Source organism: Triticum urartu, chromosome 6, assembly GCF_003073215.2.
Source record: "Triticum urartu cultivar G1812 chromosome 6, Tu2.1, whole genome shotgun sequence".
In the NCBI taxonomy this organism is placed as follows: Eukaryota; Viridiplantae; Streptophyta; class Magnoliopsida; order Poales; family Poaceae; genus Triticum; species Triticum urartu.
Window position 1 is genome coordinate 503,721,036 of NC_053027.1, and position 144,179 is coordinate 503,865,214.

The window sequence follows — 144,179 nt, forward strand, 5'->3', positions numbered from 1 at the left end:
CTAGATGGCTTCTTATCTCTCTTTGAATCTCAATACAAAGTTCTCCTTGATCTTCTTGGAGATCCATTCGATGTAACTCTTTTTGCGGTGTGTTTGTCGAGATCCGATGAATTGTGGGTTTATGATCAAGTCTATCTATGAACAATATTTGATTCTTCTATGAAATCTTTTATGTATGATTGGTTATCTTTGCAAGTCTCTTCAAATTATCAGTTTAGTTTGGCCTACTAGATTGATCTTTCTTGCAATGGGAGAAGTGCTTAGCTTTGGGTTCAATCTTGCGGTGCTCGATCCCAAGTGACAGAAAGGGAAACAACATGTATTGTATTGTTGCCATCGAGGATAAAAAGATGGGGTTTATATCATATTGCTTGAGTTTATCCCTCCACATCATGTCATCTTACCTAATGCGTTACTCTGTTCTTATGAACTTAATACTCTAGATGCATGCTGGATAGCGGTCGATGTGTGGAGTAATAGTAGTAGATGCAGGCAGGAGTCGGTCTACTTGTCAAGGACGTGATGCCTATATACATGATCATGCCTAGATATTCTCATATTTATTCGCTTTTCTATCAATTACTCGACAGTAATTTGTTCACCCACCGTAATACTTATGCTATCTTGAGAGAAGCCACTAGTGAAACCTATGGCCCCCGGGTCTATTCTCCATCATATAAGTTTACAACCTATTTTATTTTGCAATCTTTACTTTCAATCTATATCATAAAAATACCAAAAATATTTATCTTATTATTATTATTATTATCTCTATCAGATCTTATTATTATTGGGCAGAGGAATGGTTCAAGTACAAATTTGTCACTGACGAATATGCTGAAAAGAATGCCATCAAGGGCCCCTGGGGAGATATTATATACAAAGGTCTTCAGCCCAAGTCGAAGCCCGAAGCCATTGCTCAAGGCTTCTACCCTTGCATGGTCCGTGGACCTCAGCCTGCTAATGCCGACCCATCCTCTCTGTAATGGTGTCGTGAAGACAATCTCTTTAAGCGCAACTTCGAGTTTGCCAAAGAGTCTGCAAAGAAGAACAAGAAGGACTTTGGTCTGGACTTCAACCCGGGTCCATCTGCTCCTCGTGCCGATGGCACCCGTGATGCTGAACCCAAAATCATCGGGCCTTTCTACAACCTCGACGGTCTCCTCACTCACATTGCTGTTCAGGGGGCAGCCGTGGAGCACTCTGCATATGACGCTGATTCTGATGAAGCGCCTGCTCCTCCCAAGCCACAGAATCAGAAGAAACCAAAGGCTTCAAAGCCCTCCACTACACCAAAAGCTTCGCGTGGGAAGCCTCTGGCCACTGCACCTCCCAAAGCCAGTGTGCAGTCTGAAGATCTCTCACGTATCTCCAAGACTGAGAACAAGAAGAAGCCCATTCAAATCTCTGGTCAAGCACTGACCCCAGCTGCCGTCCTAAGGAATGAGAATGAAGCTATTGATCTGTCAAGTGACGATGATCTTGGCGACGATGCTCTTGAGCTGCTGATAAAGAGCAAGGAAGAGGCGGAGATCTTCAATGATCTACCCCTGTTTGATGTGGATATCTTGAATAACTTCATTGATGAATGGTTTGAAAACCCCAGCATCAACCTCGAAGACCTTGATCTTCCAATTGGCATCAGTGTCTCTTTTCACAGTGCCATTGCTTCTGAGCTAGCTCTGGCTCAGAATATTGCTGAACTAAAGAACAAAATTGATTATGAGAAGGCTCAGTTCAAGAAGAATATGGCTAACCTCAGCGTGGCTGATGTTCAAAACTTCAAGCAGACGCTGCATGAGCTCAAGGAGCAGTTTCACCAGAAACACCAGGAAGCAAAAGGTTCAAGAGAGAGAATGAAGTATTTGGCGGAGAAAAGTGTTCAAGCTCACAATGAAGCTGAAAAGCGCAAGGCTATGGGGCGCCCTGGCATCAACCCCAGAATGGCTGCCAAGAAGAAGAAGAAGCCTGCTGTGGCCCAAGCTGAAGCATCAAGGCAGGAAGAACCTCGCATTGTCTTCCCCGCCAGCATGACAGGCTCAAAGCCTAAGGTCCCCACAGCTGCTTCAGAACTGAAGAAGACAAGGGCAGTTGAAGCCCAAGCCCGAAAGCGCAAGACCAAGAACACCACTGACGACGCTCCACCGACCAAGAAGAGAAAGACCAAGAAGAAGGATTGGGCTACTCCCACAGAGCCCCTTCTCGTCAAGCCAATCTCAGTTGCTCGCCCTGCGTCTGAACACCGTGAGCGCCAGTTGATAGTTCATGAGCCTGCTGCCACAGAGGCTCCTGAAGCTGAAGAAGATCCAGCTGTTGACCCCACCGTAGCTGACGACATTGGTCCCCAAGACAATGTTGAAGATGATGAAATCCTTCCTCAGACCAAGCACAACATGGTAGCTTGTTCTAACAAACATCAAACTCATCAGCATTGGTCGTCCCTGGACGCCAATTGCTCAGTATGATTCATGGGCTGATCACCCTCAAGACTCTCCAAGTACTCCCCCACCTCAAGCCACCACTCTGGTGCTTGAAGATGATGACTTTGTGGTCCAGCCGACTCCCTCTCCAAAGGCGTCGCCCACACTCCGCAGGCTTCGCAAAGGACCAAGGCCACAAGTCACTCTGTCGAGCGTTCCAGAAGGAGAAGAGCAACATAATTCAGTGGCATGACAAGTGTTCCCTGACGCCACTCCAACTGTGAATGTCTCTGAGTCCGAAGCAAAAGCTGCTGAAGACATTCCGGCTGCATCAGCCAATGAATAAGAAGAACCAAGAGAAGAAGAAGAACGTGTTGCCACACCCCCGTCCAACCCTGAAGTTGTTCTCGAGGAGAACATGTCCGACCCTCCAGCTACACGAGTGGAGGTCGAAAATTCTGAGGCGGCCACTAACACCAATACTGAAGCCAATGACGTTGTCATGGCCGAAGCTAATGTGGCGCCTGAAGCCAATGTGGTGCCAGGAGTGAATGCACCTGAAGCCAATGTTGCACCATAGATCGAAGACAATGCCTCTACTCCTGTACCACCTCCAAGACCTCACACCACTGAGCAAGCATATGATCGTGGTCAGCTTGTGACCGTCCGCTGGCCCATTCTGGTTCCTCCGCCTGCTCCTGGACCTCAATTTGACTATCATGTGGAGCATAGGCCTCAGGTCCAGAAGCCGAAGCCAAGGCTGTCAAGGTTTCCAGGTATTGCAACTTCACCAGGATCATTTAATGTGAATGGCTTCATAGCACACAACACCTTCCTTGGCAGTGCCAAGAACCCCTAGTCCAAGCCAAGAATTTCATCTAATCGATTCTGGAGCTATCAGCAGCGCAATTACTATTCTTGTGTTCTCTATGATCAAGGGCACATCTTTCCCCATATGCGTCTCGATAGTGAAGCTATTGCTGGACAGCCCTGCTTAGAAGAGGCACTTGACTGTTTCCGTGATGCTGGTCTCCTGAACTTTGTGACTGCTAAAGAGCATTGGAATGAAGAGCTTCTGCTACAATTTTATGCTACCCTCCACATTCGCGGCTACAACAGGGATCCGATGACTTGGATCCTTGAGTGGATGACAGGTGATGTACACCATGAAGCCAAAGCCCAAGACATCATTGAGCTTACTGCCTTGCCCACTCCTAGTGAACACTATGAATCAGGTTGTCAGCTGCACCAGAATGCTTTGGAAAGCATCTTCCAGAAGTCAGAGCCCAACATGAGCCAAATGTTGAGCATGATGAAGCCACTACCCCAAGATGCTGAATATCCACAGGAGTTCTTTGTTGAAGACTTAGAGTATCTGCCCTGCACTATTTATCATATCATTAGGCGAACTCTATGGCCTGTCAAAGGACACTCTCCTGCAGCGAAGCTTGAAGGAGCAATGAAGACATTGGTTTTCTATAGGGATAATTAGATTTATGCCCCTAGTTGTGTCCCACTCGTCTGTTTTACCCCTAATTCTCAAAAGTCACCAGTTCTGTCCAAATCACTTTGCTCCTCTTATGTTTTTGCCCTTTGACCGTTTGACCATCAGTTTGAAAACTTCATAACTAATTCATACTAAATCAGAAAAATGCAAATAAGATACCAAAATGTTCAGAAAAACATCACCTATATGTCAGTGTCATTTGCATCCATGAAAAAGTGTTGGAAAGTGCCCATTCGAGTTTTAGCTCTTATGCTACCACCATGAATAGTAAAATCTAAAAAAGTTCAAAAAAAATTCAAAAAATAATTTGGTGGCAAAGAATGACAAATGGTTTAAGTGTCTGCCAAGTTTCATCAGGGAATAACATTCGTGGGTGCCGCGGCAAAAAAACAATCAACACTCCAAAATAGATTATTTTTTTGCCACGACTTCCACGAATGTCGTTCCCTAATGAAACTTGGCAAGCACTTAGAGCACTTGTTGTTCTTTGCCACCATATTTTTTGAATTTTTTTGAATTTTTTTAGAGTTTACTATTCATGGTGGTATCAAAAGAGCTAAAACTCAGATGTGCACTTTCCAACACTTTTTCATGAAAAATGACACTGACATATAGGTGATGTTTTTCTGAACATTTTGGTATCTTATTTGCATTTTTTTGATTTTGTATGAATCAGTTATGAAGTTTTCAAACTGACGGTCAAACGGTCAAAGGGCAAAAGCATAAGAGGATCAAAGTGACTTGGACAGAACCGGTGACTTTGGGGAATTAGGGGTAAAACAGACGAGTGGGACACAACTAGGGGCATAAATCTAATTATCCCTTTTCTATATCTTCAATGGCATCAGCTTCAATGCTCAAGACTTCTTCATCAGGCAATTGGCTGCATCTGGCTCTGATATATTTGGTCTAAAGTTCTATGCTCCATGGATAATGCGCCTCATCAAGCTTCACTCTGCTATCAACTATCAGTCTTCTGTGCGCAATCATCTCATATTCTTGCCAGAGGTTGATCTGTCTGTCAAAGCCATATACCCAGAGCCTGCCAAGGAGCCCATTTATCTTCACAACGTCGATCGTCAAAGTTTCACCCAACCCATTGACGGAGTTCAGGCCATCACTCATGTTTATCCTTTGGCTGGCAATACACGTGCCCCTCGTGCCCAAACTGAAGCCACTGAAAGCACAATTGCCCAAAGGCCTCAGAAGCGATCTCGTGTTCTCAATGACCGAGAGCTTCTAATCGCCATGCATCAGAAACATGATAAGCATCATGACTGGCTCAAGCGTCAAATGCATAGCCTCTTGGTGGATGTCAATCACATTCGCATGCCACCAAGAATGCGTTTGTCACTCATGAAACTTGTTGCCGGTCGTTGAAGAGTCTGACTTTGGTGAGCTCTGAAGATGATCTTCAACAGGATGGCTTCACGGAGAGATTCAAGTTTGATTCCACTCCTCCCTGATGACCCACGAGTATAGGGGATCTATTGTAGTCCTTTTGATAAGTAAGAGTGTCGAACCCAATGAGGAGCAGAAGGAAATGATAAGCGGTTTTAAGCAAGGTATTCTTTGCAAGCACTGAAATTGTAGGTAATGGATAGTTTTGGGATAAGATAATTTGTAATGAGCAACAAGTAAAAAAAGTGCAGCAAGGTGGCCCAATCCTTTTTGTAGGAAAGGACAAGCCTGGACAAACTCTTATATGATGTAAAGCGCTCCCGAGGACACATGAGAATTATCGTCAAGCTAGGTTTCATCACGATCATATGATTCGCGTTCGGAACTTTGATAATTTGGTATGTGGGTGGACCGGTGCTTGGGTGCTGCCCTTACTTGGACAAACATCCCACTTATGATTACCTCTATTGCAAGCATCCGCAACTACAACAAAAGTATTAAGGTAAACCTAACCATAGCATGAAACATATGGGTCCAAATCAGCCCCTTACGAAGCAACGCATAAACTAGGGTTTAAGCTTCTGTCACTCTAGCAACCCATCATCTACTTATTACTTCCCAATGCCTTCCTCTAGGCCCAATTAATGGTGAAGTGTCATGTAGTAAACATTCACATAGCACCACTACAGGAGAGACAACATACATCTCATCAAAATATCGAACGAATACCAAATTCACATGACTACTAATAGCAAGACTTCTCCCATGTCCTCAGGAACAAACGTAACTACTCACAAATCATATTCATGTTCATAATCAGAGGGGTATTGATATGTATATAGGATCTGAACATACGATCTTCCACCAAATAAACCAACTAGCATCAACTACAAGGAGTAATCAACGCTACTAGCAACCTACAAGTACTAATCCAGGACTTAGAGACAAGAATTGGATACAAGAGATGAACTAGGGTTTGAGAGGAGATGGTGCTGGTGAAGATGTTGATGGAGATTGCCCTCTCCCGATGAGAGGACCGTTGGTGATGATGATGGCAATGATTTCCCCCTCCCGGAGGGAAGTTTTCCCCAGCAGAACAGCTCCGCCGAAGCCCTAGATTGGTTCCGCCAAGGTTCCGCCTCGTGGCGGCGGAGTCTCGTCCCGAAAGCTGGCTTATGATTTTTCCTCATCGAAAGACTCCATATAGTAGAAGATGGGCATCGGAGGGCCACCAGGGGGCCCACGAGGCAGGGGGCGCGCCCCCCACCCTCGTGGGCAGGGTGTGGCCCCCCTCCGGAACTTCTTGCCCTCAGTATTTTTTATATATTCTGAAAATGACTTCCGTGAAGTTTCAGGACTTTTGGAGCAGTGCAAAATAGATCTCTAATATTTGCTCCTTTTCCAGCCCAGAATCCAGCTGCCGGCATTCTCCCTCTTTATGTAAACCTTGTAAAATAAGAGAGAATAGGCATAAGTATTGTGACATAATGTTGTAAGTGCATCTAGTGCCACCCCTAGTTGGTTTTGGAGTATTGACGACAAACCAAGTTGAGGGACTAATGTGTTTGTGAGAATTGCAGGATAACACAGGTAGAAGTCCCTCATTGATTCGGTTTTACTACCAGAGATGACCCCTAAAAATGTATGAAGACATTGAAGTCAAAGGTGGTATATGAAGATATTCACATTGAAGACTATGGCAAGAAAAGACATCACATGAAGCCTATGGAGCTCGAATACTTAGATCTTTCGTAGTTCTTTTTCTTTTGTGTTGAGTCATAGGAACCACCGTACTGTTAAGTGGGGTCCAAGAGAACCAGTCAGAATGACTGAAGTGATGCCTAATCAAAACCTATGTCTTCGAGTGAAGACTATGAGAGCGAATCTTGTCCAGAGTCGGACAAGTCAGCTTTGCTTGCAGCCCAAGTAAAGTTGCCATGTGAGTTTGAAATCTGACCGTTGGAACACGTGTCAGTTCCTTAGTGACCCAGGGTCATTTCGGACAAATCAGGTTGGGTTGGCAAGTGGCTATAAATAGCCCACCCCCTACAACCATAAACGGTTGGCTGCTCAGATTGAGAGTACGGCTTTTGTCGTTTGAGAGCAACCCACCTCGAAGCCTTTGAGAGAGAATTCCTTGCGAGGATAAAGCCCTAATCACCCAGAGCCAAAGAGAATTGGGCATCACTTAAGTCTTCTTGTCTGTGTGATCTGAAGACTTATTACACTTGAGGACTGTGCATCCTCCAGCCGGTTAGGCGTCGCGTTCTGAGCATCCAAGAGACATTGTGGATTGCCGGTGAACGAAGTCTGTGAAGGTTTGGGAGTCTACCTTGAAGACTTACCAGAGTGATTGGGCGAGGTCTGTGTGACCTTAGCTCAAGGGGAATACGGTGAGGACTGGGTGTCCTAAGCTGCGTGTTCAGGACTGGGTGTCCGGGACTGTGTGTCCTAAGGTTTAAATACCTAGCCGCCCCAACCAGACGTACAGTTGTCACAGCAACTGGAACTGGTCCAACAAATCATTGTCTTCAACGAGTCATTGGTTTCATCTTCCCTTCCCTTTACTTACTGTTACTCCTTGTGAAGTCATTGTATGTTTGCACTATCTTTTGTCTTCACTGAGTGACTGTATGTTCTGTTTGGCTTCACAATGTCTTCCTACTTGATCCTTACTACATTGCTGCTATTAGTCATTGTGCTTTCACTCTATTGAATACTTGACTATGGCTTGCCTAGTGTAGTCTACCTTCCGCTGCAGGGAAATAGGTTTATTTCTATCGTTTGTCTTCATAACTTCCACGTTTTGAAGACTTTCATAAAAATCGCCTATTCACCCCCCTCTAGTCGATATAACGCACTTTCAATTGGTATCAAAGCTAGGTGCTCCCTTGTTCTGTGTGATTCGGTTTAACCACCTGGATTTTTAGCTATGTTGACTGCAGGGATAATTAAAGTCTCCGCTGCGTGCCCCGTCTTCGATGGAACTGAATATCCCTACTGGAAGAATAAGATGCGCATGCATCTTGAAGCCATTGACGTCGACCTATGGTATGTCGTCGAGAATGACGTTCCCAAGGCTGGAGAAGGTGTCACTGCTGCTGATGTCAAGAAATTCGTTCAACTGGACTCTACTGCCAAGAATATCATCTGTGGTCATCTGACCAAATGACAGTATGGCCGTATGAGTACTTTGAAGACATCTAAGCTGGTCTGGGACTGGCTCTCCAAGGTCAATGAAGGCGTCTCAACCCATAGAGATCAGAGAATCAGTGTCCTTCACAACCTCTTCAACCGCTTCAAGCGAAATGACAATGAGAATGTCCAGCACACATTTGACCGACTCACTGACATCACAAATGAGCTTCAAGCCCTCGGCGCTACTGAGATCACCAAACATGAAGTCGTCAAGACACTACTGAGATCACTTGATAGTTCGTTTGACATCCTAGCCCTGATGATTCAAGAACGTCCTGATTTCAAGACACTCGATCCGTCTGACATACTTGAGAGGCTCAACACACATGAGTTTCAGCTTTCTGAGAAAAGAGATATCTACGGTCCAAACTATGGGCGAACTCGTGCCTTGAAGGCAAAAGCTGTCTCCTCATCTGAAGAAGAATCTGACAGCAGTTCTGATGATCTTGAAGACATTGGAAGGGAACTTGCTATGCTTGTTAAGAAGTTCCAAAAATTCACCAAGAAGAAAGGCTTCAGAAAGTCTTCCCGATCAAGCTGAAGGAATGATGAAGCTTCTGCTCATGACTACAAGAAGAAAACATGTCACAAGTGCAAGAAACTTGGCCACTTCATCTCTGAGTGTCCACAGTGGGACAATGAGAACAAAAAGAAGAAGAAGAGCAAGGAATATGAATCTGACGACAAGAAGAAGAAGAAATACTCAAAGTCTTCTTCCAAGTCTTCCTCAAAGTCTTCATCACACAAGGAGAGCTCATCTGGCAAGGCACGTGCGTTTGTTGGCAAGGAAATGGATTCAGAGGAGGAGTCTGCTTCTGAGGAGGCGGAGGTGGAGTCTGAGGAGGAGTCCGATTCAGGCGTCGCAAGTCTGGCTACAGCATACGTTGCCAAGTCCATCTTCAACACTGAAGACAATGACTTCATCACCGACACCAATGCAAATGCCAAGGACTACTCCGCTTCTACCTACTGCTTCATGGCACGCGGTGCCAAGGTAAACACACGCACTACTCACTATCAAACATCTAGTGATGATGACTCTGATTGTGATTCAAAACCCAGCTACAAAACACTTGCTAAATTGCAACCGAACAACAGAAAGCTATGGAACATATTCAAAAACTGTTAGACAGAAGCGATGATCTGTTAGGTGCTGAAATGACTCGATCTGAATCCTTAATTGAAGACATAAAAAATCTTCACGTTAAGTATCAGGAACTTGAAAGTCGTCATGAAACTCTCTCAACAACTCATGAAAAGCTTTCCTATGATTATCTTCAAAGGAAGCAAGATCTTGAGAAATTGAGAGCGGTTCATGAAGATCTTCAAAAGGAAAACGAGTCACTTCGCACCAAACAGATCAGTTTCGCTCAGGAAGGATTTGAACCACCATGTCTTAAATGCATTGAGCGTGATAATGCTACTTCTGTTGCTGAATGTTCTACTGCGACTACTGTTGCAATATCTTCAACTGTTGATGTGATAACTAACCCTCTGCTGAGGATACCACTGCTATTACTGATGAGAATGCTAGGTTGAAGACATTGCTTGAAACAGGGATGTACAAAAGTCTTAAAGGTCATCAGACACTATGTGATGTCCTCAAAAAGCAGATTCTGAACCGAAACCCTAGGAAAGAGGGTGTTGGGTTCGTAAGGAAAATGAATGCAGATGGCTCTTACTGGAAACCTGAGCAGTACCCCAAAACCATGTGGGTTGCTGCAAAGGAACCTTCAGCAGATCCATCCAATCTATCTAGCTTCACTTGTGCTAACCCCATTATCATTGATAAACCTTTGATGCAAACTATATACTGTTTAAGAATCAGAATGGTGAAGTGTTTGCCAGGTACATTGGTACTAATTGCAGGAATGGACCACCTATGAAGAAGATCTGGGTTCCAAAAAGGTGTCTGGAGAATCTTCCTGTGAATGTCATCATGACACCTCACGTGAAGAAGACAAACCTCAGACCAAAGGCTTCATACGGTCCAAAGGCTTCATACAGACATAGGACTCACTTGAGTCACACTAACGCAAATGTTTTGCAGGGGAACCATACTCAGGCATATGAATATGAGAGCGGTTCATCCAACCGCCATGTTCATAAGACCAAGAACTATTCTGCTTATTCTTATGAGTACTATTGTCCGCCTGCAAGACTGTTTGCTAGGGCTCCAAAGCCAAAATTCTTAGATGCTGCACTTAGACTTATTGCTTCGAAGCCACCCTTGAAGATGTGGGTGGCTAAGAAAGCTTAACTCTCTTTTGCAGGGAAAGGTCTCCAGCAGAAAACCAAAATCATCTGACGCTATTGCTGGGGACCTTAAACATCTTGTAGGGCGCAAGATCAAATGCCCGAATGGTCTTACTATGTACTTCGTTCCTGAATCGCTTGCTACTCTCCCTATTAGTCCTAATATGGATATAAGCTTTCATAACCCATTGGTTCGTCAAATGTTTTTGCTTCACAATGCTCTTGGTGAAGCCTATCCCCCTAACTGCACTGTAGGGTACGACACCAGTGTCTTCAGAATGGATTATTGATAGCGGGTGTACAAATCACATGACTGACAAAAGAAGCCTTCTTATGGACTCAACCTTACGTCCATCCGACAAGAGTCACATCACATTTGCTGACACTAGTAAAAGTAAGGTATTGGGTCTAGGTAGAGTTGCAATATCAAGGGATCAACACATGGATAAAGTCATGCTTGATGAATCCCTTGGCTTCAACTTAATGTCTGTCTCAATGCTTTGCGATTTGAACATGATCATAATATTTGGAAAATATCGTTGCCTTGTACTAATAGAATCTGACAAGTCTCTAGTATTTGAAGGGTATCAAAAAGATGATTTGTACGTGGTAGATTTCTCAGCAGGACCATAGCTTGCCGTATGTCTTCTAGCAAAAGCTTCAGAATGCTGGCTCTGGCATCGGAGGCTTGGGAATGCTGGCATGAGGAACCTCCACACCCTTGCGAAGAAGAAGCATGTCATAGGCATCGAGGGCGTCAAGTTCAAGAAAGATCACTTATGCGGTGCCTGTGAAGCAGGGAAGATGACGAGGGCCAAACATCCCTCGAAGACAATCATGACCACTACTCGACCCTTCGAACTGCTTCACATGGATCTTTTCGGTCCCACTCATTACTCAACTCTTACTACTACTACTACTTGTCTCTATGGCTTTGTCATTGTTGATGATTATTCTAGATATACTTGGGTGCACATAATCCTTTACAAGGCTGAAGTGCAGGATGTCTTCAGACGCTTCGCCAATCGAGCTATGAACAATTATGGCGCCAAGATAAAGCACATCATAAGTGACAATGGCACTGAATTCAAGAACACTGGCCTTGATACATATCTTGATACCTTGGGCATCACACATGAATTCTCAACCCCGTACACGCCACAGCAGAATGGCGTCGTCGAACGCAAGAATAGAACACTCATTGAGATGGCCAGAACGATGCTAGATGAATACAAGACCCCAAGAAAATTCTGGCCCGAAGCCATTGATACTGCATGCCATACAATCAATCGTGTTTATCTTCACAAGCTTCTGAACAAGACATCTTATGAGCTCCTTACTGGCAAGAAGCCAAATGTCAGTTACTTCAGAGTATTTGGCGCAAGGTGCTGGATCAAGGACCCACATCACACCTCAAAGTTTGCACCAAAAGCACATGAGGGTTTTATGCTTGGATATGGAAAGGATTCGCACTCCTACAGAGTCTTCAATCTCTTTCATTACAAAGTGGTTGAAACAGTGGATGTGCGGTTCGATGAGACCAACGGTTCACAAAGAGAGCAACTGCCAAATGTGCTAGATGAAGTTCCATCCAGTGAATCAATCAAGCTAATGGGAACTGGAGAAATTATACCTTCTGAAGATCATCCTGAAGAAGAACTTATCATCTCAGCACCTGATCAACATGAAGACAATGCTCAGCCTGAAGACATTCCTTCTAACAATGACAATGATCAGCAAGAGCAAAGTCTTCGCCCTGTACATCCTCGCACTGCCAATGAAGTGCAGATTGAAAAAATAATTGATAGCATCAATGCACCAGGTCCACTCGCTCGTTCAAGGGCAACTCAGCTAGCAAATTTCTGTGGGCACTTCGCATTCGTCTCAATAACAGAACCCAAGAAAGTTGAAGAAGCCTTCATGGAACCTGAATGGATTCAAGCTATGCAAGAAGAGCTTCAACAGTTTGAGCTGAATAATGTATGGGAACTAGTTAAGCGTCCTGATCCACGGAAGCACAATATAATAGGCACCAAATGGATATACCGCAACAAGCAAGATGAGCATGGTCAAGTTGTCAGAAACAAAGCTCGTCTCGTTGCTCAAGGATATACTCAAGTGGAAGGCGTTGACTTCGATGAAACATTTGCTCCTATGGCTAGACTTGAAGCCATACGCATACTGCTGGCCTATGCAAATCATCATAACATACTTCTATATCAAATGGATGTGAAGAGTGCTTTTCTCAATGGCAAGATTGAAGAAGAAGTGTATGTTGCACAACCGCCTGGCTTTGAAGATCCAAAACATCCTGACATGGTATACAAGCTCAACAAGGCACTGTATGGCCTCAAACAAGCCCCTCGGGCCTGGTATGACACACTCAAATACTTCCTAAAGAGCAAAGGCTTCATACGTGGTTCCCTAGACCCCACTCTCTTCACGAAGACATATGAGGTGAACTGTTTGTGTGCCAAATATATGTGGATGACATTATCTTCGGCTGCACCAATCAGAAGTACAGTGAAGAGTTTGGATATATGATGCAAGAGCAATATCAGATGTCCATGATGGGAGAGCTGAAGTTCTTCCCCGGTCTTCAAATACGACAACAACGCAACGACATCTTCATATCCCAAGAGAAGTATCTCAAAGATTGCCTGAAGAAGTTTGGTATGCAAGACTGCAAAGGCTTCACAACACCAATGCCAGCCAAACATCATCTGGGTCCCGACGACAATGGTAAAGAGTTCGATCAAAAGGTATACCACTCCATGATTGGTTCTTTACTTTATCTATGTGCATCTAGGCCAGATATTATGCTTAGTGTTTGCGTGTGTGCTCGATTTCAAGCGGCACCAAAGGAGTCGCATCACTTAGCTGTGAAGCGAATTCTTCGATATTTGGCTCACACCCCAACTCTAGGATTATGGTATCCAAAGGGCTCAGAGTTTGATCTGGTTGGATTCTTGGATGCTGATTATGCTGGTGACAAAGTTGATCGCAAGTCTACATCAGGCACATGTCACTTTCTGGGACGATCACTTGTATGTTGGTCTTCAAAGAAGTAGAACTGTGTATCTCTCTCCACTGCTGAATCTGAATACATTGCTGCTGGATCTTGCTGCGCTCAGCTTCTGTGGATGAAGCAAACACTCAAGGACTATGGCATTCATCTGAAGCAGGTGCCACTTTACTGCGACAACGAAAGCGCCATCAAGATTGCCAACAACCCAGTTCAACACTCGAAGACAAAGCACATTGAAATTCGTCATCACTTTCTCAGAGATCATGTTGTGAAGGAAGACATTGATATCATACACGTCAACACTGAAGAGCAATTGGCAGATATCTTCACCAAGCCCTTGGATGAGAAGAGATTTTGCAAGTTACGGTGTGAGCTAAATATCCTGGAATCCTCAAATGTCCTGTGATCAGGCACACATCCTAACCCTTATGCATATTGATGACTTAGATGTGCAACACACGAAGTAAAGTATATCTTCAATCAATGAAGACATACATTCTAAGTGTGAATACATTAATATGCAATTTGACTTCGGAGCTCCACGATAATTGTGCGCCGTGTCTGGGTCTAATACTTCCTATACGGTGGGTAACGCCACCACCAAACGTTCTAATTTGAAGTGTTTCACTCATGGCGTTACCTTGCAATGTCTTCACATTTGGTTTGGCTTCGATCTCAACATATCTTCATGATTATCTTCACTATGTTGATTATAGATATATATATATATATATATATACTAGTGTTCTGTCCTCTACAGCATTCACTTATAGCTATGTCTTCTTGTTGAATCTTTTGAACTAAGTGAATGTGATCGGACCCTAACATCTCTATGCTTTCTATCTCAAATACTATCTCTCCAAATCATATGCATTCTATTGAAACTGTCGAATGTCTTCTCTGCGTCCTTGTCAGCAGAAGATACAGAGACAACCATTAAGTCCATTTTCAATGCTCATTCCTCCACATGAAACCCGGAGAAGTAGGAACGACCACCCGACAATCAAGGCGTGCGTGGGACGTGGAACAAACCCCGAAATTCCGCATAATGGCCACGTGTTCCTCAGATGCGAATCGCCAGGGGCACCTGTGTAATAGCGTAGTGCCGCCCATGTACCTATAAATACACACTTCACAGCGGTCATTATCTCTTCTTCCACTCTCGCACGAACCCTAGCACCACCACTAGCCCTCGACGACGCCGGCGACGAAGCGCTTCGCTGCCGCAACCTCTCCAACGCCATCTTCACGCGACCGCGGACATCGTCCTCTCCGCCGTCGCCGTAGGTGTCCTCCGTCGCCAAGTTAGGGCACGGAAGATCGAACTGCTCGGCCTCACCTTCCACTCCGTCTAGCAGTTCTTAGTGTGGTAAATAAAACGTCCTTTTTACAGCACCGTTGATCCTATGGATTTGTCACTTTCTACCACAAGCAGTTTCTATTCACACAAGTTAGATCTCTCTCATACTGCATCTCATAACATGCCTAGTATATTCACTTATGCTTCACAAAGTAGTTAGATTCCTCACTTGTACTGATCTCTGGATTCGTACAAATCTGGAACCAACTCCTTATCTATGAGTGAATGTCTTCACACAATGAGGTCAATGTCTTCTAAACTGATTTATCTTCAAAATCTTCTGAGAATGCATATGACCTCTTCCCCTTCCCTCGCACCTTAATGCTGTCACAGGTACATGTCCGTGGGAGAATCCTTTGGTTCTCATAGTCTGCATTCATTTGCAGAATTCTTACAGCATCACATAAATTCTCCCGAAGCCAGTTCCTGTTGGTCCAGCAAGCGAAAACCTTTGAAGCCTTTGAATGTGTTGAAGCCTTTCAAGTTAAAGTTTATGGCTTCAGAGAAATCAGTAAGGAAGGGTGGCAGAAAGCGTCATGGAGAAACATCCAGAGATCTGCCAGATGAACTGTCAGAACTGTACAAGACAGATCCTGAAGAGGATTACAATCAGCGCAAGACCCGAATCCAATGGATTCGAAGATATTGGGCAGAACAATGGTTCAAATACAGATTTGTAACCCAAGAATATGCTGAGAAAAACGCCATCAAGAGACCGTGGGGAGACATCCTATACAAGAATCTTCTACCCAGGTCCAGAGATGAAGCCATTGAACAGGGCTTCTACCCCTGCATGGTCCGTGGGCCACAGCCTGCTGATGCACACCCATCTTCACTACTATGGTGTCGTGACGACAATCTGTTCAAGCGCAACTTCCAGTTTGCCCAAAACTCAGCGAAGCAGAACAAGAAGACTTTTGGGTTAGACTTCAACCCTGGTCCCTCAGCACCAAGGGCAGATGGCACACGAGATGCAGAACCAAATGTCATCGGTCCCTTCGACAACCTTGAAGGCCTCATCACCCGCATCTTAGTTCAATGGACTGCAGTGAATGAGCCTGCAGCTGACGCTGAATCAGAAGAAGCTCCTGCAGTGCCGAAGCCAAAGAAGTTGAAGAAGCCTAAAGCTTCAAAGCCTGCCCCTTCACCAAAAATCTCACGAGCGAAGCCACTAGCAACTGCACCTCCTGAAGACAGTGTGCAGTCCGAAGACTTATCTCGAATCTCCAAGCCCCAGAAGGCCAAGATGCCTCTGCCACACACCGGCCAAGAGCTAACTGCTGCTGCCATTCTGCGCAATGACGCCATTGATCTGTCAAGTGATGAAGATCTAGCAGATGACGCTCTTGAGCAACTCATCAAGAGCAAAGAAGAAGCAGAAATCTTCAATGATCTGCCTCTCTTTGATGTGACCATCATCCACAACTTCATTGACGAGTGGTTTGACACGCCAAACATCAGCTTTGAAGATCTGCAGCTACCCATTGGCCTCAGTGTCGCCTTCCAAGGCGCCATTGCTTCAGAGCTCGCTATTGCCCAGCGCATTGTTGAACTGAAGCAAAAGATTAATTATGAAAAGGCTCAGTTCAAGAAGCATATGGCCAAGCTCAACGTGCAGGAAGTGAAGAACTTCAAGAGTATGATGCACAAGCTCAAGGAAGCCTTTGTAAAGAAACATGCAGAAGCTCAGGGTTCGCGTGAGCGCATGAAGACTCTGGCTGACAGATGTGTGCAAGCCTACAATGAGGCTGAGAAGCGCAAGGCACTTGGGCGTCCTGGCATCGACCCCAGGATGGCCGCAAAGAAGAAGAAGCCTGCTACGGCTGAACCTGACGCACCAAGGCAGGAAGCAGTTCCGATTGTCTTCCCAACTAGACTGACTGGCTCGAAGCCAAAAAGTCGGTCAACCGCTTCAGAGCTCAAGAAGACAAGGACTGCTGAGGCTGAAGCCAGGAAGAGGAAACACTCTGAAGCCTCTCCAACTGCCCCCTCCAAGAAGAAGAGGAAGACCAAGAAAGATTGGGCTGCTCCCACAGAGCCTTTGATAGTTGAACCTATTTCGATGGTCTATCCTGAAGCTGAACGACAACTAACAATCCATGAGCCTGCTTCCACAGAGGCTCATGAAGCTGAAGACTTTCCAGCAGCTGACCCCATCGCTGCTGAAGACATTGGTCAACATGACCATGTAGAAGATGGTGCAGTCCTTCCTCAGCTTGAGAACATCGAACTCATCAGCATTGGTCGTCCACTGACGCCAATTGCACAGGATGCTTCATGGGCGGATCGCCCACAAGAGGAAGAAGACTATGAGGCCCAGCCCACTCAAACTCCACAAGCGTCGCCCGCGTTGGGCAGGCTTCGCAAAGGTCCAAGGCCTCAAGTCTCTGCTGAAGACAATCCGGCTGCATCAGCCGCGGAAGAAGTAGTCCCACAAGTTCCCACTCCCCTGTCCCACCAAGAAGCAGTTCTCAAGGAGAACGTGCTTGTGATCGACCCTCCAGCTCGTCAAGTGGAGGATGAAAATCTTGAGGCTACCACAACCACCAATGAAGCTAATGTGGAGCCCTCCCCAGCAAAAGCATCAGAAGACAGCGAAGCCACTGATCCCGCCACTTCTGTTCCCGAGTCTGCTGCCGGTCCCAGTTCGACTATCATGTTGAGCACAGGCCTCAGGTACAGAAGCCAATTCCAAGATTGCCAAGGTTCCTAGGTCCTGCATCAGCACCTGGCTCCTTCAATATCAATGGCTTCAGAGCAGACAACACATTCTTCGATAGCTCCAGGAACCCCTACTCAAGGGAAAGGATATCATCTGACCGGTTCTGGAGCTATCCTCAGTGAAGCTATTACCCATGCATTCTTTACAACCAAGGTCGCATCTTCCCACACAAGCGCCTTGATATTAAAGCTATAGCTGGTCTGCCCTGTCTAGAAGAAGCTTTGGTTTGCTTCAAGGAAGTTGGACTGCTGCCGTTCGTTACTGACCAAGAGCACTGGAATGAAGAGCTGCTGCTCCAATTCTATGCCACACTTCACATCCGCGGGTATAGCAGAGATCCGAAGACTTGGGTCCTAGAGTGGATGACTGGAAACATGCATCACGAAGCCAAAGCCTTTGACATCATTGAGCTCACTGGCCTACCCACTCTTGGGGATCTCTACGAGCATGGCTGTCAGCTGCATAGTGAAGCTATTGAGAGCATCTTTAAGAGGCCGGAACCTAATATGAGTCAGATGCTCAGCATGATGAAGCCATTGCCCCAAGATGCTGCTTATCCCACGGAGTTCTTCGTTGAAGACCTTGAGTATCTGCCAAAAACCATCTATCACATCATCAAGCGAACTCTCTGGCTCATCAAAGGGCACTCTCCAAATGCCAAGCTTGAGGGTGCAATGAAGACTTCGGTCTTCTATATTCTTCATGGAAAATGCTTCAATGCACATGACTTATTCATTCGCCAACTTGCTGCATCAGGCTCTGATCTGTTTGGCTTGAAGTTTTACGCTCCATGGGTAATGCGGCTAATCAAACTTCACTCCGATATCTCATATCAGCCATCTGCTCGCAATCATTGGATTTTTCTGCCTGATGTGGATTTCTCTATTGAAGCCATCTATCCTGAGCCTGCCAAAGCACCTCTAAGTCTTCAGAATGCAGAGCATCAGAGTTTCTCTCAGAACATTGAAGGAGTTGAAGCAGTCACTTGGGTGTATCCTCTGGCTGGCACTACACGTGCACCACACCCTGCTTCCACTGAAGCCACTGATAGCGCAACTGCTCCAAGACCCAAGAAGCGCACTCGTGTTCTCAACGACCGAGAGCTTCTTGTGGCTCTTCATCCGAAACAGGATAGGCATCATGACTGGCTGAAGCGTCAGATGAAAAGCCTCTTGGTGGATGTTAATCGCATTCGCAATCTTGCCACCAAGAATGCTTTCGTTGCCCATGAAACCTATCGCCGCACATGGAAAGGACTAACGATGATGTGTTCTGAAGATGATCTTCAAGAGGATGGCTTCACTGAGCGATTCAAGTTTGACTCCACACCTCCTCGAAGGGTTGTGCTGCTAGGAACTCCATCCCTTGAAGACTCTGAGTTCTCTTCCTATGCTGCAACAGTGACTGCCAGAGTTATCGAGGATGAAGACGATGCTACTTCACCGCCACCTCCTTCAGCACGCTTCAACTCTGCTCCAAACTCTTCAGCACCGCCAAACACCATCAACGACCCTGCTACTTCACCTACTCCTCATGGGAACGAGTAGATGCTCTATGTCTTCGAACCTTTTTGGTCCTTACTGACAAAAGGGGGAGAAGCATATGAGGTTGATAGTCTTCAAGCGGGTCCATATGGGCGGGTGCTTTATATTTTGCTTCGTGCTTACAACTCTCGTTTTTTTCCACATTTGGTTCTTTGAGTTGTAACACTTAAACTCGATGGTCGTCTGCTAATCTGCCACTTTGTTTTACGAAGATAAATTCCGCATGTGCGACGATAAATTCCGCACTTAGATCATTCTGCAAACGTCCATTTTCCATTATGCATGTCATTATCTTCATATACTTTCACATGCATAGTGGATTGTCATCATAAGTTGAAGTGGATCTCCACAAGTACAACCTGCCATGTGCATTTGCATTCCAAAAGCAAATTACTTATATGCACATCTTCAGGGGGAGCCCTCGCAACTTATGAAGACAATTCCTTATCCTTTACAATTTCATAGATTATATTCCCCGTTGAAAACTTCAACTAGTTTGTCATCAATCACCAAAAAGGGGGAGATTGTAAGTGCATCTAGTGCCACCCCTAGTTGGTTTTGGAGTATTGACGACAAACCAAGTTGAGGGACTAATGTGTTTGTGAGAATTGCAGGATAACACAGGTAGAAGTCCCTCATTGATTCGGTTTTACTACCAGAGATGACCCCTAAAAATGTATGAAGACATTGAAGTCAAAGTTGGTATATGAAGATATTCACATTGAAGACTATGGCAAGAGAAGACATCACATGAAGCCTATGGAGCTCGAAGACTTAGATCTTTCGTAGTTCTTTTTCTTTTGTGTTGAGTCATAGGAACCACCATACTGTTAAGTGGGGTCCAAGAGAACCAGTCAGAATGACTGAAGTGATGCCTAATCAAAACCTATGTCTTCGAGTGAAGACTATGAGAGCGAATCTTGTCCAGAGTCGCACAAGTTAGCTTTGCTTGCAGCCCAAGTAAAGTTGCCATGGGAGTTTGAAATCTGACCGTTGGAGCACGTGTCAGTTCCTTAGTGACCCAGGGTCATTTCGGACAAATCAGGTTGGGTTGCCAAGTGGCTATAAATAGCCCACCCCCTACAACCATAAATGGTTGGCTGCTTAGATTGAGAGTACGGCTTTTGTCGTTTGAGAGCAACCCACCTCGAAGCCTTTGAGAGAGAATTCCTTGCGAGGATAAAGCCCTAACCACCCAGAGCCAAAGAGAATTGGGCATCACTTAAGTCTTCTTGTCTGTGTGATCTGAAGACTTATTACACTTGAGGACTGTGCATCCTCCAGCCGGTTAGGCGTCGCGTTCTGAGCATCCAAGAGACATTGTGGATTGCTGGTGAACGAAGTCTGTGAAGGTTTGGGAGTCTACCTTGAAGACTTACCAGAGTGATTGGGCGAGGTCTGTGTGACCTTAGCTCAAGGGGAATACGGTGAGGACTGGGTGTCCTGAGCTGCGTGTTCAGGACTGGGTGTCCGGGACTGTGTGTCCTAAGGTTTAAATACCTAGCCGCCCCAACCAGATGTACAATTGTCACAGCAACTGGAACTGGTCCGACAAATCATTGTCTTCGACGAGTCACTGGTTTCATCTTCCCTTCCCTTTACTTACTGTTACTCCTTGTGAAGTCATTGTATGTTTGCACTATCTTTTGTCATCACTGAGTGACTGTATGTTCTGTCTGGCTTCACAATATCTTCCTACCTGATCCTTACTACATTGCTGCTATTAGTCATTGTGCTTTCACTCTATTGAATACTGGACTATGGCTTGCCTAGTGTAGTCTACCTTCCGCTGCAGGGAAATAGGTTTATTTCTATCGTTTGTCTTCATAACTTCCATGTTTTGAAGACTTTCATAAAAATCACCTATTCACCCCCCTCTAGTCGATATAACGCACTTTCAAATTTGTAATAACAGCCCATAATGCAATAAATATAAAAGCATGATGCAAAATGGACGTATCACTCCCCGGAATGCTCACTTGCGTCGGACTCCCTCACTCGAAGACTCTGGCTATTCCTCCTCAGCTGCAACTGTTAATGCCAGAGTCATTGATGACCAAGATGATGCTACTTCACCACCTCCAACTTCGGCGCGTATTGACACCGCACCAAGTTCGTCTACACCACCAAACCTCAACGACGACCCTGCTGCTTCGCCCACTCCTCATGGGAACAAGTAGAAAGCTCTATGTATTCAAACCTTTTTGGTCATTACTGACAAAAGGGGGAGAAGCATATGAGTTGATAGTCTTCAAGCGGGTCCATATGGGTGGTTGCTATACTTTTGCTACATTTGCCAAGTGCTTACAACTCTCGCTTTTGATACATTTGGTTCTTTGAGTTGTAACACTTAAACTTGATGGTTGTCTGCTACCTTTTCTGTCAACTATATGATGTGATGATAAATTCCGCATGTCCGACGATAAATTCCGCACAAAGTCATTTTGCAGACGTCCATTTTTCATTATGCATGTCATTATCTTCGTTATATCTCTACATGCATGATGAATTGTCTTCATAAGTTGAAGAGGATCTCCACAAGTACAACCTGCCATGTGCATTTGCATTCGAAAGCAAAATACTTATATGCACATCTTCAGGGGGAGCCTGTTTGCTACTTACGAAGACAATACCTCAATCCTTTACAATTTCACATACTTTTATCCCCGTTGAAAACTTCAACCAGTTTGTCATCAATCACCAAAAAGGGGGAGATTGTAAGTGCATCTAGTGCCACCCCTAGTTGGTTTTGGAGTATTGACGACAAACCTGGTTGAGGGACTAATGTGTTTGTGAGAATTGCAGGATAACACAGGTAGTAGTCCCTCATTGATTCGGTTTACCTACCAGAGATGACCCCTAAAAATGTGTGAAGACATTGAAGACAATGGTGGTATGTGAAGATATTCATGTTGAAGACTATGACATGAGAAGACATCGCATGAAGACTTTGGAGCGCGAAGACATAGTTGTTTCGTAGTTTCATTTTCTTCTCCGTTGAGTCAGAGGAACCACCGTACTGTTAAGTGGGGTCCAAGTGAACAAAGTCAGAGTGACTAAAGTGATGCTCAACCAAATCCCAAGTCTTCGAGCGAAGACAATGAGAGCAAATCTTATCCAGAGCTGGATAAGTCAGCTTTACTTGTAGCCCAAGTCAAGCTGCCGCGTGTGTTTGAAATCTGACCGTTGGAACACATGTCAGTTCCTTAGTGACCCAGGGTCATTTCAGACAAAACAGGTCGGGTTGCCTAGTGGCTATAAATAGCCAACCCCCTACACCATAAATTGGTGGCTGCTCAGAGTTAGTGCATGGCTTTTGTCGTTTGAGAGCAACCCACCTCCGAAGCCTTTAGGAGAGAAATCCTTGCGAGGACAAAGCCCTAAACAACTAGAGCCAAAGAGTGTTAGGCATCACTGAAGTCTTTCTGTCTGTGTGATCTGAAGACTTGTTACACTTGAGGACTGTGAATTCTCCAGCCGGTTAGGCGTCGCGTACCGAGCAACCAAGAGTCATTGTGGATCGCCGGTGAACGAAGTCTGTGAAGGTTTGGAAGTCTACCTTGAAGACTTACCTGAGTGATTGGGCGAGGACTGTGTGTCCTTAGCTTAAGGGGAATAAGGTGAAGACACGGTCTTCTGAGTCGAATCTCAGCCTCCCTAACCAGACGTACAATTGTCACAACAACTGGAACTGGTCCAACAAATCCTTTGTCTTCACCAAGCAACTGGTTCTATCTCTTCCTTCTCTTTACTTAGAGTTTGTCTTCGTGAAGTCATTACCTGATTGCATTATCTGTTTGACTTCACTGTGTGACTAGTTGTTCTGATTGACTTCATACTATCTTCCATCCTGATCCATACTGCCTAGCTGCTAATAGTCTTCGTGCTTTCACTTCATTGAATACTTGTCTATGGCTTGCCTAGTGTAGTCTAACTTCCGCTGCATGTTAATAGGTTCATTTCTATCGTTTGTCTTCGAAACATCCATGTTTTAAAGACTTCCATAAAAATCGCTTATTCACCCCCCTCTAGTCGATCACTAGCACTTTCGATTGGTATCAGAGCAAGGTACTCCCTTGTTCTGTGTGATTTGGTTTAACCACCTGGAGTTTTATCTATGTCGACTGCAGGGATAATCAAAGTCTCCGCTGCATGCCCTGTCTTCGATGGCACTGATTACCCCTACTAGAAGAATAAGATGCACATGCATCGTGAAGCCATTGATGTCGATCTATGGTACGTCATCAAGAATGGCGTTCCCAAGAGTGGTGAAGGTGTCACCCCTGCTGATGTCAAGAAGTTCGTTCAACTGGATTCTACTGCCAAGAACATCATCTGTGGTCATCTGACCAAAGGACGGTATGGACATGTGAGTGTTCTGGAAACATCGAAGCTAGTCTGGGACTGGCTCTCCAAGGTCAACGAAGGCGTCTCAACCCAGAGAGATCAAAGGATCAGTGTCCTTCATAACCTCTTCAACCACTTCAAGAGAAACGACAATGAGAATGTTCAACTCACGTTTGATCGCCTCACTGACATCACAAATGAGCTTCATGCTCTCGGCGCTACTGAGATCACCAAGCATGAAATTGTCAAGACACTCTTGAGATCACTTGACAGCTCATTTGACACCCTAGCCCTGATGATTCAAGAACGCCCTGATTTCAAGACACTCGATCCGTCTGACATACTTGAGAGGCTCAACACACATGAATTTCAGCTTTCTGAGAAAAGAGATATCTACGGTCCCAACTACGGCCGAACTCGCGCTTTGAAGGCAAAAGTTGTTTCCTCATCTGAAGAAGAATCTGACTGCAGTTCTGGTGATCCTGAAGACATTGGAAAGGAGCTTGCTATGCTTGTGAAGAAAGTTCCAGAAATTCACCAAGAAGAAAGGCTTCAGAAAGTCTTCACGGTCCAGCTCAAGAAATGATGAAGCTTCTACCCATGACTACAAGAAGAGAGCATGCCACAAGTGCAATAAACCTGGTCACTACATCTCTGAGTGTCCGAAGTGGGACAATGAAAACAACAAGAAGAAGAAGAGCAAGGAATATGATTCCGATGACAAGAAGAAGAAGAAGAAGAAATCCTCAAAGTCTTCTTCCAAGTCTTCATCAAAGTCTTCATCACACAAGAAGAGCTCATCTGGCAAGGCTCGTGCTTTTGTTGGCAAGGAGATGGATTCAGAGGATGTCGGATGTGGGGTTCTGGCAAACCCTTAAGGTTGGAACACTGGGGTGCGCGCGAAGTATTTTCCTCCCACCGATCTACGCACTAGCTCGCTAAGATCTAGCGGACGAACTCGACGAACTCGCAACACAGAAAGACACAAGATTTATACTGGTTCGGGCCACCGTTGTGGTGTAATACCCTACTCTAGTGTGGTGGTGGTGGATTGCCTCTCGGGCTGATGATGAACAATACAATGGGAAGAACAGCCTCCTGAGGTTGAGGTGTTCTTGTGCTTGGCTAACTTGTGTGGATGAGAGTGATCTAAGATGTCCCCCCCCGCCTATGGTGGTGGCTAGTCTTACTTATAGAGGCCCTGGTCCTCTTCCCAAATATTGAGCGGGAAGGGAGCCAACAACAGCGGGCTAATTTGAAGGGGGACAACTAGTACAAGCTGACAAAAGTGGTCTTCGACTACCAAAGGCTCTGGTTGTGACGCCGTCTTGGGCTCCACGATGACCTCCATCTTGTCATCCTTCTGGTCCTGGTCTTGTTGCACCGATATGGCAACCTTTGCCTGATGCCTCGGTACTCCTCGCCTGCGCAGGTCTCCTTAGCACCAAAGAGGAAACAAGGATGCTGCGCGCGCTGGCGCCCGCCTAGCGCCAGCCTGGTGTCGATCGTCATGGCTCATGACACGAGAACTGTGACGCCCTAAGACCGGAGCTTCAGATGCCTTCCATGGGTTCCGAGTTTCGTCGTGTATTTTGTTTGGTTCATTGCATTCATCTTTGCATCATGAGCTTTTGCATCATGTCATCATGTCTTTAATGTTTGCGTCTCAAATAAAATAAATAAATCATATGGATTTTCAGTCCATTTAAACCGAGGGAGTTCACCTGGTGATTTCTCTATATAACATATCATCCTAATAATTATGGAGCTATTATTAAATATTCCATTCTTTTGGAATTAACCGTTGACACACTTGCAAATAAATCCCAATGTCTTGGTTATCTCAATTCTTGGTCTCCGACTTGTCCTCATTTTCTTTTATCGTTTTATCGAGGCTCTTCCTGGATGTTCAACATTTTTGGAAACTTCGGATCCCTACTCCTTTCAACGAGTTGAATTAAATTCAAATACATTTGAATTTATTCTTTCAATCTTGGTCTTTCCTAATTTTCTCGGTCCTAACATATTTTTGTGAGTCCGGGAAAACTATCCGCGCGTCCAACTTCGTACCCTATCCTCTCTTTCTTTTCTTCCTTATCTCTATTTTTTTCTCTTTTGAGTGGGAGAGAGGGTGCCCAACAGGCCATTTAGGCCCAGCTGCACCTCAGGCCAGCCGCAGCCCACTTGGGCCTCCCTAGGCCCACTCCAGCGCTGGCCTCCAAGGCCCAGTCTCTCCCCGATCTACCCTAGCGCACCGCACTCATCTCCCTCTCCCTCGTTTCGTTCCCTCCCCACTGCCAAAAGCCATCGCGCTCGATCCCCTTCTTCTTCCTTGCAGCGCCAGGGGGAGGAGCGAGGCCCCGCGCCCGCAGCCGTCGTCCTCCCTGTTCCACAGCGCCGCTACCTCTTCCCTCTCCCCCTCGTCCTCCCTACCTTCCCTCCTTTCTCCAACCCGGTCACCTCGAGCTCCCGATCAGCAGGCCTGCGACGCCTCCTCACCGTCCTCTGCGACCCTGCCGACGACCAGCGTCCGCCGTGGTTGTTCCCTCCGCTGCGCCGGGCCTCCCGAGCTGCCACTGGAGGCCAACTCCGACGCCCTGCCTAGTGTCGCCCTCTTCTTCCGTCTATGCTGCGAAGTTGCTACCCCACCTCTGAGCACGAGTGCTGCTGCTCTGCTCCATTCTGCCGCTCCTGCCCGAGTCAAGGCCGCGGATGCGCCTCCTTGCCTCCTTCGTTCCTCTCTGTCAGCTCCTCTACCGGGCTTCTCCCACGCGCGCCTGGAGCCCTACATCACTCCTGGAGGCACGCGGCCTCCCCGAGCTGCCTTGCCTCACTGTCTGCTCGCCATGCCCTGCTTCGCCTCGGCCTCAACCGAGACCGACGAGTAGTGCTGCTGCCTGCCAGATCCGCCCGCACATACGTCCCTTCATTGACCGTGAACACCTCCATGCTTCGGTCACATACCTCCAAGATCACCACCGCTCGTGCACGCCTCTGGATTCGTCCAAGCCCGACGACACTTTTGCACAACTACGCTGCGGAGACCATGACCGGCAAGTTCACACGGGAGCCCGAACGACTACTTCCACGATGATGCGCGTACAAGTACCCTCGACGTGTTTTTTGCCAAGTACCACGACGACAAGTACCCCTTCGGAATGCCAAGGTGGATCTCTACCATTGACGATGTTCCAATAAGACCATCGAGCGAACGACTACCTCCATGAAGATACGAGAACAACTACCGTTGACATGTGTTTTGCCAAGTACCTCTACCGTCGCCGTGGATCCGACAAGTACCCCTACAACAAGTGTACCTCTACCGTCATCTTCGGAATCGCTAAGAACGCCAAGTACCCCTTCATGTCGGCAAGACCCGCAAGTCGGACCCCGAATGATCGACGTCTCGTGGACCATGTACAACTACCGTCGCCCCGAAGACGTTGGAATCATCAAGTACCTCTCTGAAACGAACGTGAACCACTACCATCGCAAGAACGGGACCGGAAAGTCCGAAGACCCCAAGTACCACGACACCGGTGACATGAACGTCTACGGAAACTCGTGCAACGATAAAGATGTACCACTACCGTCGCCGATATCGTGAGAACCTCTACCGTCGACCCTAGTGCGTGCGAGAACGACTACTTCCACTACCGTCGCGAGAACGCCTACTTCCGCTACGAACTTGAACTGTCCCGCTTGCACGCTTCGAAGGTATAACCTCAAGACGACGTCCCTGAACGAATGCTTGCGATGTTTGAGATGCTCGTGTTTGCACCGTGTCCTTTGTCGCTCGTTTCCTTGTTGCCAACTCATGGGACACCCGGAATCCGGGAGCGCCCCACCATCTTTTGCACGCATCCGCACACTTCTCCTTTGCATCGGTATCTCAATCGAGTTACCAGAACCGGAACGTTGCCGTGGCACCATTTAGTTATCGTTGCCGTGGCACCCCTTTTTCTTTCCACCACGGTGACAAATGCTTCATATTGCTCTTGTCAACTTTAATAAAAATTGCATAAACTTGTCCATGTCATCCGCATCATGATAACAACAATTGAAATGTTTAAATTGTTGTTGCAATAAATTACTAAGGCATATGAGGAGTTTCCGGACTTGTTGTTTGTTGTTCCGGCCTCATTTAAACTTGCCTAGTTAGGTAGTTTAATTATGCCTCACCTCTTGCCATGCTTAACAACATTTAATATTGTTGAGTACATAAACGCGAGAGAACTAAATAATTGATGTGGTGTTCCGTCAATATGCAACTCGTTGCATATAGAGCTCCACTTAACTTGTAGTTTTGTTTGTACCCTTTGCCATGCCATGCATATTTAAACCGGACATGCATCATACTTGTTTGCGCATCATGCCATGTTATGTGATGGTTGTTTACTATGTTGTTTGCTTCTTTCCGGGTTGCTTCTCGCGTTAGCTTCGGTTTCGTTCCGGAGTTGTGAGGGTCGGTTCGACTACGTCCGTTTGTCTTCTTCATGGACTCGTTCTTCTTCCTTGCGGGATCTCAGGCAAGATGACCATACCCTCGAAATCACTTCTATCTTTGCTTGCTAGTTGCTCGCTCTTTTGCTATGCCTATGCTACGATACCTACCACTTGCTTATCATGCCTCCCATATTGTTAAGCCAAGCCTCTAACCCACCTTGTCCTAGCAAACCATTGTTTCGCTATGTTACCGCTTTGCTCAGCCCCTCTTATAGCGTTGTTAGTTGCAGGTGAAGATTGGAGCTTGTTCCATGTTTGGAACATGGATATTTTGTTGGGATATCACAATATCTCTTATTTAATTAATTCATCTATATACTTGGTAAAGGGTGGAAGGCTCGGCCTTATGCCTGGTGTTTTGTTCCACTCTTGCCGCCCTAGTTTCCGTCATATCGGTGTTATGTTCCCGGATTTTGCGTTCCTTACGCGGTTGGGTTATAATGGGAACCCCTTGACAGTTCGCCTTGAATAAAACTCCTCCAGCAAGGCCCAACATTGGTTTTACCATTCGCCACCTAGCCTTTTTCTTTCCCTTGAGTCGGCCGGCTCAAGGGTCATCTTTATTTTAAACCCCCGGGCCAGTGCTTCTCTAAGTGTTGGTCCAACCCAGAGCACCGTGCGGGGCCGTCCCTTGGCAACTTGGGTTACGTTGGCTCCCGTACGCTTAGCTTATCCGGTGTGCCCTGAGAACGAGATATGTGCAGCTCCTATCGGGATTTGTCGGCACAGCGGGTGGTCTTGCTGGACTTGTTTTACCATTATCGAGGATGTCTTGTAACTGGGATTCCGAGTCTGATCGGGTCTTCCCGCTAGAAGGAATATCCTTCGTTGACCGTGAGAGCTTGTGATGGGCTAAGTTGGGACACCCCTGCAGGGATTTGAACTTTCGAAAGCCGTGCCCACGGTTATGGGCAGATGGGAATTTGTTAGTGTCCGGTTGTAGAAAACCTGAACTTGATCTTAATTAAAACACATCAACCGCGTGTGTTACCGTGATGGTCTCTTCTCGGCGGGTTCCGGGAAGTGAACATAGTGTTGGAGTTATGCTTAACGTAGGTTGTTCTAGGATCACTGCTTGATCATAGTTTCTCGACCGTGCTTTGCCTTCTCTTCTCGCTCTCTTTTGCGAATATGTTAGCCACCAGATATGCTAGTCGCTTGCCGCAGCTCCACCTCATACCTTTTCCCTACCTATAAGCTTAAATAGTCTTGATCGCGAGGGTGCGAGATTGCTGAGTCCCTGTGACTCATAGATACTTCCAAAACTAGCTTGCAGGTGCCGTTGAACCGTGCAGATGACGCAACCAAGCTCAGGAGGAGCTCGATGAAGATCTTGTCCTTTGTGTTGCTCCGTTTTCAGTTGTTCAGTAGTGGAGCCCAGTCGGGACGATCGGGGGTCTGTGTAGCATTTGGGGTAGTCTTCTTTCATTTTGGTTCCATAGCCGGACCATGATTGTATCTGGATGATGTAATGCTTTATTCATCTAATTGTGTGAAGTGGCGATTGTAAGCCAACTATGTATCTATTTTCCCTTATTGTATTACATGGGTTGTTTGCGAAGATTACCTCACTTGCGACATTGCTTTCAATGCGGTTATGCCTCTAAGTCGTGCTTCGACACGTGGGAGATATAGCCGCATCGAGGGCGTTACAAGAGCCTTGTGAGGTTCGCCTCGCCTTGATATCTCCGCTCCTCGTGAGCCTGCCTGACTAGGCCGCTCCAGAGGAGGTCCCGTGTCATCCGCCTCGCGAGGCTTGGCCCCTCGCGAGGGTCTTGGATGCCATGTTGATGAAGATGGGCTGTACGGCCTGCTGGCTTAGCCATGCAGCAGGCTGCAGGCAGGCAAGTCTGGGGACCCCCGTTCCCAGGACGCCGACAGTAGCCCCGGGGCCCAAGGTGCGCTCGGGCTTGGCCTCACGGCGAAGCCAAGGGCCAAGTACGGAGCACAGCTGGCCCCAAAAGCCTGCGACCGCGGTTGACGCGTGGCAGTTGATTGGACGTGGGCGTCTCCGCTTCCCCACGTTGCCTCGACAACTGCACGACATGACGAGTCCCTGTGACATGCAAGGAAAACCATCATTACCTGCTATCGTGGGAGGTGTCGATTGGCCTTCTCTTGCTATAAATGGGGAGGGGGGCAGAGCCCCCGTTGCCCATCTCTTCCTGCCTTGCCCCCGTCTTCTTCCTCGCTCCATTGCTCCTTGTGCCACCAATGGCGCCATGAGGGAAGTTCTCCGCCGCTGAGAAGGGGAAGGCCCCTCGCGAGGGGCCCGGCTCGACGGCGCCCAAGCGCGGACGTGGCCGTCCGCGCAAGCACGCCGCGTCCCCTGTCGCGGCCCACTGTTGGAGCGGTGCCACGGCACGCGGAGGGGGTCGTCCCAGCCATGGTGATCCAGCTGACGAGGGGAGGCGTGCTTTGGTGGCGCGCCCCCCACCCATGCTTCCACACAGTGGAAGTGTCGCTGGAGTTTGTAGTCTGGTCGGAGAATCCGGCCGGCAACTGGCTCCAACTTCCGCGCTTTTTCGCCAACGAGTTGCCGGCATCTTGTCTAGGCGGACTCTGGCTGCAAGCGGATGGTTACTGCAGCAAGGCCTCTTGGGTTGCAGTTGCGACTTTTGCCACGGGCAACATAGCCCTGGCCCGCGGTTGGCAGACGTTCGCCCGCGCGCGCGGCTTGGGCCGTCGGTGCGCCCTCCACTTCAAGTATGACGGCGAATCAACCCTCTACGCGAGGGTGTTCGGGGAAGATGGTCGTCGCGCCGGGTGCTGACCCGAGGCGAACGATGGTGAGGAGGTGCTCGGTCTAAGGGACGGTCGCGACGAGGTTGAGGGCGAGCCTGCCCTTGGGGGCGGCTGTGGCTTGTCCAGCTACAGCTGCTCTTCCTCCGGTGACAACTCCAGCAGTAGTGGCCACGACCAGCCACCGCGCCCACCTTGGAGGCGGCAGTGGGTCATCTCGTCGTCGCGTCTCCGCGAAGTGCGAAGAAGGATCCGGCTAGGCTTGGGGTGCCGCCAGGGGTCTGCCTCCGCAGATTGCTGCAACACTGCTTTTGTTTTACTCTTTTTCCTGCATCAAGAATGTAACCAGTTTGGGCCCAGGGGGGGCGTGTATCGAACTATGATTCCTCGGTTGTGGCACCATGCGTGTTGTGTCGTTATTTCGTGCAAAGATAACTTAATCTGGTGTATCCGAGACGCCCCCCTCCTCACGAGGCGCCCATTTCCTCGCGTCTTTCTTGCCTTGGTGGCCTGCATTTGCTCGGGAGCCGCAAAGGCTCGTTAGGAAGTGCGTTAAAAGATTTGCCATTCGCCCTGGACCTGACCTGGCGCCTTGTATCACGGTACCCGAGGGGCACAGACTAGGAGAGGCACGCTAGCTTTGGGCTCGAACGAGGGTGGCTCACGAGAAGGCAGAGAAGGGAGAAAATGCTTGCGAGGGCACCTGCCCAGCCCCCTCGCGAGGCGTGCGAGAGAGAGAACGCGAGCTAACCCGAGCCGGAAAAATGCAGCGAGAGGCGAGGGGGTCAAATCAGCAAGGAATGCCAAAAGAAAATTTCGATTAAGGAAAAGGGAGCCAAATACGGAAAGCAAATGAAAAGCCGCGTCCAGCACCTAATCTAGTCTCCAAGTCTTCTCACCAACGCGGAGCTAAGTGCTGCCACTAGGCGTGGGCGGGAGCCCCAGGGCCTGAAGCCGGCACTCCTGAGACTCCGGGGCATGTACAACCCCAACTCATTATTACGTGAGAGTGTCACGGGTGGCGATTCTTCATAGACACCGGGCCTTGCTTCACAGGCTCTGGGCCTTGCTTCATGGGTAAAACTTCCGGAGGTGCTGGATGTTCCAGGTGTTCTGGACTGGTACTCCGTCTTGTGTCTCCAGGCGCACGGCGCCAGACCTGGAGATGTGGACGACCTTGAACGGGCCCTCCCACATTGGTGAAAGCTTATGCAACCCTTCCCTGGAGAGGACCCGCCTCAGGACTAGGTCACCCGTCTCGAGTGTCCTGGAGCGGATGTTGCGGCAGTGGTATCGCAACACGAGGTCCATCCCCCGTGTGGCGTCCTGCTGTGTTTCGTCGAACGCCAGGACCCGTGCGGAGCGATGCTTGACCTCATGAGGGAGGACCACTTTAGCTCTGTAGACGAGGAAGAATGGAGTCTCTCCTGTTGGCTTGGTGGCGGTGGTCCGGATGGACCACAGTACGGACTGGAGCTCATCATGCCAGCCCCTGCCGCAGGCCTCCAGCTTCTTCTTGAAGCTCCTGGTCTTGAGTCCCCTCAGGACCTCCGCGTTAGCACGTTCGGCCTGACCATTGCTCCTGGGGTGGGCCACCGAAGCGTAGCAGATCTGTGTTCCAAGGTTAGCACAGTAGGTTTTGAAGAGGTTGCTAGTAAACTGCGAACCGTTGTCTGTGATGATGTGGTTGGGGACCCCAAAGCGGCTCACGAGGCCCTTGATGAACTTGACAGCGGAGCCAGCTAGGATGGTGCGGACGGCTTCCACTTCTGCCACTTGGTGAACTTGTCGATGATGACGTAGAGGTAACGGTAGCCCCCTGGCGCCGAGGGAACGGGCCTAGGATATCCAGCCCCCAGACCGCGAACGGCCATGTGAGCGGGATAGTTTGAAGGCCTTGAGCAGGTTGATGGATTTGCTTGGCATGAAATTGGCAAAGCTTCGCAAGACTTCACCAACTCGGCTGCGTCGTTGAGTGCTGTAGGCTAGTAGAATCCACTGCGGAACACCTTGCCTACGAGGGTCCATGACGACGAGTGGTGTCCGCAGTCCCCACCGTGTATGTCAATCAACAACTCCCTTCCTTTGGTCGCTGGATATGCAGCACAGTGTGACATCGTTCGGTCGTTTCCTATATAACTCGTCGTCTTGGATACAACTTGTCGTGGCTTGCCGGGCCACGCGCTCCGCCTCCTCTTCCTTCTCCGGCAATGTCCCGTGCGTTAAGTACTCCTTGAATTCCTTGGTCCAGCATTCCTCCTGGGGCTCGAGCGCCAAGAGCAGCCGAGCTCTGGAGGTTGGTCCACAGGTCGGGGCTCCCGTGGCCGGAGGCTGGGGGAGCTCCTCCCGAGGTTGAGTCGTGCTTGAAAGGGGTGGCCTAGCTAATGGCTTGAAGAGCCGCTCCTCAAAGACGCCTAGCTCCTGTGGTTGCCGCTTGGATGCTCTCCTGGCGATGTCGTCGGCTTCTTTGTTGGTGCCCTGGGGCACATGCTGCAGCTCCAGGCCCGAGAACTATTTCTCCATCTTGCGCACCTCCGCGAGGTAGGCCTCCATATGCTCGTCCTTCGGCTCATACACCTTGTCGGAGAAGTTGATGAGGAGTTGTGAGTCGCCTCTGACAGTGAGGCGCTTCACCCCTAGGGCCACTGCAGCCTTCAGGCCAGCTATGAGGCCTTCGTATTCTGTGATATTGTTGGAGACCTTCTCGCTGTGCTGAAAGCAGAGTTGCACGGCATAGTAGAGCTTGTCCTGGGTGGGCGATATGAGCACTGCTCTAGCCCCCGCGCCCTGGTGTGCGAAGGCGCCATCAAAATACATGACCCACCCGTCCGGAGCCCTACTTCTTGGGGAGGTGGACCAGTCTTCTCCTTCCTCAACTATTGGGGCGTCCGTCCATTCCGCCACAAAGTTAGCGAGGGCGGCCCCCTTGATGACCCTGATAGTGCTGAACTCCAGCTGCAACGCTTGCAGCTTGATATTCCACACCGCGACCCTTCCGGCTAAGTTAGGGCTCCTAACTATCCTTTCTAGTGGGTAGGCTGAGACGACCTTGATGGGGTGGCCCTGGAAGTAGTGTCGCAGCTTGCGTGAGGCCACCAGGAGTGCGAGCAGGAGCTTCTGGGGCATGGGGTAGCGCGCTCTCGCGTCCCGTAGCACGGTGCTGACAAAGTACACCCGGTGTTCAACGAGGGATGGCACGCCGTCGAGGCTCGGGTCCTACGGAAATCAGGGCATATCCTGAGGTGGAAGGGTCCATGAGACCCGACTGTCCTCAGGAGCTTCTGTGAAGCCGTCCTGCTGAGCTTGGCCTTCCGCCGCTGATGCCTTTGCTACGCCTTCCTGTCCCCGCGCTACTTCAGCTTTGGCCTGGCGAGGCGCGCCCTTGGCCTGACGCTCCTCCCGAACCGCCACCAATGCCGCACTGGCGGAGTACGGGGTGGCAGCGAGGTAGAGGACCAAAGGCTCGAGGGGCCGTGGTGCCACCATCACTAGGGGCTAGTAAGGTATTTCTTGAGGTCTTGGAAGGCCCGGTCGGCCTCTGGGTTCCACTCGAACGGGCCCTTCCTCTTCATGAGCTTGAAGAATTGTAAGGCACGCTCTCCCAGTTTGGAGATGAAACACCCTAACGCAGTCACCCGCCCTGCTAGCTTCTGCATCTCTTTGAGGGTCTGCGGCGAGCTCATGTCCTCGATAGCCTTGACCTTCTCCGGGTTCACCTCGATCCCCCTGTGGGACACGAGGAATCCCAGCAGCTTGCCGGAGGGGACACCGAACACACACTTCTCCGGGTTGAGCCTCAAGTTCACTTGACGCAGGCTCTCTAAGGTCTCCTACAAGTCTTGAATCAATGTCCTTGCCTCGCGAGACTTGAGCACTATGTCATCGACGTAAGCCTCTGCGTTCCTCCTGAGCCGCCGCCCCAGAGCGATGTGCATCAACCGCTGAAAGGTCGCGCCCGCGTTGCGCAGCCCGAAGGGCATGCAGGTGTAGCAGTACACCTCACATGGTGTCAGGAAGGCCGTCTTCTCCACATCTTCCACCCCCATCTTGATTTGATAATACCCCGAGAACGCGTCCAGGAAGCACAGCAGGTCACACTCGGCGGTGGAGTCAACAATCTGGTCGATGCGCGGGAGTGGGAATGGGTCTTGAGGGCAGGCTTTGTTAAGATTGGTGAAGTCGACGCACATCTGTTCCTTCCGCCTTTTTTCGGCACCACGACAGGGTTCGCCAGCCATTCAGGGTATCGGACCTCGGATGGCACCTGCCGCTTCCAGCTTGCGTGTCTCTTGGACGATGAAGGCATGCTTCTCTATGGACTGCCGCCTCGCTCGCTGCTTCACGGGGCAGATGTTGGGGCATACCCTTAGATGATGCTGGATCACCTCCCTCGGGACCCCTCCCAGCTGATTGGGCTCCCATGCGAATATCTCCTTGTTCGCGCGCAAGAACCTCACCAGGGCTTCTTCTTGTTCCGGGTCAAGGCCGGCTCCTATGGTAAAGGTGGCTCCTGAAGACCCGTCCTCGCTGACCGATACTTGCTTGGTTTCCGCCTTGTCCTCGGTGAACAACTGCTTCTTGGTGGGCGTGGCCTCCCTGGCCGCAAGGGCACCGGCATCGGCGGGTTGTGCTGCCGCCGCGGTCTTGAAGGTGAGCCTGAGCGCCATCACGGCCTCCTTAGTGTCCCCCTTGATGGTAAGGACGCCCTTGCTCCCTGGCATCTTCATGAGGTTATAAGCCGGGTGAGTCGCCACCATGAACTGAGCGAGAGCCGGGTACCCAAGGATGGCGTTGTACGGGAGACCAATGCAAGCGATGTCGAAGTCCACTAGTTCGGTGCGGTAGTTGTCACGTGTACCGAAGGTGACAAGGAGGCGGATCTGTCCCAGGGAGTGGGCAGCTCCACCACCCACTCCCGAGAAGGGCTTACGAGGCCGAGCCGCTCGAGTGGCACGTTGAGAAGGCCGAAGGCTTCCACGGAGAGCAAGTTGAGGCCAACACCACCGTCGATGAGGGTCTTGGTGACGGCCACGTTGCAGATGGTGGGCGTGCAAAGCATCAGGAGAATTTCGGAGCCAGTGATGGAGTCAGGGTGGTCTTCTGGGCCAAAGGTAAGGTCGGCCTCTGGCGCAGCCCAGCCCGGTGGAGCCCCGGGCGCCTGGAGGTGGCCCCTATCTGACGGAGGAACGGCTTGGTGTGGCATTCTGACGGCGGTGCTTGAGAGCCGCCCAGCAGGGCCGTGACTGCATGGCGTGTCGGCACCGCGTAGTGAGCAGTGAAGAGGTCGCGGAGCTCCTCCCAAGATGCCACCGTGGATCCGGGGAGGTTGAGCAGCCAGGCGCGTGGCTCACCGGCGAGGGCCATGGGAAGCCAGTTGGCCACTGCACCCGCCGCAGGGCGGGGGCCAGGGCTCGGAGCCCCTGGCTCCGTTGTCAACGCAGACCGTGGGAGTCGGCGGCAGGGCGCCTGCCATGTGGGCGAAGCATGGTGGTGACGGAGCGCAGATCGACAGAGGGGAAGCTATGGCGCACCCCTACCTGGCGCGCCAAATGTCGGATGTGGGGTTCCGGCAAACCCTAAAGGTTCGAACACTGGGGTGCACACAAAGTATTTTCCTCCCACCGATCTACGCACTAGCTCGCTAAGATCTAGCGGACGAACTCGCAACACAGAAAGACACAAGATTTATACTGGTTCGGGCCACCGTTGTGGTGTAATACCCTACTCCAGTGTGGTGGTGGTGGATTGCCTCTCGGGCTGATGATGAACAATACAATGGGAAGAACAACCTCCTCAGGTTGAGGTGTTCTTGTGCTTGGCTAACTTGTGTAGATGAGAGTGATCTAAGATGTCCCCCCGCCTATGGTGGTGGCTAGTCTTACTTATAGAGGCCCTGGTCCTCTTCCCAAATATTGAGCGGGAAGGGAGCCAACAAGGGCGGGCTAATTTGAAGGGGGGCAGCTAGTACAAGCCATGCTGACAAAAGTGGTCTCCGCCTGCTGATGTCTACTACACAACCTTCTTCTTGTAGACGTTGTTGGGCCTCCAAGTGCAGAGGTTTGTAGGACAGTAGCAAATTTCCCTCAAGTGGATGACCTAAGGTTTATCAATCCGTAGGAGGCGTAGGATGAAGATGGTCTCTCTCAAGCAACCCTGCAACCAAATAACAAAGAGTCTCTTGTGTCCCCAACACACCCAATACAATGGTAAATTGTATAGGTGCACTAGTTCGGCGAAGAGATGGTGATACAAGTGGTATATGGATAGTAGATAAAGGTATTTGTAATCTGAAAATATAAAAACAGCAAGGTAACAAATGATAAAAGTGAGCGTAAACGGTATTGCAATGCTAGGAAACAAGGCCTAGGGTTCATACTTTCGCTAGTGTAAGTTCCCTCAACAATACCAACATAATTGGATCACATAACTATCCCTCAACATGCAACAAAGAGTCACTCCAAAGTCACTAATAGTGGAGAATGAACGAAGATATTATGGTAGGGTACGAAACCACCTCAAAGTTATTCTTTCCAATCAATCCGTTGGGCTATTCCTATAAGTGTCACAAACAGCCCTAGAGTTCGTACTAGAATAACACCTTAAGACACAAATCAACCAAAACCCTAATGTCACCTAGATACTCCAATGTCACCTCAAGTATCCGTGGGTATGATTACACGATATGCATCACACAATCTCAGATTCATCTATTCAACCAACACAAAGGACCTCAAAGAGTGCCCCAAAGTTCCTACCGGATAATTACAACGAAAACGTGTGCCAACCCCTATGCATAGGTTCATGGGCGGAACCCGCAAGTTGGTGACCAAAACATACATCAAGTGAATCACGTGATATCCCATTGTCACCACAGATATCCACGGCAAGACATACATCAAGTGTTCTCAAATCTTTGAAGACTCAATCCGATAAGATTACTTCAAAGGGGAAACTCAATTCATTACAAAAGAGTAGAGGGGGGAAGAAACATCATAGGATCCAAATATAATAGCAAAGCTCGCGATACATCAAGATCGTGCCAAATCAAGAACACGAGAGAGAGAGAGAAAGATCAAACACATAGCTACTGGTACATACCCTCAGCCCCGAGGGAGAACTACTCCCTCCTCGTCATGGAGAGCACCGGGATGATGAAGATGGCCACCGGAGAAGGATTGCCCCCTCCGGCGGGGTCCCGGAATGGGTCTAGATTGGTTTTTGGTGGCTACGGAGGCTTCTGGCAGCGGAACTCCCGATCTAATCTCCGTTCTGGAAGTTTTAGGGTATATGGAGTTATATAGGCAGAAGAAGCACGTCAGGGGAGCCACGGGGGCCCCATGAGGCAGGGGGCGCCCCCCCACCCTTGTGGACAGCTCTTGTATCTTCTGACATGGGGTCCAAGTCCATAAGGTGTGTTTCCTTCCAAAAATAACTTCTCTAGTTGATTTCGTTCTGTTTCGACTCCGTCTGATATTCCTTTTCTTCAAAACATTGAAATAGGCATAAAACAGGAAATTTGGGCTAGGCCTCCGGTTAATAGGTTAGTCCCAAAAATGATATAAAAGTGTATAATAAAGCCCAATATTGGCTAAAACAGTAGATAATATAGCATGGAGCAATCAAAAATTATAGATACGTTGGAGACGTATCAAGCATCCCCAAGCTTAATTCCTGCTCGTCCTCGAGTAGGTAAATGATAAAAAGAGAATTTTTGATGCGGAGTGCTACTTGGCATAATTTCAATGTAATTATTATTAATTGTGGCATGAATATTTATATCCATAAGATTCAAGACAAAAGTTTAATATTGACATAAAAACAATAATACTTCAAGCATACTAACTAAGCAATTATGTTTTCTCAAAATAACATGGCCAAAGAAAGCTATCCCTACAAAATCATATAGTCGTTTCATACTTTTGATGTTCTCAAACTTTTTCAATCTTCACGCAATACATGAGCGTGAGCCATGGATATAGCACTATAGGTGGAATAGAATGGTGGTTGTGGAGAAGACAAAAAGGGAGAAGATAGTCTCACATCGACTAGGCGTATCAACGGGCTATGGAGATGCCCATCAATAGATATCAATGTGAGTGAGTAGGGATTGCCATGCAACAGATGCACTAGAGCTATAAATGTATGAAAGCTCAACAAAAGAAACTAGTGGGTGTGCATCCAACTCGCTTGCTCACGAAGACCTAGGGCATTTTGATAAAGCCCATCATTGGAATATACAAGCTAAATTCTATAATGAAAGATTCCCACTAGTATATGAAAGTGACAACATAGGAGACTCTCTATCATGAAGATCATGGTGCTACTTTGAAGCACAAGTGTCGAAAAAGGATAGTAGCATTGTCCCTTTTATTTCTTTATTTTTTATTTGGCCTTTCTTTTTTTGGGGGGGGGGGGACAATGCTCTATTGAATGATGATCATCACACTTCTATTTATTTACAACTCGATGATACAACTCGATACTAGAACAAAGATGACTCTATATGAATGCCTCCGGCGGTGTACCGGGATATGCAATGAATCAAGAGTGACAAGTATGAAATAATTATGAACGGTGGCTTTGCCAAAAATACAATGTCAACTACATGATCATGCTAAGCAATATGACAATGATGGAGTGTGTCATAATAACCGGAACGGTGGAAAGTTGCATGGCAATATATCTCAAAATGGCTATGGAAATGCCATAATAGGTAGGTATGGTGGCTGTTTTGAGGAAGGTATATGGCGGGTTTATGGTACCGGCGAAAGTTGCGCGGTACTAGAGAGGCTAGCAATTGTGGAAGGGTGAGAGTGCGTATAATACATGGACTCAACATTAGTCATAAAGAACTCACATACTTATTGAAAAAATCCATTAGTTATCGAAACAAAGTACTACGCGCATGCTCCTAGGGGGATAGATTGGTAGGAAAAGACCATCGCTCGTCCCCGATCGCCACTCATAAGGAAGGCAATCAATAAATAAATGATGCTCCGACTTCATCACATAACGGTTCACCATACATGCATGCTACGGGAATCACAAACTTCAACAAAAGTATTTCTCAAATTCATAACCACTCAACTAGCATGACTCTAATATCACCATCTCCATATCTCAAAACAATTATCAAGTATCAAACTTCTCATAGTATTCAACACACTCATAAGAGAATTTTATTATTCTTGAATACCTAGCATATTAGGATTTTAAGCAAATTACCATGCTATTTAAGACTCTCAAAATATTCTAAGTGAAGCATGAGAGTTCATATATTTCTTCAAAATAAAACTACCACCATGCTCTAAAAGGTATAAGTGAAGCACTAGAGCAAATGACAAACTACTCCGAAAGATATAAGTGAAGATCAATGAGTAGTCGAATAATTATGCAACTATGTGAAGACTCTCTAACATTTAATAATTTCAGATCTTGGTATTTTATTCAAACAGCAAGCAAAGCAGAATAAAATGACATCTAAGAATATAAAACATCATGTGACGAAGCAAAAACTTAGGATCAACCGATACTAACCGATAGTTGTTGAAGAAGAAAGGTGGGATGCCAACCGGGGCATCCCCAAACTTAGACGCTTGAGACTTCTTGAAGTATTATCTTGGGGTGCCTTGGGCATCCCCAAGCTTGAGCTTTTTGTGTCTCCTTAATTCCTCTCATATCACGGTCTCCCTAAATCTCAAAAGCTTCATCCACACAAAACTCAACAAGGACTCGTGAGATAAGTTAGTATAAACCATTGCAAAAACCTTATCATACTCTACTGTAGCAAATCACTAAAATTATTATTCAATGTTGCATACTAAATGCCTCTGCATATTTAATAGTCCTATCCTCAAATAGAATCATTAAAGAAACAAACATATGCAAACAATGCAAACATAACAGCAATATGCCTAAACAGGATAGTCTGTAAAGAATGCTGCAACATCAATACTTCCCTAGCTCCAAAAATTATGAAATAAAATTCCCACTGTAGTAAATTTATCAGAGCTTAATATTCAAAAGGTTTCAACATTTTATCACATTATGACTTTTCTAGGGAATTATTGCAACAGCGATAAACTTTCTGTTTTCAAACAGCAACATGTATACTTGTAACATAGGCATAGTGGAGGCAATCAATGCCACTTTTATTGAAATAAAAGATGAAAAACATTGTTCTAAATAACAGCAATCAAATCCTAACAAAATAAATTGACGCTCCAAGCAAAACACATATCATGTGGCGAATAAAAATATAGCTCCAAGTAAAGTTACCGATGAACGAAGACGAAAGAGGGGATGCCTTCCGGGGCATCCCCAAGCTTAGGCTCTTGGTTGTCCTTGAATATTACCTTGGGTTGCCTCGGGAATCCCCAAGCTTAGGCTCTTGCCACTCCTTATTCCATAGTCCATCGAATCCTTACCCAAAACTTGAAACTTCACAACACAAAACTTAACAGAAAACTCGTAAGCTCCGTTAGTATAAGAAAATAAATCACCACTTCAAGGTACTGTAATGAACTCATTCTTTATTTATATTGGTGTTAAACCTAATGTATTCCAACTTCTCCATGGTGTATAAACTATTTTACTAGCCATAGGTTCATCAAAATAAGTAAACAACACATGAAAAACAGAATCTGTCAAAAACAGAACAGTCTGTAATAATCTGGATCAAACGTATACTTCTGGAACACATAAAATTCTCAAATAAATTGCTGGACCTGAGGAATTTATCTATTAATCATATTCAAAAAGAATTAACTAAATATCACTCTCCAATTAAAAATGGCAGCAATTCTCGTGAGCGCTAAAGTTTCTGTTTTTTACAGCATGATCGCAAAGACTTTCCCCAAGTCTTCCCAAAGGTTCTACTTGGCACAAACACTAATTAAAAGCATAAAACCACATCTAAGAAGAGGCTAGATGAAATATTTATTACTAAACAGGAACGAAAATCAAGGAACAAAAAAAATAAAAATAAAATTGGGTTGCCTCCGAACAAGCGCTATCGTTTAATGCCCCTAGCTAGGCATGATGATTTCAATGATGCTCACATAAAAGATAAGAATTGAAACATAAAGAGAGCATCATGAAAAATATGACTAGCACATTTAAGTCTAACCCACTTCCTATGCATAGGGATTTTGTGAGCAAACAACTTATGGGAACAATAATCAACTAGCATAGGAAGGTAAAACAAGCATAACTTTGAAACTTTAAGCACATAGAGAGGAAACTTGATATTATTGCAATTCCTAAAAGCATATGTTCCTCCCTCATAATAATTTTCAGTAGCATCATGAATGAATTCAACAATATAACCAGCACCTAAAGCATTCCTTTCATGATCTACAAGCATAGAAAATTTACTACTCTCCACACAAGAAAATTTCTTCTCGTGAATAATAGTGGGAGCAAACTCAACGAAATAACTATCATGGGATTGAAAATTAAGATCAAGATGACAAGTTTCATGGTTATCATTATTATTTAAAGCATAAGTGTCATCACAATAATCATCATAGATAGAAGGCATGCTTTCATCATAATAAATTTGCTCATCAAAACTTGGGGGACAAAAAATATCATCTTCATCAAACATAGCTTCCCCAAGCTTGTGGCTTTGCATATCATTAGCATCATGGATATTCAAGGAATTCATACTAACAACATTGCAATCATGCTCATCATTCAAATATTTAGTGCCAAACATTTTATAGATTTCTTCTTCTAGCACTTGAGCACAAGTATCCTTTCCATCATACTTACGAAAGATATTAAAAAGGTGAAGCGTATGAGACAAACTCAATTCCATTTTTTTGTAGTTTTATTTTATAAACTAAATTAGTGATGAAACAAGAAACTAAAAAACTCGATTGCAAGATCTAAATATATACCTTCAAGCGCTAACCTCCCTGGCAACGGCGCCAGAAAAGAGCTTGATGTCTACTCCACAACCTTCTTCTTGTAGACGTTGTTGGGCCTCCAAGTGCAGAGGTTTGTAGGACAGTAGCAAATTTCCCTCAAGTGGATGACCTAAGGTTTATCAATCCGTAGGAGGCGTAGGATGAAGATGGTCTCTCTCAAGCAACCCTGCAACCAAATAACAAAGAGTCTCTTGTGTCCCCAACACACCCAATACAATGGTAAATTGTATAGGTGCACTAGTTCGGCGAAGAGATGGTGATACAAGTGGTATATGGATAGTAGATAAAGGTATTTGTAATCTGAAAATATAAAAACAGCAAGGTAACAAATGATAAAAGTGAGCGTAAACGGTATTGCAATGCTAGGAAACAAGGCCTAGGGTTCATACTTTCGCTAGTGTAAGTTCCCTCAACAATACCAACATAATTGGATCACATAACTATCCCTCAACATGCAACAAAGAGTCACTCCAAAGTCACTAATAGCGGAGAACGAACGAAGAGATTATGGTAGGGTACGAAACCACCTCAAAGTTATTCTTTCCAATTAATCCATTGGGCTATTCCTATAAGTGTCACAAACAGCCCTAAAGTTCGTACTAGAATAACACCTTAAGACACAAATCAACCAAAACCCTAATGTCACCTAGATACTCCAATGTCACCTCAAGTATCCGTGGGTATGATTATACGATATGCATCACACAATCTCAGATTTATCTATTCAACCAACACAAAGGACCTCAAAGAGTGCCCCAAAGTTGCTACCGGAGAATCACGACGAAAACGTGTGCCAACCCCTATGCATAGGTTCATGGGCGGAACCCGCAAGTTGGTCACCAAAACATACATCAAGTGAATCACGTGATATCCCATTGTCACCACAGATATCCACGACAAGACATACATCAAGTGTTCTCAAATCTTTAAAGACTCAATCCGATAAGATTACTTCAAAGGGGAAGCTCAATTCATTACAAGAGAGTAGAGGGGGGAAGAAACATCATAGGATCCAAATATAATAGCAAAGCTCGCGATACATCAAGATCGTGCCAAATCAAGAACACGAGAGAGAGAGAGAGATCAAACACATAGCTACTGGTACGTACCCTCAGCCCCGAGGGAGAACTACTCCCTCCTCGTCATGGAGAGCACCAGGATGATGAAGATGGCCACCGGAGAAGGATTGCCCCCTCCGGCAGGGTGCCGGAACGGGTCTAGATTGGTTTTTGGTGGCTACAGAGGCTTCTGGTGGCGGAACTCCCGATCTAATCTCCGTTATGGAAGGTTTAGGGTATATGGAGTTATATAGGCAGAAGAAGCACGTCAGGGGAGCCACGGGGGCCCCACGAGGCAGGGGGCGCGCCCTAGGGGGGTGGGCGCGCCCCCACCCTTGTGGGCAGCTCCCGTATCTTCTGACGTGGGGTCCAAGTCCATCAGGTGTGTTTCCTTCCAAAATAACTTCTCCAGTTGATTTCGTTCCGTTTCGAGTCCGTCTGATATTCCTTTTCTTCAAAACATTGAAATAGGCATAAAACAGGAAATCTGGGCTGGGCCTCCGGTTCATAGGTTAGTCCCAAAAATGATATAAAAGTGTATAACAAAGCCCAATATTGCCTAAAACAGTAGATAATATCGCATGGAGCAATCAAAAATTATAGATACGTTGAAGACGTATCACCTGCCAAAGGCTCTGGTGGTGACGCCGTCTTGGGCTCCACGATGACCTCCATCTTGCCGTCCTTATGGTCCTGGTCTTGTTGCACCGATACGGCAACATTTGCCTGATGCCTCGGTACTCCTCGCCTGCACATGTCTCCTTAGCACCAAAGAGGAAACAAGGATGCTATGCGCGCTGGCGCCCGCTGGCGCCAGCCTGGTGTCGATCGTCATGGCTCACGGTTCACCTCGCCTTGATATCTCCGCTCCTCGTGAGCCTGCCTGACTAGGCCGCTCCAGAGGAGGTCTCGTGTTGTCCGCCTCACGAGACTTGGCCCCTCGCGAGGGTCTTGGATGCCTTGTTGATGAAGATGGGCCGTACGACCTGCTGGCTTAGCCACGCAGTGGGCCGCAGGCAGGCAAGTCTGGGGACCCCCGTTCCCAGGAAGCCGACAGAGGAGGAGTCTGCTTCTGAGGAGGTGGAGGTGGAGTCTGAGGAGGAGTCCGACTCTGGCGTTGCAAGTCTGGCTACAGCCTACGTTGCCAAGTCCATCTTCAACACTGAAGACAATGGCTCCGTCACCTACGCTAATGCTAATGACAAGGACGACTTTGCTCCCACCTACTGCTTCATGGCACATGGTGCCAAGGTAAACTCACGCGATGCTTACTTTCAAACATAAAGTGAAGGTGACTCTGATTGTGAATCCAAACCCAGCTACAAAACACTTGCTAAAATTTCAACTGAACAACAGAAAGCTATGGAACATATTCAAAAACTGTTAGACAAAAGCGATGACCTGTTGGACGCGGAAATGATCCGATCTCAGTCCTTAATTGAAGACATAAAAAAATCTTCATATTAAGTATGAGGAACTCAAAAGTCGTCATGAAACACTCTCAACAACTCATGAAAAGCTTTCCTATGATTATCTTCAACGGATGTAGGAACTTGAGAAATTGAGAGTAGTTCATGATGATCTTCAAAAGGAAAACGAGTCACTTCATGCTCAACAGAACAGTCCCGCTCAGGAAGGATTTGAACCACCATGTCTAAAATTCCTTGTGCGTGATAACGCTACTTCTGTTGCTGAGTGTTCTACTACTGCTACTGTTGCAATATCTTCAACTGTTGGTGTGGTAACTAACCCCTCTGCTGAGGATACCACTGCTATTGCTGATGAAAATGCTAGGTTGAAGACATTGCTTGAAACAGGGATGTACAAAAGTCTCAAAGGGCAGATTCTGAACCGAAACCCTAGGAAAGAGGGTGTTGGGTTCGAAAGGAAAATGAATGTTGATGGATCTTACTGGAAGCCTGAGTAGTACCCCAAAACTACATGGGTTGCTGCAAAGGAACCTTCAGTGGATCCATCCACCCTATCTGGCTTCACTTGTGCTAACCCTATTATCATTGATGAATCCTTTTATGCAAACTATAAACTGTTTAAGAATCAGAATGGTGAAGTGTTTGCCAGGTATATTGGTACCAACTACAGGAACGGGCCAGCTATGAAGAAAATCTGGGTGCCCAAAAGGTGTCTGGAGAATCTTCCAGTGAATGTCGTCATGACACCACAAGGGAAGAAGACAAACCCCAGACCAAAGGCTTCATATGGTCCAAAGGCTTCATATAGACACAGGACTCACCTGAGTCACCCAAACACTGATGTTTTGCAGGGAAACTATACTCAGGACTATGAATATGAGCGTGTTTCAAACCGCCATGTTCATAAAACCAAGAACTACTCTGCTTATTCTTATGAGTATTATTCACCTCCTGCAAGACTATTTTCTAGGGCTCCAAAGCCAAAGTTCTCAGATGCTGCACTTAGACTCATTGCTTCGAAGCCACCCCTGAAAATGTGGGTGGTTAAGAAGACTTAACTCTCTTTTGCAGGGAAAGGTCTCCAGCCGGTAATCAAAGGCATCCGATGCTATTGCTGGGGACCTAAAACATCTTGTGGGGCGCAAGATTGAATGCCCAAATGATCTTATTATGTATTTCGTTCCTGAGTTGTTTGCTACTCATCCTATCAGTCCTAACCTCGATCTAAGCTTTCATAATCCACTTGCTCGTCAAATGTTTATGCTTCACAATACTCTTCGTGAAGCCTATCCCCCTAACTGCACTATAGGGTATGACACCAGCTACTTCAGAATGGATTATTGATAGTGGATGCAGTAACCACATGACTGGTGAACGAAGTCTTCTCATGGACTCAACCTTACGTCCATCTGACAAGAGTCACATCACATTTGCTGACACTGGTAAAAGCAAGGTATTGGGTCTAGGTAGAGTTGCAATCTCAAAGGATCAGCACATGGATAAAGTGATGATTGTTGAATCCCTTGGTTTCAACTTAATGTCTGTCTCAATGCTTTGTGACTTGAACATGATTGTGATATTTGGAAAATATCATTGCCTTGTTCTCATGGAATTTGACAAGTCTCTAGTCTTTGAAGGGTATCAGAAAGATGATTTGTACATGGTAGATTTCTCAGAAGGACCACAGCTTATCGTATGTATTCTTGCAAAAGCTTCAGAGTGCTAGCTCTGGCATCGGAGGCTAGGGCATGCTGGCATGAGGAACTTTCATACTCTCCCAAAGAAGAAGCATGTCATAGGCATCGAAGGCGTCAAGTTCAAGAAGGATCACTTATGTGGTGCCTGCGAAGCTGGAAAGATGATGAGGTCCAAGCATCCCTCGAAGACAATCATGACAACAACTCAACCCTTCGAACTTCTACACATGGATCTATTCGGCACTACTCACTACTCTACTCTCACTACTACTGCTTGTCTCTATGGCTTCGTCATTCTTGATGATTATTCAAGATATACATGGGTGCACATAATCCCCTACAAGACTGAAGTGCAGGATGTCTTCAGACGCTTCGCCAACCGTGCCATGAACAACTATGGCGTGAAGATCAAGCACATCAGAAGTGACAATGGCACAGAATTCAAGAACACCGGCCTCGACACTTATCTTGATACCTTGGGTATCACTCATGAGTTCTCAGCGCCATACATGCCGCAACAGAATGGCATCATGGAACGCAAGAACAGAACACTCATTGAGATGGCTAGGACGATGCTTGATGAATACAAGACTCCAAGAAAGTTTTGGCCTGAAGCTATTGATACTGCATGCCATGTGATCTACCGTGTTTATCTTCACAAGCTTCTGAAGCCAAATGTCAGTTACTTCAGAGTAGTTGGTGCTAGGTGCTGGATCAAGGATCCACATCACATTTCAAAATTTGCACCGAAAGCACATGAAGGTTTTATGCTTGGTTACGGAAGGGATTCACACTCCTACAGAGTCTTCAACCTCTTTCACTATAAAGTGGTTCAAACTATGGATGTGCGGTTCGATGAAACTATCGGCTCGCAAAGAGAGCACCTGCCAAATGTGCTCGATGAAATTCCACCTAGTGAATCCATCAATCTTGTGGGAACTGGAGAAATCATACCATCTGAAGCTCGGGCTGAAGAGGAACTTATCATTTCTGCACCTAGTCAACCTGAAGACAATGCTCATCCCGAAGACAATCCTCCTAATGATGACATGTAACATCCCAAAATTTCAATTTGGAAATGTTATACATTAGATCATCATTGCATATCATATTTTATTGCATTTTGGTTTGATCCTAGAAACTCTACGCAACTCAATGACCCACGGAGAGAGTTGGGGATTTCCTTATTTTCATATTCGAGTTTTCTCGAATTTTGAAAAGAGGATCGTTTGATTTTAATTAGTTTATCTTCGAATATTTCTTTTATAAAAATAAAAAGAGAGAGGATAAAATGACTTCCTCAAAATAAAGAAATATTGGAGATTTAATATTAAAGTCAAATAAGATTTTTTTATTCAGAGTTTTATCGCTATTTTATTTGAATTAGGAAAAAATATGCATTTTAGGCCCAAATAAATGTTCACCTTGTCCGGCATATTTTTAGAGGACGGGGAAAATTTAATTCGGGATTTTTGGAGTCCGTTTAGTAATTCTTTTCTTTCTTTTTCTGCACGTGGGAATTATTTTTTTAAAAAAGTCAACCGACTCCGGGCCGTACCCGAGTGGGACTCCGCTCGGGGGGGCTTTATAAGCCGTGCCAGCCCCGCCGCCGAAGCCCACCAGCCGCCGAAGCGCACCCGCGCTCGCGCCCAAACCCTAGCTGCGCCGAGCCGCCCCGCCGCCGAAGCCCACCCGCGCGCACGCCCAAACCCTAGCCGCACCGAGCCGCCGCACCGCCAGCTCCGCCGCCGCGCCGCCCACGCCACCGAGCCGCCCCGCCGCCCCGTCGTCGTGCCGCCGAGCCGCGACGCCACCCGTCGCCGCCGACCCGCCGCACTGCAGCCGCCCCGCCGCCGCCATTGTCTCGCCGGACCTTGCCGGACTCGAGGTAGCCGCCTCGGTTTTTGCGAGAAAACCGATCGGTTTTTTTCTTGAAAACCCTAGATTCCGTTTTTTATTTTTCAGATCGGTTTTTTTCGGTTTAGTTATTTAGCGGACGTTCGTCCGGACATTCGTTTTAACGAATGGTTTTCACCGTTTAGCCGCAGACAGCGAACGTTCGTTCGTTAGGCTGTTCGTCGGCTTTTCTTTTTCTCGGATTTTCCGCGATTATTTTCGATCGTGATTTCTGATCCGCTTTTCGTTTTAGTATAACTTTTCGCTCGTTTATCGGAATCAGGTGATTCAAGCACCTAGAGTTTCCTCTCGAAGCCCTCTTTCTATTTAACCAACTTAAACAAGATTTTGCTACTGTAAAATTTGACTTTAGTCCAGATTAGTAAACGAAGCTTGTTTCTTTTGCCGTTTGAGTTTGGTTGCTTCGTTTGATTTGATTCTTTTTGCAAACCGGAGTTCTTAAGTTGAACTTTCTGGTTAGATCTATTATTTGAGTTTTACCCATGCCCTTGCTTGATTTCTTAGTGTATGCTTGTTTGTTTGCGATAGACTACCCGGAGTGTGACGCGTGCAACTACGAGTCTCTAGGTTTCGCGGATCATCAGCAAGGCAAGTAACACTTTGATCATGCTTTTCATTACCAGTTTTTATGCATTAGTTTCAACCCTCAAACATTGCATGATTAGGATTGATAACATGTGGGTATTGGGAAGTAGATGATGAGGTAGAACCTATCACCTGATTTATTATCAAACCTTTGGGAGTTACTTCTATGTTGCTTATACTGCTATGCTATGCTTGTAGACGTGGATTGGGTGAGTGAATCCATGGCAGATGTGAGATTGTTATTTAACGGTTCAACTTAAGGTGGCAACTTAAATACACATCTGGGTGGATTGAGGCACCTGGGGAATTCCAGTGATTGCTTGTATTTTTGGAAATCACGGGGTACCGTGTGATTCTCCTATGGACTGCCACCCAGGCTCAAAGGGATCATGAGATTATTCATACTAGAAACTTCCGTGTGTAGCCACAAGCCATTATGGGCTCTGGCATAGTTGATTAAGTCGTGTGAACTTTTACAGTGGTAGACTAGCAGATGTAGGGATGTAGGTGGTACTGTCTACTCATCGTAAGGTGCTAACGCTTCTGAAAGACTGTGTCTCGGTCATTCGTTTCTCAAACATCATGTAGTGCGAGAAATCCAATGGAGGAGATCGAGTCTTGTGGGGAAAAGTGCGCAAACCTCTGCAGAGTGTACAAACTAATCATGGTGAGCCGTGTCCCCGGTTACGGACATCTTGAGTATCTGGTTCTTGGATTATCATGTTGATCTCATCACTCCTAATTAATTTTGTTGGGTTATTAATTACCTTTTAATTGGGATTGAGATGGGGTTTACCATTCTCAATGTTTTCAACCAACTTTGTAGTAAATAAAATTTATTCCTTTGTTGTAGGAAAAAATTGGCTTTTCGCAAAACATATTAACCATACAGCCTCCACCAGCCATATATGCATGTAGTGATAGCATTATTCTGTTCATTACTCTCTTGTGTTACATTTCCAGCATATTCCATGTGCTGACCCGTTTTCGGGCTGCAACGTATCATGTTGCAGAATTTTCAGGCGACGATTAAGGAACCTTAGGTCGTGGTCTTTCACTTAGTGATGCCATTGGAGTTGATGGACTCACTTTATCTTCCAAGTCTTCCGTTGTTATCATATTAGATGACCTTAAGCCATATTTATTGTAATAAGTTCTCTTTTGAGACATTCGATGTAATAAGTGTGTGATTGCTACTCTGTTATAAATCCTTCAAGTACTGTGCGTGTCAGCATTACCAATCCAGGGATGACACTTATGCACAGAGACTCGACCGTTTGAGGTCTAGTCGCTACAAGATGGTATTAGAGCACAAGCTGACTGTAGGACACGACCACTAAGCCAAAGCCTTAGATCACTACTCTCTTCTCATTTTCGACTCCTCTCCATTGTCTACACTTTAGGTTGGCGGACGCAAGGAACAAGTTTGCACAACCGGATGAAGACACCCCTTTTGGACGCCACTTGAAGGAAGTCACTAGGTACCTGAACATCGGAATACCAAGCTTCACCGGGACTTACAACGCCACTTTACCAGTAGAGGAGCGCTAGATGATTCATGTTCAAGTTCCAGGAAGGACATTCATGCCAGTCACTGAGCCCATAGAGTTTTCCTTTGATGCACCAACCTGGAGTCTAGGCAAGAGTATGGCAGCCCACATCACCATGGGACGCATTGGAGAAGTTTACCACAAGGATCTCAAGGATGCTATCTACCAGATTTGTGGGCGCCGAGATGAGCAATGGGAGATGACCAATACCAGGAAGGATAGATCCATTGCAGCTTCCATCCAGGAGTTAAACCAGCATATTCGCCGCCAGGAGAATCAGATGTGCGCAGGCATGATAGACCTAAAGAAGGCAATGACAAGGATTGCGGGGCTAGAGGAAGAACTCAAGACAACTCACGAAGATTATGAGGAAGAAATCTTCGTACTAGTGGAGAAGAATGATGACCTGACAAGGAAGCTAGGAGTTTTCATGGGAGATCCCGCGCTAGTTGGAGAAGACGATGAACCCAAGGATATTCGTTCCAAAGACTACATCATCATCGACGACACCGACTCGGACCCTGAACATAGCGATGATGACTATGTTGATGAAGTTGGAGCAGATATCATGGAGTCTTCGACCGATCAATATTTTTAGTCGACCACCATATCAGTAGTAGTATTCCACCATGTAAATAGTATGGTCCAAGCACTTTGTAAACGATAGTTGTAGACCGATTGTATGCCCTTGTTTGATTTTGATTGAGTGATATGATTTTGTTTGTCTCATGTGCATATGGGTAGTGTTTCCCCCCTAGACCTCATTCTACTATGTTTTCTCATCTTTTCTAAAACCTCAGATGCCTCCGAGACGTGACCCCGGATTTATCTTTCCACCAGAGCTCACGCAGTTGATCCAGCAACAGAATACCCTGATGCAGTTGTTAGTTCAGAACCAAGGCCACAACAACAACAACCCACCACCACCACCCCCAGTTGACAATTTAGCCCGTTTTCTGAGGTTGCAGCCACCGGTGTTTTCCAGTAGCACCGAGATGATAGTTGCAGATGATTGGCTCCGCAAGATTGGAAGGGAGTTAACCACTGCGGGATGCACAGATGCTGAGAAGGTGTGTTTTGCCGCACACCAATTGGATGGACCAGCAGCCTCATGGTGGGAGAATTACACTGTCACCTATCATATAGCCACTGTTACATGGGACCAGTTCCAGAAAGCTTTTCGCACTACCCATGTATTAGCAGGAGTTATGGCCATGAAGAAGCATGAGTTTCGCAACTTACGCCAATGAGGGCGCACTGTAGGCCAGTATGTGGATGACTTTAGTAAGCTAGCACGTTATGTCGCTGATGACGTCGCTACAGATGCAGCTAAGAATGAGAAGTTCCTGGAAGGACTGAATAATGAGCTGAGCATGCAGTTGATGGTGGCAAATTTCAATAACTACCAGGAGTTGGTGGATGGAGATCTTATGCTAGAAGGGAAGCAGCAGCAGATTGACAGCCGCAAGAGGAAGTATGGACATGGGAAGTATAATTCTAGAGCTCAGCAGAGATGTCGTTTCACCCTGAACTCGGGAGGACTTGTGCATAATCATGGAGGCCACACTCATAATGAAGGGAGTTCGCACAACCATAGTGGCCCCAAGAATGCGAATGGCAATGGAGGAAGTAGCGGACAGAACCGTTCCAACCCAGCAACACCCCCCAAGAAAGATTTCAGCCACGTTACTTGCTACAAGTGTCAGAAGACCAGACATTACGCCAATGAATGTCCTGAAGTTAAAAATGGAAATGGCAATGCAAGCTCTAGGAAGAAGCCCAACCCTTTCACCAGGGGACAAGTGAACCACGTCAACGTGGAGGAGGTTGAAGCCCAACCAGATGCAGTAATAGGTAAGTCTTTGGTTAAGTCATTTACTACAGTCGTTCTTTTTGATACTGGTGAATCGCATTCATACATATCAAGGGGATTCGTGGATAAGTTTAAACTGCCAACCCAAGACCTTAGGTCACCCATGTTAGTAACCTCGCCAGGAACAGAGTATATGGCTAGCCTATGGTGTGATCGGTTACCATTATGGATCGGTAACTACTTGTTCCCCGCAGACCTAATAGTATTGGAGTCACAAGGATTGGATGTGATATTAGGCATGGATTGGTTATCGAAGTATGGAGGGAACATTGACTGCGCCAGTAAATCGATTTTGCTCACCACCCCAGAAAGAAGAAGGATCAAGTATGTATCCCGGCATGTGCCGAATAGGACTCAAGTAAATTCCTTATCAGGAGTTGTACAGGAGGAAGTACCAGTAGTGAAGGATTTCCCGGATGTATTTCCAAAAGAGTTGCCAGGCATGCCACTGGATAGAGACATTGAGTTTTTGATTGAGCTTTTGCCAGGCACAGGGCCAATATCTAAGAGACCGTACAGGATGCCCGCACAGGATTTATAGAAAATAAAGAAGCAGATTAAGGAGTTACTGGATAAAGGATATATTCGCCCAAGTTCGTCACCTTGGGGATCCCCAGTACTTCTAGTGGAGAAGAACGATGGATCGTTAAGGATGGTTGTTGATTATCGAGGATTGAATGAAGTAACGATCAAGAACAAGTACCCACTGCCGATAATCAATGATTTGTTTGATCAGCTGCAAGGAGCTAAGGTGTTTTCCAAGATCGATCTGCGATCAGGATACCACCAGTTGAAGATTCGAGAGCAGGATATACCTAAGACAACTTTTACCACAAGGTACGGGCTATATGAGTATACCGTTATGTCATTTTGCCTGACTAACGCACCTGCCTATTTCATGAACATGATGAACAAGGTGTTTATGGAGTTTTTGGATAAGTTCGTTCTGGTGTTCATTGATGATATTCTGGTCTACTCGAAGAATGAAGAGGAGCATAAGGAGCATTTTCGTTTAGTACTTGGGAAGCTCAGAGAACATCAGTTATACGCCAAATTCAACAAGTGTGAGTTTTGGTTGAAGGAAGTTGGATTCCTTGGACATGTTATATCCAGAGAAGGAATAGCGGTAGACCCCACCAAGGTTGTCATTGTGACAAATTGGGAGTCACCCACGACAGCTGGAGAGATCCGGAGTTTCCTTGGACTCGCAGGATACTACCGGAGGTTCATAGAGAATTTCTCGAAGATTGCAAAGCCCATGACGGAGTTGTTGAAGAAGGACACCAAATTTAAATGGACTGAGGAATGTGAGGCCAGTTTTCAGGAGTTGAAGATACACCTGCTTACATCACCAGTGTTGATTCTGCCAGATCAACGCAAGGATTATGAAGTGTATTGCGATGCTTCGAGGACTTGGAGCCGTACTTATGTAGGATGGAAGAGTTGTTTCATATGCCTCACGACAGCTTAAACCCCATGAGTTAAATTATGCTACGCATGATTTGGAGTTAGCAGCCGTAGTACATGCGTTGAAGACATGGAGACATTTTCTCATCGAAAACCATTGCGAGGTATACACAGATCACAAGAGTTTGAAGTATATCTTCATGCAGAAGGAGTTGAATCTCAGGCAGAGGAGATGGTTGGAGCTCATTAAGGATTATTATATGAAGTTGCACTATCATCCCGGAAAGGCTAACGTAGTAGCCGATGCGTTGAGCCGCAAGAGTCATGTCAATACACTCATGACCAGAGAGTTACCCAAGGAGTTCGCAAAAGACCTTCACGAGCTATGTTTGGAGATAGTTTCGAGAGGTTATGTAGCAGCTTTGGAGATTCAGTCTACCTTGATGGATAAGATCAAAGAAGCGCAGAAGACGGACAAGGAGATTGCCGATATAAAGGAAATAATGAGCAAAGGAAAGGCTAAAGGATTTCGGGAGGATGAGCACGATACCTTATGGTTTGAGGACCGCGTATATGTGCCAAATGATCAGGTGATCAGGAAGTTGATTCTGCAAGAGGCCCATGATTCGCCATATTCGATTCACCCAGGAAATACCAAGATGTATCTGGATTTGAAGGATAGTTTCTGGTGGACCGGAATGAAGAAGGATATTGCAGAGTATGTAGCAGTTTGTGATGTATGTCAGAGGGTGAAGCCAGAGCATCAGAAGCCAGCAGGATTGCTACAACCGTTGCCGATACCCGAATAGAAGTGGGATAAACTAGGCATGGACTTTATCATGGGATTACCCAGGACTCGTTCAGGCTATGACTCGATATGGGTTGTAGTCGATCGTTTGACGAAAGTAGCTCATTTCATCCCAGTGAAGACCACTTACACCAGTGCTATCTGGCAAAGATATACATGACCAGGATCGTATGTTTGCATGGAGTTCCGAGGACCATTGTATCAGATAGGGGAACCCAGTTTACTTCAAAGTTTTGGAATCAGTTGCATGAAACTTTGGGAACCAGACTAGAGTTCAGTACAACTTTTCACCCGCAGACAGATGGACATACCGAGAGAGTCAATCAGATTCTCGAGGACATGTTGAGAGCTTGTGCACTAGACTATGGATCTAGTTGGGACGATAATTTGCCTTATGCAGAATTCTTTTACAACAACAGCTACCAAGCCAGTTTGAAGATGGCCCCTTTCGAAGCATTGTACGAAAGGAGGTGCAGAACACCGTTGTTGTGGGATGAAGTTGGAGACCGATAGTTGTTTGGACCAGATTTGATTAAAGAATCTGAAGAGAAGGTTAAGCTGATTCGTGATAGACTCAAGGTAGCCCAGTCCAGGCAGAAGAGCTATGCAGATTCTAAACGCAAGGAGATAGCTTACGAAGTTGGAGACAGAGGGTATCTTCGTGTATCACCACTCCGAGGAGTTAAGCACTTTGGAGTTAAGGGAAAGTTAGCACCACGTTTTGTGGGACCATACAAAGTTTTGGAACGTATGGTAGAAGTTGCTTACAAGTTGGAATTGCCCGAAGGATTGTCAGGAGTTCATGATGTGTTCCACATTTCTCAGTTGAAGAAGTGCCACCCCGAGATGGCTGATATTCCTCTGAGAGATACAGTGCCACTGGAAGCGATACAGTTGGATGGCGACTTGACCTACGAGGAGAAGCCAGTCAATATTCTTGAGTTTGCCAGCCGAGTTACACGCAACAAAGTTATCAAGTTATGTAAAGTTCAGTGAAGCTACCATACCGAGGATGAAGCCACCTGGGAACGAGAGGAAGACCTACCGAAAGATCACCCTCACCTATTTTCTAGCCAATCCGAATCTCGAGGGCGAGATTCATCTTAACGGGGGTAGGTTTGTAACATCCCAAATTTTCAATTTGGATGTTATACATTAGATCATCATTGCATATCATATTTTATTGCATTTCGGTTTGATCCTAGAAATTCTACGCAACTCAATGACCCACGGAGAGAGTTGGGGATTTCGTTATTTTTATATTCGAGTTTTCTCGAATTTTGAAAAGAGGATCGTTTGATTTTAATTATTTTATCTTTGAATATTTCTTTTATAAAAATAAAAAGAGAGGATAAAATGACTTCCTCAAAATAAAGAAATATTGGAGATTTAATATTAAAGTCAAATAAGATTTTTTATTCGGAGTTTTATCGCTATTTTATTTGAATTAGGAAAAAATATGCATTTCTCAAAATTGCATTTTAGGCCCAAATAAATGTTCACCTTGTCCGGCATATTTTTAGAGGATGGGGAAAATTTATTTCGGGATTATTGGAGTCCGTTTAGTACTTCTTTTTTTCTTTTTCTGCACGTCGGATTTTTTTAAAAAGTCAACCGACTCCGGGCCGTACCCGAGCGGGACTCCACTCGGGGGGGCTTTATAAGCCGCGCCAGCCCCGCCAACGAAGCCCACCAGCCGCCGAAGCCCGCCCGCGCCCGCGCCCAAACCCTAGCCGCGCCGAGCCGCCGCCGCGCCGCCCGCCCCGCCGCCCTTGTCGCCGCCGCCCCGCCGTCGCGCTGCCGAGCCTCGCCGCCACCTGCTGCCACCGACCTGCCGCACCGGAGCCGCCCCGCCGCCGCCTTTGTCTCACCGGACCTCGCCGGACTCGATGTAGCCACCTCGGTTTTCGCGAGAAAACCGATCGATTTTTTTCGAAAACCCTTTATTCCGTTTTTTTAGATCGGTTTTTTCGGTTTAGTTATTTAGCAGACGTTTGTTTTAATGAACGGTTTTGACCATTTAGCCACAGATAGCGAACGTTCGTTCGTTAGCCTGTTCGTCAGTTTTTCTTTTTCTCGGATTTTCCGCGATTATTTTTGATCGTGATTTCTGATCCGATTTTTGTTTTAGTATAACTTTTCGCTCGTTTATTGGAGTCAGGCGATTCAAGCACCTAGAGTTTCGTCTCAAAGCCCTCTTTCTGTTTAACCAACTTAAACAAGATTTCGCTACTGTAAAATTTGACTTTAGTCTAGATTAGTAAACAAAGCTTGTTTCTTTCACCGTTTGAGTTTGGTTGCTTCGTTTGATTTGATTCTTTTTGCAAACCGTAGTTCTTAAGTTGAACTTTCTGGTTAGATCTCTTATTTGAGTTTTACTCATGCCCTTGATTGATTGCTTATTGTATGCTTGTTTGTTTGCGATAGAGTACCCGGAGTGTGACGCGTGCTACTAGGAGTCTCTAGGTTTCGTGGATCATCAGCAAGGCAAGTAACACTTTGATCATGCTTTTCATTACCCAGTTTTTATGCATTAGTTTCAACCCTCAAACATTGCATGAGTAGGATTTATAACATGTGGGTATTGGGAAGTAGATGATGAGGTAGAACCTATCACCTGTTTTATTATCAAACCTTTGGGAGTTACTTCTACGTTGCTTATACTGCTATGCTATGCTCGTAGACGTGGATTGGGTGAGTGAATCCATGACAGATGTGAGATTGTTATTTAATAGTTCAACTTAAGGTGGCAACTTAAATACACATCTGGGTGGATTGAGGCACCTGGGGAATTCCAGTGATTGCCTGTATTTTTGGAAATCCCGGGGTACCTTGTGATTCTCCTATGGACTGCCACCCAGGCTCAAAGGGATCATGAGATTATTCATACTAGAAACTTCCGTGTGCAGCCACAAGCCATTATGGGCTCTGGCATAGTTGATTAAGTCGTGTGAACTCTTACAGTGGTAGACTAGCAGATGTAGGGGATGTAGGTGGTACTGTCTACCCATCGTAAGGTGCTAACGCTTCTGAAAGACTGTGTCTCGGTCATCCGTTTCTCAAACATCATGTAGTGCGAGAAATCCAATGGAGGAGATCGAGTCTTGTGGGGAAAAGTGCGCAAACCTCAGCAAAGTGTACAAACTAATCATGGTTAGCCGTGACCCCGGTTACGGACATCTTGAGTATCTGGTTCTTGGAATATCATGTTGATCTCATCACTCTAAATTAATTTTGTTGGGTTATTAATTACCTTTTAGTTGGGATTGAGATGGGGTTTACCATTCTCAATGTTTTCAACCAACTTTGTAGTAAATAAAATTTATTCCTTTGTTATAGGGAAAATTGGCTTTTCGCAAAACATATTAACCATATAGCCTCCACCAGCCATATATGCACGTAGTGATAGCATTATTCTGTTCATTACTCTCTTGTGTTACATTGCCAGCATATTCCATGTGCTGACCCGTTTTCGGGCTGCAACGTATCATGTTGCAGACTTTTCACACGACGAGTAAGGAACCTTAGGTCGTGGTCTTTCACTCAGTGATGCCGTTGGATTTGATGGACTCACTTTATCTTCCAAGTCTTCTGTTGTTATCATATTAGATGGCCTTAAGCCATATTTATTGTAATAAGTTCTCTTTTGAGACATTTGATGTAATAAGTGTGGGATTGCTACTCTGTTATAAATCCTTCAAGTACTGTGCGTGTCAGCATTACCGATCCAGCGATGACACTTATGCACAGAGACTCGACCGTTTGAGGTCTTCTCGCTACATGACAATGATTAACAAGAGCAAAGTCTTCGTCTAGTTCATCCTAGTGTTGCAAATGAAGTACAGATTGAGAAGATAATTGATAGCATCAATGCACCTGGTCCACTCACTCGTTCAAGAGCAACACAGCTAGCAGATTTCTGTGGGCACTTTGCATTTGTCTCAATATCTGAACCCAAGAAAGTTCTGAAGCCTTCATGGAACCTGAATGGATTCAAGCTATGCAAGAAGAGCTTCAACAGTTCGAGATGAACAATGTGTGGGAACTGGTCAAGCGTCCTGATCCTCGTAAACACAATATCATAGGCACTAAATGGATATGTCGCAACAAGCAAGATGAGCATGGTCAAGTTGTTAGAAACAAGGTTCGTCTTGTTGCTCAAGGATACACTTAAGTTGAAGGGATTGACTTTCATGAAACATTTGCTCCTGTGGCTAGGCTTGAAGCCATTCACATACTGCTAGCCCACGCAAATCATCATAACATCCTTCTATCTCAAATTGATGTGAAGAGTGCCTTTCTCAATGGCAAGATTGAAGAAGAAGTGTATGTTGCACAACCGCCTGGCTTTGAAGATCCAAAACACCCTGATATGGTATAGAAGCTCAATAAGGCACTGTATGGCCTCAAACAAGCCCCTCGTGCTTGGTATGACACACTCAAAGACTTCCTGAAGAGCAAAGGCTTCAAACATGGTTCCCTGGATCCCACACTCTTCACGAAGACATATGATGGTGAACTGTTTGTGTGCCAAATATATGTGGATGACATTATCTTCGGCTGCACTAATAAAAAATACAGTGATGAGTTTGGACACATGAAGAGCAATATCAGATGTCCATGATGGGTGTGCTGAAGTTCTTCCTTGGTCTTCAAATACGCCAGCAAAGCAACGACATCTTAATATCTCAAGAGAAATACCTCAAAGACTGCCTGAAGAAGTTTGGAATGCACGACTGCAAAGGTTACACGACGCCAATGCCAACCAAAAGTCATCTAGGTCCTGACGCCAATGGTAAAGAGTTTGATCAAAAGGTATACTGCTCCATGATTGGTTATTTACTTTATTTATGTGCATCTAGGCCAGATATCATGCTTAGTGTTTGCATGTGTGCCCGATTCCAAACTTCACCAAAAACATTATTCTTTGTTGTTCCATTTTATGCATTTTATCTATCTATCAATTTCTATCAAACTATGCAATTTAATCTTGTAACTAGCAGGGCAAGAAGGTTGACAACCTTCTGGACATGTTGGGGATAAGTTTGTATTGCATTTGCGTGCAGGTACCCGTGACTTTGTTTGCTGAAAGAAATCTTTCTATTTTGATAACTTGGTCTATCCCCAACATTCACCAAACCTCATTTGCTTTCTGGCATTGAAACAGTATTTGCTTCGTGACTTCTGGTCCAGAAGAACAAGTTGGACACTGGGTCAAAACTTTTAGGTGTCTATTAGCTACTGTAACACGGCAAGGGAGAGTGCCATGCAACATGTGCTGAATATATTTTTAACCTTAGCCCGGCAGGATAACTTCCAAACCTTACACCAAATAGAGTTATCTATGACTTGTCTCATTCCATTAGTACATCGAAGTTTCATCCCATGTTGGCGATCTCATTCCAAAAAATAAGCCGATCGAACATAAAGCATTCCATTTTTACCTAGCAAAAGAATTCAACATGTCATGCCGAAGAAGAGGTACTGTGAGGATGTGTTGTGGGTCAATTGGCCACAAAGTTTGCCTAACCAGACCTTCATGCCAATTATTTGTAACAAGATCAATGAAATAAAGAAACCTTAATTAGATGGCAGACCCCCCTATGAGTGAGAACTTTTCTGTTAGTGCAATTTCAGATTGAAGCATCGTCCAAAAGATAAATATTCTGACCATTCCCAACACGCCAGATATAACCTTGTTTAAGAGTTAACCCCACCATTATACTTTGCCAAGTGAAAGATGAACTCTTCTTAAATTTGCATTCAGTGAATCACCACCAAAAAAATATATTTAGTTCTCAAAGTAGTAACGCATAAGGAGTCAGGGTTCTCAAGGAGACGCCATCCTTGTTTTGCCAACAACGTCATGTTGAAAAATTGAATGTCACGACACCCCCCAATCCCTTGAATTTTTGGTTCGCACATTTTTTCAACAAGTCAACCAATGCATCCACTTCTCATTGTCATTGCCACTCCATCAAAAATGTGACATCACGTCAATGATTCATGTGCGATTTCTTTTAGGAATTTTAAAGACCAGCATAGCATATTGAAGGAAATATGCCCTAGAGGCAATAATAAAGTTGTTACTTATATTTCCTTATATCATGATAAATGTTTATTATTCATGCTAGAATTGTATTAACCAAAAACTTGATACATGTGTGAATACATAGACAAAACAAAGTGTCCCTAGTATGCCTCTACTTGACTAGCTCGTTAATCAAATATGATTAAGTTTCCTAACCATAGACATGTGTTGTCATTTGATGAACAGGATCACATCATTAAGAGAATGATGTGATGGACAAGACCCATCCGTTAGCTTAGCATAATGATCGTTAAGTTTTATTGCTATTGCTTTCTTCATGACTTATACATATTCCTTTGACTATGATATTATGCAACTCCCGAATACCGAAGGAACACCTTGTGTGCTATCAAACATCACAACATAACTGGGTGATTATAAAGATGCTCTACATGTGTCTCTGAAGGTGTTTTTTTGGGTTGGCATAGATCGAGATTAGGATTTGTCACTCCGACTATCAGAGAGGTATCTCTGGGCCCTCTCGGTAGTGCACATCATGATAAGCCTTGCAAGCAATGTGACTAATGAGTTAGTTGCGGGATGATGTATTACAGAACGAGTAAAGAGACTTGCCGGTAATGAGATTGAACTAGGTATGAAGATACTGACGATCGAATCTCGGGCAAGTAACATACCGATGACAAGGGGAATGACGTATGTTGTCAATACGGTTTGACCGATAAAGATCTTCGTAGAATATGTAGGAATCAATATGAGCATCTAGGTTCGGCTGCTGGTTATTGATCAGAGATGTGTCTCGGTCATGTCTACATTGTCGAATTCAGGGTTCCGCAGACCCTTGAGAGGTTCAAACTCTGGGGTGCGTGCGAAGAACTCTCTCTTCCCTATCTGCCTGCTCAACGATTCCACGGCCTAGCTCGATGAACCCTAGGGACAAGAGACACATCAGTTTATCCTGGTTCGGGCCACCTTGCTGTGTAATACCCTACTCTAGCTTTGTGGTGGATTGCCTCGAGGGGCTGAGGATGAACTAGTACAATGGATAAATAGCCCCAGGAGGTGAGGTGTTCTTGAGCTCGATGAGCTGGTGAGGTGGTTAGGGTGGAATGGATCCGTCCCCCTCTATGGTGGTGGATAAGTCGTATTTATAGTGGCCTTGGTCCTCCTCCCAAATGTAGGCGGGAAGGGATCCCACAATGGCCAAATTTGAAGGGAGACAACTAGTACAAGCTATCATGAGAAAAGTAGTCTTTGCGTGCAAAAGGCTGTTGGGGAACGTAGTAATTCAAAATTTTGCCTACGATCACGCAAGATCTATCTAGCAGAAGCATAGCAACGAGTGGGGAGAGTGTGTCTACGTATCCTCGTAGACTGAAAGCGGAAGCGTTTATCAACGGGTTGATGTAGTCGTACATCTTCACGATCCGACCGATCCTAGCACCGAACATACAACACCTTCGTGTTCAGCACACGTTTAGCTCGATGACATCCCTCGTACTCTTGATCCAGTTGAGGCCGAGGGAGAGTTTCGTCAGCACGACGACATGGTGACGATGATGATGAATTTACGGGTGCAGGGCTTCGCCTAAGCACTACGACGATATGACCGAGGTGTGTATCTGTGGAGGGGGCACCGCGCACGGCTAAAAGATCGACTTGTGTGTTCTAGGGTGCCCCCCAGCCCCCGTATATAAAGGAGGGAGGGGGAGGCCGGCCGGCCAGGCTAGGGCGCGCTGGGAGAAGGGGAATCCTACTAGGACTCCAAGTCCTAGTAGGTTTCCACCTAAAGGAGAAGAGGGAAGGAAGGGAGAGGGGGGCCGCGCCCCCAACCCCTTGTCCAATTCAGACTGGGCTTGGGGGGCGACCTCCTGGCTGCCACCTCTCCTTCCCACTAAGGCCCATCAACTCCCCGGGGGGTTCCGGTAACCTCCCGGTACTACGGAAAATACCCGAACTTCTCTGGAACCATTCCGATGTCCGAATATAGCCTTCCAATATATAAATCTTTATGTATGGACCATTTTGAGACTCCTCGTCATGTCCGTGATCTCATCCGGGACTTCGAACAAACTTCGGTACATCAAATCACATAACTCATAATACAAATCGTCACCGAAAGTTAAGCGTGCGGACCCTACGAGTTCGATAACTATGTAGACATGATCGAGACACATCTCCGGTTAATAACCAATAGCGGAACCTGGATGCTCATATTGGCTCTTACATATTCTAAGAAGATCTTTATCATTCAAACCGCATAACAACATACGTTATTCCACTACTACAGGATGCTGCTAACGCGACACTACGATCAGAGACCCTTCGAGGAACTGTGTCCAATGCAATGATCGCAAATGGTGGTGTAGGAAAACCGTCAAAAATGTATAAAACATTTACGATGACGGATGCATCAAACGCGGTTCAGGTTTTAGTTGTGTGTGCGATGAAGGGCATATGGTTCAGTTCAATTAACTGTTTGCCATAAGGAGGAACAAAAGAAATGGGCAGCCAGATGAAGGTGTGTGCGATGTACAGCATACGGTTCACTCGGATTAACTGTTTGTGATTAGGCAACACAAAAGATACAGACAACCCGATCAAGGTGTGTGCGATGTACAGCATACGGTTCACTCGGATGAACTATTTGTGATTAGGCAAGAGAACAGAAACGGTTCAATATAACAAGATGTGTGTGATACGCGGCAAACAGGTCTGTAATCACAAATGTGTGCGAAGACCGATAATAACGTAGACGATTGCTTCTAATAAGACGTATGTGATATGCTTTGTATACACAACATCTATTGGCCATTGTGGGACGGGCGGTCATCCGGATACGCCATAAGGATGCGAAGATGCATTCCTATCAGCAAGGACTAGCTGCTCCACGAGTAGCTCATGTAAGAAAACTATCAAGTTAAGTGTGCTTAGGCTGGAGCAGCCATCGGATGGGTGTCTGGATGGGAAGTTGTGTCGATGTTAAATTAGGTGATGGGAAATTTAACCTCGAGGTCCTTGTTTTTTTTAACACATGTTAAATAAGCTATATCACATTACTTTTTGACAATGTGCGATACGTTGCATACAGTTGATCCATCCGACCTATTTGTGATGGAATAGGCCATGTGTGTTGTGAGCAAATGCTTGCTAGTATTCAACCGTTTGGGATTGATGAATTCATCACCGACGGGATCTCTAGTGTCTTCCGTGTTCATCTGATCATCATCTGCTTCTTGTGCTAGCTCGATGCAAAGTTTCCATTAATTGATGGTGTTTTATGAACACACCACCGTTTCCCGCCATTTCCTCACTTGTTTCCTGCCACCCTGCTATATTGCGCATAGGGGGCGCGCGACGCACGGAGGCGTGATACGTCTCCAACGTATCTATAATATTTTATTGTTCCATGCTATTATATTATCTATTTTGGATGTTAATGGGCTTTATTTTACACTTTTATTTTATTTTTGGGACTAACCTACTAACCCAAGGCCCAGTGCAAATTGTTGTTTTTTTGCCTATTTCAGTGTTTCACAGAAAAGAAATATCAAACGGAATCCAAATGGAATGAAACCTTCGGGAGCGTGATTTTTGGAACAAACGTGATCCAGAGGACTTGGAGTAGACGTCAAGCAACCAAGGAGGTGGCCATAAGGCAGGGAGGCGCGCCTGCCCCCTGGGCACGCCCTCCCCCCTCGTGGGCCCCTCGTGGCTCCACCGACCTACTTCTTCCTACTATATATGTTCATATACCCCCAAACATCCAGGAGCACCACAAAACCCTATTTCCACCGCCGCAACCTTCTGTACCCAAGAGATCCCATCTTGGGGCCTTTTCCGGAGCTCCGCTGGAGGGGGCATCGATCACGGAGGGCCTCTACATCAACTCCATGGCTCCTCCGATGTTGTGTGAGTAGTTTACTTCAGACCTTTGGGTCCATAACTATTAGCTAGATGGCTTCTTCTCTCTCTTTGAATCTCAATACAAAGTTCTCCTCGATCTTCTTGGAGATCCATTTGATGTAACTCTTTTTGCGGTGTATTTGTCGAGATCCGATGAATTGTGGGTTTATGATCAAGTCTATCTATGAACAATATTTGATTCTTCTATGGAATCTTTTATGTATGATTGGTTATCTTTGCAAGTCTCTTCAAATTATCAGTTTGGTTTGGCCTACTAGATTGATCTTTCTTGCAATGGGAGAAGTGCTTAGCTTTGGGTTCAATCTTGCGGTTCTCGATCCCAAGTGATAGAAAGGGAAACGACATGTATTTTATTGTTGCCATCGAGGATAAAAAGATGGGGTTTATATCATATTGATTGAGTTTATCCCTCTACATCATGTCATCTTACCTAATGCGTTACTCTGTTCTTATGAACTTAATGCTCTAGATGCATGCTGGATAGCGGTCGATGTGTGGAGTAATAGTAGTAGATGCAGGCAGGAGTCGGTCTACTTGTCACGGACGTGATGCCTATATACATGATAATGCCTAGATATTCTCATATTTATTCGCTTTTCTATCAATTGCTCGACAGTAATTTGTTCACCCACCGTAATACTTATGCTATCTTGAGAGAAGCCACTAGTGAAACCTATGGCCCCGGGTCTATTCTCCATCATATAAGTTTACAACCTATTTTTTTGCAATCTTTAGTTTCAATCTATATCATAAAAACACCAAAAATATTTATCTTATTATTATTACCTCTATTAGATCTTATTATTATTGGGCAGAGGAATGGTTCAAGTACAAATTTGTCACTAACGAATATGCTGAAAAGAATGCCATCAAGGGCCCCTGGGGAAATATTATATACAAAGGTCTTCAGCCCAAGTCGAAGCCCGAAGCCATTGCTCAAGGCTTCTACCCTTGCATGGTCCGTGGACCTCAGCCTGCTAATGCCGACCCATCCTCTCTGTTATGGTGTCGTGAAGACAATCTCTTTAAGCGCAACTTCGAGTTTGCCAAAGAGTCTGCAAAGAAGAACAAGAAGGACTTTGGTCTGGACTTCAACCCGGGTCCATCTGCTCCTCGTGCCGATGGCACCCGTGATGCTGAACCCAATATCATCGGGCCTTTCTACAACCTCGACGGTCTCCTCACTCACATTGTTGTTCAGGGGGCAGCCATGGAGCACTCTACAGATGACACTGATTCTGATGAAGCACCTGCTCCTCCCAAGCCACAGAAGCAGAAGAAACCAAAGGCTTCAAAGCCCTCCACTACACCAAAAGCTTCACGTGCGAAGCCTCTAGCCACTGCACCTCCTGAAGCCAGTGTGCAGTCTGAAGATCTCTCACGTATCTCCAAGACTGAGAAGAAGAAGAAGAAGAAGAAGCCCATTCAAATCTCTGGTCAAGCACTGAACCCAGCTGCCGTTCTAAGGAATGAGAATGAAGCCATTGATCTGTCAAGTGACGACGATCTTGGCGATGATGCTCTTGAGCTACTAATAAAGAGCAAGGAAGAGGCAGAGATCTTCAATGATCTACCCCTGTTTGATGTGGATATCTTGAATAAATTCATTGATGAATGGTTTGAAAACCCCAGCATCAACCTCGAAGACCTTGAGCTTCCAATTGGCATCAGTGTCTCTTTTCATAGTGCCATTGCTTCTGAGCTCGCTCTGGCTCAGAAGATTGTTGAACTAAAGAACAAAATTGATTATGAGAAGGCTCGGTTCAAGAAGAATATGGCTAACCTCAGCGTGGCTGATGTTCAAAGCTTCAAGCAGACGCTCCATGAGCTCAAGGAGCAGTTTCACCAGAAACGCCAGGAAGCAAAAGGTTCAAGAGAGAATGAAGTATTTTGCGGAGAAAAGTGTTCAAGCTCACAATGAAGCTGAAAAGTGCAAGGCTATGGGGCGCCCTGGCATCGACCCCAGAATGGCTGCCAAGAAGAAGAAGAAGCCTGTTGTGGCCCAAGCCGAAGCATCAAGGCAAGAAGAACCTCGCATTGTCTTCCCCGCGAGCATGACAGGCTCAAAGCCTAAGGTCCCCACATCTGCTTCAGAACTGAAGAAGACAAGGGCAGCTGAAGCCGAAGCCTGAAAGCGCAAGACCAAGAACACCACTAACAACGCTCCACCGACCAAGAAGAGAAAGACCAAGAAGAAGGATCGGAATGCTCCCACAGAGCCCCTTCTCGTCGAGCCAATCTCAGTTGCTCGCCCTGCGTCTGAACACCGTGAGCGCCAGTTGATAGTTCATGAGCCTGTTACCACAGAGGCTCCTGAAGCTGAGGAAGATCCAGCTGTTGACCCGACCACAGCTGAAGACATTGGTCCCCAAGACAATGTTGAAGATGAGGAAGTCCTTCCTCAGATCGAGCACAACATGGTATCATCGCCTGTTCTGACGAACATCGAACTCATCAACATTGGTCGTTCCTTGACACCAATTGCTCAGTATGATTCATGGGCTGATCACCCTCAAGACTCTCCAAGTACCCCCCCCCACCTCAAGCCACCACTCGGGTGCTTGAAGATGATGACTTTGTGGTCCAGCCGACTCCCTCTCCAAAGGCGTCGCCCACACTCTGCAGGCTTCGCAAAGGACCAAGGCCACAAGTCACTCTGTCAAGCGTTCCAGAAGGAGAAGAGCAACATAATTCAGTGGCATGACAAGTGTTCCCTGACGCCACTCCAACTGTGAATGTCTCTGAGTCCAAAGCAAAAGCTGCTGAAGACATTCCGGCTACATCAGCCAATGAACAAGAAGAACCAAGAGAAGAAGAAGAACGTGTTGCTACACCCCCGTCCAACCCTGAAGTTGTTCTCGAGGAGAACATGTCCGACCCTCCAGCTACTCGAGTGGAGGTCGAAAATTCTGAGGCGGCCACTAACACCAATACTGAAGCCAATGACGTTGTCATGGCCGAAGCTAATGTGGCGCCTGAAGCCAATGTGGTGCCAGGAGTGAATGCACCTGAAACCAATGTTGCACCATAGATCGAAGACAATGCCTCTGCTCCTGTACCACCTCCAAGACCTCACACCATTGAGCAAGCATATGATCGTGGTCAGCTTGTGACCGTCCGCTGACCCATTCTGGTTCCTCCGCCTGCTCCCGGACCTCAATTTGACTATCATGTGGAGCACTGGCCTCAGGTACAGAAGCCGAAACCAAGGCTGTCAAGGTTTCCAGGTACTGCAACTTCACCAGGATCATTTAATGTGAATGCTTCATAGCACACAACACATTCTTTGATAGTGCCAAGAACCCCTACTCCAAGCCAAGAATTTCATCTAATCGATTATGGAGCTATCAGCAGCACAGTTACTATACCTGTGTTCTCTATGATCAAGGGCGCATCTTTCCCCATATGCGTCTCGATAGCGAAGCTATCGCTGGACTGCCCTGCTTAGAAGAGGCACTTGACTGTTTCTGTGATGTTGGTCTCCTGAACTTTGTGACTCAATGTAAACTAACCGTAATGAATGCAAATGACAGTAGTGCTCTCCAACTGGTGCTTTTTAATAAGAGGATGATGACTCAGCATGAAAGTAAATAGATAGGCCCTTCGTAGAGGGAAGCAGGGATTCGTAGAGGTGCCAGAGTTCGGTTTTGAAACATAGGCGAATAATATTTTGAGCGGTATACTTTCATTGTCAACATAACAACCAAGAGATGGCGATATCTTCCATGCTACACACATTGTAGGCGGTTCCCAAACAGAATGGTAAAGTTTATACTCCCCCTTCCACCAACAAGCATCAATCCATGGCTTGCTCGAAACAATGAGTGCCTCCAACTAACAAGGGTCCCAGGGGGAGTTTTGTTTGCAATTATTTTGATTTAGTTTGCATAAAGCATGGGACTGGGCATCCCGGTGACCAGCCATTTATCTCGTGAGTGAGGAGCGGAGTCCACTCCTCTTGAGAACTAGATCGAAAACGCGCCTTGGCGCGAGGGTGCCGGTCACAACACTATGGCCAAGTAGTGAATGCTCAATTTAGTAGGAAATCAAGTTTAGCGTACGTATTCAAATAGGATATAACAAAATATGAGGAAGAAGAAACATTCACATGTAATTGGAGCAAATCACTGTTAAGTTCAACATTGTCATGAAACTATAAGGCAACATACGGTTTTGGGTGTTGCAAAAATTATCATTTAGCTCACACAAATTTAGAAGCATCAAGGTTTCAAGGCTTTGCTGGATTAGAAATATTACATGCTTTCTTTTATCTGATATTTTTCATTCAAAACAATCATCCATGATCCAAAACCTGTAAATAACATCCAGGTTCTTCGCCCATGCACATGATTGCATATCAAAATATTTTCTGTCAAGCGATGATCAGTGATTTTTTTACATAATAGGAATTAATAAACAATGAACTAAACCTGCTTGAATGCTAAGATGTCTCTAACGCCAACAGGTTAGAAAAGGATAATGTAATCATTTTTAAACACATCATGATGGCTCCATGTCCAGAAAAATCTTTGTGGCAGCAACAATACAGTAGAGGCAACAGAAAATAAAATAAAAAGGTTGTTCCTCCATTGATGTTCGTCATGGTGCCGAGGAACATTTCCATCCTGAGAAAAAACATCACAAATGAACATTGGTTAGCAATGGAACATAAATGTATTGAATACAGGATGAGGCTTAGGATGATCAGTTGACTGGAATAAATTCATTGTGTCATTGAGTCATTCATATATGGAGGAAACATTGGTTGTTTATTTTGACAAATGTATCGAAAGTAAATAGAGAATGGCTCAAGAAGTCTGAGCCGTTGCCTAAAGTGTTGTGTTAAGAAAATTACTAACCGATACTGCATATGTTGAAAGCAAGAGCCAAAAGACGGTGGTCAAAAATTGAATTAGATCGGGATCGCGCCTTGGCGCGAGGGTGCCGGTCAAAACATTTGTATGCACACAATAAGCCAATTAACAATATATGAACATAGAAAGCATTTTTCGCGATAGGTTTAGCACCAAATATCTTAGGCATAGAAGATACGACAGCACATAATAACTTGCAGAGGATCCACAACTCAGAATAGATAACTAAAGTCTTAGGCATAACTTAGTTTGTTGGAGCTACTTTTATGCATGCAAAATGTTGTTACTCCTAACAAATTTCAATAAATTTGAATTTAAACATTTAAAAAAATTAACTAAGCATATGATGGTGTTGATATAATAAAGGCAAATGCTAAACCTACGGGTAAATTACAAAAAGCCCACAGATCTTCTCCCACTACATCGTGATCACGCCTTGGCGCGAGGGTCCCGGTCCCAATGACGTGGCCAAGCGGGTAAAGATCAGATGCTATGATGCGTTAGTAGAAAGGATAAAAGTGCACAACTCTTCCCGCCTCCCTTGCTCTTCCATAATTTCAAATCGACCTCTTTTTTGTCCCTCCCAAGCCACGGCACACACAGATGCTGATCTGTATGTCGAGGTGCATAAAATGGATCAGAACACACACACACACACACACACATAGAGAGAGAGAAACTGAAAACATAGAACATTCACTTAGTTAGATGGATCAAAGGTTAGAAAAATTTGAATTTGAAAGCAGAAAATTATCCAAGTACTGCATTGAAAGGCAGGGAAACTGACACTTCAAATCATTGACAGAGTTTTGTTAGTCATATTTTAAATAAGGTCACATTAGTTCGGTTAAATACACCTCTGTTGTTACAGCTCTGTAAGTTTGGGCCTGAATACACCTCTGTTGACCACTATGTGAAACTTTAGTCACAAAATTAAATTTAAAACGTTCTAAAGTGAAGAAAAGAGGAATTGTTGCTTTTAGATCATGGGAAGAAACATATCCTGGTTTACTGTTCAATAAATAATATAGACGGAAAATTTAGAACCAATTTCTGTATTCAAACTATGGATATCTTAAAAGCATCTTGGTGTGTGTGTATGTCACAAAATTTGAAGATGTTTCAAGGACAGGCAAATTTGACTATGTTCTGATAGTCCAGATTCCAAAGTACCGTTCGTGCAGCCGTTTAGTGAAGATATACCTTGATCATTTGCCGGGAACCTCCGGACACAAGGAATACTTCAGTATTATTGGCTTTTCATGTCTTAATGAAATCAGCGTTGAGAAATCCTGCAGATACAAATAGATAAATATGTCAATGAACCAGGAAAATGAACAATGCATATCCAACACAAAAAATACATCTATTGCAGTGCTGAATAAATGATTAACAAATGCCACCTTGGAATTATTCTATAGCCACAGATTTTAGGAAATCTCTAATTAACACATGAGGCAAATAAGTAAAAAGGGTTATGTTGTGGTTGGAGGGCACGTAACGGCCTAAAGGTTAAGACTATAGTGGTATAGGCAGTTAGTATTTTAATGTCTCACTTGGTGTTATTAAAATGATCTTAGACTATGTGGTGGTACTATTCTGAAATCGTGTTTTTACTGTGGCACCAAATCAATTTTTTATATACTCAGCTACTATTTTTCGTATTAGCTTAAAAAGAGAAGCTGAGTAAAACCAGTCAAGCATTCCTAAGAGCATTATTCTATGTTCAGTAGCACATATCTAACCATTTTTCCAATACAAGAACAACAGAGCTAGGGAATCTTAGAAGATTCAATATAGGAATGCAAAAGTGGCAGCTAAATAGTGATTAACTTATGAAATTAACTTGAGGCTGAGACTTGTAAAAGGTCACCTGGGTGCCCTTTTCTCCAAACGGTCCTCAACTTGGGACATGGATGGCTTGCTTAAAGAGATCCAGGCAGCAAGAGCCTCTTCAAATGGAACGGTCCCTATCATCGCCCTGAGAATAATAAGGCCAAGATTAGTTTTTTGGAAGATATTATATGCTAAACAACTAACATAGTCCAGAAACTATGACAATTACTTTGTCGTCCACTCGGCAACTGCCTGCCAGCCCCACATAAATCAGCAAGCTCATCACTACCCTCATACAAGCATACAGTGCTATCCACATCGAAGCACACCGCATTGGCACTGTGCCATGTCTCAAGAATCTCTGGCATAAGCAGGGAGACCATTGCATAACCTAACCTCTATGCTTCTTGGAGACGTGCACGGTTAACCAATAAAGGAATTCTCGGTGATTAGGAGTACTAACATTTGGAGGGCTGGCGGGTTGCCAAACCAGAAGAGGAAGGAGCCTTGGAGACCTCCATTGCTTCTGCCACGACAGATAAAGAGGTGCTGAGGAGTGGAGGCACCAGATCGAAACATGGAGGTAATGAAGTGTAAATGGCGGCCAGATGTTCTCCACAGCATGGCACCTGGCATAAAAGAAATAATTTTAGAACCTTTAAAACCATATTTGGAACTAAGGATACCTAATATTTTGTAAGATCTTGAGAGCAAGTTTACTATCGTATTGACTGAAACTATATGCTTGTCCATAAAGCTGATAACCAAATAATCCCATAATAGCTATATTTTGGCAAATAAACAAAATGCAACTCATCTAGATACAACTTTAGACCAGTTGTCCTGGATACATATTCAGAAACATAACATAGAAAACAACGAGAACAGATAGGAAGCATGGCGTATAGTTCAACAAATATGAATTGTACAAAGCAACTCACTAATATGAGAAGTGCTCCGTCCTTTGAAAACAAAACATTTGAAATCTTTGGGCTATATTTTGTAGGACAAGAAAAAACAACTTTTTCATTATTATTGGAACAGGGCAGATACCCTGCTGCTCCAGTTTACTTAATTAATTAAAACTGCGCAATGCAAGGCGATATCAGGCACTACATCTAGTGGCATTATATGGAGGGCAGACTGATCCAACAAATCAAAGGCCTTCCATGACCTGCCTATTTCCGAACCTAACTATTAGAAAATTAAGCTACTTGAATATGTAAAGAATCAATCATACAATTCAGAACAGAACAGTATAAAGCTGCAAGGTAGACATTTGTAGCTACTACCATAACTCAAATTTAACTGAGCAAAAAACTTGGTATATGTATTAGTATCTAAAACAGAATGTAAAGTGCATATTAACAATTAGCAGATTTTGGAAATGGATGGAACCTACAGTGATTGCCACTGGGCAAGTTATGGCGATACAACTGATATGTAGAATTAGGCAGTAATATTAGTAGTAAAATAAGAATATGGTTATATCTCACATGGGACATGCTACCTCAGTCACTTTTTATTATTTTGTATTTCTCATGATAGAGAGCCTGCCATTCTCATGTTATTGAAACCAGTACAGTAACTATAACCACATGCATATATTTGAGCATTGGAAAAATATAAGAGCACATGCCTTTCTTCTCATACCAAATGCATCTACATTAAAAATATGAATTACTAATGGACATAACGTTTGCAGTCCATCGGCTTGACCAAACACTAAAAAGGGGCGAGCATAAATACACCTTGCTAATCCTATGGAGTTTCACAAAAAATCAAGAAATGAAAATAGACAAAACAAATCTTGACAGCACCTCAAGATTATCTCGGGTACAATTAGAAAGTAGCGGAAATGAATTACTCAATCTGACATTTTCTCATACCAGGAAAATAGATGGTACTGACAATATGCGTAACTCTTTTTTTTGAAACAAATCTAGTAAGAAATCCATCGTGAACCTGCCAGTGTCTCAAATGGATTTACTAGAGCAGAAATGTCGGTCCTCACTTGCATTCTTGGGGATCCATGCCCTCATGCTTTTGTTCCCCGTGAGCATAGTAATAGTAGGGGCAAACCTGCAGAAAACAAAAATTGGTCAAGAAAAGCCATACAATTCAGAACATGTAGGAGGGAATAGTTTTGACAGTTTTGTTTCTAATATCAACAGAAATTAATGTATAGTAATATAGCAACAAAAACACCAACACTCAACCAACAGAGGAGCAGCAATCACACGCCCTTTGAGGATCCAGTCAAATCATAAAAGCCATAAATCTACGCTCCACCAATAACAAGCCATAACACTTTTGGCTTTTACCAAAGACAAGAAAAACAACAGAAGGCCCTCACTTCCCATCCTGCACACCAGCACATGGCCATACCGGCATAGCCGTAAAAGAAGATTGAAAAGTATGTGGAGAAGAGGGGTCAACCTGCAGATGAACCAAAGATCTATGAACGAAGATGCAATCGGCTCGGATCGAGAGAGGCACCGACAGGAGTGGACGAAGCTGCAGGGAAAACAACAGAAAATCAGACATGAGCGGCAACCAGTGGCAAAACAGGGCATGCACAAACACATACCTGCAAGAAAAGTGCAGATCATCTTCCCCTCGACCCATTCATGATCAGCTGCAGCAAGTTCTCATGAACTGTAAAGATTCACAAGCAGTAACACATGTACATGGGAAGCAACTTAAAGAATAAATTTGGCTTTAGCCACGATTATCAATAGTAGCCGAGATATATATATTTAATTCACCAAGTTTTCAACTAACATGTGAACACATCATGTGTATGTGTGACCCTTAAAAAACTGCAGTTTCAAATAGCAAAAGAGATTTGAAGCTATTATTGTGGAAATGTACAAACCAAAGAGGCGCTAAATAGAAATACAGAACGACAACATAGCACACTGTGCTTGAGACCAGAACTGCATTTGAATGGGCTCAGATTCGCCTTTGCTCGATCATGACCCTTCCCCTAGTGTCTCCATCACCAGATCAATATGTTCTTACAAGGGTGAAACTGCCTTGGTTATCACTCATCAGAAATGACCATCCAAGGACAGAGCCACTAAAATAAGCACATGATCAAAACGGCTCAAAGAAACGAGGGGGGTCCAACTTAATACCCACAAGTGCCCCAATTGCTCGAGAGCATGCTTATATCAGCCATAATCGATCATCATAGCCCTGCACAAGCTAAGAGCAACTCTAGCGGACTCGCCAAAATGGAAAGTCCATCCAGCACAAAACAGTTTAACAACCACAAACTGATTAATCACAAAGCTATGCATCATCAGGAAAAAGATCCGACGACCGAGAGTGCCTGAGCTCTGAGAGAGCTCAAGCATGGATCCACAACTACAGAGCATCAGCCAGACAAGCACTACATCAACATAGCCACGACCATGTTCCATATAGTAGCCGAAGCAGAGGAATAGGAGGATGATGGAGCTCACCAAGGGAGGTTGTAGCCGAAGCAGTATTCAGTGGGCATCGGGGTTGTGCCTGAACGCCATCCAATCGGCGAGGAACCGCCTCCTATGCCACACATCCACGCCGCTGCATCGGAGTTGCGCCTTGCACCATCCCGCCGACGAGCATGAACTCCACGGGCGCCGAAGCGGCCAAGGAGGCGAGGATGTGATGTATAGCACATCCAAGAGCACCACCAGGGGCGGAGATGACCGGGGCAAAGAGAATGATACTTTTGGCCTTTGCTAGAAATAAGATGAGAAACAAAAAGCCCTCATTAGCCAGCCTGCACACCAACAAGCAAAACAAGAAGAACATGGTGAGGCCAAAAAACACATCACTATACAACACCTAGCTTTTGAAAAGCATATCCCACCGCTAGAATAAGATTTTTATATGCCTACTTATGCAGTTAGAACGGTGTTTTCACTACCTATATGTCTAATTAGATAATAAAAATTGACTGTAAGTTGATCATCGCCAATCCCTAAAAATATTAGGAAATGCACAAAAATAAAAATACTCATATAGCGCGTAGTGAAAGTATTTCCAGCCGCGAACGAAAACCTTGCAAATCCCTAATTCTATAAATTCATTTTGCCAGCAACAATAGTTTCCTAATTTGATTTGTAGGGGTTATTTAATTTACATAATGTATATTTTTTTATTTGATATCGTTTAAACCAAACCACATAAAGTCCATACATTAGGATCACATGATATGGACATAAATGATTAAAAATATGAACTATACTTTGTTTTCTTCTGAAGCTCTATATTAGCATTAGTGCTAGCAAACAACAAGCAAACAAAGAACGACCTTAAATTTATTGAAACAACATTTTACTCATGAACCAGACTAAATGGTACTCTCTCCATTCCAAAATAGATGACCCAACTTTGTACTAACTTTAGTACAAAGTTAATACAAAGTTGAGTCATCTATTTTGAAACGGAGGGAGTACGTCATATGATATATAGCTCCAATGAATGGATTTATAGTACTAAATGGTAGGAACAGGAGACTGCAGAGATATACAGTTTTCCAGAGCTCGCCAGTTTTGGAGTGGAATGAGTGACACGAACTGATAATAAGGATCAGAAGTTCTGAACCCATAAGTTGGCATAGCAGACTTCTCCGAGCACGGAATTCGGCAAGTTTTCAGGTAAAGGGAAATCCACTTGTGATATCTATTTCTGTAAGAATAAAACCTGAATCATTCTAAAATGAATGGTATACAGAGGGTAACCAAACAAAACATGCACCAGATAGGACAAAGAAAGACCTGAAAATAGTACATGTACATATGAATTAAATTACACTTGGCATCCTACGTGTGAAAACAATGAAAAGAGCTGAAAGCGGGAATGCAGCAAATGCAAAAGCATATAAGAATGAAGGGCTAATTAGTGATGTAAAATCCTAGTTTTTTGGCAAAAAAGATCAATTATTTCTAGTCCCCTAATTCTGGAACTACACATTTGCAGTTCTTTCAATTTGTCTGCAATAGCCTAGCCAAGTACTGCATACAAGGCCAGATGACTAAAATATCAAAAGCCTGCTGCACATTTCATTTGTCAAGGACAGTGCACAAGCAATAAAACAAGAAACTATCAGGCACAAGTGGGCTACCTAATGAGTACACTACTACACATTGTCAGGTAGAACTGCCATCAGTGTTGCTGTTGCACTAAACAACAATACAGAATCACCCACCATTGCAGTATGTGTTTAACAAATATAGCAAGCTGGAAGAGTGTCGGACCTCATACAATATCCAGTTTTAAAAAGACAGGGAAGATTAAGTGAAAATGATAGAAAAGGAATAGACCAGTACAATTTGATATTGATAGTGTGGATCCAAATCTGCAGGGTTGCACCTCTACCCCTCGGGATCCAGTTCTCGAGCGGATGAACACACACGCACACATAGAGTAAATGGGAGGAGGCTCGTCCCCGCTCCTCTCCTCTGCTGCTACAAAAGAAGAGAGAGATTAGAGAGAGATAGAGAGGAGGAGGAGGAGGAGGAGGAAGGAGGGGCAAGGGATGAATTGACCAGATGCAGAGAGGAGGCGCAGCCCCATGGCCACCGGTGAAGAACACCCGTAACCCTAACCACGGGCAAGGTCGCGGGTGAGCGATGGTGGCCGTGAGCGGCGAATCTGGCGGGAGGAGAGGACGCAGCGGAGCGAGGCGAGCTCGGCGCTATGATGCGCGGTGGCGGAGATGTCGGGGCTCGCTGCTGCTTGGTGCCTTGGCCTGCTGCTGCTGCTCCCCGCCGCCGCCGCCATCATGCTCCTCGTCCTCCCTCCTCTGCTTCTCGTTGTCGTGGTTGGGGGGATCTGCTGCGGCGGCTCTGGCCGCCAACGGCGCTGTTCGAGGCGGTGGGTGGCGGCGGCGGCGATGTGGATGGGAGGAGAGGAGGCGCGCGAGAGGGGAGGGGAGAGGAGGCGCGCGGGAGGGGAGAGGAGGCGGCGGCGAGGCGGGAGGAGCTGGGCGCGGGGGAGGCGCGGGGCGGAGGCGCGAGCGAGGGAGGAGGGAGGCGGCTGCGGGAGCGAGCGAGGGAGGAGGCGGCTAGGTATCTGTCACAGGAGCGGCCGGCCCTTTTATACCCCCACCACGCGAAATGACTGAAATTCCCTGGTGGGGGCATGGTATTTACATTCTGTTGCCATTACTATTCATTCCAGCAGTGTTTCTTCCAGATCCGATGGCCCAGATACTCCCACCTCTCGATCCAACGGCCCAAAACCCATCAAGCGTTTTGATCCGACGGCCGAGAGTCGCTGAACTCTGTGAAGCCTTGTAGGAACATCCTTCTCTTATCTCTTGATAACCCGCCTAACATGGAATATACAGATAGCCCTAGTTGATACATGAGCTATTCAAGCATACAAAACAGGATATTTATTTGAAGGTTTGGAGTTTGGCACATACAAATTTACTTGGAACGACAGGTAGATACCGTATATAGGTAGGTATAGTGGACTCATGTGGAATAACTTTGGGGTTTAAGGGATTGGATGCACAAGCAGTATTCCTGCTTAGTACAGGTGAAGGCTAGCAAAAGACTGGGAAGCGACCAGCTAGAGAGCGACAACAGTCATGAACATGCATTAAAATTAATCAACACCGAATGCAAGCATGAGTAGGATATAATCCACCATGAACATAAATATCGTGAAGGCTATGTTGATTTTGTTTCAACTACATGAGTGAACATGCGCCAAGTCAAGTCACTTAAATCATTCAGAGGAGGATACCACCCTATCATACCACATCATAACCATCTCAATAGCATGTTGGCACGCAAGGTAGACCATTATAACTCATAGCTAATCAAGCATGGCACAAGAACTATGATCTCTAGTTGTCATTGAAAACATGTTTATTCATAATAGGCTGAATCAGGAACGATGAACTAATCATATTTACAAAAACAAAAGAGGTCGAGTTCATACTAGCTTTTCTCATCTCAGTCGGTACATCATATATCGTTATAATTGCCTTTCACTTGCACGACCGAACGACGTGAATAATAATAATAGTGCGCGTGCATTGGACTAAGCTGGAATCTACAAGCATTCAATAAACAGGAGAAGACAAGGCAATATGGGCTCTTTTGTCAGATCAACAATTATGCATATAAGAGCCACTTCAACAATTTTAATTATGGTCTTCTCCTATCGACCCCCAAAGGAAAGAAAAGAAATAAAACTATTTACACGGGAAAGCTCGCAACAAGCAAAAGAAGAACAGGAAATCTTTTTGGGTTTTCTTTTTAATTACTACTACTAGCACGGAAAGTAAACTAATTAAAAGCTACAACTAATTTTTTTGGTTTTTCTTAAGGTTTATCAAACACACAAGAAGAAAGCATAAAAAGGAAAGTAAACTAGCATGGATGATACAATGAAAAAGTATGAGCACTGACATCTAGGAATGAGTGTGTGAACATAAATGTAATGTCGATGGGAAATACGTACTCCCCCAAGCTTAGGCTTTTGGCCTAAGTTGGTCTATGACCACGGCTGGCCTGGCGGACATCCATAATAATAGTTGGGGTCGTACTGAGAAGAAGAAGAAGACTCCGATTGCCACTGGCTAGCAATCATCTCCGGATCCCACTTGTAATTAGACTGTCGTGAAGGATCAACTTGTGGTTCCGGCTCTGGCCTGCATAGGGTTCCGGTAGGCGTGAATAGCCTTTAACGGAACAAGGTACTGGCCTGCAGATAAATCCAACAAAGAAGGAGCAGGCAGGGTAATAGTCTCAGGATGATGTTTATCAAAGAACAATTTGTATTTAAGCTCTCCTTCCCTATTCTTAACAATAAAATCATCTGCCACCATACTTTTATAATCTAAATAAACACGAGGCAACACCTTTTCTTCCTTCTCATAATGCCTAATAGGTATGTTAAAATGTGCAGCTAGGCGTGAAGCATAGATGCCCCCAAAGATGGGGCCCTTGGTACGGTTCAGACTTAACTGTTTAGCAATAGTGCCGCCCATACTAACAGAGTTATCACCATATAAACCGTGGAGCAAAATAATAATATCAGGGACACTAAGGTTTCCACAGTTTCCGTGACCAATTAAACAACGACTAGCAAATAATGCAAAATAGCGGAAAACAGGAAAATGTATGCTAGTGATTCGTGCATCGGAAACCTTCCTTGTTTCCCTTACAGTGATAGTATCAATAAACCCATCCACATCCTCGCGATGTGGTTCCTCTGTCTTGCCCTCAAAAGGGACTAAACAAACCCGACAAAAATCATAAAGTGACATCTCCTTGTGCTCATCATATAAATGGAACTCCACCATAGGTGGTGAGCTCCTAGAATGAAAATGAAAGTTTTGCACAAAGATATTTGTGAGTAAGAGATACTAATCGCGTTGGTCGTGGAGGAAAGCGGTGAGGCCTGCATTCTTAGCTAATTCATGCAAATCTTCATAAATCTCGGCTGCTCTCAAGAAATTATCGGAAGGCCATTCACACGCCCGAACCTTCGCGGTGCGAGGCAGATTATACTTAGGCTTCGGTGCCTTTTCCTTTGAGCTTCGGCTCGATGAGCCCCTCAAAAGTCTCTTCATCATTTTCTGAAAAATTCTGAAATTTTTAGTAACTTCAAAATAAAAGTAAACCAAACTCAATAATATTGATAGCAACTACTCCTACAAGTGCCTAGGGCCTATATCATGCATCAAAACTACTTTTGACCATATAAATTTGACATGCAAGCTCAAGAACAGGGTCACCTAAGCAGCAAAAAATTTCAATGAATAAAGCACTAGAACAAAAACTAATTGGACCAATGGAGGAGTCACATACCAAGGAACAATCTCCCCAAGCAGTTTTGTGAGAGGTGCTTTGAGCAAGGAGATCGAAAAATGGCAGCTAAATGAGCTAGAACTCGTGCTTGAGCTGGATATTCGTGTTTGTGGGAGGAAGAAGGAGTGTGTGGATGAAAGGATAAGTGGAGGAGGGCCACCGTGGGCCGACGAGGCAGGGGGCGCGCCCCTGACCCTCGTGGCCAGGTGCCAGCTCCTCCTGTTGTGTTCTCAGTGCCAAATATTCTCAAATATTCCAGAAAAAATCATATTTAAATTTCAGGGCATTTGGAGAACTTTTATTTTCGAGGTATTTTTATATTGCATGAATAATTCAGATAACAGACAGAAAATAATATTTTTATTTTATTTAATATAAATAACAGAAAGTAAAAGTGGGATACAGAAGGTTGTGCCTCTAGTTTCATCCATCTCATGATCATCAAAAGGAATCCACTAACAAGGTTGATCAAGTCTTGTTAACGAACTCATTCTAAATAACATGGAACCGGAGAAATTTCGAATAACACTATGTTACCTCAACGGGGATATGCACATCCCCAATAATAAGAATATCATATTTCTTCTTGACAGTAGGAAGAGGAAATTCAAAACCTCCAAATATAATCGATGGAATTTTTCCAATAGAATTGGTACTGTGGACTTGAGGTTGTTTCCTCGGAAAGTGTATCGTATGCTCATTACCATTAACATGAAAAGTGACATTGCCTTTAGTGCAATCAATAACAGCCCCTGCAGTATTCAAAAAGGGTCTTCCAAGAATAATAGACATACTATCGTCCTCGAGAATATCAAGAATAACAAAGTCCGTTAAAATAGTAACGTTTGCAACTACAATGGGCACATCCTCACAAATACCGACAGGTATAGCGGTTGATTTATCAGCCATTTGCAAAGATATTTCAGTAGGTGTCAACTTATTCAAATCAAGTCTACGATATAAAGAGAGAGGCATAACACTAACACCGGCTCCAAGATAACATAAAGCAGTTTTAACATAGTTTCTTTTAATGGAGCATGGTATAGTGGGTACTCCTGGATCTCCAAGTTTCTTTGGTATTCCACCCTTAAAAGTATAATTAGCAAGCATGGTGGAAATTTCAGCTTCCCGTATCTTTCTCTTATTTGTAACAATATCTTTCATATACTTAGCATAAGGATTCATTTTAAGCATATCAGTTAATCGCATACGCAAAAAGATAGGTCTAATCATTTCAGCAAAGCGCTCAAAATCCTCATCATCCTTTTTCTTGGATGGTTTGGTAGGAAAAGGCATGGGTTTCTGAACCCATGGTTCTCTTTCTTTACCATGTTTCCTAGTAACAAAGTCTTTCTTATCATAACGTTGATTCTTTGATTGTGGGTTATCAAGATCAACAACAGGTTCAATTTCTATATCATTATCATTACTAGGTTGAGCATCATCATGAACATTATCATTAACATTATCACTAGTTTCAGGTTCATTACCAGATTGTGTTTCTGCATCAGAGATAGAAATATCATTTGGATTTTCAGGTGTTTCAGTGATAGGTTTACTAGAAGCATGCAAAGTCCTATAATTTTTCTTTTTCTTCCTTTTAGAAGGACTAGGTGCATCTATATTATTTCTCTGAGAATCTTGCTCAATTCTCCTTGGATGGCCTTCAGGATACAAAGGTTCCTGAGTCATTCTACCACCTCTAGTCATAACTCTAACAACATTATCATTATCCGTACTATTCAATTCACTGAGGAAATCATTTTGAGCTTTAAGTACTTGTTCTACTTGAGTGGTAACCATAGAAGCATGTTTACTAATAAGTTTAAGTTCACCTTTGACATTAGCCATATAATCACCCAAGTGTTCAAGCATATTTGAATTGTATTTCAATTGTCTACCAAAATAAGCATTAAAATCTTCTTGCTTGGCCATAAATTTATCAAACTCATCTAAGCATGGGCTAGCAAATTTAGTAAACGAGATTTCAGCTTTATCATATCTATAGAGAGAATTTACCTTTACTACCTGTGTCGGGTTATCAAGACCATGAGTTTCTTCAATAGGTAATGGATTAAGATCATATGTTTCTTCAATAGGCGGTAAATTAAGACCATGTATTTCTTCAATAGGAGGTAAATTCTTAACATCTTCAGCTTTAATACCTTTTTCTTTCATAGATTTCTTTGCCTCTTGCATATCTTCAGGACTGAGAAATAGAATACCCCTCTTCTTCGGAGTTGGTTTAGGAATAGGCTCAGGAATTGGCTCCGGAGGTGTCCAATTATTTTCATTTATCAACATATTATTCAATAGAATTTCAGCTTCATCCAGTGTTCTTTCCCTGAAAACAGAACCAGCACAACTATCCAGGTAATCTCTGGAGTCATCGGTTAGTCCATTATAAAAGATATCAAGTATTTCATTTTTCTTAAGAGGATGATCAGGCAAAGCATTAAGTATAAGGCAGCTTGTTTCTTATGAGCAGGGAAATATTTAGCAGAGAAGTAATAAATCATATCCTTGGGACTACGCACACAACCATGATCAAGAGAACTAAACCATATCTTAGCATCACCCTTTAATGATAACAGAAATATTTTAAGGATATAAAAGTAGCGAGTTCTCTCATCTTTAGTAAACAGGGTAGCTATATCATTTAATTTAGTAAGATGTGCCACAACAATTTCAGATTCATAACCATGAAAAGGATCAGATTCAACTAAAGTAATTATATCAGGATCAACAGAGAATTCATAATCCTTATCGGTAACACAGATAGGTGAAGTAGCAAAAGCAGGGCAGGTTTCATCCTAGCATTTAGAGATTGCTTATTCCATTTAGCTAATAGCCTCTTAAGTTCGTATCTATCTTTGCAAGCTAAAATAGCTAAAGAGGCTTCTTGATCAAAAACATAAACCTCAGGAATAACAAGTGATTCTTCATCATCACTTTCATCAGTATTATCAGATTCAATATTTTCAATCTCTCTAGCCCTAGCAAGTTGTTCATCAAGGAATTCACCAAGTGGCACAGTAGTATCAAGCATAGAAGTAGTTTCGTCATAAGTATCATGTATAGCAGAAGTAGCATCATCAATAACATGCGACATATCAGGACGAATAGCAGAAGCAGTTTTAGGTGTCGCAAGCTTACTCAAAACAGAAGGTGAATCAAGTGCAGAGCTAGATGGTAGTTCCTTACCTCCTCTCGTAGTTGAGGGATAAATCTTGGTTCTTGGATTTTTCAAGTTCTTCATAATGATAAGCAGATATAAATCCCAAGTGACTCAAAGAATAGAGCTATGCTCCCCGGCAACGGCGCCAGAAAATAGTCTTGATAACCCACAAGTATAGGGGATCGCAACAATTTTCAAGGGTAAAGTATTCAACCCAAATTTATTGATTCGACACAAGGGGAGCCAAAGAATACTCTCAAGGATTAGCAGCTGAGTTGCCAATTCAACCACACCTGGAAACTTAGTATCTGCAGCAAAGTATTTAGTAGCAAAGTAATATGATAGTAGTGGTAACAGTAGCAAAAGGTGACAGTAGTAAAAGTAATGTTTTTGGTATTTTGTAGTGATGATAGCAATAGCAACGGGAAAGTAAATAAGCGAAGAACAATATATGGAAAGCTCGTAGGCAATGGATCAGTGATGGAGAATTATGCCGGATGCGGTTCATCATGTAACAGTCATAACCTAGGGTGACACAGAACTAGCTCCAGTTCATTGATATAATGTAGGCATGTATTCCGAATATAGTCATACGTGCTTATGGAAAAGAACTTGCATGACATCTTTTGTCCTATCCTCCCGTGGCAGCGGGGTCCTTACGGAAACTAAGGGATATTAAGTCCTCCTTTTAATAGAGTACCGGAACAAAGCATTAACACATAGTGAATACATGAACTCCTCAAACTACGGTCATCACCGGTAAGTATCCCGATTATTGTCACTTCAGGGTTAACGGATCATAACACATAATAGGTGACTATAGACTTGCAAGATAGGATCAAGAACACTCATATATTGATGAAAACATAATAGGTTCAGATCTGAAATCATGGCACTCGGGCCCTAGTGATAAGAATTAAGCATAGCAAAGTCATAGCAACATCAATCTCAGAACATAGTGGATACTAGGGATCAAACCCTAACAAAACTAACTCGATTACATGATAGATCCCATCCAACCCATCACCCTCCAGCAAGCCTACGATGGAATTACTCACGCACGGCGGTGAGCATCATGAAATTGGTGATGGAGGATGGTTGATGATGACGATGGCGACGGATTCCCCTCTCCGGAGCCCCGAACGGACTCCAAATCAGCCCTCCCAAGAGGTTTTAGGGCTTGGCGGCGGCTCCATATCGTAAAATGCAATGAATTCTTCTCTCTGATTTTTTTCTCCCCGAAACACAATACTCCCTCCATTTTTGTATACAAGGCCACTACCAAAATTACAATTTGCAACTATATAAGGCCACTAACATTAATCGAGGCAAATTTGATTGCATTTATGCGGAAGTGAGAAGAATGGCTTGCATTCCCAACATTAATCAACCAACAAGGAATAAGAGGGTTGACTTGTTGTTGGTGGGAGAGAAAAACCACATTAATTAACACGACAAACAAGGTGACAAACTAGCTTGCAACATTGACTTAAACAGTGCATTGATTTTTACCTTGGTACCTATAATATGGGTTTGTGGCCTTGTATACAAAATGGAGGGAGTATATAGAGTTGGAGTTGGAGTCGGAGAGGCACCAGGGGGCCCACGAGGTAGGGGGTGTGCCCTAGGGGGGCAGGCGGGCCCCCCACCCTCGTGGAGAGGTGGTGGGCCCCCTGGCCTTCATCTTTTGCAGGTATTTTTTATATTTTCCAAAAAGTTGCTCCGTGAAGTTTCAGGTCATTCCGAGAACGTTTGTTTCTGCACATAAATAACACCATGGTAATTCTACTGAAAACAGCGCCAGTCCGGGTTAGTTCCATTCAAATCATGCAAGTTAGAGTCCAAAACAAGGGAAAAAGTGTTTGGAAAAGTAGATACGACGGAGACGTATCAGAACAATAGTAATACCTCCCTTCTTAGGGACACAATGGACAGGGCTTACCCACTGACTATCAGCAACGGGATAAATTATACCTGCTTCAAGGAGCTTTAATATTTCCTTTCTTACCACTTCTTTCATCTTAGGATTTAGCCGTTGTTGGTGATCAATAAATGGTTTGGCGTCTTTCTCCAAATTTATTTTGTGTTGACATAGAGTGGGACTAATGCCCTTAAGATCATCAAGAGTATATCCAATAGCAGCACGGTGCTTCTTCAGAGTTTTCAATAATCTCTCTTCTTCATGATCTGAAAGGTTAGCACTAATAATAATAGGATATATCTTATTTTCATCAAGATAAGCATATTTAAGAGTATCAGGAAAGAGTTTAATCTCAAACACGAGATCACCCTTGGGTGGAGGAGGATCCCCTAGGATTTCAACAGGCAAGTTGTGTTTCAGAATAGGTCCCTGTTTAAAGAATCCTTCATCTATTTCCCTTCTTTCATTCATAAACATATCATTTTCATGGTCTAGCAAATATTGTTCTAAAGGATCAGTAGGAGGCACGGCAATAGAAGCAATACCTACAATCTCATCTTTACTAGGCAATTCCTCATCACGGGGTTGTCTACTAACTTTAGCAAAATTAAACTCATGAGACATATCCCCTAAACCAACAGAAACAATATCCTTATTGCAGTCTATCTTAGCATTAACAGTATTCAAGAAGGGTCTACCAAATATAATGGGGCGAAAGTCATCTTGTGGGGAACCAAGAACAAGAAAATCAGTAGGATATTTAACTTCCCCGCACAAGACTTCAACATCTCTAACAATCCCAACTAGTGAAATAGTATCTCTATTGGCAAGCTTAATTGTAACATCAATCTCTTCTATCTCAGCAGGTGCAATATCATGCATAATTTCTTAGTATATGGAATGAGGTATTGCACTTGCACTAGCACTAGCACCTATATCACATAAGCCATGATAGCAATGATCTCCTATTTTAACAGAAATAACAGGCATGCCTACAACAGGTCTATGTTTATTTTTAGCTTCAGGTCTAGCAATTCTAGCAGCTTCATTGCAGAAGTAAATAACATGCCCATCAATATTATCGACCAAGAGATCTTTAACCATAGAAATACTAGGTTCAACTTTAATTTTCTCATGGGGTTTAGGTGTCTTAATATTACTTTTGTTAACCAGAGTTGAAGCTTTAGCATGATCCTTTATTCTAACAAGGAAAGGTGGTTTCTCAATATAAGCAGCAGGAACAACAGGATCATCATAAGTGATAGTCTTTTCTTCAACTTTAATAGGTGAAACTACTTTTACTTCAATGGGGGGATTATATTTAAACCACTTCTCCTTAGGGAGATCAACATGAGTAGCAAAGGATTCACAGAAAGAAGCTACTATCTCAGAGTCAAGTCCATATTTAGTGCTAAATTCACGGAAAGCATCGGTGTCCATAAAAGATTTAACACAATCAAACTTAGGTGTTATACCTGACTCCTTACCTTCGTCGAGGTCCCAATCTTCAGAGTTGCATTTAATTCTTTCCAATAAATCCCATTTGAATTCAATAGTCTTCATCATAAAAGATCTAGTACAAGAAGTATCGAGCATGGAGAGATTACTGAGAGAAAGCCGAGCATAAAATTTTTGAATAATCATTTCTCTTGAGAGCTCATGATTGGGGCATGAATATAACATTGACTTAAGCCCGCCCCAAGCTTGAACGATGCTTTCTCCTTCGCGAGGCTAGAAATTATATATATATAATTACGATCACGATGAACAAGATGCATAGGATAAAACTTCTGATGAAATTCCAATTTCAAGCGCTTGTAGTCCCATGATCCCATATCATCACATAGCCTATACCATGTCAATGCCTATCCCTTCAAAGATAAAGGGAAGACCTTCTTCTTGATAACATCATCGGGCATACCTACAAGCTTAAATAATCCACAAACTTCATCCACATAGATTAAGTGTAAATCGGGATGCAATGTTCCATCTCCTGCAAAAGGATTAGCTAGCAATTTCTCTATCATACCCGAAGGAATTTCAAAGTAAACATTTTTAGTAGGTTCAGTAGGTTGAGGAGCAACTCTTCGCTCTATTGGTCGGGGTGAAGATACCCCGAACAAGCCCCTCAAAGGATTATGTTCCATAGTAACAACTGACAGTAAATTTCAGCACAATATATAAATTTTACCTTACCAAATTCTAGCTACCAAAGGCGCTTCACTCCCCGGCAATGGCGCCGGAAATGAGTCTTGATGACCCACAAGTGTAGGGGATCTATCGTAGCCTTTTTGATAAGTAAGAGTGTCGAACCCAACGAGGAGCAGAAGGAAATGATAAGCAGTTTTCAGTAAGGTATTCTCTGCAAGCACTGAAATTATCGGTAACAGATAGTTTTGTGATAAGGTAATTTGTAACGAGTAGCAAGTAATAAAGGTAAATAAGGTGCAGCAAGATGGCCCAATCCTTTTTGTAGCAAAGGACAAGCCTGGACAAACTCTTATATGAAGTAAAGCGCTCCCGAGGACACATGGGAATTATCGTCAAGCTAGTTTTCATCACGTTCATATGTCGCGTTCGGTACTTTGATAATTTCATATGTCGTTGCACCGGTGCTTGGGTACTGTCCTTACTTGGACAAGCATACCACTTATGATTAACCCCCATTGCAAGCATCCGCAACTACAACAGAAGTATTAAGGTAAACCTAACCATAGCATGAAACATATGGATCCAAATCAGCCCCTTACGAAGCAACGCATAAACTAGGGTTTAAACTTCTGTAACTCTAGCAACACATCATCTACTTATTGCTTCCCAATGCCTCCCTCTAGTCCCAAACAATGGTGAAGTGCCATGTAGTCGACGTTCACATGACACCACTAGAGGGATGACAACATACATCTCATCAAAATATCGAACGAATACCAAATTCACGTGACTACTTATAGCAAGACTTCTCCCATGTCCTCAGGAACAAACGTAACTACTCACAAAGCATATTCATGTTCATAATAGGAGGGGTATTAATATGCATAATGGATCTGAATATATGATATTCCACCAAGTAAACCAACTATAGCATCAACTACAAGGAGTAATCAACACTACTAGCAACCCACAGGTACCAATCTGAGGTTTGGATACAAAGATTGGATACAAGAGATGAACTAGGGTTTGAGATGAGATGGTGCTGGTGAAGATGTTGATGGAGATTGACCCCGTCCCGATGAGAGGATCGTTGGTGATGACGATGGTCATGATTTCCCCCTCCCGGAGGGAAGTTTCCCCGACAGAACAGCTCTGCCGGAGCCCTAGATTGGTTCCGCCAAGGTTCCACCTTGTGGCGGCGGAGTTTCATCCCGTGAGCTAGCTTATTATTTTTTTCTCGGACGAAAGACCTCATATAGCGGAAGATGGGCATCAGAGGGCCACCAGGGGGCCCACGAGGCAGGGGGCGCGCCCCCCACCCTCATGGACGGTGGGTGGCCCCCCTCTGGTACTTCTTTCACCCAATATTTTTTATATATTCTGAAACGTGCTCCCGTGAAGTTTCAGGACTTTTGGAGATGTGCACAATAGGTTTCTAATATTTGCTCCTTTTCCAGCCCAGAATCCAGCTGCCGGCATTCCCCCTCTTCATTTAAACCTTGTAAAATAAGAGAGAATAGGCATAAGTAGTGTGACATAATGTGTAATAACAACCCATAATGCAATAAATATCGATATAAAAGCATGATGCAAAATGGACGTATCAGGCTTCTCTCAAGATAGCAAATTTTATGATGGGTGAACAAATTACTATCGAGCAATTGGTAGAAAAGCGCATAGTTATGAGAATATCTAGGCATGACCATGTATATAGGCATCACGTCCGCGACAAGTAGACCGAAACGATTCTGCATCTATTACTATTACTCCAGACATCGACCGCTATCCAACATGCATCTAGAGTATTAAGTTCATAAGAACGGAGTAACGCATTAGGAAAGATGACATGATGTAGAGGGATAAACTCAAGCAATATGATATAAAGCCCATGTTTTTATCCTTGGTGGCAACAATACAATACGTGCCTTGCTGCCCTTGCTGTCACTGAGAAAGGACACCGCAAGATTGAACCCAAAGCTAAGCACTTCTCCCATTGCAAGAAAGATCAATCTAGTAGGCCAAACCAAACTGATGATTCGAAGAGACTTGCAAAGATATTAAATCATGCATAAAAGAATTCAGAGAAGAATCAAATATTGTTCATAGATAATCTTGATCATAAACCCCCAATTCATCGGATCTCGACAAACACACCGCAAAAAGAATTACATCGAATAGGTCTCCAAGAGAATCGAGGAGAACTTTGTATTGAGATCCAAAGAGAGAGGAGAAGCCATCTAGCTAATAACTATGGACCCGAAGGTCTGCGGTAAACTACTCACACATCGTCGGAGAGGCTATGGTGTTTATGTAGAAGCCCTTCGTGATCGATTCCCCCTCCGACGGAGCACCGGAAAAGGCCCCAAGATGGGATCTCATGGTACAGAAGGTTGCAGCGGTGGAAATAGGGTTTTGTGGTGTTGTTGGATGTTTTCAGGGTATATGGGTATATATAGGAGGAAGAAGTAGGTCGATGGAGCTGCGAGGGGTCCACGAGGGTGGGGGCGTGCCTGGCCCCCCTGGGCGCGCCCTCCTGCCTCATGGCCTCCTCGCTTCTTTCTTGACGTCCACTCCAAGTCTCCTGGATCACATTTGTTCCAAAAATAACTCTCCCGAAGGTTTCACTCCATTTGGATTCCGTTTGATATTCCTTTTCTATGAAACAATGAAATAGGCAAAAAAAAACAATTTGCACTGGGCCTTTGGTAGTAGGTTAGTCCCAAAAATAATATAAAAATGCATAACAAAGCCCATTAAACATCCAAAATAGATAATATAATAGCATGGAACAATCAAAAATTATAGATACGTTGGAGACGTATCAAGCATCCCCAAGCTTAATTCTTGCTCGTCCTTGAGTAGGTAAATGATAAAAACAGAATTTTTGATGTGGAATGTTACCTAGCATAATTCTCAATGTAATTTTCTTTATTGTGGCATGAATGTTCAGATCCGAAAGATTCAAGACAAAAGTTTAATATTGACATAAAAGTGCATAACAAAGTCCATTAAACATCCAAAACAGATAATATAATAGCATGGAACAATCAAAAATTATAGAAACATTGGAGACGTATCACATAACCCCAAAACAATAGTGGTAAATCGGTAAGAGACATCATAGATCGCACCATATCCAATAAAATACAATTACGATGTTCGGACACACCATTATGTTGTGGTGTTCCAAGTGACGTGAGTTGCAAAACTATTGCACATTGTTTCAGATGAAGAACAAACTCGTAACTCAAACATTCGCCTCCGCGATCAGATCGTAGAAACTTTATTTTCTTGTTACGATGATTTTCCACTTCACTCTGAAATTCTTTGAACTTTTCAAATGTTTCAGACTTATGTTTCATTAAGTAGATATACCATATCTGCTCAAATCATCTGTGAAGGTCAGAATATAATGATACCCGTCGCGAGCCTCAACACTCATCGGACCGCATACATCAGTATGTATTATTTCCAATAAGTCAGTGGCTTGCTCCATTGTTCCGGAGAACGGAGTTTTAGTCATCTTGCCCATGAGGCATGGTTCGCAAGTATCAAATGATTCATAATCAAGTGATTCCAAAGGCCCATCAGCATGGAGTTTCTTCATGTGTTTACACCAATATGACCTAAACGGCAATGCCATAAATAAGTTGCACTACCATTATTAACTTTGCATCTTTTGGCTTCAATATTATGAATATGTGTATCACTACGATCGAGATTCAGTAAACCATTCACCTTGGGTGTATCACCACAGAAGGTTTTATTCATATAAACAGAATAACAATTATTCTTTGACTAAAATGAATAACCGCATTGCAATAAACATGATCCAATCATATTATGCTCAACGCAAACAACAAATAACGTTTATTTTAGGTTCAACTCTAATCCAGAAGGTAAAGGGAGTGTGCAATGGTGATCTTATCAACTTTGGAATCACTTGCAACACACATCGTCACCTCGCCCTCAACTAGTCTCTGTTCATTTTGTAACTCATGATTTAAGTTACTAATCATAGCAACTAAAATAGTACCAAATACCCAGGGGCTACTATGAATACTAGTAAAGTATACATCAATAACATGTATATCGTATATACTTTTGTTCACTTTGTCATCCTTCTTATCCGCCAACACTACAAAAAAGACACATTCGTGACATTTTGGGCCGAATGAATTTTTTTCCTGTCATACTTATGACACTTATATGACGATAATTGTGACAAAACCCGGTATCATCATAGATGTGGTGGGCTCCTACTTCTATGACAAAAAATCATGACAAAAAATGGGCTTTTCATCCTGGGCAGGCCGGAGACGCAGCTACATGACATTCTTTGGGCCGTCCATGACGGAGAAAACCGTGGTAGAAGCGAGGGTGAGGAAAATATCGGGGGAGTTCCCGGTTACGGTGGGTGGTCGGGGGCCGAGCGATGCGCGTTTCTCTCGTACGTACACGCGTGTGTGCGAGGCGTTGGGCACTAACTGAACCCGAGCGATTGCACTGCAGGCTACGCGTTACTGAACCCGAGCGATCGATCCCTTACTGTTAACTGAACCCGAGTGATTCCTTCTCTACTGCTGCTAACTGAAGCTGGTCGATGCTGCCTCCTTCCCTTGATGAACAGTAAGCGTTGTTGAGGGGGTTTGGATGAACAATTCCCGGTGGGGGGGTTGGATGAACAGGACCCTGTGGTAGTAGAGGTTGTTGCCGCTGGATGAACAGTACCCCGATCGATTGAGCCGGTGGATGAACAGGACCCCGTGGAGGGTTGGATGAACAGGACCCCGTGAGGGCTGGATGAACAGTAGTCAGTGGAGGGCTGGTTGAACAGTAGCCGGTGGAGGGCTGGATGAACAGTAGCCCGTGGAGGGGTGGTTGAACAGGACCCCGTGGAGAGGGTTGGTTGAACAGTAGCCGGTGGAGGAGCGCGCCGTGGAAGCTGGATGAACAGGAGCTCATGCATGAACAGTCGCAGGTGGAGGCTGGAGGAGGTCGATGGTGGATGAACAGTAGCCTGTGGAGGCTGTAGGAGGTCGACGGTGGAGATGAACAGTATCCCGTGGAGTCCTGTTTTGCGGTACGCCACACCCCTCCTGATGAACAGGACCCCCGTTTCGAACATAGCGCTCCAACACAAGTTCGTTTCCTCCGTTTTATGGTACGCCACACCCCTCCCGATCAACATGACCCCGTTTTGACCGTAGGAGGTCCCTTTCCTCCATTTTACGGTACGCCAGACCCCTCCCGATGAACAGGATCTCGTTTCGACCATGGTCGGTCGAACACAAGGCCGTTTCCTCCATTCTGTGGTACGCCAGGCCTCGTTTTCATCGGTTGTTTCATCCAAGCCGGTTGGCTCCCGATGAACAGCACGCGTTCCGTTTACTCCCAATGAACACGACACATTCCGTTGCCTCCCCATGAATACGACGACGACGCAGTTTCTCCGTTCCGACCGAGCCACAGCCATGTACACGAGCCCTGGCCGTACGTATGCGCGAGTAGGCGTTCGAGACCCCGCCCGTATGTATGTACGTGGCCGTATTTACTTTCTTGCACTCTGGCCGCTGTATGTATGGGTACATGCTACGTTCGCTCCTCTACTACAACACGTGCCCTTCCTTACACGGCACGGTTCATCGTTGCAGCCTGCAGACAGACAGATTGTATGTATGCACACGTTTGCGAGCAGAATGACAACACTACGTATGCTTTGACCAGGTGGGTCCCAACTGTCAGGCACTTCCTTGCGTGCGAAGATGTACCTGGTGGGTCCCAGTAGTCAGGGGGGAACTTTTTTTTGTGAAATACGATGGTCCGTCCAGTGGGTCCCTGCTGTCAGGTGGAGGAATCATTATTTTCCGCGTAATAAGGAGGCACTTCCTTGCTGCGGCCGTGGACCCAGCTGTCAGCCTCTCCATGTACAATACTCTTTAGATCGAAGTCGTTCATTGACCACATTGACCACGCCGCGCCGAGAGCAACAGGGCGGTGGACTACGGCAAGGCCTACGAAGGGGATGACGCGGAGTCGGGGAAGACGCGGCAATGGATGCCCACGCGAAGGGGAGTACATGGGTTGACTGCTTTGACTGCGGTATGAGGCTGCCATCGCCGGAGAATAACAGAAGGTGTGGGTGAGTATAGAGGGATGGCATGGCGAGCGGTGGCAGCACAGGCGGACATGGGAGGCAGGAGCCGGTGGCACGGCCGATGCTTGTTTGGGCGGCTGGAGCAAGAAGACTAGAACAAGAAGACCAGACGGAATTAAGCTTGTGGATGCTTGATACGTCTCCAACGTATCTATAATTTTTTATTTTTCCATGCTATTATATTATCCGTTTTGGATGTTTTATATGTATTAATATGCTATTTTATATAATTTTTGGGACTAACCTATTAACCTAGAGCCTAGTGTCAGTTCCTGTTTTTTCTTTTTTTAGAGTTTCGCAGAAAAAGAATACCAAACGGAGTCCAAATGGAATAAAACTTTCGTGATAATTTTTCTTGGACCAGAAGACACCCAGAAGACTTGGAGTGCAAGTCAGAAGAGCCACGAGCCAGCCACAAGGGTGGAGGGCGCGCCCCAACCTTGTGGGCCCCTCGATGACCTCCTAACCTAGGTCTTCCTCCATGTATTCTCATATACCCCAAAAACTTCCAGGGGAGCCACGAAACTACTTTTCCACCGCCGCAACCTTCTGTACCTGTGAGATCCCATCTTCGGGCCTTTTTCGGCATCTTGCCGGAGGGGAGTTCGATCACGGAGGGCTTTGTTGGGGAACGTAGTAATTTCAAAAAAATTCCTACGCACACTCAAGATCATGTGATGCATAGCAACGAGAGGGGAGAGTGTTTTCTACGTACCAACGCAGACCGACTGCGGAAGCGATCACACAACGTAGAGGAAGTAGTCATACGTCTTCACGATCCAACCGATCAAGCACCGAAACTACGGCACCTCTGAGTTCGAGCACACGTTCAGCTCGATGACGATCCCCGGACTCCGATCCAGCAAAGTGTCGGGGAAGAGTTCCGTCAGCACGACGGCGTGATGACGATCTTGATGAACTACAGCAGCAGGGCTTCGCCTAAACTCCGCTACAGTATTATCGAGGAATATGGTGGCAGGGGGCACCGCACACGGCTAAGGAATAGATCACGTGGATCAACTTGTGTGTCTAGAGGTGCCCCCTGCCTCCGTATATAAAGGAGCCAAGGGGGAGGGCTGGCCGGCCAAGGAGGGGAGGCGCAGGAGAGTCCTACTCCCTCTGGGAGTAGGATTCCTCCCCCAAATCCTAGTCCAACTAGGATTCCTCGGAGGGGAAGGGAGAGAGGGGGGCCGGCCACCTTCTCCTAGTCCTAATAGGACTAGGGGAGGGGGAATTTGCGCAGCCACCTTGGGCTGCCCCTTTCTCCTTTCCACTAAGGCCCATGAAGGCCCATATGGCTCCCGGGGGGTTCCGGTAACCCTCCCGGTACTCCGGTAAAATCCCGATTTCACCCGGAACACTTCCGATGTCCAAACATAGGCTTCCAATATATCAATCTTTATGTCTCGACCATTTCGAGACTCCTCGTCATGTCCGTGATCACATCCGGGACTCCGAACAACCTTCGGTACATCAAAATGCATAAACTCATAATATAACTGTCATCGTAACCTTAAGCGTGCGGACCCTACGGGTTCGAGAACAATGTAGACATGACCGAGACATGTCTCCGGTCAATAACCAATAGCGGGACCTGAATGCCCATATTGGCTCCTACATATTCTACGAAGATCTTTATCGGTCAGACCGCATAACAACATACGTTGTTCCCTTTGTCATCGGTATGTTACTTGCCCGAGATTCGATCGTCGGTATCCAATACCTAGTTCAATCTCGTTACCAGCAAGGTTCTTTACTCGTTCCGTAATACATCATCTCACAACTAACATATTAGTTGTAATGCTTGCAAGGCTTATGTGATGTGTATTACTGAGAGGGCCCAGAGATACCTCTCCGACAATCGGAGTGACAAATCCTAATCTCGAAATACGCCAACCCAACATCTACCTTTGGAGACACCTGTAATGCCCCTTTATAATCACCCAGTTACGTTGTGACATTTGGTAGCACCCAAAGTGTTCCTCCAGCAAACGGGAGTTGCATAATCTCATAGTCATAGGAACATGTATAAGTCATGAAGAAAGCAATAGCAACATACTAAACGATCGGGTGCTAAGCTAATGGAATGGGTCATGTCAATCAGATCATTCAATTAATGATGTGACCTTGTTAATCAAATAACAACTCATTGTTCATGGTTAGGAAACATAACCATCTTTGATTAACGAGCTAGTCAAGTAGAGGCATACTAGTGACACTTTGTTTGTCTATGTATTCACACATGTATTATGTTTCCGGTTAATACAATTCTAGCATGAATAATAAACATTTATCATGATTATAAGGAAATAAATAATAACTTTACTATTGCCTCTAAGGCATATTTCCTTCAGGCTTCTATATCAACACCATTGCCTCTCCGATGAAGCGTGAGTAGTTTACCACAGACCTACTGGTCCATAGCTAGTAGCTAGATGGCTTCTTCTCTCTCTTTGATTCTCAATACAAAGTTCTCCTGGATGTTCTTGGAGATCTATTTGATGTAATACTCTTTTGCGGTGTGTTTGCCGACATCCGGTGAATTGTGGATTTATGATCCGCTTATCTATGAATATTATACGAATCTTCTCTGAATTCTTATATGCATGATTTGATATCTTTGCAAGTGTCTTCGAACTATCGATTTGGTTTGGCCAACTAGATTGGTTTTTCTTTCAACGGGAAAAGTGCTTAGTTTTGGGTTTAATCTTGCGGTGCTCGATCCTAGTGACAGAAGGGGAACCAACATGCATTGTATTGTTACCATCGAGGATAAATAGATGGGGTTTTCATCATATTGCTTGAGTTGATTCCTCTACATGATGTCATCTTGTTTAAGGCGTTTCTCTGTTCTGATGAACTTAATACTCTAGATGCATGCTGGATAGCGGTCGATGTGTGGAGTAATAGTAGTAGATGCAGAATCGTTTTGGTCTACTTGACATGGACGTGATGCCTATGTTCATGATCATTGCCTTAGATATCGTCATCACTTTGCACTTTTCTATCAATTGTTCGGCAGTAAATTTTTCACCCACCGTAATAATTTCTATCTTGAGAGAAGCCTCTAGTGAAACCTATGGCCCCCGGGTCTATTTTCCATCATATAAGTTTCCGATCTATAATTCTAGTTTCATATTTACTTTCTTTGCAATCTTTTACTTTCCACTCCATAAACAAAAATATCAAAAACATTACTTTATCGTTTATCCATCTCTATCAGATCTCACATTGCAAATAACCGTGAAGAGATTGACAACCCCTTTATCGCGTTGGGTGCAAGGTTGGTGTTTGTTTGTGCAGGTATTCGGTGGCTTGCGCGTTGTCTCCTACTGGATTGATACCTTGGTTTTTAAAACTGAGGGAAATAATTACTCTACTTTGCTGCATCACCATTTCCTCTTCATGAGAAAAACCAACACAAACTCAAAAGGTAGCAGCGTCATCTTGCGTGCTCGTGGCATCCCCGGTGGTGAAGTTGTGGTTGTCTGACTTTACGTTGGTTGGGACTGCCTATCTAGCTTGTGGGCTTAGTTGTGTCTTTTTGCTTGTCTGAGCCAAGCACCTTGTGTCTCTTCTTTTTCTATTTTGGGCGCCGTCTTTACACCTTGCGTTCGTGTATGTGTTGTATCTTATTTGTATTCGTTCTTTCTTCTTTTATCATTGAAAAGATACACATGCTTTCTATATTTGTGAGAGACATACATATCAATAAAATGACCACCAGACTTACTCAAGTCTACAATCGGTGTGACGATGTTTGTCTAACCCCAACTACTCGTAATTTCATCTACACAACCAAACAACAAATTCGGTGTTCTTTCTAGCCCGTTTACGATAACTAGTCTGGTTTGGTACTCACGTGGTAGTAGAGATTGCTCGAAATTAGATAGAGTTATTTTCTTTTTATTTTTAGAAGGTGTCTTGTCCTTTAAGTCTTTACTCAATATATACTCGTCCTCGAGGATTAATAATACATTCATCATATTTCGTCAATTTCTCTCTTCCTTTTAACTTAGTATCAACCTTACCTCGATCTTAAACCCTAGCCGCCGCTGCTTCCGCCTTGTGCGCCGCCTCGGAGGGGTCGGTCTACATGACCGCTGACAGGGGCCGCGCCGCCCGTACCTAAGGTTCGTCCGCCGGTCGTGTTGACCGGCTGCCCTAAAAAGTCTTTTTTTAGCCCTTGCTTCAGATTTTTCTCTCTCCTGCCGGTCACTTTAATCGGCATTTTTCTTATTGGTTTTTTTTATCTAACTTTGATCAGTTTGCGTCGCCCGCCGCCGCCGTCGAACCTCGTCGTGTGCCTCTACTCCAACACCGACGTGACCGACCGGCCTCTTCTCCGACCCTACGGCCCGTCAGGGCCAGCCACCGTTCGTGTGTCGGCCTGTTATCGCCCTGTGCCGGCCGTCGCCGCCCTGCTCCGACCGGACTCTTGCATCATCCCGACCCGATGGCCTCGCGCGATGCGATGGCCCATCACAACTGACGTTCGCGCACCGGCCCACCCGTCGATCCACGCCATCCGTCGCCATCCGCCTCCGCCGCGTCTGCATGGCGGCCCCACGTCGTGCCACGCCGGCCTTGACACCGGCTGCGTCAGGCTCGTCGACTGCATCAAGCTTGGGAGCCGCTGCTCCATTGGTCGCTTGGGCCTCACTGCCTGGGCGTCGGCACTACTTTGGCAGCCCGGGTGCCGGTGCTGATGTGCTCGTCTGCACGTCGTCCCACGCTGTCCGTCGGCGGCGGCTTCATCTCGGACTCTGCCGCCACCCCGTCTTCACCGAGCGGCGTCCCCGATCTCGCGCGCGATCGGCTTGATCACCCACTCGCCACCGCGATCCGCCCCATGTACGCCGCACGACCGACCTGGCCCATCGGTTGTGCGCGCCTCCGCGGGTCCCATGAAGACCGTCGCGAGTACAACGTGCCTCTCCATCGATCGAGCATCGGGCTGCCGCCGCGTCGCCCCGTCGGGCCGCAGCACCGCCGCCCCCGTGGTTCCCCGCGTGGTTGCATCGACTCGCGTGTCACTGCTGTGTCCCCCCTTTGGGCCGTAGTGCTGCGATACGCGGTCCTGGCCGCCACCCCAAGGCCGTCCCCGTGGTTGCACCGACCCGCGATCCGCCGCCCCTTCGGGTTGTCGCGCCGTGACCCGCGTTCCTCGCTGCCGCCTCGATGTCTTCCCGTCGTCGCCCCGACCTGCCCGCCGCCACTGGATCGCCCCTTCGGACCGTAGCGCCACGGCCCGCGGTCCCCTTCGCCATCATCGCGTGTCGACCTCCCGTGGTATGCGTCGTGCCGTCTCCTTCGGCGCGGGAACGCCACCATCCATGTCAGTCTTCGTCACGTTGTCGGGTTCCTCGCCTACTTCAAGCACCGTCACCGCGCTCCTAACCTGTAACACCCCGGATGTAACTTTCCCTTTTTGTACACCAACTCTTGCCGTTTCCGGTGTTAAGTTATATTTATTTCTCGGGTTCGGGTCTTTGTCTCCATGTGTTGTTTTCGTTGTCATGCATCTCATATCATGTCATCATGTGCATTGCATTTGCATACGTGTTCATCTCATGCATTCGAGCATTTTCCCCGTTGTCCGTTTTGCATTCCGGCGCTTCGTTCTCCTCCGGTGGTCATTTCTACCTTTCTTTCGTGTGTGGGGATTAAACATTTCCGGGTTGGACCGAGACTTGTCATGCGGCCTTGGTTTACTACCGGTAGACCGCCTGTCAAGTTTCGTACCATTTGGACTTCGTTTGATACTCCAACGGTTAACCGAGGGACCGAAAAGGCCTCGTGTGTGTTGCAGCCCAACACCCCTCCAATTTGGCCCAAAACCCACCAAACTCTGCTCCATGTCCTAGAGCGTTCGATCACGATCGTGTAGCCGAAAACCGCACCTCATTTGGACTCTCCTAGCTCCACTTATGCCTATATATAGCCCCCCCCCCCCCCCGTTTTTCGGATCTCTTCTCCCCCTCTCGAAACCCTAAAATATCCCGCCGCCGACGGACACGTACGCCCCCGCCGACGGACACGTCCGCCGCCGCAGCCCGTCCAACCGCAAGCCGCCACGTGGCACGCCTGCCCGCCGCCGCCACCGAAGCCCGCTCGGCCCGGGGAGAGCCCCCGAGGCCCGAGCCGCCGCCGCCCAACGCCCGCGCGCCCGCCGCCCTTCGTCTTCGCGCGGCCCCGCCTCCATCCTCGCCGACGGCCACCGCCCCGCCGTGCCGCTCCGCGCCGGCCACCGCCCGGCGTCCTCCGGAGCTCGCCGCCGTGCGCCCCGCCGCGGGAGCCGGACCCCGCCGCCGTCTACGCCAACCCCGGCTCCGGCCTCCACCTCTCCTTCCCCGGCGAAGCCCCCTACTCCGGCCACCACGACCACCTCGCCGGCGACCTTGGAATCCGCGCCATGAACAGTGCTGCTACAGTGTTCTGAGATCCGGTTGACTTTCTCCTCCCGAAACCCTAATTTTTCGAGCATACTTTGACCAGTGATATCTCCACATCCGTAGCTCCGATTTGGGCATATGGTATATCAAAATGTTCGTCTCGACGAGTACATCATTTCATTCCATTGCATCATTTTCATTTGTGCTCATCTTGATGCCCAAAATGCTGTTAGAAGGAGGCTTCGTGAGTTAATTGTCAGATCTGCTAGTTCATCTTAGACTTTTGTCATTTTTGCCATGATTATTGTGTGCATGCTGTGCCTGTGAGTCCTTCATATGTTTTGTTAAGCATTTTGTCTTCTTTCCAGAGGTGCAACCCATGCATTTTTAGGATGTGTGTGGTGATTTGTGCAAGCTTGCAAAGTGAGGCACTCGGTAAATCTGTTTTCAGAGACTTGGTTGTTTTCACCAAGTCTGGGATTATTTAGTTCATGATGCCATATGTTCAGCTTGATTCCTAGTGATCCGTGCCTCTTTTGAGGATGATCAGTAAAGGAGTTTTGTTAAACATGTTATGATCTATCCATCCATGTCTTTGTTTGCAATTATGGAGCACCCTAGCTTGAGTCAATCGAGCTCTACTTTTGCTTTGTGGTGAATCTGGGCAGATCGTCAACTCGTTTGCGATTTTGCCGGCGTTGTTATAGTTGATCCGTGCATGCTATGCCATTGTTCTTGCCATTTCTAGATAGCATTTTGTGCCTTCTTAATGGATGTATGCTTGCCTTGCCATGACTTGCACCGTAGTGAGTGCATCGAGCTCGTTTACATGCCTTCGTGAGTTATATTTCAGCATGTCTCAGTTTTCACTATGTGTTTTAGCTATGTTCGTGTGCCCGTTAGTATATTTTGTGATCCCTTTTGGCCCCAGGTCACTTTGGGACTTTTGTTAAGATTGTTGAGTAGCTCCATGCCATGTCTTTCTTTGTCATGTTCAGGTCTTGTAGCATGTTGTTTTGTTGCTCCGAAGAGGGCTATATGATCTGAAATTCCAGACAAGTGTTAATTTCACTAAGTCTGGAATTTGTTTTGCATTTGCGTTTTTGCGATGCTTGTTTGAACCTCATAATGGATGAATTGGCCGTGGCTCAGTGCTAGTCTTTTGTTAAGCATCTTGTGTGCATCCCTACCATGTATTTTGTTGTCATGTTTGGTGGCTGTAGCATGTTCATCTCATTGCATTTGGATGCCTACTTGCTGTAAATCGCAGACCGGTGTCATTCTTAAAACGCTTGCCATTTCCAAACCGTAACTCCGATTCCGGCGTTCTTTATATCGTTTTCAAGCGATTTCATCTCATCTTTCCAGTGGCACCCTTGGAATTCCAAGTTGAGGCCAGGTTCATGCATTTCCTATCATATCTTGCATTTTGCATCCCGCATCGCATCCCGCATAGCATATCATCATTTCATCATATTGCTTGGTCTTGCACGTGGTTGATTGTATCCTTGTTGCTTGTTTGTCTTGTTTGGATAGAGCCGGGAGACGAGTTCGCTACCGAGGAGCCCGTTGAGTTTGCTTGTGAGGATCCGGTCAACTCTGACAACTGTGCAGGCAAGATGATCATACCCTCAAAATCACTACTACCTTTCCTATGCTAGTTTGCTCGCTCTTGCTATGCCGATGCTACGATGCCTACCTTTTGCTTGTCAGCCTTCCAAATTGCCATGTCAATCTCTAACCCACCATGTCCTAGCAAACCGTTGATTGGCTATGTTACCGCTTTGCTCAGCCCCTCTTATAGCATTGCTAGTTGCAGGTGAAGTTTGGAGGCCGTTCCTTGTTGGAACATCTTTTATTTACTTGTTGGGATATCATTATATTGCTGTTATCTTAATGCATCTATATACTTGGTAAAGGGTGGAAGGCTCGGCCTCTCTCCTAGTGTTTTGTTCCACTCTTGCCGCCCTAGTTTCCGTCATATCGGTGTTATGTTCCTGGATTTTGCGTTCCTTACGCGGTTGGGTTATAATGGGAACCCCTTGATATTTCGCCTTGATTAAAGCTTGTCCAGCAATGCCCAACCTTGGTTTTACCATTTGCCACCTAGCCTTTTCTTTCCCTTGGGTTCTGCAGACTCAAGGGTCATCTTATTTTAGCCCCCCACGGGCCAGTGCTCCCTCTGAGTGTTGGTCTGAACTGAGCTGCCTGCGGGGCCACCTCGGGAAAACTTGAGGGTTGGTTTTACTCGTAGCTAGTCTCATCTGAGTGTGCCCTGAGAAAGAGATATGTGCAGCTCCTATCGGGATTTATCGGCACATTCGGGCGGTGTTGCTGGTCTTGTTTTAACCTGTCGAAGTGTCTTGAGTTACCGAGATACCGAGTCTGATCGGAACATCTTGGGAGGAGGTCTATTCCTTCGTTGACCGTGAGAGCTTGTCATGGGCTAAGTTGGGACTCCCCTGCAGGGATTGAACTTTCGAAAGCCGTGCCCGCGGTTATGGGCAGATGGGAATTTATTAATGTCCGGTTGTAGATAACTTGAACCTTAACTAAATTAAAATGAATCAACCGAGTGTGTTACCGTGATGGCCTCTTCTCGGCGGAGTCCGGGAAGTGGACACGGTGTTGGAGTAATGCTTGCGCAGGTTGTTCCTTTAGATTCTCACTCGTGCTTTGCCTCCTCTTCTCGCTCTCTTTTGCGTATAAGTTAGCCACCATAAATGCTAGTCGCTTGCTGCAGCTCCACATACATTTGCCTTATCCTTCCTATAAGCTTAAATAGTCTTGATCGCGAGGGTGCGAGATTGCTGAGTCCCTGTGGCTCACAGATACTATAACTCCAGATGCAGGTCCAGGTGATTCCACTCCAGGTGACGAGTATGAGCTCAAGTGGGAGTTCGACGAGGACTCTCAGCGTTACTACGTGTCTTTTCCTGATGATCAGTAGTGGTGCCTAGTTGGGGTTCGATTCAGGGCCTTGTCGCATGTTGGGTTATTTTCCATTTTGGCGCCGTAGTCGGGCCATGAGTGTTTGTATGATGCATGTTATTTATGTACTTTGATGTGACGTGGCGAGTGTAAGCCAACTATGTATCTCCCCCTTTTATTATATATTGCATGGGATGTTGTGATGATTGCCTGACTTGCGACATTGCTTTCAATGCGGTTATGTCTCTAAGTCGTGCCTCGACACGTGGGAGCTATAGCCGCATCGAGGGCGTTACAACCTAGCTGCAGTAGTCGCCGTCAGGTCGCCGTCGCCGCTCTTCTTTGGCCGCCGCCGCCGCCCGTCCAGCTCCTTCGTCTTCATCCAGCACCGGCTCGTCGCCAACGTTGCCGTCATCTACCCCGACCACTTCAACTACTCCGACAGCCGCGGGCGACGTTGGCCCGCGCCGATTGGCGCCGCAACCGTCGTCGAGTCCTTCTCTACTGGCCTCTCCGACTTCTCCAACATCGTGTACAACTCGTGCAGGTTCCAGTCTACGCATGCTCGGTGCTGGCAACAAAGATGCGTGCCTTTGTCCACAACGTGTCCCTGGGCCTGGCAAGCCTCTTGCGGCGCTTCATCAACTTCATATTCGTCCCTCTACGCATGCCCGGTACTGGCAACACCGATGCGTTCCTTCGTCCATGATGTGTCCCCGGGCTTGGCAAACCTGGCATGACGCGTCGTCAACACCGTCTTCTTCCCGGTGCACCACTATTTCAACACCACTGCGCCCACGACTAACTCGGCGCCTCCTTGCGCCCGCGGCTTCACGGCGACTCCCTCGACACCGGCTACCCCGACTCGACATCGACCACGGCGTTGTTCACACGGCTACCTCGACCACGGCTACACCATCCTATGCTGTCAGCTACCTCGACATCGACATAAAGGGTTATCATCCGCTTGAGCAATTCGTCGGCTTCCTCTGCAGTCAGCGTGTCCGCGACGCGACACCGTCCACGACGCTCCCGCTACGACTGCGGGGGGATGCCAACCCGTCGGCTGCTATTCTCTCCAGTCTTACCGTCTGCGACGCTCCTGTTGTTCGCAACGCTACCGCTACGACTGCGGGGATGTTAGAGATATATTCGGTAGTAGCGATTGCCCGAGATTAGATAGAGTTATTTCCATCTTATCTCTAGGAGGTGTCATGCCCTCGAAGTTTTGTACTCAATATATACTCGTCTTCAAGGCTCAATAATACGTCCATCATATTCCGCCAATCCGTCTCTCTCTCTTCTAACAACGTCCAAACAGACCCTTGTTTCGACCCTTAACACTATTGACCGAATGAATACAAGAGCGAATTATGCAGAATTGCAGCGACGCTTGTTACACTATTTTAATCAAAATCATGGATGCTTGTGTATCCGAGAATACAATAGGACGAAATGTTCTGCCTTTGTTTGCAAAACCAGTTTAAAAAAAAAATCGCCTCCACAACTACTTGGCTCTCCCACTTAAATTCATGATGGCGAGGTACACCGCCGTCTTTAAGTACTCAAGTAGCAGACGTACACTTTACTTGCTAATTGGTTGATTAGCTCATGTTTCACGATAATCCTGAAAGGGAATGCGGCGGGACCGCGTTCGGTGAAGGGCATTATGCGCTAATGTGGGATTTGATGTGGACTGGTGGAGCATATCCCGCGACAGGCAGGGCCCTCTAGGTTGCTGTCACATTACGTGCCTTGTTGGGGTCCCTGTGCTCCCTTCATGCCCTTTTCCTTGTTTTTCTTCCTGAATAATAAGTGTCACACGTGTGACATCAAGTAACACCGTTTTGACATTTTTTTAAACACAATACAGACGTAAGCGTTTATAAATATGCATATACACGCACCCTATGAATGCACATTCTACCCCTATGAGCACCTTCAAAAGACTAATCCGGCATATCATCTTGAATTTACGAAGTCACCATAGGCACCTCGTCGTCGACGAGAACGTCTCTTTCCACTGACTGCGCATCGCCGGAAATTCTGAAATAAATCCAGAAATAAATTCAAGCACCAGAACTTGAACCCTGATGGGCTAGGGATACCACAGTCCCTCTAATCATCCAACCACATATTGGTTCGTCCGCTCTGACATTTTTATAACTAAAATTCCTATCGGAAAAAAAACCCAAAAAACTGAAACGTCCCATCCAAACAGAAAGTTGACATGCTTCACAACTAAAGTTGTCATTCTCGGATAACTAAAGTTGGCATAAAAAAACATCAGAGCGGAATTGCTTCGTGTCACACGTGTGACACTTATCAGGGTCTTTTTCTTTGCCCTCTGCTGTGCTAATTCGCTGCCTAATCAGTTCCGTTAGCGCAGGGTTTCTGCTAGTGATCCATCATTAAGAGCTCAGGGTCCAACAACTGCTGCATCTCAAGAGACTTTTCAGTGTTAAGTCCCTTTTAACACCACATGAACTATGCAACTTTTTTTTTTGATGCAACATTCCTAACCGTCGAACCGTCGTCACCTTCTTTTGGACTCTTAAAAGCGAAAAAAATGGCAAGTCTGTTTTTTGTTTCTCTAAAGGAGGGTTAACCCCTGACCTCCAAAAATAGCCTGGCAAGTTTGTTGTTACAGGAGCTGAAGCTAGTCCCCTTTTATCTTCTCCCAATTTTGTTTGAAGCATAAGTTGAAGCCTTTGTAGCTACTCCCTTCGTTCTGATTTACTCGTCGTGATTTCAGTTGTAATTTAAACTAAAACCACGACGAGTAAAATCGGAACAGAAGAAGTAGTGGCGGCAGTTTGTTGCGGAAGATCGCCACTAGCGCAGTGTGAACTGAATACCCTAATGCGCCAGTGTTACATAAGCTTAGTGTTCCCTTCATTCCTTTTGACAAATGAGGCTCCCCAAAAGGAACCAATTAGTTGCACGAAGAATGAGAGAACGCGAAAACTTCTTTTCACCAGACAACATTGACCGGTAAATCAACCCGATCCATTGCATCGGATCAAATGCTAATGCCAGAATATAAAGAACAGAGAAAATTTGCCTCGCTTTAGCTAACTTTTGGAGAGCTCCGGGGCCCAATGAGGTGACAAGAAGCTCTCGAGCCACTGTTTCGGAAGATGTTTGCTTTGCGCTTTGCCTGTGCATGAAAAAGTCCGAGGGTGACCACGGGGCACGAGCCAGCTCGCGGCATGCATGCATATGCTATGCTCTGAGCCACCATGTTCACAAGTGTGACCGCTTCACAAGTGTTAGTGTACGATTTCCCGGTGGCCTTTTAATTACCTGGGATGCATCTGATCAAAACCGCACCGGCAATGAGGATCAAAGTGCATGTGCATGCACGCTCGATGGAGAAGCCGTTAGCAACAGTAAATGATGAGGATGCATGCATGCACGCATGCATGATTAGCAAGTTAACATAGACACGAACGGTTGTCCGAAAGCCAGCGGATCGATATGGCGAGCGAAACTTTGGTGCGCGGCACGGAGCGACAGCAGCAGCGAGGACACTTCGTCGGACGCGCTGGACAACCCGGCCGGTCCAGAGATTCCAGACACGAGCGGGACGTCCATCCGTCGGCGCAAAGGGGACGCGAACAGCCATGGATGGACGATGGATCCACCGGAGAAGAGCGATCGAGAGGCTGCGTGCCGTCAGGGAGCTCATGATGGTGCGCCTGGATGGAGGGGCAGGCAAAGATGGGCAGCCCGTGAGGGCACCCATCATGGCCGCCAAGATCAGAATCGATCGCGGAGGAAGAGGATAAGCCAAAGCATGCACGCATCGTGACTCGCCGCCGCTCACTGTGCACTTCGGTGTTTCGATACGTTTACAAACAACAAAAACAGACAAGGTGTCTATCATGGTTCATGGGTCGCCGACATGGAGAGCTGCATCGAGGCCCGCCTGTCGAGCTCGGCGCGTGGAGGAAGCACTGCTCGCTCGTCTCGCCGGCGATGGCCCCGCCGCGCCGGCGCCCGCCAGCACGGCTACGGGCGCGGGACGCCGCGTTTTTAGCTGGCACGAGGCCTTCGCTCTCCCGGCGTCGGCCAGCACGGCGGCGCGCGCGCACGTGTCTTGCCTTTCCGCCCCGGGCCTCGATCCAGTTCTGCTCCTGCATCGGCTCCCTTTCGGCAAAAGGCGCCGGTGCCCGATACCGCCGGCACGTGGGGACGCCCGTCGTCCTCGCCCGAGCCAAAGGAAAGCGCCCCGCCATGCCCACGCTCGCAGCAGTAGAACAAACTACGGGGGGGTGCGGCTTTTGCACCTGCAGTTCTTCCTCTGACCCGTATCGACCCGTCCATCGGCGTCACTGGGACTCGGCCGTGGTTTGATCGGGTCGGGCATCTGATGATGGCGCTGCGAGACCATGGGCGTTGAACGATCGCATGCATGCCATCCTCTGACACGCACTGACACGGACGCGCGCGCAGAGACATGTCACACCGCCGCGCCATGCCGCCGGGCGCCCGTTTCCCCGCGTCAGCTTCCTCTCACCCGGCCCGGCAGGGTGAACTGTGCCCGAGCAGTGCGCCGAGCGGGCGCCTCCGTGTGGCAGCTTCCGATCATCCGTCCACGGGACCATCGACGTCGAGCGTCCTCGCCGTGCACCGTATCGGTCATCCGGACACGCCCGATCGCGCTGACACGGACACATGATCCGGTCTTGGCGCGGCGCGCAGCGCTCGATCCCCTGTTATGTCTGTCGCTAATCTGGATGTCTCGCGCGCATGGGCGCCGTGGCCGCACAGCGGGGCGAGCAGCGCGCATGGGTGGTTCCTCCGCGGACGACAAGGCCCTCGCGCTCCGCGACAGCGGCTACCGTTCGTTGGAGGCTTCGCAGCCGTGGCCACTCGCCTGCCCTGTCATGGCACCCACTCCAACACGGCAGCATGCACAGTAATTAACAGCACATCGCGCGGCCAACATCAGGACTATTCGGAGGCCGAAGGTGACGCCCGTGTGGCGCCAAGGCGGCTGGCCTCGCCGGCGCCGCTGTCAGCAGCGACAGCGCGGCGCCGGAGGTCAAGCCGAGGCAGCGACGGCGCCCTGTTTGGAGCTTGGACGAGAACGGGTGGACCAGCTCGAGCCAGAGCCCACGAGCAGGGGAGGATCAGCGACACGTGGGCCTGGACCCAGGGCTTCCCCAGCTGCCGGCCTGGGCCCCCACGGACTTTCGGCCTCGTATGCTCGCCCGGCCGAGTTACCGTGCAGACGCAGAAACCGGGAGCAACTAGTTAACGAGCGCTTTTTCGAGAGCCTCGCGACGATCAGCGTCACTTGGCGCACTCTCAGTCATTTGCCACGTATCGCGCTCTGAACACTTTTTTCGGATTTTATTTTTTTATTTTTCCACACGTGTTTTTGACTTTTTAAACGGTTTTTTTCTGGGTTTTTTCAACGTTTTGGTTTTCCCCCGGTCTTTCTTAGCTTTTCGATCAAAAAAAAAGTTCTGTGCGAAAAAATGTGTTTTTTTCCTTTCGCGAAAGTCACGGTTTTTCTTCCGCGAGAGGCACGGTTGTGCTTTAGCGAGAGTCACGGTTGTGCTTTAGCGAGAGTCACGGCCGTGCCTTTCGAAAACGGAAAAAAAACGCGTTTTTTGTTTTTTTTTTCTTTCGTGAGAGTCATGGTTTTGCTTCCGCGAGAGGCACGGTTGTGCTTTCGCGAGAGTCACGGCCGTGCCTTTCGGAAAGGGAAAAACAAAACGCGTTTTCTGTTCTTTTTCTTTCGGGAGAGTCATGGTTTTGCTTCTGTGAGAGGCACGATTGTGCTTTCGCGAAAGTCACGGCTGTGCCTCTCGGAAAGGAAAAAAAATACGCTTTTTCTGTTTTTTTTTCTTTCGCAAGAGTCACGGCCGTGCCTCTCGGAAACGGAAAAAATGTGTTTTCTGTTTTTTCCTTCCACGAGAGTCACGTTTTGCTTCCACGAGAGACACGGTTGTGATTTCGCGAGAGGCACGGACGTGCCTCTTTCGGAAAGGGGAAAAAACCATGGTCCTGGTCTGGTTTTTTTTGTCCGGTTTATTCGTGAAAAAAAAGTTCGTCAAAACCTATCAACATGGGATCTAATTTTGAAGATCTCGATGCGAGGAATCCAACGATGAAAACGGTTCGAGATTTGGACACACAGTTTAAGAGATAAAACGTTTTAAATAAACGGATCTACGAAAAAAGGAAAAACTCCCAGGTTGCGACAAGTGGCACGCTGCATGTGCGCCACTTGTCCCGTCCTGGAAAAGTGGAGTGCTATTTGTAACGAGTACTTTTTAATTAATGATTTCGGCACAAACCACTGAAAAAACCGAGTAAATTTGTCCCGACAGGCTTTGGGTTGGGCCATTTCCAGCTCGTCTTTCTCGACGCACTGGACCCCCATTTTTCTGTCACGTCCACTCGCATGTCAGGGAGAGGAACACCGAAAGCAAGCACTGAAAGAGGATGGGCAAGGCACACGCAGACGACATACACTCTCAGGCTCTCTGGAATCTCTGGCCTCGGTACGCTGCACATAAAACAACGTCGGTATCATGCCGGCACTGCTCCTTCCCAGGTTCACCGTCGTCTACGCTACCGCAGTGCATGCATGCATTAGCAACCGGCCCATGCATGCATGGGCGCACGCTTCTTCCCCTGCATCGACGCCCCGTACGTGGCCCCCTGCCGGCCATATGCATGGCCCGCCCGTGCCCGTGCAAGCTGCCCCCAGCCCCAAGCCTTTACTACTCGAGCAGTCGAGCCGCCGGTGAACACCGAGAGGCCGAGGAGGAAATCCTTCAGCCACAGCGGCGCTTCTGCTCCTCTCATGGTGAAATCGGCACCGTTAATGAAGTGCATCGCGGCGACATGTAAAATCGTTTTTATAATGAATGTGTCTAGGTCTCAGTCGATTGAAACTTCATTAGTCAAGTGATATATGGGAAGAAAAAAGAAAATTTTGTATGAATACCAATGCAAAACTAAAGGAATATAACATCGAGTGAGACATAACAGAGTCTAGGGCGTGTTTGGATTGGAGCCAAGAACAGCCCAGCCAAAAAGTTGGTAGTTGACCAAGCGTGGGCGCTTGTTTGGATGAGTGCCAATAAATTGGCTCGCCCTGACCACGCTAGCTTTCTCAGTTCAACTTTTCGCCAACTTCTGGGCGAGTCGCGGGCAGAGGATCCTGCGCCAATGTTTTGGCACGCCCATGGGTTGGCAGGCCTAACTTGGGCAGCATCCAAACACATCCTAAGTGGACTGAGACTTGGCAAAATTGTTTTATATTATGAGCGGAGGGAGTAGGTGTTAGCGAAATTTGCGGGGCCATGTGATGCTACCCCTCCGTCTCCGTCTCCGTCGTAATTGTGCCCCGACAGCATCTTTTACGTGGTACAAGGGCCGGACGGGGACGGATTTCCCCTGCTGAGCTTTCGGGAAGAGGGCGGGCTCGACCGATCGATCCATCGAACACCACGTCGCCGTCCGGCATATGCGTCCCTGCAGCCCGATGAACGCCCGGAAAGCGATCGTCGAGCGCTCTCGGCCCGGCGGACGTGCCGTCGCGCTTGGTGCCGCGTCGCCAGCGCCACCTCACTCGGACACCGCCGCACGCATGGCGTTAATGGCATGCCATTGCCACGCTCAGACACTCCATCGCCTCTGCCGAGCTCTGGACGTGGGACGTGCGTGCGTGAACGGCCACATCAAGTGGACTGCAACGGGGCCAGGTCAGCAGGTGTGCAGTTCATTTCTTCTCCAGGGCTGCACTTGGAGCGGTGCCCATGGCAGCGTCGATGGCCCCCGGCCGGGCTGAGGCGAGGTCGCCCGCCAGCTTGAACGAGGGCTCCGCCTCCGTGTTGGGTTGCCGTCGACGACATTGACATGATCGCGGAGAGGGACAGTGATTAGCATCTGCACCGCAACAATCATGCATGCCCTGACAGCCAAACAGCATGGACGTCTGACGATCCGTCGGTTTCGAGCGACACCCCAGCATTCAACCTCCCGACTACGATCACGCATTCCGCACGCGGCCGGAACGAACAGCGCATCACCTGCCGAGCAGTTCACCCTCGAGGCTTGACCGACCGACCGGCGGTTAAAAACTGAAACGAGTGCGTTCGTGTCGTGTGTGCATAGAAACTGAAACAAGTGTGTAGATAATGGTCAGTGAAGTGAGCATGGCGTCATGGAGCACAGGAGAAGAAGCATCCGGGGCGCGCGACAAGCGTTTTGCAAGTTGCGACTAATCCAAAGAATCAGAGATAGTTTATGCTGTGCGTGTGCAGTCGAGGAGAAGAGGACAATGTCCGCCCCATGCGGGAACAGTCGGAGCCTGTAGCCGGACAAGAACGGAGTCTAAGCTAGTGCCATGGTGGGTGTTCTCCACACCGGAGGCATCGCACATCCACCAATTCCTTCCCAGCCTTCTATTCCATCTACTCCCTCCGTTCCGAATTACTTGTCTAGATACATCCGTATCTAGACAAATCCAAGACAACTAATTCGGAACGGAGGGAGTATCTATCTATCCATCCACATTGATCCCTCAACTGGCTGGATATATATGTGCAGACAACGATAGAACCTGGAACAGTCAGGACATTCGTTTTCCGAGGAGCTAAAATATTCAGGCTGCGGGCAGGCACAATGATGCTCGAGCATTCAGCAATAAGCAAGCAGCGAAATGAATCGGACGACGTAAATTATGCTTCCTGTCGCTCGCGAGTGCGCATCAGCGAGTGGACTCGACACTAAACCGCGCATGTCTAGGAAAAGGAACGAGCTGATAACCTGGTATTTAAGCATTTTTGGCAACTCGTTTTGTCGGGGAGGCTTTATTAGGCTGATGGATCGTCATGGAGAAGCATCATGTGCACCTAGAATGCAATGCACTACAAGATGTCTTGATCGTCAGGTCGATGGTAATGCCGGTTGATAATTTATAAGCGATGAAAAAGATCGTGTCGCGGGCAAAGGCTCGCGCTTTCGGATGCAAAGTGCTGAGGAAAATGCGGAGATTGCAGGACGCGTCATCCTCCGGAGGATCGGCCGAGGGCGACGCGAGTGGGTTTTTTCACATCGATCGTCACTTCAGTACGTAGTGCTAACTGCCTAGGCAATTATTTTGCTGGCTTGTTGTGGAGGCTCTGTAGATTTGAAAGAAAGAAAGGAAGGGTGGAGGAAAAGGAAACCGCAACAAGGAAGTGGTCCGTCCACTTCGAGTCCCAAATGTGTTTTGGTTTGGAGGCTAGCAAATCGAGTGCTACATTTTCCGATCGCGGGACCGATCTGCGAGGAAGGTCCAAACGAATGCAACCTTGCGCCTAAGGTCCTGCAAACGCTATGCTTCGATCGCAAGGTGGCCATCTATCTATCTATCTATCTATCTATTTCGACAAAATGGATTGCTTATCTTTTTATACATCTTTTTCCACGCAAAGATCGCAAACCCGCAACGCCGGCAAGTGCCATGTGCAATATGGGTTTTGGTGGGTTCATTGTGAAGCTTTGCAGGCTTGACTGAAGCTATGCTGCAAGCAGGCAATGGGGATGCCTCTAACAATCTTGACAAGCAAGGGAATGTTTTATCTCAAAAGGCCAAAATATCGGACACGCTGAAAGATATGCACTGGAATGTTTCCGCAGACAGTTTGGCACCTTGCTTGCTGGCTTGGCTACGTTGTCGTCCGTTGCCCATAACCCAGGACCTCTCTAGACATCTAGCGCGTAGAGTTCCAGATCCTCCGAAAGCCACGCCTCACCTAACGGAGGAGGAGATAGGGCGCATCACATGAGAAGAAATCATTCGATGATAGCACTTCATGGGTTTCATCATAGAGAAAAACCAATCAGGAGTTCCAAGACATCACATGCCTGTTCGTCGTCCATGCTGAAACAGGCCGTTTATCACATGGAAATCGACACGAGCGGATGATGGAAACATGCCTCAGCTGCAAATGCTTTCCATGGAAGATTCCAGCTTAGATGGAAGCGCCAACCGGTGGGATCATCATCGAACAGTGATACCTGTTATAACGGTGGGCTCCGGATTCTCGAAGCTGTGCAGACAGTAAATTGATATGTTCTCCTGATGCGTGTGTCGCCGTCGTATTCGTGAAGAACAGCGGAAGTCCTGTGTGTGATTCGTCTCATCTTTCACACCGTGGAGTTAGCCTTGTATGATTCGGGGCGATGGGGTGTATCGGTCTAACAACATTGGTCAGAAGTGGCAATCGGGGCATTAAATCACATCACAATCATTTGCTCGTTGCTTGCGCTGATACATCAGGCGTTGAATGTGCCTGATCTTTTTTCTCCCTGATAATTCTCGTCTGTAACTAGCTTTGACCTTTGAGCAATGATTGACGAAAGCCTCAACGCGTAACAAAACTGGAAAGATTGTACCGCTCTTCAAAGCGGTCACACACAGGTGCACCCCGCAACATGATCTTTACAAGGCCTCGGCATGAGTTTGACAGTTTTCAGAGAAGAACATTAAATGGTTCAACCGAAGCCTAAGTGTAGTTGTTTTCAAAGAAGAACCGTCCGTCAATCTCGGCCCTCGGGTGTACTTTATGCATCGCTCTACGTTTCGATCGGCTAGTCTGCATCCTAGCAAGATTAAAAATGCGAGAGACTCCATCCCTAGCTAACTTGGCCTTTTCCAAGTGCAGAGCGCAGGCGAATTCATTCTGAGCGAACAGTGTGTCTGAACACGGAGGTTTCAAATTTCAATTGAAAAGGGGAAGTTACTGTACTCTAGATTACATAACCAATAATCTGCACCTGTAGGCATCACGGTCTCGTATAATCTGTAAAAACTGCAATTGCACCTTTCCGATTTCCTCCCATGCGACAAGCTCTTTAGAGTATCGCCCGGCCGATCCACTTGTGGCCCATAAGAGCATCTCCACTCGTGCCTCCAACAGGCCTTTTTTTATTGCTGACACTAAAAAAAGGACCCAGACGCGCCCTAGAAACCCAATTTTCGCCGGTTATAACCGAATTTGGTGTCGACGGACCCATGCCGAACCCGGAATCGCCGGAGAAAATATTTTTTGGCGCGAAAGACCGGTGGGCCCGCTGAGTCTTGGCGCCATCGTCGTCCTCATCGCCGAGAGAGAAAGAGAGTCTTCTGTGACCAGGGGCGGCCGGGGCTTCATGCTCACCGGCGGAGCCTGTTCCTGTTCGGCTTTCCTTCGCGTCTGCATTGGCGCCGCGCGTGGGGAACTCCTAATTGGCGCTTTAAGCGCCGCTGAGCATAACCGGCGCTTGCACGCGAGTAACACTACACTTACGCTTGCATGCGGTGCCCTAGCAGGCCGGCCCACTAATATGCTGGAAATGGAACGCGAAAGAAAAAACTGCGAGAAGGAGGAATGAACTCTGCGCCACACTGCCGAGTGACGGCCCCGTTTTGTTTTTTGGTTCTTTTTCTTCCTTCTTAAAATAATTAAGGATTTAAAAAAAGCTTTGAATTTCTCAATAATTGTGAATTCTAAACGTCAATGTTCAAGAAAACATTAAATAATCCTACATTCAAGAAAAAATAGTTCATGACTTTGAAAAATTGTTTGAGAATCACTAGCAAAAGAGCCCGTGCGTTGCAACGGGAGAGAAAACATAACACACGCTCTTAACTCAACAACCATTACTCAAGACCACAATAGGTCCATCTTTTTTATTTTTGCGAGGCATCATATTTGTGTTGCCGCTTATCCTCCTTCTCACCCTCGCCGGCGATGGCCTCGGTGTTCACACAAAACAACAAAAAAAATGTGTTGAATATGGTTAATCCTAAGGCGTCTCTCTTTCCCTTTCCTCTCTCTCTCTCTCACTCGCTTGCTCGCTCGCTTTCTCTCACTCTCGCGATGAGATATCTATTATTTTCCCTTGCGACATTTTTCAGAGGTATGCATGTGTAGTTATCGATATTTTCTTTTTCCTATATGGTTATAGTGGGGTGTTTATTTGCAATCTGGATCGCCGCCGGTATGAAAAAAAATGGATCTTGCGCTATAAATTATAAGTTTGCTTCCATAACAATATTTTCAAAATATTTAACAGGTAAAATTAACATCATATTTAGATTCCACACATTTTTGTAATAAAATTTCATATATAATATGTTAAAATCGAAGTTACGGTTTAAAAGATACAGATAATTTAGAAAATCATTTGGTTTGACTCAAATATATTCCAAATAATATTTAAAAATACTCAACAGGTAAATATAATCTCATATTCATATTCTACATATTTTTCTAATCAAATTTCATATATAACATGTTCAAATCGGAGTTACGGTTTAAAAGATATGGATGATTTTAAAAAGCATTTGTTTGACTTAAATATGATCCGCGGATGAATTACCTAAAATATCAAGGGGGTTTTCGAAAAATGTAAAATAACAGTTCGGATGTGACTTAAATCCGGATGGCGGGTTGATTTGAAGAAAAGACAGGAACTTTTGTGTAAAATATGAAAATAATGATTCGTTTTAACTTAAAACAAAACAGCGGGTTGAATTCTCTGAAATAGAGGGATTTTTCTGAAAAATGCCATGATGGACGAAAGAAACCCAATTTGCTTTATTATTAGGTAAAGATAAATTGTCCGGACGTAGAAAAAATGTTCATGATTTTCAAAACTATTCACATATTCAAATAATGTTCCCAATTATTAATAATGTTCGCATATACACAAAATTATCATGAATTTTAAAAAAAATACACAATTGTTCAATTCCAAAATAATAATCATGTTTTCTTTACAATTGTTCTCAAAAAAGTAAAAGTGTTTGCGGAATTCAAAAATTGGACACAAAAGTACAAACAACTTCATCGGTTCAAAAACGGTTTGCCGATTCAGAAAATGTTCATGCATTTCAAAGAAATGGTCACGAATTCAAAAATTTGTTAATGCATTTAAAAAATCTTTTCACAAAACGAAAAAATTGATCATGAAATTCAGAACTCATTCCAAAATTTCAAAATCTGTTTCGATTCAAAATATGTTCATGAGTTTCACGAAACGTTTAAAATTCCAAAAAAATGTTCCCAAATTTTGTAAAAAAATATCACAAATTCGAAAAATGGTCATGATTTTTAATAATGTTAATGAAGTTGTAAAAAATCATAATTTCAAAAGAATGATGACGAATTCAGAAAAAACATGATTCAAAATTGTTCACAAATTTAAAAGTTGTTCCTAAAAATGCAAAAAGAAAGAAAAAATAAACGAAATGAAAAGTTAAAGCGAAAGATAAAAAGAAAAAACCAAAAAAGGTAACCTTCCCGAAACCATTGGTTAATAAAACGCAAAATGCGTAGGCCCATTAACTGGAATATTGTAGTGGCTGTTCGGAGAGCAACTAGTTAACGAGCGCTCCTTCGGGAGCCTCGCAACGATCAGCACCACTTGGCGCGCTCTCAGCCACTCGCCACGTGTCGTGTTCTGGGCGTTCCCTCCGGATTTTTTTTTTCCGCATGAGTTTTTGGCTTTTTAAACGGTTTTTTCCCGGATTTTTTTCGACGTTTTGGTTTTCCACGGGTCTTCCTTACCTTCTCAATCAAAAAAATTTTGAAAAGAATATTTTGCGCGAGAAAACGCGTTTTTCCCTTTCATGAAAGTCACGGTTTTTGCTTCCGCGAGAGGCAGGGTTTTGTTATCGCGAGAGTCACGGCCGTGCCTTTTAAAAACAAAAAAAACGCGTTTTCTGTTTTTTATCTTTCGCGAGAGTTACGGTTTTGCTTCCGCGAAAGACACGGGTGTGCTTTTTGCGAGAGTCACGGCCTTGCCTCTCGGAAACGAATAAAACGTGTTTTTTGTTTTTTCGCGAGAGTCACGGTTTTGCTTCCGCGAGAAGTATGGTTGTGCTTTCGCGAGAGTCACGGTCGTGCCTCTCGAAAAGGGAAAAAACATGTTTGCTGTTTTTTTTCCTTTCGCGAGAGTCACAGTTTTGCTTTTGCAAGAGTCACGGTGTGCTTTCACGAGAGTCACGACCGTGCCTCCTCGGGAACGGAAAAATGTGTTTTTTTTCTTCCACGAGAGTCACCGTTTTGCTTCAGCGAGAGGCACGGTTATGATTTCGTGAGAGGCACGGGCGTGCCTCTTTCGGAAAGGGAAAAAACCCGTGCTCCCAGTTTGGTTTTTTCGTTCGGTTTTTTCGTGAAAAAAAGTTCGTCAAAACCTATCAACATGGGATCTAGTTTTGAAAATCTCGACGCGAGTAATTCAACAGTGAAAACGGTTTGAGATTTGAACGCACGGTTTGAGAGGCACTGATACCACTATTGGGAACGCAGTAATTTCAAAAAAAAATCTTACGCACACGCAAGATCCATCTAAGTGATGCATAGCAATGAGAGGGAAAGAGTGTTGTCCATGTACCCTCATAGACCGTAAGCGGAAGCGTTATGACAACGCGGTTGATGTAGTCGTACGTCGTCACGATCCGACCAATCCTAGCACCGAAGGTGCGGCACCTCCGCGATCTGCACACGTTCAGATCGGTGACGTCCTACGAACTCTAGATCCGGCTGAGTGTCGAGGGAGAGTTTCGTCAGCACGACGGCGTGATGACGGTGATGATGAAGCTAGCGGCGCAGGGCTTCGCCTAAGCACTGCAACGATATGACCGAGGTGGAAATCTGTGGAGGGGGGCACCACACACGGCTAAACAATCAACTTGTGTGTTCTAGGGTGCCCTCTGCCCCCGTATATAAAGGAGCAAGGGGAGTGGGCCAGCGGCCTCATAGGGTGCGCCCCAAGGGGGGAATCCTACTCCTACTAGGAGTAGGTTCCCCCTTTTCTAGTCGAACTAGGAGGGGAAGGAAAGAGGAGGAGGGGAGAAGGAAAGAGGGGGCCGCCCCCCAAGCCCTAAACCAATTCGGTTTGGGCCTAGGGGGGGCGCTCCCCACAGCTCCCTTGCTGCCCTCTATTTCCACCAAGGCCCATGAGGCCCATTGATCCCTCGGGGGGTTCCGGTAACTCCCCGGTACTCTAGTATTTATCCGGTGACCCCCGGAACCACGGTGTCCGAATATAAACTTCCAATATATCAATCTATGTCTTGACCATTTTGAGACTCCCCGTCATGTCCGTGATCACATCCGGGACTCCGAACTACCTTCGGTTCATCAAAACACATAAACTCATAATATCGATCGTCATCGAACGTTAAGCTGCGGACCCTACGGGTTCGAGAACTATGTAGACATGACCGAGATCACTTCTCTGGTCAATAACCAATAGCAGAACATGGATGCCCATATTGGCTCCTACATATTCTACGAAGATCTTTTATCGGTCGAACCGCATAACAATATACGTTGTTCCCTTTGTCATCGGTATGTTACTTTCCCGAGATTCGATCGTCGGTATCTCAATACCTAGTTCAATCTCGTTACCGACAAGTCTCTTTACTCGTTCCGTAATGCAACATCCCGCAACTAACTCATTAGTCACATTGCTTGCAAGGCTTATAGTGATGTGCATTACCGAGAGGGCCCAGAGATACCTCTCCGACAATCGGAGTGACAAATTCTAATCTCGATCTATGCCAACTCAACAAAACACCATTGGAGACACCTGTGGAGCATCTTTATAATCACCCAGTTACGTTGTGACGTTTGATAGCACACTAAGTGTTCCTCCGTTATTCGGGAGTTGCATAATCTCATAGTCATAGGAACATGTCTAAGTTATGGAGAAAGCAATAGCAATAAACTAAACGAACATAGTGCTGAGCTAATGGATGGGTCAAGTCAATCACATCATTCTCTAATGATGTGATCCCGTTCATCGAATGACAACTCATGTCTATGGCTAGGAAACTTAACCATCTTTGATTAACGAGCTAGTCAAGTAGAGTCATGCTAGTGACACTCTGTTTGTCTATGTATTCACACATGTACTAAGTTTCCGGTTAATACAATTCTAGCATGAATAATAAACATTTATCATGATATAAGGAAATATAAATAACAACTTTATTATTGCCTCTAGGGCATATTTCCTTCAGTCTCTCACTTGCACTAGATTCAATAATCTAGTTCACATTGCCATGTGACTTCACACCAATAGTTCACATCTTTATGTGATTAGTTCACATCTTCATGTGACTAATACCCCAAGGGTTTACTAGAGTCAATAATCTAGTTCACATCGCTATGTGTTTAACACCCACAGTGATCATGTTTTGCTTGTGAGAGAAGTTTAGTCTACGGGTCTGCAACATTCAGATCCGTATGTATTTTGCAAATTTCTATGTCTACAATACTCTGCACGGAGCAACTCTAGCTAACTGCTTCCACTTTCAATATGTATCTAGATCGAGACTTAGAGTCATCTAGATCGGTGTCAAAAGCTTGCATCGACGTAACTCTTTACGACGAACTCTTTTATCACCTCCATAACCGAGAAATTATTTCCTTAGCCCTCTAAGGATAATTTTGACCGTTGTCCAGTGATTTACGCCTAGATCACTATTGTACTCCCTTGACAAAATCATGCTAAGGTATACAATAGGTTTGGTACATAGCATAGCATACTTAATAGAACCTATGACTGGGGCATAGGGAATGACTTTTTATTCTCTTTGTATTTTCTACTTTGGTCAGGTTTTGAGTCTTTACTCAACTTCACACCTTGCAACACAGGCAAGAACTCTTTCTTTGACTGATCCATTTTAAACTCCTTCAAAATTTTGTCAAGGTATGTACTCATTGAAATAACTTATCAAGCGACTTGATCTATATCTATAGATCTTGATGCTCAATATGTAAGCAGCTTTACCGAGGTCTTTCTTTGAAAAACTCCTTTCAAACACTCCTTCATGCTTTCCAGAAAATTCTGCATCATTTCCGATCAACAATATGTCATTCACATATACTTATCAAAGAGGTTGTAGTGCTCCTACTCACTTTCTTGTAAATACAGGCTTCACCGCAAGTCTGTATAAAACTATATGCTTTGATCAACTTATCAAAGTGTATATTCTAACTCCGAGATGCTTGCACCAGTCCATAGATGGATCGCTAAAACTTGCACACTTTGTTAGCACCTTTAGGATTGACAAAACCTTCTTGTTGCATCATATACAACTTTTCTTTAAGAAATCCATTAAGGAATGCTGTTTTGACATCCATTTGCCAGATTTCATAAAATGTGGCAATTGCTAACATGATTCAGACAGACTTAAGCATCGCTACGAGTTAGAAAATCTCATCGTAGTCAACATCTTGAACTTGTCAAAAACCTTCTGCGACAATTCGAGCTTTGTAGGTAGTAATACTACTATCAGCGTCCGTCTTCCTCTTGGAAATCCATTATTCTTAATGGGTCACCGATCATCGGGCAAGTCAATCAAAGTCCATACTTTATTCTAATACATGGATCCCATCTCAGATTTCATGGCTTCAAGCCATTTTGCGGAATCTGGGCTCATCATCACTTCCTCATAGTTTGTAGGTTCGTCATGGTCTAGTAACATGACTTCTAGAAAGGATTACCATACCACTATGGTGTGGACCATACTCTGGTTGACCTACGAGGTTCGGTAGTAACTTGATCTGAAGTTTCATGATCATCATCATTAGCTTCCTCATTAATTGGCGTATGAATCACTAGAACTGATTTCTGTGATGAACTACTTTCCAATTCGGGAGAAGGTACAATTACCTCATAAACTTCTACATTCCTCCCAGTCACTTCTTTCGAGAGAAACTCTTTCTCTAGAAAGGATCCATTCTTAGCAACGAATATCTTGCCTTCGGATCTGTGATAGAAGGTGTTCCCAATAGTTTCCTTTGGGTATCCTATGAAGACGCATTTCTCCGATTTGGGTTCGAGCTTATCAGGTTGAAGCTTTTTCACATCAGCATCGTAGCCCCAAACTTTAAGAAACGACATCTTAGGTTTCTTGCTAAACCAAAGTTCATATGGTGTCGTCTCAATGGATTTAGATGGTGCCCTATTTAATGTGAATGCAGCTGTCTCTAATGCATAACCCCAAAACGATAGTGATAAATCGGTAAGAGACATCATAGATCACACCATATCTAATAAAGTATGGATATGATGTTCGGACACACCATTATGCTGTGGTGTTTCAGGTGGCATGAGTTGCGAAACTATTCCGCATTGTTTCAAATGAAGACCAAACACGTAACTCAAATATTCTCCTCCACGATCAGATCATAGAAATTTTATTTTATTTTTACGATGATTTTCCACTTTACTCATAAATTCTTTGAACTTTTCAAATGTTTCAGACTTATGTTTCATCAAGTAGATATACCCATATCTGCTCAAATCATCTGTGAAGGTCAAAAAATAACGATACCCACCGCGAGCCTCAACACTCATAGGATTGCATACATCAGTATGTATTATTTCCAATAAGTCAGTTGCTTGCTCCATTGTTACGGAGAATGGAGTTTTAGTCATCTTGCCCACGAGGAATGGTTCGCAAGCATCAAATTATTCATAATCAAGTGATTCCAAAAGTCCATCAGCATGGAGTTCCTTCATGCGCTTTACACCCATATGACCTAAACGGCAGTACCACATATAAGTTGCACTATCATTATTAACTTTGCATCTTTTGGCTTCAATATTATGAATATGTGTATCACTACGATCGAGATTCAATAAACCATTCACCTTGGGTGTATGACCTCAGAAGGTTTCGTTCATGTAAACATAATAACAATTATTCTTTGACTTAAATGAATAACCGTATTGCAATAAACATGATCCAATCATATTATGCTCAACGCAAACACCAAATAACATTTATTTTAGGTTCAACACTAATCCCGAAGGTAAAGGGAGTGTGCGATGGTGATCTTATCAACCTTGGAATCACTTCCAACTCACATCATCACCTCGTCCTTAACTAGTCTATGTTTATTTTGCAACTCCTGTTTCAAGTTACTACTCTTAGCAACTGAACTAGTATCAAATACCGAGGGGTTGCTATAAACACTAGTAAAGTACACATCAATAACATGTATATCAAATATACTTTTGTTCACTTTGCCTTCCTTCTTATTCGCCAAGTATCCAGGGCAGTTCCACTTTCAGTGACCATTTCCTTTGCAGTAGAAGCACTCAGTTCCAGGCTTGGGTCTAGCTTTGGGCTTCTTCATGGGAGCAGCAACTTGCTTGCTATTCTTCTTTGAAGTTCCTATTTCTTTCCCTTTGCCCTTTTCTTGAAACTAGCGGTCTTGTTAACCATCAACACTTGATGCTATTTCTTGATTTCTACCTTCGCCGATTTCAGCATCGCGAAGAGCTCAGGGATTACTTTCGTCATCCCATGCATATTATAGCTCATCACTAAGTTCTAGTAACTTGGTGATAGGTGACGGTGTCCTGGACTAGGGGGTACTCACCACATCGTCTCCCGATCATTTGTATTGGGCCGAGGACCCCATGGCCATTTACTCATGGGCCAGTTCGGACGGCCGAAGACATATACGAGGAAGATTCCACAAGACTTGGTGATCAAGACAAGGACTCCTCTCCACTGACGTATTCGACTAGGACTCTTGTTATCCTAGGCCTCTGGTATGTTATATAAGCCGAGGCCAGGCTAGTCAATAGATGATTATTATATTATTCATCATACCCTTAGGTTTTAGACCACAACATATGATCTCAAGGTAGATAAACTCTGTACTTGATACTCCATGAATATAAACAAAAGCAGGACGTAGGGTTTTACCTCCATCAAGAGGGCCCGAACCTGGGTAAACATCGTGTCCCCTGTCTCCTGTTACCCATCGATCCGTGATACACAACTTGGGACCCCCTACCCAAGATCTGCCGGTTTTGACACCGACAATGGTGCTTTCACTGAGAGTTCCGCTGTGTGTTCGATAAAGGATCAATGGCTCGCCCGCAGATCAACTGCGATGCCGACATCTTCATCGCTGGCTCGACTAGTCACCTTGGCTTGACCGAGGACCGCACTCCATCTCCGATCGTCATGTTCGGACGGGGGCCTTCATCAACATAAACTCTGATCTCTATCAAGATCATGGAGGAATCATCCATGGAGCTCGGGGGCTCAACGTCAACATTGCCCTCAGGCGACCGTGTTGTTTTTCGAACAACGAACTTGTATCCACGGCCACTACCTCCTCGAGCATCGCTTTGACGATTCCTTTGGTGGAATTGTGCGGAATTGATTCTACAACAACCATGCAAAATTTCGTCGAGTTTCGATGGAGTAATCTCCGGCAATCTACGATATACCGGAGCCCTGTCAAATTTGGACGGGAATCTGGACGAGTATAGGGTGTGGTCTCCAGAAGCTAGCTCTGACGTCCTTTGGAAGATCCAACCGTTGATCGGCTGCGTAATTCCTATTTCTAAGACCCCTCAAAATTTCAGCTCGATCCGACCGTCCAAACTTTGGGAACCTTCCAATTAGTGTATCACTTTTCGGACCTATTTTCTGCGTGAATACGGATCTGACTAGAATTCATGTTTCTTTATGAACGTGATATTGGACAACCTTTTTAAAGGAATTTTCTTCTATGGTATTATGTGTTGTTTTTAACATGTGCCCATGAAAGTTTAAGCCTTCTTTGAGGCACTCTTCACCATCGCGTTGGTGTCACACCAGTCCGGTAACATTGCTCCACGTCTGCCGACCTGCGCTAGACAGATCGTCGCTTCATCGAGCCGAGCCTAACCTTATCGGATCATCAGCTCGGCAAGCCGAACAAGAGTTCAGCATCGCGAAGGATAAATTATCACCAACACCATCGCCCCACGGATTGCACGGGTCAGGCGCACCGACATCGCCGCTCGGTCACTTCATCAATCCGGCATTGACCACGTCACAAGTTATGACCAGCGTCGGCATGGCTGCACCATTGCTTTTTCAAGCCGATGTTCATCACACCGAACTGCTTCAACACCTCGGCTGACATGGCATCTGCAACATCTCCTTACTGACCCGCTTCGTCATCAAGGCTAGACCGGGGACTTTGCTATTTCTTCATCAACATACTCTGGTGACTTCAGCGTCACCAGCCGACCAGCTTCGTCACGTTAGCTGGACCGGGGGCTTTGCCTCGGTGAGCCCACCTTTGCCAGCATCGCCATGCCATCGCTTTATCGCCCATCAGACAATGGGTGTGCGGATCGACTCCCAATTTTGGGAATAACCTTTCTTCACATTGCTACAACAGATAAACCAGGTGCTATTAATCCTAATATTTTTTCTTGCGTGGGTTTATTTTTCCCAAGGAATTATTACTCTGGTTTGTTTCATCATCTGTACACAGGTCTATCAAATGGTGGCCGCATTAACAACGGTCGCGTGGTGGTTCAGTCAGTTTCTGTATACAGTTCGGCGAATGCCGCATCTGGAACTCAGACCGGCCTGCAAATTCAGGCTTGGCCACGCCTTCACCGCGTCACGTCGACGCCCTGCATCGACATGACTTCGGTGCCAGGCCACATCTCTTTCAATAAATTATTTTTACTAAAAGCAATTATCCTTTTTGAACCGCATTATTTTATGTGTGTAGGTGATCGACTTTGACTGCGTCATGCGGTCACTTTAGCAAGCCGACGTCGTTGTCCCAATCGGCTCGCGTGATCACCTTGTTGGTCGAATTGCCATACCAACATGTTCGATTTCCTCAGGGACTTCGGCATCGCTGAGAGAGCTCTACCTCATCGAGTGTTCGAAACACGGGCCATATTTATTTTATTACTCACTTTGCGTAAATTATTAATTATGCAACATTTTTTTTATTCCTATTATCTCCGGCTTGCACTATTTTCTATGCACATGTAAAGGATCTGGGTCGGGCAGTGCTGTCACCTCGGCGTACCGACGTACCACGTCACCTCGGCTGGACCGAGGGCTTCGTCATTACTTCATTAAGCCACGCCGAGGACTTCGACGTCACACTGCCGGCCTGCATTGGCCGTGCTATGTCGCCACTTTGGAGTGCCGAGCTCTTCGCTCCGCCACCTCGGGACCGACTTGGGGGCTGGGACCTTGTCCCGCCATAAGCTCGGGCCGTGAATCGACACCGAGCACATTAACCAGCTAAGTCGCTTCCATACTTAAAAACCTTTAGTTTTAAATTTCGTTCGGTTCGACCAAGCATTATGCTTTTTTGACAAAAAGTCATTTGCGAAAAACTTTCTTTGTCAAAACCTTGTTTGTTGCAAGAAAATTCAAATACCCCGTTTACTTGGGGGGCTTCCTTTATGAAGCCTTTTCTCTTGCATATGATTATACTTGTACGGCTTCGTTCCTTGTTTGTGTATTACGCCACAATATGCACCATGTTGACTTAAGTGTTTCGCAAGCTGGGTTGCCTGGCTCCTGTGCTTACCCCTAAGTTCCAGATTGTTCGGCTAGCCGGTAAAGGGAGCACCTCTGCGATGGTTACTACCGGGTCATCCGAGTTAGTACCCCAGACTGGGTGAAGCCGAAAGCTAGTGCTCTTATTGTTTTCAATAATGGTCGGCACACAACGGAACTCATGAGTACAAAAAATCTATTGCACAAGTCTCATAGTAACAATGAGCAACCGAAAAAAGGTATCGGTGGAGGTACTATTTTCTTCGAAGATGCTTCTTACACTTCCTCAGTAATATAGCATAAGTTCCCTGAGCGCGCTTTGTGTGTTACAACCTTATGGCCTGATTGCCTGGTTATCGGAAACACCATCGATGCTTTCGACAGGTGGAGTACATGACACTTTTCGGTCCTTGGCCGAAGAGGGAGAAGCCGACGGTCGGTTAAGACGCGTTTAAAGTTCGGGTGAACACAGATATGATATAAGTATATTGGTACATACAATCATCATACATAAAATTCTTTTACCCAAGTCACTTGGGGGCTCTTAAAATTTATATGAGTTGTTTTATAGTAAATGTGTTTTCTTCTTGGTCATTGCAAAGTCTTTTTCTACCGCTCCTTTTTCGACTCGAGTGTATGGTCAATAGCCGGATAGCATGTCTTCTCTCTAAAAAGCCGCTCGAGTTTAGTTCGCTAAACTGGCCTCGAAGAAGTACTCCGCCTTTGGGATAAGGAGCTCGAAGCCGTAGGCTGGCCCGCTTGAAGTGTTGAGATCAGGTGTGTCATGTTAAAGAACGGCAGAAGCACAATTTTTTCTTTTTTCCAATTTTTGTATTGGCACCGAACACTTGATCTTGTTCGGACGTCAAGTTTTTACTCACGTTTTTTGGGTTTCCAAGCTTATGGCACTTTTAAACTATTTGTGTGTTTTCAGCACAAGTCTCGCAGTGCAACGCCGGACACCTTTAGAGATTCGGCAAAAACATTCCCGGATATTGCTAAATATGCATCGGTTTCGAATTGTTTCTTCGGTCAATAGTTGGGTTGCCCGGCTCCTGCGCTTGCCTCTTACGTTATGCTTTGTTCGGCTAGGTGTGCAAAGGGAGAACCACTGCGATTGTGCTTCCAGCTCGCATGATTAAGCACCTCAGTGGAGAAAGCCGAAAATTGACTATCACAATAAGCATAAACTGGCCAGCGATCTGATGACTATGTTAAATGACGGGCCGTTCATAACATTGTCCGAAGTGTTTACGGCTTGACCTTGTCTGTCGCCAAACACTAACCGGGGGCTCGTAGCCAGCTTCCCCAGTTTAAAGCTCCTATGACTAAGTGAAAGTTATAAAGCCCGCATACCTGATTGCCTCGTTTCCACTAACACAACCGCCGTCGGGCACCGAGACGTCGGCTAAGTGTTGTCTTGTTATTGCGGAGACACCCTGCGTAGTATCTACAAAGGGGTAGAAGCCGACAATGGGCCACTTTCAACTGATAAACGGTCGCAACGGAGTCAAAATAAACATATCATTGTCATTTGTATTTAATATACAAGGGCTGCCTTCCGTAATCATCGTTATAAAGCCATAAATATGCATCAATTTGACTTAAGATTTTTGCCAAGCTGGGTTGCCTGGCTCCTGTGCTTACCCCTACGTTCTCGATTGTTCAGCTAGGCGGTAAAGGGAGCACCTCTGTGATTGTTACTACCGGGTCATCCGAGTTATTACCTCAGACTGGGGGAAGTGGAAAGCTAGCGATCTTAAAGGATCACATTGGTCGGCAACGATGGAAGTAAAATTTTGGTTCATTAATACCACAGAGTTCGGGAACTTTCCCGAGCTAAATCCTCAATATTTTCCTGCCACATTGATCGGAGCTGAGGTTTCATGATCATGATACGCATGATGACGCAAAGAAAGGAACCGATAGTGGGACTATTTTCCTTGGAAGATGTTTCTTACATTAAGTAATATAACATATCTCTCCACGTACCTTTGTCTATAAAACCGTATGACCGGATTGCCTTGTTTTCCATAAATCTTTGCCCTTATAATGTCTTTATAAAATAGGACAAACACTCCTCGGCTACTGGCCGAGGAGGTGGAAGCCGATGGTCAGTCAACAAAGTTTTGTACAATGCGGATCGGAGCATTAATGATGTAAAGTACTTGGATACATAGAATCATTACACATAATTTGTGATTTTACTCTAGATATCAATCCTTAATTCGGCCACCCATGCCCGCATTAAGGCTCGGGGGCTACTGGGCTTCGGGATTATCATTTACTAATATTAAAGGGGCACATCGATCCCCTGATCTGGTGTTGCCACCCGACCAGTGTCTCGGGGGCTACTGCATTGGCAATCCAATTCAGAAAATTTAAGTGTAATATAGTTTTTGAGGAGATTATGATCCTCAGGTTGGTCGGCCGCACCCAACCTGAGTCTCAAGGACTTTGCACACCGCTTTTTGTGTCCCGAAGTATTCTGCCGAGCTAGGAGTTGATCCTCAGGACGATTTTGCAAATCAACCTGAGTCTCAACGGCTACTGGGATCAGCAGTCTTATGTCATCCTTCAGGTGCATCTCGGGTTTTAGATCGATACACACCTTGAGGGCTACTGGCTATATATCCCGACAGAGAATAAATTGCACCAATAAAAAATATTGACAAAAAATAGGCCCACAGTTGGGGTGGTGCGCCACCTCGGAAGCAGTCCGACATAAAGCTCAGGTGCCAGTGGCTGGCTCCATAGAGGGCATTTCCGACATTAAGCTCGGCTAAACTCCTTCAACTTTTTTGAACCAAGGTGATCTATGACACCTCGGATATAGTCCGGCGTTGGAGCTTGGACATAGTCCGGCGTTGGAGCTCGTCTGCAAATGATACCTCGAATATAGTCCGGCGTTGGAGCTCAGACGCAAGAGGACACTGCCGCCCGGGAACAACTTCAAACCCGAGGTGTGGCATAAAATAAACGAGGCATTGATAAAGGCCGAAGATTTAAAGGGCTCCTCGGATACCCAACGTGTGAGATCTTCAGATTTAGCTCGGCAATCCTCAAGATAGAAGATGGGAAGATTTGTTGAACCAGTTTTCAAGACCGACGACCGAAGACGAAGAACAGTTCGGAAGAACCGAGGAGCGTCCCCAACTTGAAGACCGGTTCAGGGGGCTATTGACGATGTCCTGGACTAGGGGGTACTCACCACATCGTCTCCCGATCAGTTGTATTGGGCCGAGGACCCCCATGGCCGTTTACTCATGGGCCAGTTCGGACGGCCGAAGACATATACGAGGAAGATTCCACAAGACTTGGTGATCAAGACAAGGACTCCTCTCCACCGACGTATTCGACTAGGACTCTTGTTATCCTAGGCCTCTGGTATATATGTTATATAAGCCGAGGCCAGGCTAGTCAATAGATGATTATGATATTATTCATCATACCCTTAGGTTTTAGACCACAACATATGATCTCAAGGTAGATCAACTCTGTACTTGATACTTGATCAATATAAACAAGAGCAGGACGTAGGGTTTTACCTCCATCAAGAGGGCCCGAACTTGGGTAAACATCGTGTCCCCTGTCTCATGTTACCCATCGATCCGTGATACACAGCTTGGGACCCCCTACCCGAGATATGTCGGTTTTGACACCGACAATAGGGACTAGAGAACTTTGTCAATTACTATCTTATCTGGAAGATTAACTCCCACTTGATTCAAGCAATTGTAGTACCCAGACAATTTGAGCACATGCTCACTGGTTGAGCTCTTCTCCTCCATCTTGTAGGCAAAGTATTGTCAGAGGTATCCTACCTCTCGACACGGGCATGAGTATAAAATACCAATTTGAACTCTTAGAACATATTATATGCTCTGTGGCGTTCAAAAACATTTTTGAAGTCCCGTTCTAAGCCGTAAAGCATGATGCACTAAACTATTAAGTAGTCATCATACCGAGCTTTGTCAAACATTCATAACGTCTGCATTTGCTCCTGCGATAGTTATATCACCTAGCGGTGCATCAAGGACATAATTCTTCTGTGCAGCAATGAGGATAATCCTCAGATCATAGATCCAATCCGCATCATTGCTACTATCATCTTTCAACATAGTTTTCTCTAGTAACATATCATAAATAAAACGGGGAAGCTATACGTGAGCAATTGGTCTACAACATAGATATGCAAATACCATCAGGACTAAGTTCATGGTAAATTTAAGTTCAATTAATCATATTACTTAAGAACTCCCACTTAGATAGACATCCCTCTAATCATCTAAGTGATCACGTGATCCATATCAACTAAACCATGTCCGGTCATCACGTGAGATGGAGTAGTTTTCAATGGTGAACATCACTATGTTGATCATATCTACTATATGATTCACGCTCGACCTTTCGGTCTCAGTGTTCCGGGGCCATATATGAATATGCTAGGCTCGTCAAGTTTAACCCGAGTATTCTGCATGTGCAAAACTTGGTTGCACCCGTTGTATGTGAAAGTAGAGGTTATCACATCCGATCATCACGTGGTGTCTCAACACGAAGAACTATCGCAACGGTGCATACTCAGGGAGAACACTTGTACCTTGAAATTTAGTGGGATATCATCTTATAATGGTACCGCCGAACTAACAAAAATAAGATGCATAAAGGGTAAACATCACATGCAATCAAATATAAGTGATATGATATGGCCATCATCATCTTGTGCCTTCAATCTCCATCTCCAAAGCACCGTATTGATCACCATCATCACCGGCATGACACCATGATCTCCATCATCTTGATCTTTATCAACGTGTCGTCACATGGTCATCTCGCCATCTATTGCTTTTGCAACTATTCTATCGCATAGCGATAAAGTAAAGCAATTATATGGCGCTTGCATCTTATGCAATAAAGAGACAACCATACGGCTCCTGCCAGTTGCCGATAACTTTAACAAAACATGATCATCTCATACAACAATTTGTATCTCATCACGTCTTGACCATATCGCATCATAACATGCCCTGCAAAAACAAGTTAGACGTCCTCTATTTTGTTGTTTGCAAGTTTTACGTGGCTGCTACGGGCTTAGCAAGAACCGTTCTTACCTATGCATCAAAAACCACAATGCGGTATAGTAATTGCTTTTTGATCTTCAGAAAGAACCCTGTTCATTGAATCCGATTCAACTAAAGTTGGAGAAGCCGACACCCACTAGCCACCTGTGTGCGAAGCACGTTGGTAGAACCAGTCTCGCGTAAGCGTACACGTACTGTCGGTCTGAACCGCTTCATCCAACGATACCGCTGAATCAAGAATCAACTAGTGACAGCAAGCAATATGTATATACCCATGCCCACAACTCCTTTGTGTTCTACTGGTGCTGCTTTGTGTTCTACTCGTGCATATGAACCCGTAGGGTCCGCATGCTTAACGTTCGATGACGATTTGTATTATGAGTTATGTGATTTGATGTACCGAAGGTTGTTCGGAGTCCCGGATGAGATCACGGACATGACGAGGAGTCTCGAAATGGCCGAGACGTAAAGATCGATATATTGGAAGGCTATATTCGAACATCGAAAAGGTTTCGAGTGATTCGGGTATTTTTTTTGGAGTACCGGAGAGTTACGGGAATTCACCGGGGGAAGTAGTGGGCCTTAATGGGCCATATGGGAAAGGAGAGAAGGGCCTAAAGGATTGGTCGTGCGCCCCCCCCCATGGCAAGTCCGAATTGGACTAGGGAGGGGGCGGCGCCCCCCTCTCTTTCCTTCTCCCTCTCCTACTCCTTCCCTCTCTCTCCCTCTTGCAAAAGGAAGGGGACTCCAACAAGGATTGGGAATCCTAGTTGGACTCCCCCTATAGGCGCGCCCCTCCTAGGTCGGCCTCCTCCTCCCTACTTTATATACATGGGCAGGGGCACCCCAAAGGACTCCAAGATTTGTCTTAGCCATGTGCGGTGCCCCCCTCCACAGTTACACACCTCGGTCATATCTGTAAGTGCATCTAGTGCCCCTTAGTGATTTTGGTGTATTGAAGACTTATAGGTTAAGGGACTAATGCGTTTGTGAGTGTACACATGTCTATAAGTCTATGAGGAGTTTGATATTTAAAGGAAAAGTCGACCCCTAAAAATGAATATCTTCGACTGAAGATTTTGGTATTTCTGAAGACTTTCATGAAGACTTTGAAAGTGAAGAAAATGGTGTGACCGTGAAGACTTGGTATTCATTCAAGGAATATGAAGCGTGAAGACTTTTGTTTTCATAGTTTCATTTTCTCTTTCTTGAGTCATAGGAAACACCGTACTGTTAAAGGGGGTCGAGGAAATACTAAGGAAAAATTTCCATGTGATGCTCAACTCAAAATCCTACACCTACCAATCCCTTCGAGTGAAGCCATTGGAAATCTCATACAGTTCAGTCAATTTCTTCAGTGACAGAGACAAAGTTCTTCTGGTCTCTGAGGAATTTGTCCTGACTGAGGAGTTAGGAATTCGCCAGTGCGGATTGCCTACACAGTGAGGAACATGATAGCCCTGAGGATTTTGCTACTCAAAATTCCGACCGTTGCTGTGCTATGTGCCAGCTGTCCCAAAATATCTATCCACCTAACGATCATATCATTGAAGGGCATTTATGTCTTATCATGTCGGGCTGCTCCCTAGGCTATAAATAGCCGCCCCCCTACAACCACTAGCTGGTTGGCTGCTCTGAGAGAAACTAACACTTGTCATCTGAGAGTAACCCATCCTCTGAGGACTTTGAGCGAAAATCATCAAGTGAGGAAAAACCAAAAACCCAAAACCTAAACACCTACAAACCCCAAGTGATTGAGCATCACTGAAGAGATTGATCCTGAGTGGATCCGACGCTTGTTACCTTTGAAGACTGTGCTTCTTCTAGACGGTTAGGCGTCATGGTCTAGAGCATCCAAGAGGAATTGTGGATCGCCGAGTGACCAAGTTTGTGAAGGTTTGGAAGTCGCCTGAAGACTTACCACGAGTGATTGGACGAGGTCTGTGTGACCTTAGTTCAAGGAGAATACGGTGAGGATTGGGTGTCCTGAGCTGCGTGTTCAGGACTGGGTGTCCGGGACTGTGTGTCCTCGAGTTTAAATACTCAGCCGCTCCAACCGGACATACAACTGAGACAGCAGTTGGAACTGGTCTACCAAATCATTGTCTTCACCAAGCTTACTGGTTCTATTTCCTCAACTCTTTTATTTCCTCATAACTGTGTTGTGTGTTTGTTCATATCTGTGTTTGAAGACTTTGACTGAAGACTTTCTCAATTTCCTCAGTTCAATTTCTTCAGTATGTTTGTCTTCATCCTGTGTTATCCTGTGATTACGCTTCCTGTACTCTGTGCCTGTCTTCATTTCATCATGATGACTATGCTTGTATTTTGTTATTTTTTACTTTTGAGTACTTATTCCGCTGCTAGTAGTTCTTCGCTAAGGAATTTCCTCACCAGCAAATTCCTCAGTGAAGAATTTCATAAAAATCGCCTATTCACCCCCCCTCTAGTCGATATAACGCACTTTCAATTGGTATCAGAGCAAGGTACTCCCTTGTTCTGTGTGATTTTGGTTTAACCGCCTGGAGTTTTAGTTATGTCGACCGCAGGTATGACGAAGGTGACATGCCCCATCTTTGACGGTCACGAGTATCCCAAGTGGAAGGCCATGATGAAGAAACACCTCATGGCGATGAACAGCGAGTTGTGGACCGTCACTGAGATTGGCCTGACTAATCTGTGCAAGATGGCGGATGCTAATGACATTCGCAAGTATACTCTTCTCAACCTCACGGCGAAGGATGTCATCTGCTCCAGTCTGTCACAAAATCAGTTCAGGAATATCATGCATCTCGATCATGCGAAGCTCATCTGGGACCGTCTCTCTGAGGTCTATGAAGGTCATCGAACCTGCCATGATCCTTGGTTTGAGGACTTCAAGGAATCTCTCAAAACGATGACATTCGAACCAGAATCATCATCTTCTGCATCATGCCTTATGGTAAAAGATGTTGAGGTAACTGAATGCTACCTATCCGAGTCCAGTGATGATGAATCTGGTGATGAATTTGGACCCAGCTATGTCAAACTCGCTTCCCTTGCTACTAAACAACAAAGAGCTTTGGAAAAAGCTCACTATATGCTAAACAAGAGCGATGATATGTTGGGTGAGGAAATGGATCAGTCAAAAGCTTTGGCTGAAAGTCTTCAGAGACTTCATACTAAGTATGAAACCCTTCAAGATCAACATAACACTCTCTTATCCGATCATGAGAAGCTTTCTTATGAATTTCTTCAAAGAAAGCAAGATCTTGAAAAGCTAAGAGTGAGTTATGAAGATCTTCAGAAGGAGCGCGATTCATCACTTGCTCAACAAATCAGTGATTCTCAGGAAGAATTTGTTCCTCCATGCTTGAAGTGCATTAAACGTGAATCTGCTAATTCTTCACCTGAATGTTCAAATGCTGCTAATGTTTCAAATTCTTCACATGCCTCTGCTATCACTAATTCCTCATCTGAGGACATTGCTAGTATCACTGACGATGCAGGGCTGAAGGAATTGTACATGACAGGCATGTACAAAAGCCTCAAAGGGCATCAGGCTCTTTGTGATGTGCTTAAAAAGAAGATCCTCAACAGGAGCCCTAGGAAAGAGTGTATCGCCTTTGAGAGGAAACTCAATGCTGATGGTACATATTGGAAGCCTGAGCAGTACCCGAAAACTACATGGGTTGCTGCAAAGGGACCTCCAGTTGATCCATCTAACTTATCTGGATTTGCATGTGAATCTCCTCATTCTGATGATGAGTCAATTGACTCCAACTATAAACTGTTCAAAAATCAGAATGGTGAAGTATTTGCTAGATATGTTGGCACTAACTGTAGGAACGGCTCCCCGATGAAGAAAATCTGGGTTCCCAAAAGATGCCTTGAAAATCTTCAGGTGAATGTTATCATGACGCCACCTGTGAAGAATAGGAACCCCAGATCAAATTCCTCATACGGACCAAATTCCTCATATGGATCAAAGTCCTCATATGAACATCATCGTGCTAACCCGTCTGTTTCGCAAGGAAGATCTAAGGATTATGGATATGTGCATTATTCTTCAAATCATTATGTCCATAAGTCCTCGAAGAATTTCTCTGCTTACTCTTATGCTTACTCTAACCCCTCTTATGTGAAACAAAATGGACTGGCTTCTATGCCATCCTTCTCGTATGGAGCTCGCAGAATGATGAACTCTTTGCCGCCCCTTCAGATGTGGGTGGTGAAAAAAAAGGACTAATCTCTTCTGCAGGGTCAGGTCTCCAGACGCACGTAATCGTCTGAAGAATTTGCTGGAGACCTGAGCAATGCCTGAAAGGACGCAGGCTAACCATGAAGAAATGAACTTTCATTTCTCACGTCCTCATATTGCGTTATTAGTTCTTTTACTTGATGAAATTGATCTGATGAATTGATGTCATATTCTTCACTGATGAAGTATATGAGTTTGTAAGCTGCACTAATTCATCTGCAGGATGATCAACCCAAAGCCACCGAGTGGGTCCTCGATAGTGGATGCACAAACCACATGACTGGTGACAAGAATCTATTGATGGATGCTCCATTATCTCCGTCGCATCTGAAGCATATCATCTTTGCTGATAAAGGCAAAAGTCAGGTATTGGGTCTAGGTAAGGTTGCGATTACAAAGGATCGACACATGGACAAAGTCATGCTTGTTGAGTCCTTAGGATACAACCTTATGTCTGTCTCAATGCTTTGTGATCTTGATATGGTTGTTGTCTTTGGCAAGTACCGTTGTGTTGTGGTTATGGAAGCTGACAATTCCAAAGTCTTCAAAGGCTTTAGGAGAGGAGACCTGTATATTGTTGATTTCTCTACAGGACCACAACCAGCCGTGTGCTTACTTGCAAAAGCTTCAGAAGGCTGGCTCTGACATCGACGACTTGGTCATGCAGGCATGAGGAATTTGCACACGCTTGCGAAGAAGAAGCATGTCATTGGCATCGAGAATGTCAAATTCCTCAAGGATCACCTATGCGGAGCCTGTGAAGCTGGGAAGATGACGAAGGCCAAGCATCCAGCAAAGACTATCATGACCACCACTCGCCCATTTGAATTGCTTCACATGGATCTCTTTGGTCCTAATCATTATTCTGCTATTTCAAATGAAGCATCTCAATATGTCTTTGTTATTGTTGATGATTATTCTCGCTACACATGGGTACACCTTGTTACTTACAAACATGAAGTGCAGGAAGTCTTCAAACGATTTTCCTCGAGGGCTTCAACCAACTTTGGGGTGAAGATCAAGCACATCAGAAGTGACAATGGCACTAAGTTCAAGAATTCTGGTCTTGATGACTATCTTGATGAACTTGGTATTACTCATGAGTTATCTGCTCCTTACACTCCTCAGCAGAATGGCGTCGTGGAGCGCAAGAACAGGACTCTTGCTGAGATGGCTCGCACTATGCTGGACTGAGGCAATTGATACTGCGTGCCACATCATCAACAGAGTATATCTTCACAAATTCTTCAGAAAGACTGCCTATGAACTCCTCACTGATAAGAAACCCAGTGTAAGTTATTTCAAAGTCTTCGGTGCTAAATGTTGGATTAGAGATCCTCATCACAACTCAAAATTTGCACCGAAAGCACATGAAGGTTTTATGCTTGGTTACGGAAAGAACTCGCACACCTACAGAGTCTTCAACAACGTTCTTCACAAAGTTGTTGAAACTGTAGATGTGCGGTTCGATGAAACTAATGGCTCGCAAAGAGAGCACCTACCTACTGTGATAGATGAACCAACACCTGAGGAAACTATCAAGTTCAAGGCTATCGAGGATGTCATTCCTACTGAAGAATCTGCTGAAGAATTCATTCCAGAACATGAAGAACATCGAGCTAATGCACCTGAAGAAAATGCTGAAGAAAATGGTGCTGAAGAAAACGCTGATCAAACTCTTCAACGACAACCAGCTCATCCTCGCATTGCAAAAGAAGTGCAAGTTGAAAAGATCATCAATGACATCAAAGCGCCAGGTCCTCTCACACGCTCAAAAGCTTCACATTTTTCTAACTTTTGTGGGCAATATGCTTTTGTCTCTATTACAGAGCCCACTAAGGTAGATGAAGCATTTCTGGAGCCTGAGTGCATTCAGGCCATGCAAGAAGAATTACATCAGTTCGAGCTCAACAATGTCTAGGAACTGGTCAAACGTCCAGATTCTCGCAAGCACAATATCATCGGCACAAAGTGGATCTACCGCAACAAGCAGGATGAAAATGGCCTTGTGGTGAGGAATAAGGCACGACTTGTAGCCCAAGGCTACACACAGGTTGAAGGAATTGATTTCGATGAAACTTTTGCACCTGTTGCTAGACTTGAGGCTATTCGCATATTACTTGCTTATGCTAACCATCATGATATCACTTTATATCAAATGGATGTGAAAAGTGCATTCCTCAATGGTAAGCTTGAGGAAGAAGTATATGTTGCTCAACCCCCAGGTTTTGAAGATCCAAAGAATCCTGCCAAAGGCTTCAGACTCAACAAGGCCCTCTATGGCCTCAAGCAGGCCCCACGGGCTTGGTATGATACCTTGAAGGAACTCTTCATGAAGAAAGGCTTCAAACCTGGTTCACTCGACCCTACTCTTTTCACTAAATCTTATGATGGTGAATTGTTTGTGTGCCAAGTATATGTTGATGATATTATCTTTGGCTGTACTGACCAACGTTATAGTGATGAATTTGCCTATATGATGAGTGAAGAATATCAAATGTCTAGGATGGGAGAGTTGAAATTCTTCTTAGGTCTTCAAATTCGTCAACAACACAATGGCATATTCATCTCTCAGGAGAAATACCTCAAGGATGTACTGAGGAAATTCGGCATGCAAGATTGCAAAGGCGTCAAAATTCCTATGCCCACAAATGGCCATCTATGCACTGATGAAAATGGTATTGACTTCGATCATAAGGTATACCGCTCCATGATAGGCTCCTTATTGTACTTATGTGCATCTAGGCCAGATATAATGCTTAGTGTTTGCATGTGTGCCCGATTTCAAGCTACACCGAAGGAATCACACCATAAGGCTGTGAAGCATATTCTTTGATATATAGCTCACACACCAACACTTGGATTATGGTACCCCAAGGGCTCGGCTTTTGATCTTGTTGGATATTCTGACTCTGACTATGCTGGTGATCGTGTGGATCGCAAGTCAACATCTAGTACATGTCATTTCCTCGAACAATCTTTGGTATGTTGGTCCTCGAAGAAACAGAACTGCGTATCACTATCTACTACTGAAGCTGAGTACATTGCCGCTGGTTCTTCCTGTGCCCAATTGCTATGGATGAAGCAAACTCTCGAGGACTACGGCGTCAACATGAAGAATGTGCCTCTCTTCTGTGACAATGATAGTGCCATCAAGATTGCTCACAACCCAGTTTAGCACTCGAAGACAAAGCACATTCAGATTTGTCATCATTTTCTTCATGATCATGTGTTGAAGGGCAACATTTCTATCGAGCATGTGAAGACTGAAGAACAGCTAGCCGATATATTCACAAAGCCCTTGGATGAGAAGAGATTTAGCAAGTTGCGGTGTGAGCTAAATATCCTAGAATCTTCGAATGTTCTTTGAAAAGGACACTCATCCTAACACTTATGCAAAATTGATGACTTAGATGTGCAACACATGAAGAAACGTTTTTCTTCAATCAATGAAGAATACCACTCTTAGTGTGAAGAAATTAACGAAGAATTTGATTCTCAGAATCCTACGATAATTGTACGCGGTGTCTGAAATCATCATTCTTATACGGTGGGTCATGCCACCACCAAAAGTTGAAATTCCTCAATTATTCATATTCTTCAACTTTGCATTGTCTTCACTTGTCCCATTGTTTTTCTTCATTGGCTATATATATATATGAGTTTATGTCCTCTACAGCATTCACTTATTGCTATTTCTTCAAGTTGGTTTTCTGCTAAGTGAATGTGATCAGACCCTTCCCCTCTATGCTATACTCAACCCAATCTATTCACAAATTCTTCATGTGCGTTCTATTTGAAACTCGTTCAAAATCTTCATTGTGTCCTTGTCAGCTGAAGAAATTGCAAACGGAACTTTAAAACCTATCTTGTCGAAATTTTCGGTTTTGCCGCTCAAACCATTCGCATCCCACGATACACTTATCCACTCACCCACTATCTAACACGATCTCCACCTCTCACTGCGTGGGTGACACATGTCATGCGAATGAGAAGGGTCAGGGGCACGTTCGTCCAATTTCTTCAGGCGAGCAGTTTTTCACCATGGCTATAAATACCCCTCCTTCCCTTCCTCACTTCTTTTACTCCGCTCGACCTTTCTCTCCAGCTCGAGCTTCTCAAACCCTAGCGCCGCCGCTACTTCATCACCGCCGGTGAGGAAGAGCTTCACTGCCTCGACCTCATCACCGACGTACTCGCGCCGACCGCGGACATCTTCACTCCGCCGCCGCCGTAGCCGTCTTCCTCCGCCAAGTTAGGGCGTGGAAGATCTGCACAGACGAACTTCACATCTCCTCACTCCAGTTCATCGTGTTCTTCGTCCAGGGTAATTAAAAGTCACTTTTACTACCCTTGTTGATTCGAATGATTATCTCCAAAATCTTCAAAGGTGTTTTTCTTCATAGAGTCACACACTAAAACACCTCACATATTATCCGTTCTTGATTCGTTTCTCTAAGCCATAATATTCTTCAAGATTCCTCAAATGTGTGGATTTTTAATCTACACATCTCTGGAACCTAAGACAAAGAAAGCTTAGCGAAATTCTTCAAGACTCATCTGGTCAAATTTCTCAAACTTGTTCTTTTTGAAAAACCTTCTGAGAACGCATATGACCTCTCCAAATTCCTCGCAACTATACTCTGTTCACAGGTACACATGTTAGCTGCTGAATCACTAGGTTCTCATCAACTTAACTCATTTGTAGCGTTCCTCGAAGAAAAGTTCCATACTTCTTTAGATAATTCAATTGTTCAAATTCCTCAACTAAAGAAAATGGTTGATGGTAAGAAGCCACAGAAGGGAGAAAAGAGGCATGAGGTAAATACATCGTTTGAGATCCCTGATGACATATATGCTGGGTACTGCACACCTACTGAGGAAACCAAGAATGAGCGCAAAGTGCGCAAACAGAGGATAGAGAGGAGATGGGCAAGAGAATGGAGGGAGTACAGATATGTCACTCCTAAGTACATGAAAAAATTCGCACTCAATCCTCCATGCCAAAGAGCTCCATTGGCACCTGGCCAAATAGCAGATCCCACCAGCCTCAAGCGCGGTGAGGACTATCCTGATGAATGGGCCAAGCGCCAAGCCAAGCTGGCTAAGCAAGCCAAGGAAGCAGTGAGGAAATTCAATGAAGACTCTGCTGCTACTGCCTCTGCTGAGGCCTCTGCTGTCAAGCCAAAGAAGGCTATGTCTAAGAAGCCTGCTCGCAGGCCAAGTTCCTCAGCAATGCCCTCACGGCCAGAATCATCAAAGCCCTCACGGCCAATTCCTCATGATGCTCCTGTTCCTTCAAAGTCCTCAGCTCCTCCGCCAAAGCCTTCAGCTGTTCCGCCTAAATCCTCAGCACCTGTGCATCTCGCCTCGTGCCAAAGGACTGCCGGCATCTCCATTGCCTCAGGTGTCTCAGCTAGTTCCTCAGCTGGCCCCTCATTGATGAAGACAAAGGCCACTGCTGGACGAGGTCCTCGCCCAAGTCCTCAAAAGAAGCAAGTCGCTTTCCAAGTGCCGTCTGATGAGGACGAAGCTGATGATGATGAACTTGCAGAAATCATCAGAGACAGGCAAGTCAGGGCCGCTAGAGCCAAAGGATCAGAGGTGCCACTGCTTTTGGATCCCAAGCTGATCCTCGACTACATTGATGATTGGCACAAGGACCCTAACACTCCCTTGCCTGACTTCAAGCTGACTCCTGGCCAGAGTCACATGCTGACCCACTTCATTCAAGAACAAAAGTGGAAATTTGAGAAGGCCAGGCAGATCAAAAAAGCGCAGTACAAGAAAGAGCGCTATCTGAAGAAAAACGTTGTCTCTATGACAACTGAAGAACTTGTCACTATTCAGACTGAGATTAAGAAACTCAGTGATGACTTTGACGCATATCGTGCTGATTGGCTTGGAGCCAAGGTTCGTTTTGTAAAACTTGCGGATAACTTCACTTCCAATGTTGCAGCCCCAACGCAACAGGAAATTCCTCAGGCTGAAGCATCTGCTCAGCCTACTAAAGAAAATGCCAGCACCGCTGATGACAATCAGGCTGCTGAAGATAATGTGAGTTCCAGGGCTGATGACTGCATTCCAGCCGCTGAAGAAAGTGCCAGGGCACCCACTAGTGGTGTGCCTAAAGAAACTGAAGAACTCAGGGCAACTGCATCAGTTGTGCCTGAAGAAAATCAACCAGATTCCTCAGCTGCTCCTGCACCAACTTCAACTCCAATCCTTCCATCTACATCAGATGTGAAGAAGACCAAGGCTGCAGAGCATGCTGCAGTGAAGAAAAGGAAAGCATCAACTGCTTCAGATTCTTTAGCTCCGAAGAAAATGAAGCCTATGACAAGCTCATTTGCAAATCCGATTGATGCTGTTCCCATCTCAACCAGGCCATCAAAGGACCTTGTTCCTTTTGATGAAGAATATGTGATCCCCAGCGGATCTGATGAAGAAACTCCTTCTGCTGCTTCGTCTGAACCATTGGATGAAGAAATTGAAGTGGATGCGATCCCTTCAACACCTATCATCTCCTCGCCTATGCCTTAGTTCACAGCTGAAGAGGCTGGCGTTAAAGAAATGGAAGATGAAGATGTGGACATTGCCTGCTCCACACCCGTAATCAGTGATGAATTCTGGGAAAGTCAGTGAGGGAGTCCTGGATTAGGGGGTGCTCGGATAGCCGGACTCCAGGACTGTGAAGATACAAGATTGAAGACTTCGTCCCGTGTCCGGAAGGGACTTTCCTTGGCGTGGAAGGCAAGCTTGGCGATACGGATATGCAGATCTCCTACCATTGTAACCGACTTTGTGTAACCCTAACTGTCGGTGTCAAAACCGGTGGATCTCGGGTAGGGGGTCCCGAACTGTGTGTCTAGGCCGGATGGTAACAGGAGACAAGGGACACAAAGTTTTACCCAGGTTCGGGCCCTCTCGATGGAGGTAAAACCCTACGTCCTGCTTGATTAATATTGATGATATGGGTAGTACAAGAGTTGATCTACCACGAGATCGAGGAGGCTAAACCCTAGAAGCTAGCCTATGGTATGATTGCTGATGTGTATGTTGTCCTACAGACTAAAACCCTCCGGTTTATATAGACACCGGGTAGGGTTAGGGTAGGTATAGTCCAGCCATCCGGACACCCCCTAATCCAGGACTCCCTCAGTAGCCCCTGAACCAGGCTTCAATGACGACGAGTCCGACACGCATATTGTCTTCGGTATTGCAAGGCGGGTTCCTCCTCCAAGTACTTCATAGAAGATTTTGAACACAAAGATAGTGTTCGGCTCTGAAAAATAAGTTTCCACATATTGCCATAGAGAGAATAATATTTACACAAATCTAATCTGTTGACGTATTCCATAGTGTGACATCACACCACAGCCAAGCTTTATTCGAACCGTTTTACTGTCCCACCTCAGCGCGTTATGCGAGGCGGTTTCCTTGGCACGTCTTGTTAAAGCAGAGATCTTGTCCCCTTATTCTGGGATTCTCATCAATACGGGTGTGGGTAACCCAACCGCGCCATCGATTACGGCGCTTGGAGATAAGTGAGTTTTATCAGGCTGGTGGGGACATGTAGCTGCGTCCACCCATATAAGGGGATAAAGATCCACCTTTTCACCTACGCCTTCTTCCTCCTTCGCCTATCCATTCTTGCGCACTCGAGCTCCAGTGCCCAAGTCCGCACTCCCAACCTCAACCTTCTCCAGCCATGTCCGGAGCGGGAGGCAAGTGGATGGTCTCCTCCGTCATGGAGGGACATATCAAAAAGCTGAGGAAGGCCGGATACCTGTCTAACAACATCGCATATCGGCTTCCTGAAAAGGGGCAGCTCATCCCCACCCCTAGGCCCCATGAGAGGGTGGTGTTCCTCCCCCATTTCCTCCGCGGACTGGGCTTCCCTCTTCACCCATTTGTCCGGGGGCTCATGTTCTACTACAGCCTGGATTTCCACGATCTGGCCCCGAACTTCGTCCTCAACATCTCGGCGTTTATCATCGTGTGCGATGCTTTCCTCCGCATTCGTCCCCATTTCGGCCTTTGGCTCAAGACTTTCAACGTCAAGCCGAAGGTGGTGCGCGGCAGCCAGGCGGAGTGTGGAGGCGCCATGGTGGGCAAGATGGCCAACGTCCTTTGGCTCGAGGGCTCCTTTGTGGAGACCCTAAAGGGGTGGCAATCGGGGTGGTTTTACATCACCGAGCCGCGCGACGCCGAATGGGTCGCACTCCCTGAGTTCCGGTCCGGACCCCCAACGCGGCTCATGTCCTGGAAAGAGACGGGCCTGTCGTGGGGTAAAAAAGGAGAGCTAACCGGACTCCAAACATGCGTCAAAACCCTGGTGGACAAGAATCTCAAACTTGTCAACGTAGTCCAGGTTATGCTCATCCGCTTGATCCTCCCGTGCCAACAACGGGCTTTCAACCTGTGGGAGTTCGACCCGGCGCGGCACCAAACTCTGAGCAGGCTCTTCGACACGACGTACGAAGATGCATGGAAGGTGCTTTTCAAGGGCGCTGAGGCTCCCGCATCTGCTACTAAGGATCGCGGATTCAGTGCGCAGCGTCATGCTCTCGCGGTAAGCTTGTTTTTTCCTTTTACAGGGTATCAGTTTTTCATAGTTTGACTCCATGTGGGATCTAAACTCCCTTTACCTTTGACAGGATTGGCAGGTGACCTCCGGATAGATCAACTGTCCGGCTCCTTTGCCCGAAGGCCCAGCCGATGCTCGCTTGGCGAAGCTGCTGGTTCTGGCACCCTATGTGGTGCCGAAGAAGAAGGTCAAGAAGAAGGCCACGGGGACTCGAAAGAGTGCCCGACGCCCGGAGGTGTCGGATTCATCATACGACGAATCCAAGACGCACTCCTCCCGCGAAGACGAGGAGGAGGAAGAAGAGACCCCTCCCCCTCCAGCGGGGGAAGGGAAGAAAAGGAAGGCCGCCCCAACTGGGGAGGCCGAAGGGTCCAAGAAGGGGAAAAC